Source organism: Pezoporus occidentalis, unplaced genomic scaffold (assembly GCF_034315485.1).
Source record: "Pezoporus occidentalis ecotype Australia unplaced genomic scaffold, CSIRO_AGI_Poc_V1 ctg14, whole genome shotgun sequence".
NCBI classification, from domain to species: Eukaryota; Metazoa; Chordata; class Aves; order Psittaciformes; family Psittacidae; genus Pezoporus; species Pezoporus occidentalis.
In genome coordinates, this window is record NW_026913209.1 from 3,316,764 (window position 1) to 3,459,526 (window position 142,763).

Below are 142,763 nucleotides of genomic sequence, written 5' to 3' on the forward strand. Positions count from 1 at the left end.
GTGTTTCAAAACAGGATCGATTTTCTGCTGTATACATTTCATTTCTTTTGTTGATGGAAATTACACAGTGACATTAGAATTAAATTGCACACACAAAAAAAAACCCAAAACATTAAAGAAATAAAACAGTAAACATGATAAAAAGTAGTATAGATAACATTCCTATGAGTTGGTATGCTGTTCTATATAAATAATTAGGTGCAACTATAATACAATTAGAGGACTATCTAAAAAGCTGAGAAATTTTCACACGCTATGTCTCCTGCATTTCCTGCTCTTCAGATATCAGTAGATTTAATACTCAGAGTTAAGTCCAAGACGAAGCACGTACAAACTTGTGGGATGTTCAGAACAAGTCTTTTCTTCAGGTCTCCTCTGAGCTGCTTTGAAAATTGCAACAGTTTCCCTACACATATAAACCCAGCAAAGTTCGGTTTTGCACTTTCTGCAAGAGAACAGCTCTAACCTCACCTTTCTTCAGACGGAACAATCAAGGTCAAACTCTATTTAAATAACTCTGAAAAAAAATCAGAGGTACCCACAAGTATTAAAAATAACCTACTAAAAATCCTATTAACATTTGAAGTGTTTTGGCTACTGTACTAATTATATTGTTTCTTCTGAATCCAGCTTTGCTGTCTAATACAAATGGCTTTTGTTGCTGAAACACAGCAAACAACTGAATGTGCTTGCTCTTGTGAAATCAGAAGTTTGGCTGGTTCTGGAAGTACAACTTCGTTTCTGTTTCTTTTTAGCAGTAATAGGGAGGAATGAAAACATTTCTGTGATGGGAAACTACATGAGCTGTCCCTCAGTGAGGTTCAGTGCCTCCACACTGACTCCCTGTCCCCAGAAGAGCTTTGATGGAGCCAAGGCAGTGATGGATCCCCTCCAGCCACTGCCCCCAGGAGTCCTCCGCTCAAGGAAGGCTTTCACATTGCAGAGGAAGAAAGCACCTGAATTAAAATAACTCGGTGCTAAATTGGCCAGTTCTCTCTGCTTAGTTTTGAAGAGTTCCTGTTCCTCCCCCTCACTACCTGCAGTTCTTGTCCTCCTTAGAGGGTTTTATAGGAGGAAGACAAATAAAGAGAGAAAAAGCTGTGGCAATAGTCTACCATGCTGTCATCCACCTCCTAATGGGTGTATTGGGATTAATCCTTTTGCCTAACAAAGGGCAGAAGAGACAACTCCTATCTGGCTCAGGACAGCAAATACTCAGAACTGCTGGTGCAAACTCACTCTACAGCCAAGCGTATTTGGCTCCTGTACAAATGCCATCACTACCCCAGGCAATGAGAGCTTCAGGACCAATCTTTTCATCCAGGGAGCTCTGCTCTGTCATGGCAGCCAGAGCCTGGCAAAAGGAAGGAGCTCCTGAGTCAGATTAGACAACATCAAAATTTTGCAGCAGTTATTTTGAGCCCTGATGTTCTCACAGTTAGAAGCTGTGGGGACAAAAAGTACAGCATACTGAAAGGTGGCCTCACATTTCTTGTGACTCTGACAAGCTTATTTCAAACCAGTGCTAGGAAACTCCACGTAGTTTCAAAGCAAACAATTAAGTTGAGGATTACAGTAATTGTTTTCAAGTGTTCAGTTCCACATACTGCACACTGTAAAGACACTATTCACTCTCAACAAAGGGCACTTGACTTTTGGTTCATTCTCCCTTTAGCACTCCTCTTACAGTGATATTGGATACAAAGCCATTTTCTTTCATAAGGCAATACATGGCAGTATCTAGGATGTAATTTAAGGGGCTCTATTCATATCATAAATTACAAGAAGTCTGCTGAAGCAGTTTATGAATGGCAGTAAAAACCTGAAACTGAATTACATCATTAGAATCATGAACCACATACATGTATTATTATTTATAATACAGACAGAAGTATCCCTGTATTTTATAGACAAGAAAGATACCCTAGGACCTTGTGCTAAATAAGAACAGAACTTCCACAGCCTTCTGCTAGCAGATGTGCTCCAATAATGGACTAGAAAACTGATGTTTATGAAGTTGCTTCATAAAGGAAAAAAAAAAAAAAAACAGGTCCCTAAGCTTTGGAAAGCACGATACAATTGCAGTGCTTTCTACAAGATCAGTCCCTCGTGCCACTCTCTGAGTAACACCTTAGTTCCACATACCAGCAGATTGAATTTGAGGAGGGCACTGAGGATCTCAATTATTTCAGTACGTAGAATCTGAGTCCATATTTCAGAGTATACACATAAATCTGATTTGGGCAATAGCTGTCAATTAGATCACTGTCTCTCTGCTTTTAAATTCTCTGGCTAGTACCAGCAACTAGCACAAGCACTTTAACAATACAGTTAAGCAAAGACAGAAAGAATAAGAAAGTTATAGTCTCACAGGAACTGTCTGTGAATGGTCCCAAATCGCTCTCCATTCACTTAAGGATTTAGTTCCCCAAAACAAAGTAAAGCATGCCCTGTATTCAGACTCTAGACATCCGCTTCAGGAAATGGGCTTTGAAAAGGCCAATTAGGCACATTTTTGCAAATATTTTTGTGTGAAATGTACTCACTTTGCCCTTTGCCTTTCTACACTGCCAAAATAGGACATAAGGCTGATAGGTGCGGTAATAACCATATCGTTATTGGCCTATGAAAAGGATAGTTTTGGAAGTTCAAGCATAAGCTCCCTTGTTTAGAAGAAAGTCCTTGGGAAAGCAAACTTGGTCCCACAAGTAAGGTTATCAAGAGCAAGCCACATGCAACCTCCTGGCAACACTGAAAGTGCTTGGAGACAACAGCTATCTAGTTATTGGGAGGCCTAAGTACCTAAGGGAACCAAACTATTTCTTACTGGATTTCAGTACCCTGAGCATCAAAACTAAGTTAGTTCTTCTGAAACTGCAAGGCTTAAAGGGCAAATAAGTTTATTTTATTCCCACATTAACTAAGTAATAGTTAGAGTGAAGATATGTAGAAAACTATTTCTGGCCTTTTAAATCATCACATACTTACTTGTCATCAGTAATGCACTGTCACTGTCAGTGGCATAAGCAGCCTGTTGAGCCACTGACTGGTCTACTAGGTTCAGCTGAGGCTGCAGCTGGTTTCTGATAAGCAGGAGGAGCTGATGCTCCTCACACATGCACCAGCCTCTGGAAGAGGAAGAGCAGGAAGGAAGGAAGGGAAGAATATCTGTGGTTTATGCTCCAGAATTTGGCATACTTTAAAAAGGAAGACAATTAGGGAGGTGGGTGAGGAGAGGTACTCATGACTTACCCAACTGGAAGCTGAAAATATCTTGAAATTAGCTCCTTTTCCTGCAGGAAAGGACAGGGTCTGCCAGAGCCCAGTCTAGTACCCACTACTTTTGCCCTTGAGCAGAGATTTTCCTTTGAATGTGCCAGACCCTATTTGTGACATTTTTAGATAAAAGTGTATGTTCTTTTGTTGTCCATGCTCCTTAAACTCAGTTCTCTCAGACTTTGCTTTCTCTTGCCCAAAGGATGCTCTACCCAGTGCAAAATAGCAAGTCAAATTTAGTACAATTTAGAGCGTAAATTCCCAAGTGAAGACAATGCCCCTTGAGCGTTTATAGCAGAAGTCACTTCTCCAGTCCACACTTATGGTTGACCATGCTTACTTTGCAGGAAGACTAAATTGCTTTGTGTCAGTTTGTTTTTATAGCAAGCTGGCTGTTTATGTTGGCTGTGCTGCAGTAGAAACAGTTTTCCAGTAGAAATGATGGAATGCTATTTCTGCAGTGACTTTTGGTATTCGCTTTAGTTTCTAAATGGCCCTGTAGCCATGCAGAACTTTTTCTTGCTGAGGTTCTTTCCCTAATGATGAGGAAAGGTATCCATGCCACAGATCAACTAATTGATAAAAAACATTATATTAAGAATTTTTAATGACACCTTATTAAAAAAAAATAAACACCAAACAAAACCATAACATATTTCCTTTAACTCAGCCTACTCCTGGGAGAGTATGTAAAGCACTTAGCTAACAGATTTTTTTTTCCAAAATCTGTACATTAAACAAATAAATTGGAATCATTTGGTAACTGAAGGCAAGCCCATTACAAGTAAATACAAGGTACAAATGCATGTTTGTGTAAAATGCTTTAAAAGAAAACAACAAACCTTTTGTTAATCACCATTTACTAAATTAATGTACTAACAGGGTTTGAAATAATGAGATTGCTTGGCCTGAAATGAGCTTTGGCTGCGCTCTTCTTTAAATCTCTCAGGATCGGTGGGAGGAAGCCTGGGAGGTCTGCAGAGGAGCTCAAGCACATTGCCAAATCCTTGCTTGCTATCGCAGGCAACTGGGTTGTGTAATGTCAGTTTTGTACTTGAAGATTTTGAACCTGTTAGGAATTACAAAGTGAGCACGCTCTGGATTTGAGGCAGGAAGACCTCATCCATCTTTGAGGAAGAAATCCATGTGGAAAGTGTGACTGGGGATAGGTGGAGAGGCTTTCTTATTTGACTCTGCTGGTGGTGGGACTGGGTGCAGAAAAGAGTGATTGCCATCACTGCCATCTGTGTTGCACTGGCACGCGGTGTTGGGACATCCCTGGGGTACCATCAGGGGTGACATAGGGCACAAAAATGTAACATGCCTAAAAGAGAAGGTAGATTTCTAATTCAGGGAGCAATTTTTTTTAAAATGCAAAAGCACTTTGGGGGAGCCACTGCTTTTTGAATGTTTCCTCTTTCGAAAACACACCTGTCTAGGAATGTTTGTATTTTGAATGTGTTAGCCGTGATCTTAGCACTTGAGTACATATACTTAGGTACAGGGATTTTATCTGGGGGAAAAATGCAGTTTGGAAAGTAACCAATATGACATATCTCAAAGACATTTGAAAAAAAAAGTAATTTCTTCTGATTTGGGGCATTTCCCCTCATACAAATTGTTGCCTATCAAACTCATAAGCATATGAATTTCTTTGACTATACTATTGTTCAATCTGCCTGTTCATAATTCAGCTTCTTATTCCATTACAATGCTTGAATGATTCACATAGAGTGTTTCCAATCCACTTTTTCTATCTTGTGAAACTTTTTAACGAAATGTTAGCATTTGCAGGCACCAGATGTTTTGACATAAGGAGAAGCAATATGTAAATTTTAATCCATGCTAGGAACAATAGCCTGGAGGCACCTTTTTCTTATTACATGAATCATATACTTAACCACAATGTGGTGGATTATATCAAAATCATCACCACCCTGTATATAGAACACTTGTCTTGTGGTTGCCAATTAATGAAACTGATATATATTTATCTTGATGGGTACCAGTGATTTAACCAATAAGCCTTACCATACTTCACTGCTGCAGCCTCCTTTATAATTAGACTTTTGGTCTGATTATTATCACAATTTCATACATTTTCCTCTAATCTCCCATTGGTTGACAGTACCAATGATGCTGACATTAAATCTGTCTGCCGATTGCAAATATCACTACTTTTAATCAAGCAGTGTATCACATAGTGCTTATTTAAATCCCTGAAATAATTTTTGATTTTGTTTTCTGATGCTGTTTATTTAATCATTAAGTGTCTGAGTCTGCAACAGGCTTAGCATTGCCTTTCTTCAAAGTGAACTGAGGGCCCTTAGTCCCTCACAAAGAAGCTGAGTACCTTTTATGATCAAATCCTAAGTGCATAATAAATATGTAAAAAAGCAAAGCTTCTTTCCATAGTTAATCATTGAACTTTAAATAATATTTATAATAAAATTCTGTTTTGATACTGATAGGGGTGTCTTAATGATTTCATGAAATAAAGAGCCTGGAGAACATCTTTGTTACAAATAGAATGTTTATCTGATGTACACAAACAATGAGCAATATTTTACATGAAACAATGAACTATTACAAATAGCTGAAAAATATATATTACTACTCAACAACTTTTGAATTATTTCATGCACAGAAAGCACCAAATGTGTTCTAAAGAAAGCAGCACTTTTTATATTAGGAATTCAAAATTTAATCCAAAGCCTTACTTATTTCATTAAGTAAGAGTATCTTTTAGTGCCAAATGCTACCTAATTATCAGCTTTAGAAAATGTTTTACATCTTAAAATACAATATTCTGTTTATCCTAGATTGTCTGGGGAACATCTAGTACATTACAAGGTTTTTGTACAGCATCTTAGTGATTTAACTGATATCATCATGCCTGCTAGCAATTTTGCGACATTCTGAAAACACTTTCTATAAATCAAAGCCTTAGCAGCAGGCATAAGCAGATGGTAGGAGACCATATTAAAGAATGTATCAATTATTTTTATTAATGGGAGACTACTGGATCATGATGTATCATAATGGACTAAATGTTTAGCAGTTGTGAAGTGTTTTGCCTGTTAGGTATCTCAGATGTTCTTAGCGGATGTTACTATATTGTCTTGTGATGGCATTCTTTGAGGGATTGGATAGTGAAGTATCACAAGGGACATATAAAGAGGTGTTTTAATTTCAGTCCTTTAATTGTATTCATATAATAGATATAAAATACTAGTATGTAGAAAATGTAATTTTAAAAAGATTGCATGTACAGTACATAATAAAGTACATTCTGTCTGCATACAATGACTTAGAAAACAAGATACTATATGGTTAACAATGAAAAATAGCAATTATTATAAAAATATTCTACAGTCTCATAATAGCAATGTAAATGCTTTTACTTATCTAAGAGACTTAACATAATTTTAAATTACAATAATTTTACATCCTCCAGTCATATATACAGCCTTATTAAAGTCAAAGTGTATTATAACAATGTTCTTATTAAGATTAAATGACTGAATTATAGTTATTTTACTATATAAAGCAACTGTGTTCCTGTTTGTTAAAACTGTTTGCACTTACTGTAGCTTTTCACACTATTCACGCCATGCACAATGAAATAATTTAGTTTTCTGTTCTTAGTATAGCATCTATATCCATTTCATGAATTAAACAGAATGTTAATACTTCAGCACCCTTTCCTTTTGTGTAAGTATCAGTCTGCTGTTTTGTGTATTCTGTAAGAGTATGCCCACCAGCTTTGAAACAGCTGCTACTGAAAACAAGCAGGAACTCCTCATTTAATACATCTTGACAAAAATAGCCTGTTCCCCTCGCCCCCTGCCCTTCTTGAGGTCAGACTCTGTTAAGTCTTTAAATTCTTGTCCAGGCCCAGAGCTACAGACATATTATGCATCTCTTTCATGAGATTTCATTAAACAGATCTCTGTAGGAAACAGCTAAAAAGTATGTTTTGCTTGCACCACATTTCAATAAAGCCCTCATGGACAGCAGAGAAATTCTGCATGAGGAAGGATGTCAGGATTTGGCCCTGTAGCCATGAATTCACTTTCCTCTGTGAAAACTGACAGGACTGTGCTTTGCTCTGCTCTGCTCTTAACAGTCCTCTCACATTAACAGCAGCCTTACCAAACCTGGGATGGGAGAGAGAGTGCTTACTCCAAGAAGTCTGGGATACGGTTACCAGCACACATACCTAAATAACTTTAATACCACCTATTCACACCTTGAATGTCCTAGATTACTGTTTCTTACACCCGGTACCACCATTTAATTTCAAGGGTGATGCTGTAATACAGGTTATGGTTAAAATACTAATTTATGATGGCTTCCTACTAGAAAAGTCATAATGGCAGTGAAACAACATTGCCATAATACACACCCACAGGTATGAATACATTTAGTGTTTTGGGCAAGGGGGGTGGGGAGCTTTGTATGAATGAAGACAGTTTGAATGTGTTTAGATGCAATACACGTTAATACAACATATTGCAAAAGGAGCATTCACTGTCTTCTGTTAAGTTTCTCATGCAGGAAAAATAAAAGTCTGGTGCTTCAGACTGAAGCAATTGTCAGAAGAATGAAAATCAACTTTAAAAAATTTAATGGATGTGCTATAATGTTTTTTTTAGAACAGTGCTTATAAAAGTGATGAAATTCAGGTTGTTATTTAAAGTCAATATAGTTCAGAAGTATGGTCTAACTCCCATGTAAAAGTTCAATGGGAAAATCATGTAATACATTCATATTTAATTTCTTTTTCTCTGTTATGAGCAACTCACACTGGTGTATTTAAAACTAATGTAGTAGAAACTGCAGTACAAGGACAAATGGCATTTGATATCAACCAAGTATCCCTTCTTTTCATCAGCTGAAATGGACAACACACATCCTACACTAGACATTATGTGAGCATAAATGTTACTTTAAACTCATCATATCTTATATTCAAATGTCAATATTAAATAGTCTTTGGTAAAAGTAAGTGGTTCCTCTTTTAATGACCTTAAATTACAGAAGCAGCCAATTAAAATGCTGATCAATCTTATGTTCAGTTACCTTTGGTTAATATCCATTTGTTTTTCCATCCATTTCCTTCACGCTACTAAAGAAGAGAAAATTACAAGAACCTTGTTTGCTGTTATTATTTTTAACCATGCAGTGGAAGCGTACAGTAGTCTGTTCTGAGGGTCAGGTGCTGGCCTGTCTGGGAAGCAACATTAATCATAACAAGAAGATCAGTACTGTTCTGTTCAGTTTACATCTGAGTAATTTGCACAGGCTTATAGAAATTCTTGATTTTCCTAAGAAACATATATTCTTGTGAAATTGCATACTCCATCATCTTTCATAGCCATCCAGATGTAATTTATTATCCCACTGCTAAATTCCCAGTTAAGAAACTATCATGACACTAGCATGGTTGGTCAAGAATGGGCTATGGCCCTGGTGCAACGCAAACCTCACAAGGACTGTGAGGAGGAGGTACCAATAACAAAAGAGGCAAAAGGAAGAAACAATTGTTCTGCTCTTAGATAATATGCTTAAATACATTTAAAATGTTCATGAAAACAACAATCCACTTTAATATCTTCTTACTTTTTCCAATCCCATGACGCTTCAGGGGTGTGAGGCAGGCTCAGTGACAGCAAAATTAATGCACACTTTTGAAACATATTTTGAATTGTTAAAGAACTCCCTAATGTGATCTTTTGGCTTTGGTTGAGGAAGAGCTACGAAGAACCTGTCCCAGCTTATTTTCCCACGTCTTAATATTACAATTAGAATGAATGCACTTAATGTCCTCCAGGAACATGTATCACTCTCCAGAATTTCAGTATGCATAGAAATGATATGCATTCTATCTGCCTTTTAGCTGCCAAGCCTTTACTGAGTCATCAAAACACATTTTCTGAACGCCCCCTCCCAGCAAGCTAGTTACAAGCAGCAGTGCATCACATCAACACTTCTGAATATCTCCTTCAGTTTGAAAAGTCTTCCTTTTCAACTTTTCTGTAGTAAATCCAAAGTCAAATCTGAAATTAAATTATCTTTGTTTCAAGTGTATGCAATGGGAATCTTGTAATTTCCCTCTATTTTCATATGGATAAAAGGCAAATGTATGGGTAGAGTCCCTTTGGATAAACCTTACTGTACTGCCAAAGGACACTGAAAGCATTGCCTAGAAGCCCACTGCTGTGCCTCTGAATTCTGACCTCTTCCACACAAAAAGGGACACAGCTTTAATATTCTTGGAATAAGCAGCTGACATAGCACTGTGACTAGCAGTGCTTGTTTTAAATTGTGTTAATTGTAACCCGGAGTATCTTTGTGGAGTCTTGTGCACCCATGCAGTCCTTCTGCTGAAATGTCATGTCCTTTGCTGTCTTAGTTCGTTTTAGTCTCTGTCATTATGTTAGTTTCCATTTTTCTTCTGTATTATTAAAATATATATTATAAGTCTGGTTTTTTTTCTACAAATGAAATTTTAAAAAAATGGAATTCCATGGAAAGCTTAATAGATTTTCTGCTTTTAAATAGAAGCCTACACAGTTTAAATTTCATGCTCACTTCACTTGTGTGAAAGCATTACCATCTGTTTCTTTCAGATTTTAAAACCTGTAAAAGCTCTACAGTTCCCAGCTTAAATAGTTCCCTGTTGCTTCATGTTTTGTAGAATTTTTAGTTATATAGAAAAAAGAATTAAGCAAATTACTGAAACTCATGTTTATAGCAGAGAAAAGTGAACACAGATTGAAAAGGGAGTTTGAATACACTTTTGTAACATGGGTATTCCTTTTGTGGCAACCATTTTTATAGTGCTGTAAAACGTCATAGAATGACAGTAAAAACCTTCCCAATGAAGAAAGATTTGTGCAAATGTCATCTGTGAACAGAGGGTGTAAATTTGGAGCAAAGTGATATGAGTTCATGTCCATCTCATTTTCCTGTGAAGTAAGGGCTGATTTAACACCCTTGTCATGTAGTAACTTATCTTCACAGTGGCTCTCATTCGCATATAAAATAAGCACAAACACCATGCTTAAGTACAACTAAGTCTTTTAGAGAAGTATGAGGACCTTTCTGATTTTATAAATCATCTCCATCATCTGTGCTAAAGCTGCTTCTCCTGCTGCTCTCTTTTGATGCAGCTGGGGATGTGGAGGACAAGAGTGGGTCTGTTCCAAATGGAGACACTGTATCATCCAGTAAAATTTCTTCTAGTCGTTGCTCTTCTTTTAAAGCTGCACTGAAGGATAAATCTGTGAAGTGTGAAAGTGGATCGGAAAAGGCTGTAGATCCATCACAAACATCAGAATTTTGCTCATGTACTAGAGGCATTTGTTGAGAGTAGTCTACAGAGTTCTCTTCTGGATAAGATTGTTGCTTGATGACCTGTGCAGCTAAATCAACAGCACTGAGTGAAGATATGACTGGAAGGCCATGTGCACGTGCCTGGATCTCTAGTTCCTAATATTTCAAACAAAAACAATTAGAAAATTAATTTAGAAGACAAAACTGTGTCTTCAGAACTACTGCAATAAGTATACATATCATACATGCAACTTAATGATATTTTTGTTCCAGTTGTGAGGTTAATTTTAAAATATGAAATCGCTAATCTATGTAAATTTGCTACTAAAAAGTGTTTTTATTTCTCCTCCCGTTGTTAAGCAACTGTCCTATAGGAACATTAAAGATAAGACAACCTCTCTAAAACTATTGCATACTGAGCCCAATAAAGGTGACAGGAAAATGTTGCAACTTTCTAATTAGTTATTCACAGTTGTCCAGAGAAACAGAAGATACTTTACTTGATGATGCTTATTATATACACATATATATGTAAAACATCACATATAAGATGATTGATTTTGTGTCTATCCATCTCTTCTTCAAATGTGTCTATAATCAGATCCTGCATTTCAAGCCATGCAGGGCTATATTCTGCTGTTTCATGTCACAGGCAGATATAACATGACACACTATACCCAAGAAAGTATGACATTTCAAATGATTACAGAGGGAAAATGAAAATGCTGAAGGGAATTTTGTGTCCAGTATCGATTTTTTTTTTTTTTTTTGCTGCATGGACGTACTTTTTTGCTTCCTTTTTTGTCTTTCTTTGGCTCTAATGCATAAGAAACCAGGACAATAAGGAACTTGTTTCTACAAACACTTTATTAACTTCATTAACTTTGCAGGTATTCCTTTATATAAGGTCTAATTATCAAATGAATTTCCTAGAAATCTAAAAAGTACCCCCTCCCCAATACACACAGCAATAAATAGGGAAAGTCAATTTATTTTTAATAAATGCCATTTGGTGGAAAAGGATATAGGTTAATAAAATTTGATGAGGGATAAGTACTGAGAAAGCTTTGTAGTTCATGGCAATGCTCTTATACAAACCTGAATTCGAAGTAGAAGTCTTCTGTTAGCATGCTCTAATTTCTTTTGCCTGTGTTCTAATTCTCTGGCTCTCTGTTGTTCTTTTTGTAGCCACTTGATGTACTCCACTGATGCTTTTAAAATAGTTCCTTTGTTCCAGCGCATATCACTGCAGAATGTAGAGATAACCTTTTCACAATTGTGCATGTCAGCAGAATTCATAAGAACTTACAAAATCTTTTACATTAATATGAAATAATGATTTACATGACTATTATTCACTCTTAGATATTATTGCTTCTGAATGGAAATTTTAATAGAATAGTTAAGAAGCCCTTATATAGTAAAATTAATCCCAGAATGAAAATAAGTGTCAAAAGAAAGTAATAAAGTGACTTTTTGTGGGAGAGCTAAATGCAATATCATGATTCTACCATTACAGTTTTTATATTTTTAGTGAAAATTGCTTTTATTATTAACTCTAAGATTAAAATCTATGTGCAGTATTTCTGCATTAATGAACTAGGAAATATACATCACTGAGGACTTAAGCCTAAATTTTTAAAGATCATTTTGAATATACTACTCCTTTTACCTGACTTGCTAATGAGGTTGCTTTTATGCTTGTGGAGAAAAAAATGGTCTGTGCTGAATGTGACTCCTCATTGATGACAAATCACACTTGCATAACTGTAATGTCTATGGAATGACAGAAATCCCGTTCAAAAATCTTGAAACAATCTAAACCAAGTTAAAACCCACAGCTACATGCAGACCCTGACTCCAGAGAAAAGCCTTGCAAAAAAAAAAAAAAGATTACACCTGTCCATCATTCAGGAAATCATGGTTTAATTCCACCGTACAAGCAGCCTTACTAACAGCAATACACTTGTTCAAATGGATCTCTTTCAAGGACTTTCACGTACACATTTATTAACTTTCCGTTGTATTCCTTTATGTAAGGTCTTGGAGGCCTTGGAACAAGGACAAAATTTGTTGAAAATGTTTAATTTCTAATAAAGAATAGTATTTTGTGATACAGGATGAGCCTGCTGTGTTAACTATACAGAGAAAAGAGTTTATCCAAACTATCCACTTCACTGCAAGACAGCTTAGATCGAGTGATACTAGTGATAAAACTTTATGGATCTGATAGCTTTAAAGATGCTCAGAAGAATATGCAAAATTATTTGTGATAAAGCATTAGTGTTAAACCACATCCTAGAATTTAAAATATTTGCTAGAGATTTGGGAGAACCAGCTTTTTGATCAGAGAAGGCTCAAATTTTCACCTCTGTCCTCTTTGGGCAGCACACTGGGACCTTCCCTTGTCTCAGTGATATAAGCCAGGAATGCACAGCTTTTGTGATTAGAAGGTGAGGAGGTCAGAGACGAAATAATTATTGTCTCAGACCCTGCTGTCTGCAAAGCCAAAACATCAGAGACTGCTTGCCGAAGTGGCCTCATGTAGACATTCCCTGGTCAAAAACCATTAAAGATGAGGTAGGTCTGGGAACCAAGAGCAGAACCTGTCTCCCTCATGACAGCTGCATCATCTCTTGGCAGTCTCTCTGCCTCCTCCCCCTCCCTGTACTTCTTGCCCAGGTGAGAGGACAGAACATTTTCCTGACAGCATCCCATGAACTCCCTTCTAGGAGAGGACTTTCTCCTCACATGTGGGATACCTATATTCAAACTGTAAAAGTTAAGGAAGTTTTTAGAGCACATGATATTTATTTTCTGGACAAATCTTTGACTGCCATCACATTATAACCTTGATTTCTTCAGACATCTTTGGAAAGTTAGGTATAATAATGAAAGGTCCATATTTATGCTTTCATTACACTGGAGTTTGAAGGCAGTGAGGTGCCTCTCTACAACAGAGTAGTCCCGAACAAATAGGAGCAGCTTAATTTTGGAGAACAACAACATTTCAAACTGGGAATCTCCACTGTCATCTCAGATAAGATCTATATGTGCTATATATAGCTTGGAATTACAGTAGGGTTTTGTTTGATTTCAAGTGGAAACGACTGATTTAGGACATTTACATGGCAACTTTGAAAAGTGCTACAGTAAGAAGAATACTTTCAGAATAAACTTCAGAGAAATACAGTCTGTCTAGGCAAGGGGGTCAGCTCCTCCTAGCATGTAATTAAGACAAAACTAAGCAAGCTTTGGACTGATTTTCTGAACATAAAGTATATCACTATGAAATTAAAAATTAAGCCATAGCTGGCAAAATGGAAATAATTAAGACATATAGCAGCAGGAGAAAAATATGCATATATCATCTATTTGGCAAATATTTAAGAGTTATTTCACCAAAAAAAAAAAAAAATCATGTCAGTTACAAAATGTTATGAATTCAAAATCAAATTCAAAGATTTTTTTTGTTAATTTTTCTCATTTACTTATGAATAAGCCATATATTCATGACTTTGTATTCATGAATATTCATTCTGTATTTGGAATCTTTTTGTGATGGAATACATTCATTGAAAAACTTTCTGATATTGCTTACTTTTAGATCCTGTTACCTCTATATTTTTATTCTTTACATATATGGTAATGTTTTGTTTTTCTCACAGGTTCAAATTAGTCTCCACTGGAGGGTTAATTCCTGGATTCAAATTGCCACAGAGACGGATCTCAGCAGCTTCTGCATGAGATATACATGGATAGACATCTCTTGTAGTAATATTTACAAATTTTAGAGGCAGTACTATCATCGGGCTCTAGGATGCTGTGGCTACTGTTATAATTTAAGAGACTGTTATTTTATGTGTGTGTACATGTGCATATGCATGTATCCTGCATATTTTCTACATCTCTACTTATATATACGTATACTGGTTGTTGTCTTGTTAAATGAGGAATATTGAAGTTAAGTCTTTCAGTATCTGAAGGCAACACAGCAAAAGATCAGATGGTGACCTTAGAAGTCAACATCTTTTTTGCTCTGTGTCTCTCATTTATACAAGGATCAAAAGAAAATACTGAAGATGTCTGTGCTGGTTCTGCACTGCAGACACCCTCTAGGCATTCTATCCCAGAGCACCTACAGCAGTCACTGGACAGTGCTGTGGAGAAACAGAGGCTGTGTGCAGATGTGCAGGGTTGGGAGAGTAGCAGTATAACTAGCGAGGATGAAGGCAAATGGGGGGAATAGAACAGGGGAGTTGCCTATATAGCAATAGTCTGCAGTGTATACAGCTCTTCTTAGCAAGGAGGCAGACAAGCAGATTCATCTAATGTGGGCTAACTCAGGATCTGAAGATGGATTAAATACAAGTACAACAAGTGCATAGGAAGAATTTGAAAATTCCCTGATCAGTTGTTATTTCTCTGAAAATACTGAATTCTAAATTGGATGTAAATAAAAATATCCAAAAAGTTATAAAAGTGGCACGATGAAATCGTGGGGTTTTATTTGTAAAGATTCATATTTTGTGCTTGCTCAGTATATAATAGAGGCAAAATTTGAAATGACAAGGCGTACAAACCCATTTGAGAACATTTAAAAACTGAGCAACCGCTGGCAGTTGCTAGTCTTTTGACTGGAAACTACATTATAAAACCAGACAAATAGTTGCATTCATAACTGTTTTGAACATACAAAGTTAGATATAGATCTCTCTCTTTGGAGACAGAAGGAATCCTTTTTTTCATTTCACTCTTTCACTGCCTATTAGTTCCTTTCTTTTTGGGGGAGTGGGGGGGAAGGGTTTGTTTCTTTGCTTGCTTGGTTTTTTTTATATGAGGCTCCGTCCAGTAAACACTGAAATGCATCGGAAACTCTACATGAGAAACAATAGTATGAAAGCAGTAAGAAGTTTTGCAGGTCTAGTCATCAGCAATGATCTCTGCAAATGAAGACTCTCTCGCTGCGTGTGCATGTGATGCAACATTTTGAAATGTTTAGCAAGCTATGCATGTGAAATCTGGGTTAATTAGGAGAGGTCTACCACACATAACATGATTTTGCATGGAAAAGGAGCAAATAAGTAAAAACCCCCAAACTGTGGTTTATTAGTCTCTGAACCCTAGCTCCTCCAAATTTCGCCAGCTAAATCTCTCTACAAATCTCAAATGCTCAGACAAAAACATGTAGCTGTCACCTAGGAGAGTTTCTCATTTAAGAGAAAAGAAGCATAGCCATGAGACTGATCTTCAACTCATTTCCATTGAAGACAAAGGAACTTCACTGGTTTACACAAGTTGAACTCCAGACAGATGAGCACCTGATCATCTAAGACTAAAATTAAACAAAAAAAGTTTGGGAAAGGGTGATAGTCACTGAGATTTCCAGCCACAGAGCAGTTACTGATAACAAATACATTTGTGACATTGAAGCTACATTTGTAGACCGTTTCTTTCCCTATTCTCGAGAAATTAGCTATAAGCTAAGCTTGAAGGACTTTGCACTTGTTTTGATGACCTGCACAATTACAAAGTGATTCTCTGGAAAGAAGCATCAAGTTTCCTCTTTATAATAGCAATATATATATATGTATATATACACAAGCTTTTCCTCTGCAAGAAATATGGGTTTTGCTGGCCACTAACAGATCTGTCCACAAACAACAGAGAGAAAGTCAGGCACTGGCAGATGCAGACAGCAGAGAAGAGAGAGTGAGAGCAACCCACTACTTCTGCCCAAATCCTCAGTGGTTCTCTTAACATCCCAGTTCTGTACAATGATTGGAAATCTTAAAGGAAATATTTTTTCTTCTTAGTATTTCTGACAATTCTAGTCATAAGACAGTTCTTGTGTAGGCATTTCCAGACTCTATCACAACGTGAAGTCCAGTTAACCACTTAAAAGGTGGATTCTGAAAGGCTGAACACAAAGGAACAGTGAATGGAAAGGTAGATATATTTAAAGGAGCAGGTTATATGCTTTTCAGCAAAATATGACTGCGTATTTTAAGTCCTTTTTTTAATTCTATTTTTGAATTATTCTGTATAACTGTTTTGCATTTCTGAATCATCTACCTCTTGGATATCTAAGCATTGAAATTAAACAAAAGAGTCAAAGTTCTTTGCAACTTATACTTATCTCCATTTTCTAATGCTGATGAAGTGAACTTGAAACACCCATTCATTTAAGCAATGTAATCCACACTTTTCATCATTAAATTAAAAAAAAAAAAAAAAGAAGAAAAAAGTGAGAAGAATAGGGGTTTAAGCCAGTCAAAAGAAAGTCCCTGTGGAAGCTCTGCAGGAGCCAAACAAGTTCACTATATAACTAACAAAACAGAAGTGAAATAAAAACCCCACACACCACTTCTAAGAAATATAAATCATAAAAGGTTTCCAAATAGCATCAAAAATGTCCTTTTCTGTTCCTGAGTCTGAATGTAATCTTCTTGAAGCAAGCCATCAGGGACAGGCATGCTAACCACAATGGCTTAGTTATAGTAGTATTTGCTCTTCAATACAAAAGCTGATTTGCTTCACTGTCATTAGTCCAAGCATCAGTAAGGTTTCTCCTTTTACAGCTAAGTTCCCACTAAAAGACGAATCTTCTAAAATCAATATATAAGGTGAAAATGCTATGTGTGGTAAAATGTTACAGATAAGGTATTGTAAGAGATGATACATCTCTTTCTTTCAAAGAAGAAGGGGGCAGATTGGGGGCACAGTAAGGTGTTATGAAGGAAAAAGCAAGAGCTGAAAGAGAGGGTAAGGACACTGAGTTATGATTTGGCAACACAGGACCACACCAGAAAGAAATAATAATATTGATCTGCTCAGCCAACAAAACAACATAACAAATTAATGTACTTCAACATACTAATATATATTTTTAAAAAGTGTTTACACTTCTTTGGATTAATGTAAGCTGACACCAAGATATAGAAAAGTTATGTTATGAGCTACTTCTTCAAAAGCATCCTGCACCTTTTGATGCCTCTTTTTTTTTTTTAACACCAGCTTGAAAGATTCTAAATGAACCTATTTTCAAAAGGAGTACTGATTACCAGCCTTTTGAAGACAGCAGTCCTCAGAACATGAGACACTTAAGTTCACCTCCTGCTTTTGTAAACATGAGCCACTTTGGGGCTGTCACGCTGATTATTTCAGTCATGGGTTTTCAGACTGAAACAAGAAAAGGCGGTGTTTTCAGGTTCTATACCTGAAGCTTTTTCATCAATGCCACCATCAAAATCTGGGGGTAAAATCCATCGTACACTTACTGGAGCAAAATTTAAGTCCAGATCATTCATTTTAAGAACTTAAGTGATTGCTGTAGGCATTAATATTTTGAGTAAGTTCACAACCTAAAGCTGAATCCAGACCAAAGCATGTAACTGACTCACCTCTGTAGGCAATCATAAATCACAACTGGATTTTATACCTCATGTCCATTTCTAATTGCAGTATAACTTGCTTTCAGTATTGCTTTATAGCTGCAAACCAACAGTGCCATCCACTGTTTTTCTGAGAAATCTTTCAATCACTTGCCCAAATGGTCTTGAATACTGAAAAATGCACCAGTAAAATTAAAAGTCTTCTACCACTCTGTGTTTGCAATGGATTACATGTGGCCAAAAATTTATTTAGGTACTTAAAGCCCTTTTTATTTTAACTCAGCAGCAATACCTAATTCTATATTGATAACAAGAACATGCCCATTTATCTAAGCTTGGGTGGATGCTGTTGAAGGAGCCAAATTTGAGAGTTCTCTAAAATGGATTTGTTATGTTAACTTTCTCTCTGATGATTTCACTCCAGTGGCTTGTTATTCCAACCTTGCACTTACGTAAGTCTCACACAGCTTTATATTGTTGTAGAAATCCTTAATACACTCAGAAGTTTCTTAGTCCCAAGAAAAAGAAAAAAAAACCACAAAGGCTGAAATATCAATAGATATTTTCATTTGAAGTATCATGCAAGTCTTTATTGACATGCAAATGGTAAAGACAAAATCTTGTATAACCAACTTTATTCAAGTTAGAGTCATGCTAGTGCATGGTTTTAAGATTTCCCTGAGTAATATGAGAAATACAAGGCTAAGGATCAGCATTAAATATCACTCTGAATCGGTATTGCTAATCCTGCAATAGGCTTTTTTCATATTGATGACAAATATAAGCTTTAAGGGAATGCAGGTATCGCTTAAGCAACATGCATTTTCTATTACTGTAAGTATAAGCATTACTATAAAATTATAATATTATAGCAATTATAGCAATTATTATTTTTATCCTTGCATTTTAGGAATGGTGTTTTCCCTGCGCTGAGTGGAGGACTTCTGAAAAGTGCTCAATCTACAGACTCAAGCTGATTTTTTTTATTTTTTTTTTTGTGCTTAGGCAAAGGGTATGCAGTGACAACACGCATTTTGTTTTATCCCACTAGAGGGCCCATGTCAAGGGCTGAAAGCATCACTCCTTCCTTCGGCAGAGACACCACACAATTGCTCCTGGGAGCAGAGTGATGGACTTTCTGTTGTTTGGCTTATCTTATTTTTTTCCTATTTTTGGTTTTGTTTAGATTTTGGTTTTTCGGGCTTGTTGGTGGTGTTTTTTTTCCTGGTGTGAGAAACACCTGCAACTACTTTCATTTTATTATCCTTTCACATAAGTTTTTCCAACAGGACCCAGAAATCTGTCAGAGGCTTGTTTCTTTAACAGCCTGATCTGAGCCAGCGACCCAGCATGGAAGACTTTGATTCCCATTACTCAGTCCTATAGTTAGTGTATGCAACTGTCTTTTCCCCATTCTTCCTGTTTCCCCTCCTTCCCTCCTTCCCCCTCCACCACCCCTATATTTAAACTATAAACTTTATTATAGGAAAAGCTGTTGAACTCACGGATCATTAGACTTGGGGATGAGTGTGCCAAGCTCCTTGATTCGGTAATTAATGTTATACCTTCTTCTCCTTTCAACTGTTAAAAAGAAAGAGTTACTATTTTTATGGTGAAATATTCTTGGAGAAATTGAACATAAAACATTTTAATTAGATAAAAACAAGTCAGTCGATGTACAGAAAAAATCTTCCTCAAATAAAAGTTCCAACACGATCTCTTACCTGCCTCTGACTTACTCACAGGACAAACTCCATGATTAGTACTATTATTTTATTTTACCCTACCTAAAGGTTTCTCCCCCATTTACAACTAGACTCCTAGAAAATGAAATAGTCACATATTGTCTAAACATGAACTAACACTTCTTTTTTTTTATTCTGATGTTTAGGTATCCATTTTCCACTCTGTTTCCACACAAGCGAGTTTCACCTTAGTGGAATTTGCAGATGACTTGAACAGTGCTCATTTTTAATATTTAGACACTGAACTATGAATTTCACTATGTTCTAAGCCTAAAGTGCAGGAAACTATTCCTCTAGAACTGCAATGGCTAATATGTGTGCATGGCTGCACTGCTCTTCATAAAGGAAAGAGAAGTGTATCCCAGCCTACAGCAGCTGAGGGGCTTGTGTATCAGAGCAAAGTCAGAGCACTGTGTGTCCTGCCCTGATCTCCTTTGGTGACTTACAATTTCCCCAAGTGTAAGTGCTCAACTAAGTGTCTAGAGTTTGCCTGATATCCTCTGCAAATATTTTTGCTTCCCATCACCCTTAGAGAGATACAGCCTCTCACTTGGGTGCTTCAGCAAATAAGGTGTGAAGAGTGGATTTTCACTGCTGTTTTTTTCACCATCTGCCTCCTTTCTTGTCTGTTTTGCACTGTAATTCTTAGAGACAACATAAAGTAGAGTGTGCAGGTTACATGTACAACTTTAGAATAAAAACTAGTAGCAGGAGATGATACGTAAAGAAATTAATTACAATAAGCAAGTATTTTGAAAGTCAAAATTTGCAAAAAATTAATTTCAAGGAAGAAATCTCTGTGGTTGGCTGTGTTTGCAGACGGAGTTCAATTTGATTACCCTGGTAAGTTGCTGATGTAGAAGAAGAGCAGAGACATGGCAGCTAATGTATTTTATTTTTGTATTCCTCATACATTCCATTTAATTAGGTGGAAGATGAACATATACTTACTGAGATTATGGTTATCCTTTTTTTGTCTCTCCTTTGCCATTGCTCGTGTATCTGCTTCTGACAGAAAGTAACATTTATTAAAACAGTTCTGAAGTTGCACTTTCAGTACTTTCACATTTTCAAAATGGCCTCTTGTCGCAAAGAGCAGCTTTCTAGTCTTTTTACTTCATTACTCTTTTTGTTATTATACAAGATCATAAACTAATCTATATTCTACTGGTACTAAATTTTGAGTAAGTCTGGCAGGTTAAGAATTTTCTATTGCACATTTTTTATTTAAGAATATAGAAATGACATGGTGGGGTACTTTTCTCCAATTTACTGTATTTTACATCAGGATAAAACTTACAAAACACTAATGTGAGTATGAATTTGTATATCCCATAATGCAAGAGTTAATCAGATTTGTAAGATATTGAACAAACTCACTGTTTCCACTGAGCGACACTAATAAACTGTACATGGTTGTTAGCATTCTTTGGATTAATTGAATGTAACTTTTAAAGTTGTTAATCCATTAATATAGATTTACCTTGAATAGCCTTATTGTAAGGCTTTAAAAGAACCATTTGTTCTACCCTGGAACAAATTTAATGGATGATAATTTATTTATACCATCGATCAGGAGCCAAATGTGGAAGAATCCACTATGTTTCTCAAAATAATTAGTTTTATTAGAAGCATGAAGTTCATAAAAATCAGGGAACAAACATGTTTTCTGAATTTCTAAAGAGAACAGAATAAATCATTTCTCTTTGGTCTTTGTTCTTTTCCTTAAATGAAACTACAAACTGCAAAATTCTCAGGAATTCAGTTATGGACATCTATTTCATAGGTAAGATTTATTCAACTTCTAAGAGACAAACCATCTCTTCTGCAATTATAAAATACTAAAATCTCAGACTTCTTTTACCTGTGAGTTCCCTTTTTACTGGTAGATTAGCTGGGCAAGCATTTGTGAGACCCATGTTAGCTGGTGCCATTCCCTGGTCACTGTTATATATATCCAAAATGCTGCTAGATAGCTTGAGGAGTAAGGGGAGGAAAGAAAAAAAATATTAAATAAGTTAAGAACTTGAAAGTTTTAAAGAACATAAATACACAGAGCAAATTTCTTTGAATATGATTCGTGTTATTTAGAAAGATCTGTGTATATGTGTCAAAAGGGGAAGTTTATGTAGTATTAACTAAAATTGAAAACGAAGGGTCATAGCCTGCCACTGTTACATAAGCAGCTTTCTAAGTGCCATTTCTGTGGGTTTCAGATGCAGAGTGATGGCAGGATATGGCCCCAGTGTCTGTTTTCCGATTACTTCCATACCTTATTTTCCAATAACAGGATTAGCACAGATGCACTTCAAACATCAATTAGGATGAAAGTGAAAATAACCTTGCTGGTTTTGACCTACTCACCAGTGAATTTTTAACCACAACACTAAACTCTGAATTGCTACTTCATACTGCGCCTGGTTTAGCAGTATGAAGATTCAGTGACCCAGTTAGATGTAATAGTTAAAATTAGAGTGGACAGAATATCAAAGAAACTGCTTTAAGGAAAGAAATCGTGCTGTTGTTAGGATAGACCAGATAACCTAATAGTTTTATGATCCATAACATGTAAGATCATGTATACCATTACCTTCCGAAATGTATTATAACATTATTTAAATAAACCTATAGAATGTGCTTAAAGAGAAGTAGGGCTGAAGTGTCTATTGATTCCAGATAATTATCCAAATATTACTTTTACTTGAATAATTTTACATATCTGAAATAACTGTAAAATTCATAAAAGTTCAGTAAAGAACAACAGTTCAGGCTTTGCACAATTTCTATGACCATATAACCAAACTTTCAGCATTGACCATTGTCTTATGCACATATAATTTCATGTGCAAACAGCTGTATAATGAAGTCCAAATGGAGATTCATGCAAAAAAAATTTTGCATTCTTATTGCCTTCTGTGCCAATAAAAGCAACACATCTTTTTCATTTTATCATGCGTATAATGTTTGTGCTGAAAGTTTTTCTTTTGCAGCCACCACACAAGGGCAGAGAAAGTGAGTTTGGTGCCACCTGGCCAAGCAAAAAGGAAAAATAAAAAGGAAGAAAAAGTGATAAAAATTGGGGGTAAGAATACTGATATGAAACAGCATTTTCTTTAAGAAAATTGTTTTTCATAGACAAAAAAACATGTTTTTACAGATATGCTCTGCACCCATGGATCCTGAAATACCCCGGAATTTTTCAGACAGCTCGCTGAGACGCCACCCATAGTTCTGCTGGGAACCAGCTTTTTTTAGACTCTGATTATAATTTTACTAAATTATCTGAGAACCCAGATTGTTTTAAATTCTCACTTGTATAAACTGCAATGAACTGAAGCAATCGGGATTCTTTTTTTCATACATATAAGTAACATTAATTTTTAAGGTAGAGGTTTATTACTTAAGAGAGCTGTCAATTCTTAAATACCTTTAGAAATCACAACACCAAGTCAATTTTGAAAACCTGCTTACATATTTGATCTCTCAATGAAAATACTTTTTAAAAGAATGTTTGGAATTCAGGGGAGTATTACTCAAGAACAAGCTATGTTTAATATGTAGGATTTGAATTCTAAGCGCATTCTCACATTAAGCACCTTAGTTTCATTCCAGAGTGGTAAACTGACAAGTAATACTGAATTCACTGCAGCTTTACCTTTGCATTTTCTTTCTTCCAAGCATAGTACAACTACATTGTACCTGTTATTTATGAACAGAGAAGGAATTGTGGGTGATGTGGTGTTTGGAGGCTGTCTTGGGCACAGTGATCATGAGATGATAGCTCTTCCAACTCTTGGAGAAGTAAGGAAGAGGGTCAGCAGAACTGTTATCTTGAACTTCTGGAGGGCAGATTTTGGCCTGTTTAGGAGACTGGTTGACAGAGTCCCTTGGGAAGCAATGTTGAAGAGCAAAGGAGTCCAGGATTCTAATCACTAAGAGTGTCAAAACCAGCATCATTCTGTCATGCCATTAAGGAGAAATTTGATCTAATGCTAACTGTCCTAAATTATTCTTCAGAACTTGGACATCGGAGAAGAACCCTATGCAACAGCTCTGTCACAGACTCTCACTCTCTCACTCATTTCCCTATCTTGAAAGCATTAATTTCTAAGTGTCAGAATCACAGGTATGACTTGTAGAACTGGTTTTAATAATCCATACTTAAGATACTTTTGAGGAATAGTGAATGGCTTGACTCTTAAACCTGTCATCACCTCAGTCACAGTGCTGAAGGATTGGAAAACAGAACAAACAATTTACTCAGCTGGCCATAAAAAGGACACACACACAAAAAGTTTCTGTTATTGACACCTTTATCCCTTCCAGGTCTGGGTTTGCTGTCTCCCTTCAGCATTTGTCTGGACGATTCTGCTCAAAGAAGTTGTGCTAATCACACTATCAAGTACTTTCTTCTGTGTATTTAGCAGAAATCTCAGGTATATTGTAGTGGCCACTATAATGGATAAGCGGCTTCCTTATGGATAGAGCAGAGCCACTGGTGATCTCCATTTGACACACTGTCCTCATTCTCAGTTAGCCAGCATAGCATTTTTACAATTGCAGTAGGGCAAAGTGGGTATAAAGCACCAGTAAATTAGACTACCTTGACCGTCACTTCTTTCCTACAGCTATGGTGACACATTGAAATATCTGCTATGAATTAGTGCACAAGGAATAACTGTCAATGTCAGGATTCAGGATCAGAAGAAGAAATAGGAGGTGATTAATCTGACCTGTCTTGGACACTTAAAGTGAAGTGTAGTGAATCACCTGCATCTTCTTAACTCTAAAGAAAGCCTGGTGTGACTGTTGCAGGGTTTCTCCTGCATGTACCTCCTCATGACACCTCACTGTGCACTGAATGTGAAAATTTGCAAATACACTCTCATTTTAAAAATCACATAAGAACAAAACAAACCAGACTGGACTATTCTTGAAAAATATTCACATTTCTGATTATGGGAGAGTTTTAAAAATAAAAAATATATCAAAGTCCTTTGTTAAAACTGAATTTGCCCTGCATTGATATCAACCATGGAAGATCCCAAGCAATTTCCTTGCTAACATTACTGAACACTGAGAACAATCTTAAAATAAAAATTGTCCAATTTTGATACAACATTAGGAGAGATACTTTTTTTGTCTGTTATAGCAGAAAGCTTTTTTACAAATACAGACATCTGGGAAATAACTAATTTTGAAAGTATAAAATTAAAATATATAGCATAATATATTATATAGATTGTGTTTCAAAGTTCATCTAGTTGTTTGGACATGGCATATAGACATAATGCAATGTATTTCTTACAATGTCATGTAAACAGGGATAGTCTTTGCAGCATTCAGGCTTCAAGTAGCTTCCAGTTCTACATTACAAGATAAATAAGTACATTGACATAATCTTACAAAATCTGATGCAATCTTACTGAAAGTACAATTTATTTGCAATTTGTGATTATATCATATGTGTACAATGATAATATTACAAGTATACAGAACTGTCACACCTGATGAACCCCAAAGCATATTAAACTCCAGATGATTATACTATGTCAAAAGCATGTTCTTGCTTTCAATTTAGAGATATGGAAACATTTAGGTATGAAAAGTTCTGGGAAATAATCTATTTACCCTGCAGGTGTCATGAACTGCATTAGTTCGCACCTGTGTTGTTCTGAGAAGTCCTGGTAAGTCACATAATTTCCAGCCTTTCTGTTCATGGTACTCATATTTATGTATGTGTGTCTGAGAATGTAGATACAAGTGGCTCAGAAGGGGTGAAGACACACATATTAAAAATAGCAGTATATAATTAGCTTTTTTTTTCTAGTTCTAAAATACAGCTAGCTTTGGACAAAAGATTAACAACCTTTAACACAGTGAATGGTTAAATGGGAATAACCAGTGACAATGTGGTACAGGAAGAGAATAATACCATATCTAATTAAAACTGCAAGGAGAATTAAAGAAAGCAGACTGTAATTAACAAAGTTAGCATTTGGCAAGGACACTGGGGTTAACGTCCCTCCTTTTGTATAAACTGTCAAGGGATCTTCAATGCCTGTGTGCAGAGACTGGAACATGAGAATTTCCATTCATGGGGCTCAGTCTGGAAAGATGCTCAACTTAGAATTTAGACCAATTATAAATGACAACTTCAGCTGAAGAACCTGAGTAAGTACCTGGCTTCAGATCAGCAGCATCTCACAAGAGCCTGTGACCATGTGCTTGCTGGCAGTTTCCAAGACAAGTACTATAAAGGTCTCGTACAGAGAAGCTTATTATATTCAATACTTGGGTCTGAACTGCTATGCAGGCAGCATTGTCTGGAAAACATTAAGGGTTCGTTACCTACATGGATGTTTAGCAATGGACAGCTGTAATCACACAGCATGGCAGCCATTGGTAAATATGTAATTTCAAGGAAGACTTAAACCAAACAGCATTTCTATATCTTCCAGGAATGAAAGGGAAAGATTCTCAATATGGTAATAAAATATTTGGATACAGGTTGTCTGTGCCTGTTCACCTATAGTTCCTAGATATCTCAATGTCACAGTAGTGTCACTTACATGATCACATACTATATTTTTTCATTTTGGCTAATTTTCTCATGGCATGTTTGTCTTATAGTAACATTCAAGTCTGTAAGGATCATGGCTTTATCACTGTCAATGTTGCACAGCTAGAAAATAACACCCTACCCCTCTTCCTAAGTCAGCTAGATTTTATTTAATTTAAAAATTTTGCTGAATGTGGAAATATGCCCAGTCTGGAAAACAGTTCCTGGATATTGTGTTCATTTAACATATCATCGCATAAACCACTTCATAAACCGTTAATGCTCTGTCTAAAATCAGTTGGATTTCATATCTCCAATATTTTTATTTGGAGTATGTTCCAAAAGTGGAAAGACTGCAACTTATTGTTAAAAAACTTTCTTTTTGTTGCCATTCACAGGCAAATTTTATTTTATATAGCTCATTGTTTAACATCCCTATGTGATTATTTTGAGTGACCATAGCTCTCTTAAGTCCTTGGTTTGCAAGTTGAACTGGCAATGCCTCTTTAGCCAGACTTCCCATGCTATGATGTGTCCTAATGGGCCTCTCTATCTTTCCTGCTCCGGGTTAGTTTTACTGAAGAGTGGACACCTTTATTTGTTTACAGCATTCTAAAAGTTTTGTATCCAGTAAATTCTGCAGGGTATATTTCCTTCTGTCTCTTGGAAATCTCTCTCTTGATGGATCCGAGGACGATATTTATCTCCTTTTTGTAGTCTCATCATTTTGACGGCTTATAGTCATCCTCTGACCAACTAATGTAACCAGATCTTTCTCTGTCATTTCCAGTTAATGAGCTCTCAGCTTACTGCAGACATTCCTATTATTAGTATTTAAATGAATGACCTTGCACTCAGTACTATTACATTCCTTCCATTTATACTATTCTGTCATCACAGTCATTCTTCCTCTATGATATCCTCCTTTGTATTGGCAATAGTTTCTACTTTTGCTACCTCTGTAAATTTCATGAGCATAAATGTATTTTTTTTGTATCAAGGTCACTAATGAAAATATTAAATAAACTGAGGCTGATTGATTCTTGGAGCATTTCATTAATAACTTATCTTTTAACAAATTCTTTATCATCTTTTTAGCTTCCCCCTTAACCTGAAAGGAGCCTTGTTCAGATTTTTCTATGTAGTCTGCATTGCATTTTACTAATACACATTCATAAAAGAAGGCTACAACCAACAAACCCTGGATATGCAGGACTAGCTCAAAAGACTAATTCCAGTAGCAAACAACTCTCCATATATCCAAAAGGATGTCATTCATTGGAATTGATGGAGGGTATGTACTTTTTTAAAGATCAGACACCTGACATGTTCTGGTTGCCTAAAATGGCTAAACCCTAGAACAGCAAGAGTTTTTTACCAGAGGCATCTGGACTGTCCTGACAGATCAAAACAATTCATCAGCTAGTCTGCTTTCCCTTGAGGGACCTTGGGACAGGCAGCAGGATGGACTGTCATAGAATCATAGAATAGTTAGGGTTGGAAAGGACCTTAAGACCGTCTAGTTCCCACCCCCCTGCCATAGGCAGGGACACCTCACACTAGACCATGTCACCCAAGACTATGTCCAACCTGGCCTTGAAAATTGTCAGGGATGGAGCAGCCACAGCTTCATGAGGTAATCTGTTCCAGTGCCTCACCACCCTCACAGTAAAGAACTTCTTTCTTATACCTAACCTGAACTTCCCCTGTTTAATTTTAAATTTAAACTTTTCCTGTCTGCTAGCTGTCTTGTTAGTGGAGGCTTATTTCCAGCTATCATTTGTCCCAGTCTTGTTTCCTCACAGTCACATTCTCAACCCTTAGTGTATGATCAGAGGGATCAAGATCCCCCCCCCCCAGATACACAGGTCAGGACCAGGTTGCTGCTACCAGAGGTTTTCATTCTGCCCAGGTCAGAAGAGCCCATGAAGAAGAAGGCAAGCGTGCAACAAGCTGCAGGAATAGTCCTTCCTTTGCTACCATCTTTTACAGGGTTAATAACTGCAGACATGCAACTCACTGAGGTGTCTACATGCTTATATTTCCTGTAGTAATAGAAGTATGGCATACATCCAGAGTAGTTCTGCCAAACAGACAGTTCTGAGAATCACACTTGCACTAATACACATGATCAGATTGCCTGGACTGTACCTACAGACTTGGCAAACTGAAATAGCAGGGAAGCATAATGCATGCTGCTCTATTTATCACAAGAAGAAACTATGTAGTTACTTAACCTGAAAGGTTGAGCACTATATCTGCAAGAGAAAATTTGTTTCTGTGCTTAGTAAAAATTAGTACTTGCTCAGGCTGCATCTAGAATTAAGTGTTCTCATGTGAGTTTTTAAACAATACTTTATCCTTTCCCACCCTTAAATATATCCCACTTAAATCATGTTCTCATGAACCTAACTGATAGCATCACTTCCAACAGCAGTTCTGTAAAATTAGGGTGCTTCTCCTTCTTAGCCACAAAAAATGTTAGCACCCATCCAGTTGAATATAGTTCTTGTTTATTCATTTTAGTTAAAAAATCAAAGCAGGGATTTTACAAAATTTTTACACTATTATTGCACAGATTTCCAAATGTAGAAATCTAAATTTGGAGCTGTGTCTACAGTTCCTTTTAAAAATTAAGTAAAACCTTGCTCAGCATTTGTATTACTGGAATACAAAACATAGAAGCCACATACTTAATTTCTTGTCATTCCTTTCCTGCTTGTTCATGACAGGTTAAAAAAAAAACCTTTTTTTAGTCTCTGAAGTTTGCAAATTAACTTCAAAATGGGAACCAAGTTTAGCCAAATAGTGAGTTCATCAATAAGTGTATGATATCCCAGTCACTGTAAATCCATCTTCTAAATAGTAATATCTGATATACTGTGTGTTTCCATTTTTTGACAATGGGAAAACAGGCATAATTCTTGTATCTTCAATGTATGCTTCAATAAACTGGTGACTTTTCATCTAATTCAAAGGTGTTGCAGACAGGATGCATAATCTTGTGGCTCAAAACTAGTCATACTCAGATGATTGGGGTTCAATCTCTGGCTTTCCTTTGCAACTGCTATGCTGCTTGAAGAAAGTTAAACATAAGCTATGATATCCTTTTTCTTTGTAAATATGTATTTACACTGTCAACTGCCAAAAAAGTTGTAGTATACTGGTTTTAGAGAAGAACAGGAAGATTCCATTCGCAACTAAATGTTTTAGGTCCTTTTCTAGTTGCAATACAAAATGCTTCTATTTGAAAACAAGTGTTCTTTAGTAATAGCCAATACCCAAATGTTCCAGTTCCTCTTTTTATTGTCTAAAGAGAAGAGCAGAAAAGCAAATGCTTCCCTTTCAGACTTGTTTTCCTTTGAACAAATTGTATCTTCCTATATTTATCTTTAACATGGTTCATAACTACACATTCCTCAACCAAAGACCTAATGTTCAAATATATTATATTACATATTATATATTATGCATGAAAATGGTTCATTTTTTATCTTCAAATAATGATCATCAAGCTGGTTCATTATTCATCAGAGAAAAATGAACTCTGTTCATATTCCCAGTTAAAGTACATTCCTGCCCTGATCATATACACAGAATTCCATTGTCCAGATAAATGTCTGATCAAATATGACCAAGCAAAGGAATTTTCTGGAGAATCAGCCTTTTGCAGGACAGTTCTGTTCCTTCAGTTATCTTTCTTAATTATATGTTTTAACTGTTCTTGGCTTTGTTGGCTACAAAACTAACAACAGGCATGAACCAGAAGTAATGCTGTGATACTGTCATCCAGCTTGCAGGTGGAAATCAAACATCACAAGAGTACTGCCCTACTAACCTTCAGGGTCTGAAACCCAAAGATGACAATTAAACCACAGCTCTGATAGCTGTTTTACTATTTCACTAGTAGCACCAGCTAATGCACTAATTTGTGGTTCCATCCAACTTACTTCTATTTCTCTGGCTACCATAGGTAAATGCATATATCAAATCATTCAAATTCTTCCTGTAAAGACAATGAACAAACATCAGTACAAAACCACAAGAAAAATCAAAAATAGAGGCTGAGGGGCAAATGAAAACCAGGGGGGTTTGCAAGATTAGAATATGGGTCATTTTCTCTGAAATATAGATGATAACATCTCTATTACCAGTATTTATATCATATCTTCATACATTTCACGTATCACCTAAGCATCTGAATACACTGTAGTAAGGTTTTTACTGGTTTCTGTGATGTAGTGTGTTCAGGTAGATTAATTTGCACCATGCAGAGTTTCATTTTGGTTGGAATTCCTTTCTCTAGAGGTTGATTTTAGATATATTCCCAAGTGTTTATTTCTAGTGTAAATATAAATGCATAGTTAACTACTCCATAAAATACTGTACACATATAACGAAGGTCATAAAAGGCCTTAATTAATGGAGAAGCAGGGTTTAAGAAAAAAAAATGTATTTTCAATTTTCAGGTGGTCTTTTTTTCTCAAAATGGTCATTAAGGAATATTTGTATTTTCTGCAAGTTAGCTTTGTGTTGCAGTAAGAAGCTTGACTGTGCCTGGAGAATGATGTAAGTGCCACTGTTGTTGCCCTAAGCAAAGAAGTCTTCTATTTACCCTATGTAAATGCCATTGACAGAAATTCGTCAAGTTTAGCTCCAGAAGCAATCATAACCTGTACTCTACAGACCCCAAGGAGTTTAATGTAGCCTTCTTTATTATCTGTCACCTACTAAGGACTTCAGGTCTTGTATTGCAATATTGTATGCAGACAACAGGAGACATGAAGCAAAGGATGTGCAGCAGGGCTTTATGTTGACTGCCTGATGGCCCCAAACAGCAGGAATGTGCTTGCAGATCCTGCTGCTCAGGGACTTAGAATTAATGAGAAGTACATATTAGAAGAATTAGAAACTTCATTTATATACCTTTTTCTCTTACCTCCATTCAATGTGTGTTCAGCTCTAAGGTAAAGACCTTGTTTGTAAGAGGTGCTTACATACAAACAACTGTAAACTAATACTTCCATTTATGTCTATTTACCTTTCCAAAAGAGAAAACTGAAGAGGAATAAGGAACTTTGCCTTCATTTCATAGTTATGAAAAAATTTACTCCAGTTGCTTGAAGCTTGAGTCTTAGGCTCCCTTCAGCCACAGAGATTTACCCCCAAAACAGAGAAAAGTTATTAGACATAGTGCTTTTGCAGTGTTAGAAACAGAGCTGAGCTAGTTGAGCATTTTGCACAGCTTCTGAGTGCTGCAGCAATGTAAAAGTGGACCACAGTTATTCTGACCCAAAGTATTGTATTCTCCATGCTGTAAAGACCTTTTCTATTGTATTCTCTATGCTGTAAAGACCTTTTCTACAGAAGGAGGTAAATTGCAAACACTCACACCCAATCTATTTGGAGTACTTAGAACACACAAGATAGCTGTACTTTGCCCCTTTCATCCTCAAACTATTGTATTGTGTGAAATACTGAAAACAAACCCTCATCTGGCAACTGCATGGCATTCAAAACAGCAGTGGCAGTGCTAGCAAAAGACACCTTCAGCTGCTGAAAACAGGCCTGAGAAGTTCTCAGTTTCTGCATTTCATTTTTAGTTCTCTGTAACTGGAAGACACAATCTCCTATCTAGCACCTTTATACTATTGAAGAAAGACAAGGAAAATTTTTGCTCACCAGTTTTATTTTTGAGGAGTCTATTATTTCCTCAATAGCTACCGACTGTTCCTTCTCCTTCATTTTTCTTTTTCATTAAACTTAGAAAGGATACCAGGGAGTGCTAGGCAGAAATTATATACTTAGGTGAACTTTGATTCTTCCTTGGACTTTAAGACTAATCTAGTGTAGAATGTGATTGACAAAGCATTTTCATTGATGTTGTGCAGTCTTTTCAAGTTACCCAACCTAAGCAAATGAGGTTGTTAATGTTTACTCTAGCCATTTCTCTAAAATGGTTTTGAACTTTAGCAGATTTTATAAACTTATAAAGCTTGCCAAATGACATCAGTATTCACTAAATAAAAAATACTCATGTTTATGCAGCAGTGGGCTGCCTAGATCAGCAGTGCTATATCCACCTCTAATAGAAACCTGGTTTTACTTCATGATTGAATAATCACAGCAATTATTGAACAAAATACATTGAAGGATACCTACTTTTTTATGATTTCTGGGAATGGGTCAGACAGCAGTTTTGTCATGCACCAGATACTAACCATCAGTATTTGACAAATAATTGATACAAATGCAAATTATTAATGCCATGATGAGAAACTGTGACCTCAAAGACCTTGTAATAGCAGTGAGACTTTGCAGGCAGAGTGCACTGTGCTTTTATCAATAAACAGCTTCTCCATAAAATCAAATGGGAAGTTAACAGGTTTAATCAGGATTTTATACCAGCTGTAGTTAAGAAAATCATGAAATTTAGAGAAGGAAAGCATCTACCCTGTCCTGTCCTGATCTAACCTCGCATTCATTCCTGTACAACGCAAGATTTCTTCAAATGCCAAAGGAGCTCAGGAAATACAAGTGAGCCACAGGGCAAGTGAGGATATTCTCCATAAGCTGTTTTCCTGAAAGAGTGACAGAAGTGGAGCAATCCCAACTGACTAGACTCCAAAGCATACTGGAAGCAGACCATAGCTCCCAATTTAATGAGATAGGAACTATGAATGTATAAAATGAAGTAATGAAAATGCAGCAGTGAAGCTTCACAGGATCCTTTAACAGGTGACTTACTGCAAGGCAATGCCTTCACACAGCACTGCTCTACCCACTCTGCCACCATTCCTCATGCCTGGCTGCAACCCTGGCTCAGCCCTGCTGCCTAAAAGCTAGAAAAAAACCCTGCCTTTCATCATGCCCAGGTGCTTTTGCTTCTCCTCCCTGTTAGTGATGTAATTCTTCTTTTCCCAGAATATAAATACTATGTACCTCAAGTCAGATTCAAAGGAGGACTGAAGAAATTTGTTTAGCTTCCCAAATGAGAGAAGTTCTCAACAACAGATTCATTGCTTGTGGCAGTTCTCAGTCTCTGAGGTGATGTGAACTTCAAAACACCAATGATACCGTAATGATTTCAGTATGCAGTTTGAGCTGGAACTGTTGGAGGAATTAATGCTGTTTCAAATTTTCAGGTATTTTTTACTCTTAAAGGAAAGAACCATTTTGGAAACTATTTTGGAGAATTTTTCTAAAATTAACTTGCTTTAACAGATATCTGCTCCAGCTTTGTCTAGGACTACCAAGGCTATTCTATTCCCTGAGTAAGAATAATTATTCACATATAAAAATAAAATCTGTGTTTTCTATTGGACAGAAGCCACTGCTTTCAGGAAACATTCCCATTGTCAAGCTCATTCAATGGGATAATCAAATCAAATATTTCTTAAATATAACAAATAAATCAACATATAAATATTCTTTCCTTAGCTCTGTTTAGTGCTTCACACATTAAAATCTCAAGAAAAAGGTTCTCCTTGGAGAAGCTTTCAATTTTCTCCCAAGCAATCTGAAAGGAACTGCTCCATTTTGTTTAGTCATTCGGTATCCAGTACTCCAGCAACAGTGAGCCCAACTGACTCAACAGTAGGACCACTGCTCGTGACCTGAAGTCCAGTTTTATGGTAGTGCGCTGCCACAAACACTACTCTGCACTCACTACTCATTAGGTCTCACCACTAGCCATCTAATTGCTACAGAGCAATCTCCCCAGGCTTCTTCAAGATTACTTCAGAAAGCTCTTGTTTTCTGGTGCACCAGAAAAAAAAGCCCCCAGAAACTTAGAATCCTTGGAAATGTTCTCAAAATTAAATTATTTTCTTTCTGGTCCTGCCCAGCATGGTTCCAGAGAAGCCTCTGCCCTTGCAGAACATTAATATCTTCTCAGGTTATTCTCATTCCAAGCCAGTCAGTCTCCTAATGCTTTTGATACTTTAGTGGACTGCATGTCAAGTAGAGGACGTTATACCAGCAGCTGTACAGTGATTATCTGGGTGACCACAGTTATTTCTGAATGAATGTACTGGTAAAACACCAAAAGTTTTCATAGAGATTACTGTTGTGTTTGCAAAATTCCTAGGTTTTCTGGTGACTCCTAGGGCTGTATACATATATTAGGAAAACACGCCAACGTTTAGTAACGGGTAAAGGTTCGGTATGTCACACACTGTCAAATCACACCCTGAAAAACACAGAGAACCTATTTTTCAATTCTGCTCTTTTCTGGCTCTCTCTGCTGTGGCTAATGCTCTCCATATCTGCCTTAATACAGCATTTCTTAAACTTTCCTTTTTCAGATACTAAAAAGAATGTAGACCATAGCTTTTTAGAACTTGCTTTTAACTTTTAATGATAGTGTCATATGTGCTTTACATTAACAGACCTGTACATCTATATTTCCTATGTTCTGAACATTGGGAAGTTAATAAACTTTAAATTCACTACAGAATGTTGAATAGACTGTGAGGATTTTGAATAAGAATGAAAATCTGATGAAAATTAAAAATATTTACTTTTTAAATGTCTGTCACATACATGACATTAACTCACTTCTAAAACTCACTCATGTCTTCTTTGTTTCATTTTTTTAATTATTCCTATGAGGTCAGAAAGAAACCTGACCTCATATATGATAATATAGAAAAAAATATTGCTGTCTGTTAGTAAACCGTTTCATAAAACTTATTATAACAGCAAAAAGTGACTTTAAATTGGTGTCATCTTCAAGAAGTTTTTTTTTATTAATCTTGCCTTTTCCATGGTGAACAAACAGTTGTCATCAAATGATAGCTCATAAAAATATTTACAATTTTATTTCATCTACATTTTTCTGGACAAAGATATAACTGGGTTTATAAACATTTTCAGAAGAATTAAGACATATATAGGGAGGACCAACTCATATTTTAACTGAACTTCTAAAAAATTATTATAAAAAGTAGGTTTCTACCACTAGAGTGCTGCTAAAAGCAATAGAAACACAGCCAGATGACTCCCTACTTTGAGCAATTTTTAAGTTGCCAACCCATAGCCAGAAAGATTTATGAAATTATGAATTTGGGTCCAAACACAATAAAAGGCAGATAATCTACTCTTCAGAAGCTATAATTATTTTAATGAGAGATGGAGGAATGTTCTGGCTTTCACTTCTCTGATTCTACTAATACATGACTGTAATTCATTAATTCAGGGTCAGACAATGAGCCTCTGAGCAATTATTCACATGAGTGGTCTCACAGAATTCAGTGTCTTCATTTAATGTGCCATTAAAATGGTATACGGGTGCATCTAGCTAAAGCAAACATTAATTCACTGCAAGACACAACAAGTAGCAGTGCAAAGTACCTTACTTCAGCCACTCTCTGTTGAGAAAACATCTTCATGAGTTTGGCTTGTTGAAGAAAAGATTTTGCAGAAAAAGCACCCAAACCTTGTACCACATTCTGAAAGAGAAGGGAGTCAGATTTTTTCTTTTTTTTTTTTTTTTTTTTTTTTGCACTTGGGCAAATCCAAGACAATGGCAAGGAGGGAAAAGTAACTGGAGAAGTGTAAAGAGAATGCAAACACTGAATCAGTCAGGTACACAACCAGCTCAGTCTCACTTGTAATTTCAGTCTCACTATGTTGATGGTAACCGCCACAGCCAGGCACCTTGTGCAGAAGTAGCTAAAAGGTATTATGAGTCTTTGTTTGAGTACAGCACAAACCCAGTTCCTCTTCTCTCTCATTCCTCATAATGTTTCCTCATCCAACACTGTTGTACATACACATTTTTAACTCAGATAAAGAAAATGTCATTACACTTAGTGTGATAATGAAAAACTGGATCTTAAAAGCATATTTTCTACTGCCTCTCTATCTTTCTCTATAGCACTAATTATGATCAAAATTTTACAGGCAGGTTTAGGATGTTGCCTGAAAGATGCCATAAAACTGTGAGTTATGACCTAAATGCCAAACATCACCTCCTTATGCCCATTTCTTTCATATATATTTGAGTACGTATTGCCAAAAGAGAAGAGAGAAGAGGCAAAGACACTTCTTGATTGCTTACACACTGGTGCAGTCCGCACGACTTTTTGAAGGCTGGCTTTAGTTTGCATAGTATTGCACAGAGAGATTTGGAAATACACACCCTGGCTTACCTAACAGCCTGGTGATATCCTCAGCACAAGCAAAAATATAAATATCTGGCCCACAGGCATTGCAAGAGGGTCAAATCTTTGCAAATAAGATACCAGCTAGGCCTAAAAGTCATTGCATATTTCCTTGCTTGTCAAGAGTATGGTATTCAATACTTTTCAGAAAGATATGCCCTTCACGGCTGAAGATAAAGGCTAATGAGGCTGGAATTAGCATAGATTAACATCATCCAGTTTTAAAGGGTGTTGAGGGAGTATGACTGCAATCCAAAACCCAGAATTCATGCCTCTCATCACTATCCCACAGTAGCCCACCTGGAAGGATCCTCCCCTGCCTCATGTTAATTTGAGCCAAAATATTAATTCCCTCCCCAGGGACCATTTCTTTGCTATGTTCTGTACTGAGATACATATAAATCAGTCTGACTGTATTAGTTCTGTAAGTGGCATACAAATGCCAGGCATTCATGGAATTATTAATTGCCATTAATGCTGAACTGTTTAGTGGGCAACACAGAGGTGTAGAGATCTTATCTCCTAAGGTATTTTGGTAGCCAGTGATGTTCTGTAGTCAGAAAAAGATGTTCCTCCAGAGGGTGATTAAGAGCAAGCATCTGACTCTGTATTCTGAAATTAATTTTGTAGACTGTCAAAGCCTTTGAAAATCCTGCCTTCACCAGAGTGAAGTTACCCTTTATCAGTAACCATTTTAAGACCCTGAGTACAAAATCTGTGGAAAAATGGTTCCGATGATAAATTAGGATTGAGAGGACAAAAAACATCCCTTTTATAAAGGTCATTTTTGTGATTTTCACAAACAATAAGCTCTGTGTGTTCAGACCAGAAAAGGTCCATTCTTCCTCTGCAAATGTGTAACATATATGGAAATGTAAGTAATCTTTGTAATAATTCTGTAATGTCTTTTTGTAATGACAGAGGATTAACAATTTGTTATATTTATTGCTAGAAAGCATTTAATCTGAAAAGTTACATTTCTCTTCTTAGTCCCTGAAATTGTTCACCTAAGTGCAATTTGCCTTTATGAAATCAACAAATAGAGCCACCCTTGCTTCAGCATAGGGCACTGGAAAAACTACTGTACTGTAAGAACTATTACATGGGGAAGCTTTGATTTTTTTTTTTTAGATAAGGTAGAAAGATGTTTAAGCAAGACTTTAAACAACCTTCTACGGTTCAGAGACTTCTCTTACCCATAGTCCTGCATGGAAATTAGTACTTCCAATGGGTTATGCACCACACCTGGTGCTGTGCTAGAAACCCAAATGCTAATCAGACCACTTAAAACAGTTGTGTCCCACCACAATTGAACCCTTTCCTGTAATATTTCTTGAAGACAAGCAACCGAAGAGAAAGGAGAAAAGTCCACTAACAGTACTGCTTTATCTTCTGAATTGTATCATGTGCTTAAATCACTCAATGCAATTCTCTATCATAAATAGCAAGATGAAACTCCACTGAATACTTACAGTTCTTTGCATTAGTAGAGGAGTTTCAGAACAACCTATCCCTTCATCATTAAAACTTGATTCCATATTGATTATGTCTTCAATTACCTCTTCCATCTGATAAAATAAAATTTTTAAGACCAATCATTACAAATAATAATGGAAAAATGTTACTTTGAAAATACAGAAGAATTATTCTTGATTATTTATTACATCAGTAAAACTGAATTTCAGTAGTTTATGTCTTAAAATTCAAATACTTCAGGTACTTTTACACAATATTCACATTTTCTACTTCTTGTGGAAACAGTTCTTGTGGCTTAGCAAATCACTTCTTTCCTCCCAAACACCAGCCCATTCCCCCTTTTTAAGCCTTTATTGCAACACCAAGATCAGATGACAAGGAGGGCATTCCTAAGTCGTAGCTGTGATCTGTCACCTTCATCAAATGTGTCAAACCCACAGGGTTTGTTGCACTGGTGCAGGAAGGCTGAAAGGACCCTGTGGTTCTGCAACAGCATGAGTCACTCAAGATGTGGCATTACACACCTCTCTCAAGATTCAGGAGGGAGAGGTTTGTGTTGAAGGGGGTTTTAGAGATGCTAGGGAGGGACTCTTCATTAGGGACTGTAATGATAGGACAAGGGGTAAGGGGTTAAAACTTAAACAGGGGAAGTTTAGATTGGATATAAGGAGGAAATTCTTTCCTGTTAGGGTGGTGAGGCACTGGAATGGGTTGCCCAGGGATGTTGTGAATGCTCCATCCCTGGTAGTGTTCAAGAAGACCAGGTTGGACGGAGCCTTGAGTGATATGGTTTAGTGTGAGGTATCCCTGCCCATGGCAGGGGGGTTGGAACTTGATGATCTTAAGGTCCTTTCCAACCCTAACTATTCTATGATTCTATGATTTGGCAATACACTGGATACTTCTCCAGAGAGCCTTCTGGTCCCACTTGTGTTCTAAGTTGAAAGAAAAACTACTGAAGCAGATGGAACAGGTGGGATGAAACAGTGAATGATTTGCAGACGTATATAGATTTGGACAAGGTACAGCATGAGTTCTCAGTGATAATTTTAGTCTGGTTCCATTCACAAAATAACTTTGGGAAAGAGCCCTCAATGAATGTGTCACTGTTAACTCTACCGTGTGCAGGAGCAGTTGGCTTGTGCTCTGAGGCTTTTCAAGAGGGTCCTATGCAATGAAAGACTTTTCAACACAGGCTCTTATGCCACGTGGCCCAGCACAGATTATACGTGCACTCCTCTCCCTTTCTAAATACAAGACGTGCTGTCCTAGCAATTGTGCCCAGACTTACCCAGCAGAGTGTTGTCAGGACCAAAAAGATGCCAAGAAATTCCCAGCAATTAGACAATGTGAATGACTACAGTTCACTGCACTAACGTGTGTGTTGGCTCTACGTTATTTACTAATATAACTATAGCCTATGCTGAGCCAGAGGGCACATCTGCCCTAGGAAATTACACTGTGTCAGTTATTTCCTGAGGCTCTGGGATGGGATTATTCAAATCATTGGTAAAATGCCTGTGAGGATTCTGGTCAGTGCCAACTACAACTCTCCCAGTTGTCACCAGGCATAGTTCAGGAGGATGGTTTACAAGCAGCCATCTTGCTCTCCAGGTGATAGAATGGTACAAGGGCAAGCACCAGTTATTCCTGGCATGATTCCCAAAATCAGCCTGAGAGTGGTTCCAGCACGCTGCACAGAGCTGATCACAGAGGCCTACACAAAGGCCATCTATTATAATAATCTGTGCAGACTAGTGGCATCAGTAATCCATAAACCTGACATAAAATGTCAGTTGTCAATGCAGAAGGAATGGAGGGGCCCCAGATGAGCTCTCCAGCAAGTATCAGGATTATTTTTTCCAGTTCCCTCATGCTTAGCTGCGTTACATCCAAATGTTCAAATGAGTCACAGTGTATTCGTAAAATTTTTCTGTTCTGTTAAAGCCCAAGGTGTGATACAGCATAACCATTTCTCATTTCTATAGGAATTCCCCTTTTACCTAATAAGCAGTGTCTTTTGAAATCTATTGAAGTATTAAAGGCCATAATGATCTACATCTCACACTGGCTGAGAATCTGACATCTTATAATAGCTCTATCTCTATTAAAATCAATGGTGGTACTAAAGTTAGCATATCTATGTCAAGTTAACCAAGATAACCCATATATAAATGTATCAGCTAACTGAAAAATGAATGAGTGATTCTTTCAGTTACATCTTTAAGGTAATTAGCATTTAACTTTGTTATGCAGCTAGGATAATGATTTCAGACAGAAATAACTCTCATTTAAAAAAAAAAAAAAAGAAAAGTTTTGCATTGCAAAGTGCATATTCGAAAAATGTACAGCAATATATGACACGTAGATAAAAAGATGCAATAGTACATTTTAACTGGCAGAAATTCAGAAGCCTGATCATGTAAAAAGCTATTAACAGGGATTCAAGGGAATCATTCATGTAATCCAAAAGGATTAAGGGAACATGTGCTGCAACCAAAGGCCTTATGAAAGTAAAGAAAGCCCCATCCCTGGCAGTGTTCAAGACCAGGCTGGATAGGGCTTTGAGCAACCTGGTGTAGTGAAAAGTGTCCCTGCCCATGATAGGAGGGGTGGAAGTCAGTGGTCTTTAAGGTTGCTCCCAACCCAAACCATTTCATGATTCCACGATCTTTTGCTCACTGACAATGCAAGGTGGTTATGTAATGTTTTTGCAGCAGAACCCAAAACCCATTTCCCCATTCCTTTCAGCAGCTCTGCCCTACCACATTTTCATGTTCTCCGCCAAGGGCCAGCAGCTTGGTAACAGGGCTTTCTGGTGTGCCAGTGTCGCTGATGGGAGGCATGTGTCCGTTTCTCAAAATGGAGCTCACTCCCACAGGCTGGATTGTGTGGGAGTGTGACAGGGAGAGCGTCTGGCTGGACAGCTTGGTATCGAGGGTCAGGTACTGCTTCACCTGGTGCCTCTGGCTTTGCTGTATGTGGTACCTAGACTGATTTTCCAAGTGTGTTTGTACCTGGGAAGGAATGGAAATAATTGCTGAAGTTTCAAGTTACTAGTGCCAGTATTTGCATGTATGATCGCTTAAACATCAAAACAATAGATTCAGCTTTAATAACACTTGAATTATTATTAACCTTTAATCTTTATTTTTCAGGTTTACACCTTACACATTTCTTATATGTGTGTTGTTTACCCCTAACACAGCTGAACAAACCTTCTGAATAATTATCACAGAAAAATAGAATTAGAAAAGATAAACAATCCTGAGGAAAGACCAGAAGTATGCTACAAATTTTTCTCTCCTTGCTAAAGTATGATCTCTGTTAAAATTACTGATTATTGTAATCAATCTACAGGCATATATGTACTCAAATATTAATATCACAGTGTAGTAACTCTTTTTTACTTCAAAGAGTAAACAAAGGCATAAAGAAAAGCATAATCCAACCAATTTAAGTAATAGCAGCACCAGCAGACATTCACTCATACCTAAATCCACACTTGGCTCACCTTGTAATAAGTACAGTCAGTCAAATGAGGCATTGCTGTACTTTTGGAATAAACCCCCAAACAATAAAATAAAGAGTCCAAGCTGTAGCCTTGGATGACTGTTCACTATTATCAAACCGCAAAGTCTTCTTGAAGTGCCTCTTGAGGACAGATCACTTCTTGAGTTGGTAGGACTTTATAAACTGAGTGGTCATGCCAAAATTGCTAATTGAGTACTACTTTTGGCTATCTTTTGAATACAGAGATTGACAGTTGCTACTTCAAACAGCTCCCGTTTCAGATCAATGTTACATTCCTGCAATTTAACTACCAGAGGAGCCCTGCATACACAAACCTTACTGTCATTTCAGCCCTGTGGCTTTCTCCTCTTCCTGTGGCATGACTGGTCACAAATTTCTCATAATAAATTTTTCTCAAGTGGCCTCTGTGTAAGCATGATTAATATTAGTTAAATACTAGCAAGACTCGTTTTGCAGACCTTTTTTCTCAAAAAAAAAAAAAATCAGTCATTTATACAAACTTCTTTTTAATTCCCCTAACATACATAAGCAGAGACAAATAGCCCATAAAAGGGGCTTGCATTTAAATTAGCTATATTTTTTTACAATATTGCAATACCTACTTTATTTTTAATCATGTTATGGTGGCATGTCTAGGATTATTTTAATTATGTTTCTTTAAACTAATTTTCTAGTCAGACAAAAAAGGTTAAGTCATGCAGTAATGAATATAATATTAATTACTTTGATGTAAGCCTTAAAGTTATTAAATAATAGTCCATCAAAATATTGATATAAAAATCTTAAATATACTGTTTAGATTTTCCAATATTATGTTAGAAAGATGTTCATCCTATGTAAGGTTTTAAAAACTACATGTCCATTTAGGATTTACTTAAATCATGATATTACTTGTTTTAATTGAGATCTTTGTGTTAGTTTTAGAAAGTGATTAATGTACTGCTAATTTAAGCCTTGATTTATCATGTGTAAAGATATATGTAAAATTGTCCCAAATCATTCATATATCTATTTACTCCTTCAGACTTAAGCTTATATTCAATGTTAGAAACTCAAGCAGTTTCTTTAATTAGAATTTAAACATAAAATCTACTGCATGCCAGTTTAACCAGACTCTTGATATTGGGCATAATGCAATGTGCTGAGGGAAAGAAAATATGTCCCATTTTATGGCCAGAGGAGGGCTTTGCCATGCACTCTTGTTTTCTGCTGCTGTTTCAGAAGCACTCTTTGCTTGTGCTGTCCTTCAGGGTTACTGAACGAACCCACACAAAGTGAACTGTTGTCTTAGAAACTTTATATGCCTACCTGAAGCATGCAGTCCAGAAAATCATGTCTTCAAATTAAATGGGAAACATGAGAAATCTGCTGTGTCCAAAGTCTATACAACCTTGGTTTAAAATTTTGTTTTAATGAATTTTAGTAAGGAAGTGGGTTCTGCCACAGAATGTTGCTGAAAAGTCAGTGGTTTGCTTCCTGCTTTCTCTGCACTTCAGATTGCTAGTGGCAGATGGAAATCTCTGTGCAGCCTGATTTTCTAGTAAACCACTGAAAGACCATCCCACCAGGCAAAGGGAGGATCTGTGAAAGATAATCAGCTAACTGCTGTCTAAGTTAAAAATCAACTTGATCAGGAGCGCTACCTTTCAATGATATTCTTTAAGTGCTTATATCCTGTCAGTACCGTCCTGAATCTCCACAAACAGGAAAAGAATCTTGTACTTTACTGATGGGATCTGTTGCTATGATTTCACAAACCTTTCCACCCCTTTACTGTGCCAGTTGCAGTCATTACAAAACAGAACCACTGATGTTATCTATGGCCTGATTTTCAAAAAGTACCTAAATTGCAATCCCTGATCCTTTTTATATATCTAAATAAGTCTTAGAAGTCAATCCTAATAATAAATAAAGCACTTTTGAAAGTCAAACCACTTTGTAAAGACAAAGCAGAACTGGAATCCTTTTTTTATAATCATCCTGAGAGTGTACAATAAATGGGGGCAGGGAAAGACTTGGTATGCTAAAGGAATACTAAGATTGCAAGTCAAACTCTCAAAAATTAGAAATTACTGTTAAAACTGTTCATGTAACATGTGAAATAGTAGCAGAAATTAATTAATTAATTAATTAATTAATTAAAGACTTAGTAATTCTATGAAACCAGATAGTGCAGTGTTAAATACCAAGCACAATGTGTTTAGCTTCCACTTGAATGCTGGATTACTTCTATTATTTTATCCCAGTAGTATCGAACTAAGTTTCAGTTTAGGTTTTCAGAAAATTTTAGGTGAAATAAATTCCTATAAATAACTATTGCCATAGTTACAAACATTAAATATTGACTTGATTTTCAGCTTCTTTTTAATGGTATAAAAAGAGTGGATAGACACTGGCACAGGTTGCCTAGAGATTGTGGAATCTCCATTTCAAAACTTGACTGAACAAGGCCCTGAGCATCTGGGGAAGGAAAAGAAATCTAGAAATAGCCAGGAGGAGAAATTAAAAGCATCCTTATTTTGCCCAGTAATCCCAGTTTGGTGTCCTCCAGCAGGGTTTGGAGACTAATTTTCTAAATCCTTGTCTTTTGAGGACTTCTCATAATCTGTAAGAAAATGTTGTTACAGACTATGTAAAATTTTAAGATGAAGGCCTCTGTAACTCTCCAATTGAGTCCTCCTATATATAAAATAATTAAATCTTCTTTGGACCAAGAACCTGCAATGTTGATGCTGACGCACCTTTTACTGCAACAACAGTCTGAATATAGAGTTACCTTCTGGTTTTTTCCCCTCTCTGAGGGCCAATGAATTAAAACACATTTAATCGTGTGTTTAAAGCACAACAGCTGTAAAGGAAGACCCTGACATAGTTTTCAGGGTAGAGCATCCAAGAATCAGGAGCCTCTGTGGAACCTGGGTTCTCATCTCTGACTCAGATTGAGCTGTGTGGTTTGACAAAGCATATCTCCCATTCTCAGCAGACTTCTTTCTACTAAATATCTCCATGGCTTTCTTTTTGTTTGTTGGTTTGGTTTTGGTGTTTTTTCTGGGGGAGGAGAGGGTCGTGAGATGGATGACCTTGCTTGTTGACGTGCCCAATTTCTGGGAAATGGGCACCCAGTGACCACCTGACAATCCAGATGCTGACTCAGCCCAGGACTTAGTGTTGTCCTACTAGCCCATTGCTCTAGCTCTCAGTATAGTCACTGACCTGACCTCTCCTGCCATATGCTCCTGAAGTTATACAGGCTCTTTTGATAGTTGCGTGTTTAGGGTGTACCAAGGTGACAAATTTGCACAGATTAAAGGCTGGTTCTCCTCCCAGGCATTCTTTTGCAGCAGCTGTGGTCCCGTACTTTAAATGTTAATTATTTCAGATTGAGGAGTGAATGAGAGTATAATGTTCAACTGTAAATACAATATCCATTCCCTCCTAGCACTGCTTTTGTCTATTATCTGGCTTTCTTAATAATGGTGAAATTAAAGCCTATTCAGAACCAGAAGCATCAAGTATGCAGGGAGCCAAATGTTTCCAGCCCAAACTCAAACATTATAATTCCACCAGAACAAAGCTAGAATAAAAACTAATCTGTCCTTTGAGATGGATTTTGTAATCCAAAAGTATCCCAATGCACATGTAACTGACTGTACCTTTTTCTATTTTATAACTCACTGACAAGCCAGTTGTACAAACAAGAACAGCCTTTCAGATTACAGATGCAACTCAAACTTCTTCAATTGCTTTTTCTAATTTGAGCACACATCATCATATTGCAAAACTGTGGTAGAGTTGTGTAACATCTTTTCCCACATTCACACTCATTTTACTTTCATTTCTAATATATTGCACAATGGCATAACAAGTCCTTCAGTAGTTTATTTATATAAACTCTTTTACTTCCACATTTGCTGATGAGATTTATATATTATTTTTTCCATCAGTAGGAGAACACCTAGCATTCCAGAAGTATGAAAGAAGGCATACTTAGGGGAGGCATGAACAATGTCAATGATATTCCAGTAAGTAGCAGTGCTACATCTTGTATTGGTATTACAATGAGGGCAAGTAGGTGATACCTGTACCCCCAAGCTGCTTAGAGGAGCATCAGCGTTGGCAGAAATAATTGGAAAACTAAAAAGATATTTAATTAATTAATTATTAAGAGGTAGGAATATAATTAATGCCAGTCAACATAGTTCTGTGCAAAATAAGCCTTGTCAAACAAATCTACTTCTGCTCTTTGATGAGATTTCAAGTTAGGTTGCCAAAGGTAACGATGTAGGTATAATAGATTCCACGTTTGCATGCCTTTTGACTTAGTATCATTCAATATTCTAATTAAAAATATAGCACTACACAATATCAACAAAGCGTGTTTTAACTGGCTTAAGAATTGGCTAACGAACATGCATAATAAAGTAGTCAGCAAAGGCTCAGCATCAAAAAGAGGGGCTCTTCAGTTTTGTACTACTAAATATTTCCATCAGCGATTTGGGACTAATGAAAAACCAACAAAAGAGGATAAATATTTCTTAGAGTAGCGAGCCCACTGAAATAAGATGTGTTCTTATTCAGCCAAATACACATCTGCATATGCTGTAGAAAGAAATACAGGGTGCAGCACTGGAGAAGACTGAATGGAGAAAGCACCAGAAGCAATGATTCTGTAAGGAATTTGTAACAAACCATCATCTCAGCAATAGTGTCCAGGTGATGCTATAGCAAGGAAGAGAAAATAGCATAAAGAAAGTAATGAATAGGAGCTTGGCTTTACTCTGCTTTTATTTATGGCTCAAGAGAGATCAATAATAGAATCCTAAAAATATTTCTACCTAAACATTTTTAAAACACTATTGAAAGATTTGAAAGGATGCAGAAAAGAACTATGGAAGTAATTGAAGACCAAGAAAAGGGTGTTTCAGCAGAAGTTTAAAGAAACTCAGCTATATACTTGTTGTCAAATTGAAAACTGTGACATTTCTGTGAGATGCTGAATGTGGCATGGTCTTTCAGCTAGCACAGAAAGCGTGGCGAGAGCCACTGGCCACAGGATAATGTTAGACAAGCTCACATTGGAAATGATGTGAATAAACAGTGAAATACTGAGAAGGAAATGGTCTAACTGCTGTTTTCTTCAAACTAAGGGTCGATGACTTCCTGAGAGAGATGTAAGAGAGCCAAATCCAAGATACACTTTTATCACACACATTCTTGGACTCAAAGCTGAGTACTAGAATAAAAAGTAAATGGAATACGAAGTCTGTGATTTCAGAGGAATTTGAATTAGCAATCTAATAACACTTTCTGTGTTTCAATTTTATGGATTTTTGGGTGTGAAAAATGACTATTATAATTGCAACTTTGATGAAAATTCACTCCATATTAATAAATATTTAAATCTCTGCTATAAAATAATGTGCTTAAATATGGTCATAGTATACTGGACAAACTCAATAGACTTCATTACAGTTTGCCATTTATATAGGATGCCAATTTGTTCTAGTGCTTTCAGTAACTTCTGAAGTAAAATTTCTCACTCTGATGGGATCACATCACCCATCATTAGTCCTGAACAAAACATATCTTTGAAACTGTTTATGTGGCTTCATGTTCTTTTCAGCCACTGTACCAGAAAATAAGCATCTAATTATGAACATTTTAATTATTAAAATGTTCTGCAAGTTCTAAAAAAGTCTATTTCCATTTTAAGATAAGAAACACAGTGGCAACACACATTATTTTAGCTCTATTTCTGAGGACTTTCAAATAGATTTTAAGGGTTAGGAAAAAAAAGCATTTTTACTGATGGATTAATCCTTTTTAACTTCTATTACAAATGAACATCAGTTGTTTGTTTGTCCTGCTTTTTCTATGAAACTCTGAGAAAAGCATATTTGTGAAATTATTTAATAATAAAATGAAATTTCAATTTAATTTAGCAATTATATACTTCTGTTCTATCTTAAAACTTATCACCAAAAAATTGTAGCTATTCACTTTAATGTTTAGGTTATGAAAGAGTGTGTGATTATGTCAATTAATTACTTAAACTAAACACAGTAATTAATTTTTAAATGCGAATATTTTTCTTATTGGGACTTTGATCTGACTAGATGAGACCTTCTCCATTAATATGCATAAAGAAAGAATACAAAGCAAAAGACATCTAGTCTGGCAACTCACAGCTGTGTTTAGTAGATGCCTTACAGTGGCTTTTAAGTTAAGAAAAAATTCTCATGTGACTCTAATGCACTATTTTTCATCTTATTTAACCTTTGACATCATATTCATCAGGAACTTGTGAATGCTCTTTCAAGGGTGAAGAGACTGAAGAATATTTTAAAGTCCTTTGACAAAGGCCATGTCTTCAACAATGACTGCTGCTTCTGTATTTTGATATCTCAGTGTCTAAAAATAGCTGATAATTGTTAAGTGTGGGGTAGGATGGGAGCAATTGGAAATTCTCCATCACACTGCCAAACATTCTGAAAAGCAAGAGGAGTGTGGGAGCAAAAAAATGCAGAACAGACTTTGCAGAAACCAGTGCTGGGTGAGAAAACTTTCTCTGCACAGAATAGGCAGCAGAACAGAGTTTCTCTCAGGGAGAAAAAGGCAGCAGATCTCTCAGGGCTGTGGCTGTCAGAGGCTAGATCTTACAGCTAGCCATTTCCTGTCAATTCTCCGTGCAGACACAGGAATTTTGATAGCGTTTCCCCATTGTGGCATTCTCTAGCAGTCACTGAACACTGATGGAGCTCAGTCCTTTCAGGTATTCCTCTGTGCTAACCTCCTTGTGCAATCAGAAATGAGTTGGGGGAAGCCAACTACCTGCACTGAGCAGCTACAGAAACGTTATCAAAAGCAAGCACTTCTATTTGTGCCGCTATACCTGAGACACTCTTGGCTTCTTAATTGAACTCCTGCAGTTAAGATACACACAGCTCTGATGGCTCCTTATCCATCACCAGCTTGACTTCTGAAGAAAGGATCCCTAAGGTCTTAAGGCCAGCTTGTCATGTTTTAAAATAACAATGAGTCTCAATGACTTTGTGGTCTTCACTGGCAGGAAAGACTCAAGTTTTAAACATTGCACTATAAAAACAGCCTATAAAGTTAAGCAAAGCAAACTACGGGAAGTATTTTCACAAAAACTATCCCTTTGATTTAAGTTCAAGTTTAAGCTGAAAATCTAAACTGAATAAAACCAACCACTACAGTTAATAGGCCACACAAGCATAAGAATGGACCACAATCAAATTATCAAACCCTAGCTAATATCCTCACTTTGACTCCATACAGTGACCCTGTCCACTCTCTCACTGATTCATGACACCTCTGAATACAATAAATCTTTAATGTTCCAGTTCCTCTTTATTGTTAGTGTTATTACAGGACAGTGAATGTGACTCCTGCATCTGAAGAATGGAAAGAAACTTTTCTGCATGGCTAGCTATGCTTAAAGTGCTAGGTCCTGATAGATTTACTTAGCTACTTGTCTCTATCTCCAGAAGTTATTCAAATTAGGTCAGTTAATAAGATGCTATTAAATGCAGAAGAGGGTATCACAAACGTATTCAAGGAAAATCAGTTTTGAGTATGGTAAGCACAATAATCTGGGTTTTAGTTAAAAATCTTCTGCTAATGAACTTCCATCAGTACAGTTTGTTCAGTCCTTGTAGAAGAAAAAAACCTGCAGCATTAAAAGTTCCTCTGTACTTGTCAACTGCAACAACTAACACAGATTCATACAAATTACCGTTATAGCAGCATGGGAAATCCATAACTAGAATTATGTATTTTATTCAGAGATTCAAGACTTTCTAACAAATATCATGCATCAGAAAGAAATCTACTCCAAAATATAGAATTCATATAATACAGGATGTTACAGGGATTGGGAATGCTTTGCAGACATGATACAGGTATTGGGAATAACGAAAATGCTTGCAGCCATGAAAGTTTTTATTTTAATCGCAGTATTTTTAACTATTTAAGTCAGATAAAAGTGCTTAGAAGAGACAAAAGATTACTGCAACATGAAGATCCATATAGTCTATTTTGTTATCCATAAGTAAAGTTTGGAATATAGATTGAACATGGGAGAGAAACAATAGGTAGTGTACTGCCTTTATGCGTGGATGAGAAAAGTTAAGTGGGTGAAAGTCAGAATGAAAGAACCAAAAGAAGGAAGAACACTCATGTGATGGCTACTTTAGTAAAGCCCTGAACAGTTTCAAAAAAATCTGGTTTCTTCTTTGATTTCTAATTGTTTCATGTGACAATATAATTTTCTCACTTGTATCTCACTTTGAGGGTTAAGAGAACTCAGAGAGGTCAGCCTTAAAAAGTATGAAGAGGAAGTGTGAAGTAAAAAGTTTCTCACTGCTTCCTACGCATTTTTTTCTGGTTTCCCAGGTGAGCAGGCACTGTATAATTTGAGATGCAATGATGACAGTAATATTCCTCCTGTTCAGTTACAGACAGCAAAACTAGATCTAAAAAGCTAGATCTAAAAAGTATATTTTCCTTGTATGTAAGGATATGGACATCAAATGTTATGTGGAAAAAAGTACTAGTGGTAAAATTATAAAAGGGGAAAATAGTATTTTGGCGTTTGAGTACACTGATATTTCTGAGGGAGGGGTATGTCTTTTTGTCCTCATTTCTTCATTCCATTGGACAAGTAGAATTTGCACACAAATAATATTTATAACATGCTTTCCAATAACTTTTTTCATGTTTTGGCATCACAAGCTAAAGAAGAAAAAGACCTGAATGTAGTAAGCCGATGAGCCTATCTCTGGTGTGCTATTCTTCTTCAAAAATAGAGTTCAAAAGGTTCAGCAATTTTGGAAAAAACCAATGGTTTTGCTTATTTCTATATGAAAGAATTGTGACTATGCCAAGGGGACTACATCAACTTCCTCAAAAAAGTGAAAGCCATTGGTTGAAAAGCACAATCAGTTTGTTTAAAGTGGTAACAATTTCACCACCAGATGACAGCACTGCTTACTCCTAACCTCTTTTTGTGTGTTTCAATCCTCCCTCATTTTGAAAACAAACTGTACCAAGGTATGCACCCCCCAGCCCATACACTGCAAGAACAGAGGAAACAAAGACGGTGGCATAAGGTGGTTTGGTGAGGTAGTCACATCAGGGAGGCTAATGTGTTGGACAAGTTATTTTAAGTCTGTGAAGGGTTATAGCTTCTGTAAAGACACATACAAAACCAGATTCAGCCTAAGAAATGTGCTTTCTATTGCTTTCCTCAGTCTCAGAATGATAAAGAGGGCAAGGGGGGAAGATTTCAAAGTAGGCATCTCAGGTTCAGCCTCACAACACGATTTTTGTGAAATCAAGGCGGCAATATCATTTTGAGCCAGCTTAGGATCTGGCCACAAAGTATGCTTTCATACAAGGGGAGCATATTGGGTTAGCTGACAGCAGTAGGTGACATTTCCATCAGAAACAAGAATGGCACATCAAGGATAGCTGTATGAGAAAAAAAAGTAACAAAAAATATTTCACATCAGGTGTTAAGAGCAGTTTTTTAAAGTCACCATATCCATTTTGTGCTCAAATGTGTTTCAATGGCTGTAAGCAGCAGTAAGCCTGACCATGTTCTTGCTTTGGGATGCTGTTGGCATGCTGTTCATGGGGTTAGCAAATGTACCTTCAGTAAAACACACTCAACAAATCAGTATACTCTTTTGGCAATACATTTCTACTTTTGCTTTGAGCGTAGGAAGAGTGGATTTCCAGTGCAGTAATTATGTGGCCTTTGAAATATTTCAATAATTTCATAAGATTCATATTTCGCATTATTTTTACAAAAACAAGTTAAAACAGAGAGCATTGCTGTTAGTGAAAAAAAAAACACAAACCAAAAATAAAAAACCAAACCACCTTATATTACCAAAAATTCCAATGAATATAATTTTTTACTTAAAATTGTGTAATTTATTTTGAGGAGTCTTTTCTGAATTATAGTTTTGCATGTTTGAGTCTGAATATTTTTCAGCCTAACATTGACAAATATCTGCTAAAGAGGAGATTGGAAGCTGAGAAGTCTTTCAGAGAACACTTATAGAGTGCAAGGCTCCAAACACATGTTTTGCCATACTCAGCAGTTAACTGGAAATCTCACAAAAATTAGCATATTTGCCACTTTCAGTACTGAAATGAGAAATCAGTCTTGCCTTTTGATGTGTATTCAAACTTATTTCACAACATGTCACATTCAGCAGTAACAAAATAAATTTAAAAAATTAAATTAATACCATTTCTAACGTACAACAGGTCAAAATTCAGTTTCTTTTATAATTACTTAAATTCTGATATCAGTCTTAAAAAACCTTTAGAACAGGAACCACAGTAAAACTACCATAAATAGAACCAAAAGACAGCCTAGCAGAAGCAAGTGCATGTCCTTCAGTGATAGAGTTGTGCTTTCCAGCATTTCCATTTCAATTCAGGTACAACAAACATTGTGCACTTAGTAGACACTACAGAAAAGGAGCTGGAAGAGTGATATTAGGGTAAGCCCAAACTACTCAACAGTTTTCAGCAATTATGCGCTAAATAAAAACATATTAATTAACAAACAATGACTGATTCTAGTGGGATTAATGAAGAGAAACTCCCATTTATCTTAAATGAGAGTTCTGGGTGAATATGGAATTAAAGATTACTATTAGTAAGTCATTATTAAGAGCATTAATTATAAGCTGTATTGTACAGAGCAAGTGTTTCAAAAGCAATGGTCCTAATGTGGAAAGGAATGTACAAGTTAAAAATAAGAAGGCTATAATTGCCTAGAAAAATGATTGTCACACCTATGTATCTATGTGAAATTTGCCTGCCTTCAAAATTAATTTTTTAGTTGAAAGTAAGAATATTCAATAAGGCAAACACTACTTTAAAGTCTTCAGTATGTTGCCACATAACTTTCAGCAGGAAAATATGTCACAGTGTTTGTACCTCAACAAAGTAGTGGGCTCTGAATATTAACACTAAGATTTTGTAAGTGAGTTTATTAGCATTAACAAATTTATTTCATTATCTAGTGAGTTAATTAATATTTATGAGCGTAATCAGTAGGCCATGTTGCAGAAAGAAGGCAAATGGTAGTCTTTTTGGTCTGTCTTAAGAAGATGAGAGATAAAATTGTAATTCTGTCACACATGTAAAATAAAACAAAAACTGATTAACCGGATTTTCATCACACAGTTAAATTCAGTAATATTAATTTGCCAGTATAGTTACCTACCAGCAGTGGCTGGATATCTATCAGTTTGATCATCTCTACACAACGGCATTGCCCCAGAGCCCACGTACCTGAACACAACAGGGCAAACAAGAAAAGACTAGTACAAATCTGGCCATGAATTATACATGTAGGTGTTTGTGTATATCCAATTGTTTTGAGGGAGAGAAAGAAGAAGTGGTTTATGAGGGTATTTCCTTAACTCTGGCTGGAATTTCAGTTAAAGAAGAAGAAATGATACAGCACTTTTAAGGAAGGAAACTTCCTATTTGTGTCTTAAATGCAATATTAACTGAAGAATAGATGCTGAAAGAAATCAATAACATAAGAGTATGGCCATGTTAGCAGTTTCCTACAATAAGTTTTTCTGTCATTACTCTTGCCATTCAAATGGCCACAAAGCACAGAGGCAAAATTATTCCTGTTACAGTCTTTTATTATTATAATCTACAGTGAGCTAGCTTCAACATCAAACACTAGGGTTATTCTCAACCCAGTTCACAGTCCCAGTTTATTCAGCGCTGTTTCAAAGTTGTTTAACAACAGAATTTGCTGAGAATTTCTTGTGCTCATCACCTTTTCCTTAGCTGTTTGCAGAACATATATATAAGACAGTTATACTTTGGTAACATCCTTTTTTTGCTCAGTCAAGTCCAGACTTTATCCTTACGTTGGTGGCTTTCAGTACCATCCCACTGAATTAATGGATGCATAAATGCTTGCCGAAGTGGGGAAGGCTTTCTTACAGAAAACTGATAGAAAGAGCAGCGTAGGTAAAAGTGGCATCAAAATGTAGCTGTGCTGGTCTCTGAGCTGTTCATTTGCCTTGTCCCTCCTTCTTTGACCACAGCTGCATGAGTGCACAGCTCACTGTTACAGTCAGGATGGTCTCTAAAATGGGCAGTAATATACTTTGTTGAAGATTACAAAATCTCACTACTGGAAGTGCAGAATTCCTGCTGTCCCTCTCCACAGCTGGATCTTCAACAGAAGAATTTAGGTTATACATTTATAAATTGAACCTGCAGTTTCAGTTCCTGAAGCAAGATTTACATGTCAGCCTCTGAAATTTTATTTTCACTTCCAAAGGTACACTTTACATTATTATAGATTTACTCTCTTCAAAAACATTTATAATGCAGTTGAGTTGAAATTTACATTTGACAAGGTAAGTAAAAATGTCCTTTTCAATTATATTACCAACTCCCTTTACACCTTCACAAAGGTTTCTTTAAAGCTTGAAGAAGAAACTGAGCATAGCAGTATCAAGGGAGAATATCTGTCACCTGAGGTGTGCAGATGGCATTGTCCTCCCATTTGCTATAGAGTTTTGAGGTAATGTTCAGAGTAGCTGGGAGAGCAGAAAATACCTACTCAAGATGAATAGGTGGAAAACAGGAACTAGTTTTAATATGATTCTGAAAGAAGAAAACACTATGATTAAGAAAAATTAGAAAAGTTAGATCAAATGGCTAGATCAGGCTGATAATGCAAGTAGAAAAAATAGAGCTCAGTAAAAAGCTGTCAGAAAACTAAGCATTGCAAAGAACATTAAGTTCAGTTGCTACTTAGAAGGTATTTTGAGTATCCCTCTATTTCTAGCCACAATATGTGAAAGCAAAACCAAAGAACTTCACCAAGAAAATAGGTAGAATAAAGCTCTGAAGGAAAAGGAAGGTGAGTTTGTCATTATAAGGAAAACTAAATAACCTTAAAAAAGGAAAACAAAGATAAGGCAATTGGATTAGCTGAGTAGACAAAACCATAACAACCAGACAACACTGGAACATAATAATAAGCAAAAAATTTAGACTATATTCCAGTTTTCTAGAGGATAGTTTACTTAGGCAACAAGTAAACTTTAGGCAACTGGCCCTGTCAGTAAGCAGCACAAAGTAGTGCTGCCATAATAAACATAAACACGGAAATGTCCTGGGTGGTTATATAGAAGAAATGTTTAACTATTGAACAAAAGAAAGGAATAGAATGTGTTCAACATGAAAACAAGCTTGGATGCAGAAAATCCTGGTTAGCTCACTTTTCTGTATTTGCACAGAATAAAGGGTCCTGGTTGTTATACCTTAAACTGAAGACAAGTACATCAGCCAGGATATCCTTTGCTCATGTGGGCCGGGAATCATGCAAAAGACTACCAGCAAAACAAGAAACAGCAATACTCCCAGCAGGAGTTTTGATCATTTAATGGATCCAAAGTAGATCTGGTTGTTTTGTTGCTAGTGTTTTCTTCAAGTGTTTTCTTCTGAACCACACAGTGAATAGGCAGGCAAATAACTTAAAACTTTAACTGTTTCACTGAAACAAAACCCAGTCTATCCTCCCTCATAGACAAGAAGGCAATACCAGCAGCAGAGTTTCAATGTTTCAAGGATGTATACAGAAAACTGTTTGAAATAGATTTTATGTCAAAATGTGCAAGGGGTGTATCCACTGTGCAAAATCTGGCATGGATAGGAGGAGAAAGGTGCGTCATGGAAGAGCAGCCATGGGCAACAGCTGATTTTGATTACTAACCCTACTTCAAATACTGAGAAGTGAAGGACATGGGATTTTTTTGGTTTCAGTATTCAGAGGATTCAGTAAAAGCTACAGAAAAACCCACAGTAAGCATTTATTTTCTCAATACCAGTATACAGATCTAAATTTCAGTTTATAGAATGTGTAATTCTAGGATTTAGAAGATATTTTAGAATAAGAGGTGAACGTGGATATTAGTTTCCTAAACCTACCTTTAAAACTCACCATCTGGGAGGTCTGATATAAGACACTTCTCAAGAATCACTTGATTCCTTGCAATTTTCTGTTCCTCTAGAACTTTTTATGGCTGCATAGGTTTTGATTCCACAGTTAAACAATTTTTATTTAACCTACTAATTTCCAAATCCCAAATTTTCCTTTCGTTAAGTAGGAGCTTATTATGTGTCTACTTACTTCCATGTCATGAAGGGGGGGCAGGGTGAAAGTGGGAGGACTGTTTGTTTTTGTTTAACCTCTGCTTATTGGTATAAGAATGTCTTTATCTTTGTTGATGCCTTTCTAAGCCCTGATCCTGCAACTACCTACAGTTTTCTCATTTTATCTTATGAAGGCTTTCACTGATTTCAGGGAAATATTTACGTGGGCAATTGCTTTTAGGACTGAAGCTTTAAGCAGTATTTATCAAGGGCATCCTGCAATGAAAAAAGTCCTTAAGAAGTGAACCATAGTTTGGTTGTGTGAAAAAGAAGTAATATTTTATGCCTATTTACATTACTGAGAATTGATAAAATTTTCACTCGCCTAAGGATACGTATGTCTTGGAAGAAACAAGATGACAAGCTGGCATTTCTTGGCTTAACATTCTTTAATCGCCAGACCATGTTGTGGCTCCACTACACCGGGTTCTTCTTGAATGCAGCAAAACAGTCATGACATTCATAGCAAAATAACTCTTTCCACACAGCTTGCCAGTAATATAAATTACATTGGATTGGCACTCAGAAGTTGTGTGCATTCAATCCCTGCACTTGCTACATTTTTCCTATATGGCCTTGAGCATTTAATCTATTTTTCTTGATAAATGTGAATAATATTTATTTATCAATATTATTCTATCTTTTTCATTCTGGAAAATCTGGGGCAAGAATTATTTCAGTCCCATTAGGACAATGGCACTACCTTTTCATTAAGACCTTTTGTTGAAACAACTCTTCTCCTATCCTACTCTTCTTCTACTACTACTACTAGTAATCATCATCTTCATCATCCCTTACTTATTCCCAGTAAAAAACAGACTACACGATTTTACCTTTCAAGATAAGCAATACAGCTTTGAAGCTAAATATAAAAACTCAGCCTTTTCTCTCGTATGATAACCAATTAATCCCTGTTAGTAGACTGATAGAATAAACATACAAGTATTTTCTTACCAGTCTAAGATTTATTGTCCCAGAGTTGCTGTAACAGCTTATTGGAAAATGAATCGTTGCATCACAAGAATACTCATGACAGCCTAGGTTGTGGGTTTTTTTTAAACTAGTGAAGTATGTTTGCTCTAGTATATTTACAATGAGAACACACAGGCTATTTTTTTATCTATAAGGGCTTAAGAAGAATATAAAGAAGTCTGGCTATACCTTCTCATTTTGTCCTTTTACTGATAGAACTTGATGTTTCTATCTTTAACTAGAAATGTCTTGGCTGCTCATGTTTATGCAAAACAGATTTTTTTTTGGAAGAGAAGAAAAAGAAGAGGTACTGTAACATCAGAAGGAAACATCAAAGACTAGTGGCAACATCTTAAGGCTTTTATCAAAGTAGTGAGGGAATGCATTAAAGCAACAATATATGTAGCTTACAAATGATGGGACTATCAGATTCAACAGTATGTCTGATGAACATAGAGGACACGCTTTTACATGCATTCTTTGTTTTAAAAGAAAGACTGAAACAGCAGGCTTGCTTTCCAAACTATGAGAGAAATATAAAAAAAAAAATCAAAATTCAGACTCAGGTCTTTAGGTTGTGTCAGTCAATGCAGCTGCACTGGAGTCAAAGCAGCCAAGCCCACTTACAGCTGATGGACAAGTTACATTTTTATATTTTTTAAAGTCAGTGTCTTCAACACCAACAAAACGTGTATGTATTTTGGGCTTTTTATTCCTCTACACTTTTGTACCTATATGAAAGTTGAAGAGCAGAGTACTGGGATCCGGCCTAATGAATAAGAAGTGTAGATAGTTCAAGTAGCTCAGAAAAAAGTCTGTTATGAAGTGGTAAACAACGTCCACAAAATATCTTTCTGAAAAATTATTTCAAGAACCTCTATGTTGACTTCACTTATTTGGAAAATGTTATTTGTGGTTTCCTATTTTACCCTAAAACTTACTTTTAAAAAGCTTTGCTTATACAAGTAGCAGAACAACTACCATGCGAAAAAGTCCAGAGCTGAATGAATTATACACAGCCTTACCTCGATCCTGACCCCAACCCTTTGTGGAGCAGAGCTGCCTGTTCTGTTCAAATTTATGGCTTTTGCAGCCTGCCATAGGAAAAACTACAGACTATGAATCTACCAGAACACATGGCTCCTCTCCCAGTCCCAGCTAACCCCAGACCCAGAAAACGAGACTTGTGATCCCAGCAAGTCCACCAACTGCTCCCAATATTTCACTAGTGCTCACTACCATTAATATGTAAAAGGCTTCGTTTGCTGGAGGATAAGAACTAGTCACCAGTTTTACAACTAAAATAATTGGGAGTTCATATAAAGCTAGCTCAGCTACAGCTGGGATTAAAATTTGGGCCTGTGCATATTTTAAAATGTATGCGTATATATATTTAAAAAACCTAGTCTCAGCCACAATGTCACACAGAACTCAGAAGTAACCCTGCCCCTTATAGCATCAAGACAACGTACAGAGAGGGATAGGAACAATTAATGTCCATAATAAGAGATCTGGTCATTTAGTTCCTGCAAATAGTACATGTAAAATATGTTCTGGGCCTAGATCCTGCAAATTATTCCTGCTGGCAGCAGTTACATTTTCTGGAACCACTAAACCCTGGTCAAGGACAAGGAAGAAAGAACAAATGTTCACCATCACTATGTTCACTCTGCAAGTCTGCTTCACCCCTCAGCGATGCACTGTGTGTTGCTCTGTATAGGGTGATGTAGGGGTGCTAAGCTTTCTATTTGCATCTCTTACAACGTATTATGTTGATCTGCAGGCTGTACGTTCGAAAGCAGCTACTAATTCACGTGAAAGTGAAAAGCTATGGATAAAAATTAGCATTGGAACTTGGAAATAATGGACAGAATCACAAGCCTCAAGAGTTTTATTGCAAAATACAGAATTTAGGGAAAAATGTGATGATTGATCTTTACTGTGTCATTTTTATTTGCTTTTGAATACAGGCACTCTCCTTTTCATGATAGGATGTGACAGGATGTAGGGTGTATTTGAGGCTGACAACAATGCCTGTATGGCCAGAGAGCAGAAGACTTTCAGGTCAGGAGGCCAAAATTCAGAAAGTAGTTATTATTCTTGAAAGCATAACTCTGAAGCTCATGCGAAAACCAAGACATCTGCCTATATGCCTCAGGTCCCCAGACTGATTAATGCTCACTACAGTGACATTTATGGATTTTTCTTCCTAATAGCTCTTCCATGAGCCAAATACATGATGATTTTTGCACATCCTAACTCTCTCATCATAAGCTCTCCACCCATTTACACTAAAAAAATGTCACCAGGCCAAAGGTGTCCATTAAACCTTATTGTTATTTATTTATTGCATTATAGCAGCAAAAATAAGTAGTAGTAGAGCACAAGCAACTAATGAAACAGGGTTCCAGCCCATAATAACCATTTATATCTACCTCCCTTCATCTTGGCAGGCCAGCACCTGCAACCTGCTTGATGCATGCAGCTGCCCTGAGCGGACACTCAATAGCCATGCTGTTCATAAGAGCCTGTGGTATCCCAGAAATGCCTCACGCTATATAGCCACCAGCATTACAATGTGGCAGATTTCTTGCTTTTTGAACATGACTGGAAATTTTTGAGCTGCTGGAGTGCAGCTCTGATTTTGGAATAAACTCTGAAAGTGTAGTTTCTGTAACACTGGTAAAAATCCAATATATATAAACACCTGTTAAAACTGAGTCAAAAGGACTGAGAAATTTGACAAACACCCATTTCTGTCTGTCTATTCGAGTGCTTGATTAGGACCTCATAGATTTATGAAAGAAGTAATAATAAATACAGCTCTGAACTAAGAAGAAAGGGGGCAGGAATGAGAGACTGGGAATACACATTCAGTGCCTGTTAATTGCCTTGCTATATGGTCCCCTGTGCTTGTGGGAAGCCATGTTTTAGAAACATTCATGGAGATATCCAGCAGAGAGCATGATACTCCGTTCTGTAGGCTTACTCCTACACCTGCAACAGCTAATGAAATAACGTCAACTTTTTATGAATATTTAGAATCTTTTGATCATAAAAAAAAAAGAAGGCATTATAATAGCCAGCATTATGTAGGCTGGCACCAACTGTTCAACATTTCAAAAGATAAAAGTAATTGTGTGTGTGAATTGTTTTGCTCATGAAAGTGAAACAGCTGTGGGAAGAACGCAGGCAGATAGAGCAAATGCTTGCTTACCACCTGGAACACCAGTTATTCAATTACCAAGGCTTACCCCTACAACCTTATGCAGCATTTGCACAATAGGACTACATGGCTAAAGGACTAGTTAATATATGCAGCCAATTTTTCAAAAATACAGCACATCTGTAGACCTGAATCTCTCATTGTAGGAATTCTGAAACAGCAGCAGTCAGTAAGATCAAGAGCAACAAAAATTAATGATGTTGTTCATTTATGGGCTAGTTTAGATCCAGAATGTTATGTAATGTTTTACATTCCCACAAGTATGTCAACAGGGATAGAGTTTCTAAAAGTATCTAGGAGTTATGGTACAGTGACTCCTAATTCAGTGTGGCTCCTATCTCAAAACTATCCATGCACTTGAGTCGCTATGTTATTATACTACTCAAACTTATTATCTTCAACATGTATTTTTCATACCCTGAAATGAAAAAGTGATAAAAATCAGTGTGATGATTACTGATATTCCTACATCAGCTTTCTCCTCAAACTGAGACAAAAGTCTGCCTTTTTTGTGTGTTTTAAATTATGAGTTTGGTTGCCTGCTCACTCTCACCATTGTGAATATCCCATTTTCCACCACTGTGAATGTCTATTTAATCCTGTCTTATTAATTATATATATATAGAAACATGTCTAATCAGAATTTGGTTTGGTCATTTAACCTTGAGTTCCTATGTTTTTGGACAAACCAAGCTTAGTTTAGGCAGCTTAAGCTAACTTAACAATGAGAAAAAGTAGTCCAACTTATATACTTGCCTCAAACTGTCAGTTTTCAGGTATTCAGGAAAGGGAAGAGAAATTACATGATCGTGAGAACAACCATACAGACAATCCAAATAACGATGAGATTCACTGAGCTGAAAGTCGGTGACTAGCAATTTCAAGCTGAAAGTTAGTGTTGTGTTTTAAACTCAGTCAGCCACACAGCCCTTCTGGGTAACTCTGTTACATCCTGGGCATGATGTGCTCTGGTATGGAACACCTCTTTGGCTAGTTTGGGTCAGGTGTCCTGTCTCTGCTTCCTCCCAGCTTCCCTTCCTCCCTGGCTAAGCATGAGCCTCACAAAGTCCTTGGTCAGACTAAACATGACTTAGCAACAACTGAAAACCGGTGTTATCAGCGCTGTTCCCAGGCCAAAAGTCAAAAACACAGCGCTGCACCAGCTACTAAGAAGGATTAAAAATGACTGCTACTGCTGAACCCAGGACAGTTGGTGATGGTGAAATAGAAAGTTCTGAATAGGAGCTCTCTGAAGACATTTACTTCAGTGTTCCATAACATTCAATTATGAATAATCCTCACTTGCACAAAGTCATTCATCTGTAGTGATGAATCCCACAGGCATATATAGTTATGTTCAAAAATCTTAAATAACAACAATGTTTATACAATATTTTAATTTCCTTGACAAATTTCCTTGCACCTGTTTGATTAAAAGGAGCAAAAAAGCAATGGTATTCCCAGCCTTTCAGTAGCTGCTGAATATGTAGTTTTGAAGCTATCTTATTTAATTTCGTTTAATAAAGTTGTTGATATTTTCCAAATATGAAATCTTGATTGTCCTCATTGTCACAAACTTTTCGCACAGCTCCCTAATATACCTACGTAATATAATTTCTCCTCAGCTAAAATTTAAAATAAAATCTAACTGAAATTGTATGAATTCAGAAAAAGCAATGTAGAAAAAATTACAAAGTTAATACAACTAACATGAAAGAAGATCTTTAAAATTAAAGTCCCATAAAAAAAATCTGAGAGAAAAATGTTTGTGCATAAAAATAGTCAACTTTTAACAACATTCAAACAGAAAATCAGTTGTTTCAATAATTTTCTGGTATAAATAATTATGGTAATTCCAAAAATTGAATTTACAAGAATTAAATTTTATTATTATGTATGAGTTTACATTATTAAATGTAACAGGAAACCTACAGTTTGGATCTGACCCTGTTAATTCTTTTTAACCTTTTGTCATTTAAATATGATTTGAAGGAGGGGGAGATCCTCCTTCCTGTTATGGTGTTAAAGTCTGTCTTTAACCCTTTCAGCATTTTGCAGAATTAACAGGAGCCAGGAGCATCAAAGTAAAAGATAAATATTATTAATTAAGTATGATTAAAAAGAAGGAGTATTTTAACTTGCTATCATTTCAGTAACTATGAAGATAAACTAAAATTCCTGTTGCTGTTTATAATAGGTTGGACATTTTTTTTCCAAGGACTTCAATAGAAAACACAGAAGCTGCAGACCTAATCAAACATCTGTAGGCAGTAAGGTAACACATGCATTCCCTTTATCTGTGGAAGCCACAGGCATTTCCAAAATGACTTACTCCTCAAGCAAGAGGAGTAAAGATACTGGATAAAAATACTGGAAGAGCCAGTATTTAGGTTCTGCTTTTTCTCAGGGATTCTTTTAAGAAAGAGTAACTTACTTTCCAGGTGCTGAACAGATCATGGGCTCTGAGCAGCAGCCCCACCACCATTCACTCTGAGAGAGAGCAGAAAACACCACACGGGCATTTGGCACACGTGGCAAAGCTAGTCCCAGTTGCCTGTGGCTCCCTAAATAAACAGACTAAAACAGCATCTCTTGTTGTGGCCAGCCTCACACCTATCACCACCTACTTCAGGGCACCCCTCTTTGAATGGAGTCTCAAGCACCCAAATGCCAGCAGCAGGAATTATGCTACCCTAAAGATCCTGCAATATTTATGAAACCAGAACTTGAAAATTTCCTATGCCACAATGCTAAGGCTTTGTTTTACCATCATTATATATATTAATGCTAATAAGCTACAGATGCAGTCAATTATGTGGTTTTGGAGTTCTCTCACATGAGTAAGGTAAACAATGATCCTTATCTTTGTATGCTGGTCACAGTGGCTGTGATCATGACTTGCTATAACTCATTTCATTAAATCCTGAGATAAAGTAGCTAAGTATCTGGATCTCTTTAATTAAAGTTTATAATGTATCATAATTTATACAAAAAAAAATTTGAGCTGTCTTTACCAAAGTTCTGCAAGACAAATAGCCTAACATTAGCAATTAAAACTGAACAGAGGCCACCCTTAGTCTGAGTTGACAGTGGATTCTAAGAAAAAGTAGTCTGAGTCATGCCATTATTGCTCAAAGTCGTTATATTTCACAGCCCTATTTTTAGACTTTTTTTTAAATAGATGTCAGGCCCAGAGACTGAAGAGTAGAGAAAGCTAAGATGAAAAAGAACATTCATGGTTTTCATTAGAACACTCACATTAGAACAGAGAGGGGAAATCTACTTGATTCACAGGTTAAATTTCGTTTAAGTATCTGGAATAGTGATGTTTCTAAATTTTATCAGCATCTTTCTTTCATTTCATTCTACAAATAATTCCTAATTCTCATCTTTTGAGTCTGCCACATCTCAGCCATGTTTCAGTTGGTTAGTGAATTGCCTGATTTTGAAACTATTTTGTTTTTTTTCTGCTTTCCTTCCTTTTTTCCCAGCATGAGACACATCTAATGTTGAAGACTGTCATCATAGTCCACTGACACCTTGTGTTTACATTCACATAACATCTATGATGCTGCTAAAGCAATCACACTTCTGAAAAAATACCCCAAAACTAGACACGTATTTCATGCTTATCAAGCATATTTATTACATTTAGCCAATAGAAATTTAGAAAAGAAAAACTGAAAAGTGATCCGAAAGGTATTTATTTCCATATTTCCAACCCATAACACATATGCTACAAATTGTGAATTTCCACTTATAGCATTGTCATCATCAATTAATATATTAATCAGTAAAAATAAAGTTTCTAAATTTTATTTAGCCATTTTAAAATCAGAACAAGTGAGACCAGCTGCAATAAAGTCAATTGCTGAACTGTTTTGCAATGGAACTGTGTTTGGCTCACTGCATCCATTAAACGGGCTCTGAAACTGGCTGTAAAACAGACTGGACTTTTTTTGAGGGTCTGATTATCTTGCAAAACTTTCAGCACTTCCTTTTTCAGATTAGGCTGTAAAGTGCTAGAAGTCTCTCACCCTTCCTTCCCTGCTTCCCCACCCCACCCTCAGGCTTTCAGCTGTTGCTTAAGACTCTGACTTAACCAGGAAGTCCAGAGGAGCATGACAAAATTACTAATATACACTAGATTAAAATAGATCCAAGACATATGGTGAAGAATTTTGTCCCGGGACAGCAAGGGTGTATTCCCATCGAATGACTGAGGGACTGGGTTGCTTTGGCTGATTCCTGCCACCTCTCTGCTGCTCTTTTGCCTGCCTTTCCCAGATAAATGATAAATTCTTCAAGGCAAGCCCTATTTGTTGCCATGCATTTTTGCCTGTCAGAATTCATCTTGCCCGAGTTTATACACTTCAAAGTTTGACACGTCTACCTCAGAAAACTCCAGGATGTGATTTGTTTGACTAGCCATAGACTAAGTAGCTGAGAACTTCACATAGGTCTCTAGAGTTCTTTCCTCTGCTCCATTTGTTACAAAGGCAAGCTGGCATTAGTAACTCAGGCTAAGACATCCAGCTTCTGGCCACAGACATGACAGCTGATGAAATCTCTCTAATGCAGCCTTTGTGGCCATTTAGATACTTAATGCAAGCCTAAGTAAATTTTTATCTGAATTTGGTTGGATTTGTTTTAGTTGAGCAGATTTACTTTTCATTTCAAAGTCACAATTCATTAAACACACAAACAGGGAAAAATTATTTCCAGCTGCAATATCTCATTTCATCCCCTAAAGCCTTTGCAGCATATCCAGCCATGCAGGGAGATGAAGAGGAGGATTCCATTTATTCATTTATGTTCAGGTGGGCAGCTCAACACCCCCTTAAGTAGGGAGGCTGTGAAACTTCATGTGAAACTTAGGAAAAAAAGTATCACCTATAAAAATTGTAGCCTGAGACTTGAAAAGCGACTTCTCCTTAGCCCACACTTAATTTTTTTCCTGAAAGAAACATCAAACACATCTATATAGTCTCTGCTGAGACGAAAAGTTAGTAGATCTCAATGGGTACGGCTGTTTGATAGCAAGGTTATTTTGTGCTTGGCTGTGCCTGGTTTTGCAAGTGCTCCTTTACTGAACCATGGTATAATTACTGCTTGTAGGAAAGAGTTTTTTCAGTTCCCAGCCTTGTGCTGCTTCCCCTGCTTGCATGACTCAGCAGAATTTGTGCCCTTAGAATAAGGCCAGTTACATGCAGATGTGACCACATTACCCAGCCAAGATTGCCTATCTTCTAGGTGGTACAGTCTCAAGAAGCCTCCAAAAATAACAGAATGACTGAAACAAATCCTGGTCCTCTGACCACTTGCTCACCACTTACTGCTTCAGGGTGGCTTGCAGCACTCGAGTAAGACAACACTTCAATGCCTGTGTGCAAAAGGATCATCACAGAGATGTTCCTTTTCTCATTTGGTGCAGGCAAAACAACTGCTAGAGAAAATTTAGTCTTGTACAGTGGCAGTACAACTCTATAAAGGTTGGCTTTTTTTTCATTAACCCTGATTTAAAATTAGGCATCTAAATTAGTACTTGGTCCTGTCAGTTGCCACAGTACTACAAGAATACCTTTGTGTATTGCTCTCCAAAACTCAGTTGCTCCCCTCAGCATTGCAGGAAGCATATTGACTTTGATGTGAAATTATACATTTAGGATATTCTTGTGAGAACCATGAAAGTGACTCAAGAATGCCAGTCCCCACTGATGTTATTGTAGACCATGCTTTTAAATCACTTTCAGGCTTTGAAATTTCATCTATATTTTTGACATTCAGATTTGAGAGATTTTTCCATGACAGTGGAGGCAAAAAACCACGTATGATTAAATTCTTTAGATACAAAATAGCAATTATAGGTTTGGGGGACAGAGGGACATTATTGTTTTTTACCTTAGATCAGTTGGTTTTATTTTCCTTTCCCCTCGGTACAAATTGTCTACATCAATCAAGTTTTTTCTGGTGGAGAGTTTAATTGTGAGTGAATATAGATGCCTATACATAGACACAACATCTGTACATACATGATTGCTAAAGTCCCCATAGTTCTTTCCATAATTTCATCATTAAATATAAAATGGATGAAGGGAAGGTGTAAGCTGCAAAATTGACAAATAGGGTGTGATATGAATATTATTTGAATACAGTCTTGCTCTGAATTTGTCAACAAAACTTCCACTGAACTCAACAGAAGCTTTGTGTAAATAAGCTGTAAAGAATATATAGTGTTTTATGTAGTACAACAAATTTAATTTTATATAGCAGGGAAATGAAATCTTCTTATCTCCTCAGAAAGCAGTTTATTAAGTTAAGAGTCTAACTTAAACCCGGTCAGCTACGCTGCAATGCTATGGCTATATAAGTGCAATAATTTAATTGTAATGCAGTCCAAATCCAGATCCATTGAAAATATCTTTTTACCCAACCAGGTCCTGACACAAAAATACACTGCAAATTCAATGGCAGTTAAAACACGAGCATTAAAATCAATTATTAGTGACTACACAATTAAGCCCTGTTGTGCAGTTGCTGCTCTCACACGCCCCTGCTGGGAACTGGAGTCCTGCCTTTCAAGCAGGGATGGGCACTCTGGCTCTCCCCAGGGCTGCCACCACCAATGCAAGGCCCTGAACCCTCTCCTATTGTCCCTGAACACAGGTTAGGCGCTGACACCTAGTTGTCCCCACTACTAAGGAGCAGAATAATCCCTGAAGGCAGGTCCTTGCCTGTCCCTGTACTTACCTTTGCTCCTTACTCATACTGAGGGCAGCAGACATGACTGGCTGGCTGGAGATCAGTAATGCTGAGGGAAACGAGCACCCAGGGTTTTCACAGAACGTGCTTTCCTTCCCATGAAGGGTGGGGACAAGGTTCTCTTCTCTCCTCTTAAGGAACTACTAGAAATGTGGTTCTATATTTGACTTTCGATGGCTGTTAAAGACAATTGCTCAGGGCAAAGTTTGTGTAACAACACTTTCACAAATGAAACCTGTATTTTGGTAGTGAGGTGGAAATTTGAGCTATTACTTTAACAGCTTTAAAATTCTCTGAAATATATGAGAAAACCTTCCCCAAAAGCTATAGCATAATAAGATTCTGTGTACTGAGACAAAATTAATACGAGATGAGATGACACTTTCATCACAGCAGGGAGACACGAGAAAAGAAGCCCTGAATATGGATCAAGGTTTAGGGTATTTAAAAGGGCAACTCAGGTGTATGCGATGTTGAAGATATGTTTATCTTAGACTGAGATTAAAAAGTTCTGTAATCAGCATAGGCTTTTGTAATGCAATAGTTTCCTCCAAATTATGAATAACTTGAAATCACACTAAGTCCCCTAACCCTTTAATTTCTTAAAGTGGTGCCTATATGTTAAAGCCTTCAGGGAGGCAATTTTGTCTCTTTTAAACCCAGGTTTTGCAACTGTTGCAAGTGCTATGGGCATATTTGAATCTTCACATCAAATATTTTCAAAGGTGGGAGTTACATCCCTGAGTCCTGTTTGGGAAACACCCTTTTTATCTCACACTGTATCATTCTCTGTAAGGTCAGAGTAAAAGGTTCATCTAACCCTTCGAAGAGGCAAATTAGGATCCATGAGCAATGACAGATGACCTACAGCTAGCATGGTATTTTCCTGTTTTAATTATTCTTCACTTGAAAGAAGCTAAAACATTTGTGCGTTGCACAAATCAAAACCAAAGGGGGCTGAAGTTCAAAAAGCAGCTCACAATTCTTAGTAATAATACTGAAAAAAAGAGTTAATAGTGCCTCTGATCTCACTAAGCAAGAAAGAAGTCCAGTATATCAAAATGTTATACAGGGACAAAAAACATTATACAGAGATAAAACACTTGGACTTGTCCACCCCAGATGCTGAAACAGAACTGCTTTCTCTTAAAACTGCTGAAGAAGTCATTGTTATTCTCACAGCATTGCAAAACTTAAAAAAAAATAAAAATCACAGACCTGCGTTTGATTTCACTTGAGCTCTGCTCTAGACAGGGACAGCCCAGCTCCCCATGGGACACGGACACTTGGAAAGCTGAGATGGATTCAGGGCTCCATAAACAAGATAATGTGCACAGAAATTGGGGGGGGGGGGGGGTGTGCATTTCAGCAGAAAGTGTATTTGGACCTCCAGCCAGAGAAAATTCTAGCAAGTGATGTAAAAACATCATGGAGGTCAGGATGACCAAGGGGATGGAAATTGAAAGCTTGGCCTTAGGGGAGAGGTGGACTAGTCACGCTCTTCTTGGCTGGCCAGTGACATGTTGGCAGATACAATATCTAATACATTCTCCTGGAGTGTTCCCTGTTGTTTCTGGCTTCCACCCCACTGAATTCCATCAGAAATAGCTGATCAGAACTATTTGTTCAGCATCCCTGTGCCCTCCAGCATCCTGCCACCCATTTCCCTGAGTTCCTTATTCTTTTTAAGAAATGCACTTTCTCCAAAGTACAAACATCTATAACAGAGGTTAGCTCCCTCCCCTCCCCAAGCTATGGACATTTGCTTTTTTCATTGTTAGAGAAATCATTACATTAAAATGTCATTATTGTAATATTTCCATGCTACATAAACCTTTCACCTAAGAATCTCAGAAGGCTTTGCCCTTGTAAATATCATCTCTTTGAGAGGCTTGGTAATAAAGTTAGTATATGACACACTTTAGAAATAAAACTCAGAAACACAGATTGCACTCCTCCAGTCTGATTCTTGCGGTTCTATGCTTGTCCCTTTCTAGTAAATAGTTTTAGAAATACATGATTTTCTTTCCCAAGCCCAATTAGGCCACTTTTTACTGATAGTCCTGTTAAGGCAGTGTGCAGTGGATAACAGGCCAAGTGAAACCACACCAAATGAAGATAGAAATTTATGTCTAAAAGGAGTCTGGATTTTGCCAAGTTTACAGCCTTTGAGATATTCAAGCACATAAAATCAGCCAAATGACCACCGTGCTTTACAAAGCATATGGTGTTTAGTCAAAGACACCTAAGGGTATGCTGAAATGCCTTTTTTTTCAGGTAACACTGATTTGAATGGAAGCTCAGCACTTCTCTGACTGAAGGCCAGCATGGATCCAACCCCTTGCTCCCTTCCTATGGGAACACTAGGCAGCGAGACCTCTTTTCAAAGGAGGTCAGCCTTTGAAACAGGAACTGACCTTCAGCAGCCAAGGCTCCCCTCTCCTTTGCAGCCTTCATGTACTTTTTATCAGACAGCAATGCAATTGGGTATATTCTAATTCTCATCTGTTAAACGTCTTTAAAAGCCTGGAGTTGTTCCTGTTCTCACTAAAAGACAGGAACTTAGTGCATTTGTGAGACAAGTCTGGCCCTCAGCTTCTCTTCCTCTGCCTTTCCCTTATATGGTAGCTCTGTTAGCAAACCCAAAACATGTTTTAGTGTATAAGGGTAATTTTGATCACCATGGGTAGAAAGTATGTGCTTCCCGTGTGTTTCTGGGAAACCTTCTTTGGAGTAATAAGGTCCAAGCAACTGCCCAGGCATGTTCAGCTTGCGGCTGTTTCTCTGGGGAGGAGTGGGTGCCAGGGCGCAGCTGCTTGCAGAAGAGAGAGAGCAGGGAATACCATTTCTACCTTTCTACCATTGTCACTTCCAGGAGAGAGGAGAAAAGCAAGGGGTACCTTCTGGAAAAGATGACTTCAAGGGGGCCCAGATCCCAAATTGCAGCCTGGGATCCAGATTTGTATCCAGCTGCTACAGTCAGAACTCCAACCCTAAATGAATACAGGCTTTCTTTCCCAGTCACATAAAGGGGAACTGTTTAGATAAGCCCTACATCATAAATGCATTGTGATACCCAAAGTGAGAATACAGCTTTTCCCTGCAAAAGCTGCTGCTCTTTTGTGGAGGTTGAAAGGTGAGAAAATGGAAAAGTTTTACATTTCATTTAAAATTGAACCACAGAGCTTTCTAAATCAATATTAGTGCCCTCAAATCTCAGACCAAAAAATACCTGTCAAAGGAAGAGAATGACTGTTCTCACCATTCTAGCCATCAAAGTTATTTTGATCAAGTCTGAGTGTATTTTTAATAATGATTTTCCTTCTCCCCCAAAGTCTTCTTATTCACTTGAAGGTAAAATTATACAAAGAGAGGAGCAACTTTCTGAAAAAGTGTGAGAACCTCAGGGACCACTATTCTGTTAACTCAGGATCTTGAATAATACGTGTGTCAGAAGGCACTGTGAGTATGGCTCTTCAAAAACAAATAATTTTAAATATTTATCTTAACAACATAAAACGGTGGCAAGACTAACATAAATCACAGTTTACCGTTTGCTTACCATCTTTAACATAAATTACTGTGGGGATGATGTATTTATGACATCCACGCCCTAATGTGAACAGTTGGAAAGACTTCCTCAGTGCTATAAAAAGCCTCCATAAGTACTTGAATTCAAACTTAAAAGAACAACAATCCTGAAATTGTCTCAAAGCATTTCATATATTTTCTGTCATGCTGAGATATACACTAAAAACCTCTACTAAAACCAGCTGGAATCAGGGAAAGAGGAAAGAAAACATTCTGATTAACAGCTTTGTTACACTAGGCTTGTAACACTGTTCCCAGTGCCAAGCAGTGTTCTACTACAAATATTTAAAAGTTTTAGCAAATTCTAAGAAGTGTTACTTAGAATTTATAAAAAACAGCTATTCAACCTAGAATATATGCTAATAAATCTTTTCCAGAACCTGAATACTTTTGTCCATGGCACAGACAAAATTATAGATAAAATATATGTTTTAATAGAGGAGTCTACATGACAGAAGATAATAACAAAGAGCACAGATCTGTGACAACAGTATTTCAAACAGTATGAGTGCTTTTAAAGGCAGGGGGAAGACTGCTGGGTATATATCATATTTATAGCTGTATTTACACACTGGTAAATCATACCTTTATTTGACTATTTCATACATAATTGTTATTCTTAGAAACGTGACTCAGATAAAAATGAAATGCCACAAGTTGTGCCAGAAACTTTTTATCTAACTTTATTAAGATTTTATTTTATGATTTCATTATTTAAAACTATAGTCCTCTTGAAATGAAATTCTACATAATTTTTTTTTCAAGCTATATCAAAAAGGCACTCATATAATGGAGATCAGAATCTGACCTGTAAGACTTAGACAGCCAATTGCACCAGCAGCTGCCTCCTAACAGACTTGTCAGAGATAATGGGAAGTTTTCAGGTAGGTTTCCATAAGAATTTGGAGCACGCTTTGGTGTTTAAAATAGTTACACCATTTTGTGTATTTGCTGTGAGCCCAAATTCCTAATAACATCTCTTAACTTCAAAAAACAAAAAAATTTATACATGTTTGTGCTCATAAACATGCCTTTTTGAAATAATTCTCAAATTTCTCAAATACTAAACCAAAAGAGCAGTTTCTAACTGTAAATGCAATTGTATTTCATGTGATGGTAATAAAATAACAACATATGCTATAACCTGTAAATAGGGAGAAACAATCACTGCAAAATTAGACAGCAGAGCAAACATACACATCATTCACTCATTGAAGATGACTGCTCTATTATTCAGCTCTTCTTCTATTCTTTCTGAAAAGCTATTCTAATTAACTAAATGCCTCCTCATCAGCTAAATCAACATCTTACGACAGGAAAACAGAAGAGTGGAGATTTCACTTCTGATTTTTGCAAAAAAAAAAAAAAAATCACCCCTCACAAATAAAATTGTAAAATCCTACAAATCAGGAAGATATTTTTACAGATTAAAAATAATGTTTTCTTTTTATTTCAATGCCACCAAAATGGGGGGTGGAGGAGGAAGCAGGGAAGGAGGAAAGGCTCTAAACCGTCTCCATTAGTATGCAGATAATGTCACATACATGTGACATATGATGTCAAGAATTCTATTTCAGTTCTTACAGCTGAAGGAACAGAATATAGATACTACTGTTACAATAGGGTTTGAAGCAGTCATACATACCTGCCCATACCAACTGTATTCCAGCATTGTAACCTCAGTGAACACCAAGTCTTAGAAAGCTCAGAGCAAATTCTTGAATACGAAGTGTTTCATGTAAGACAAAGCCTATGACTATGCTGCTACTTTCCTTTTCAAGGGAGTGTGCTACAGTCTACAACTTTTTACTTAGCCACCAGCACTGCTACAATCATAGCTTTGTTGAAGTGTTGTGCTCTTGCAGCTAAAACCTGTTGATAATGAACCTGAACCCATTATTTTGAGTCAATGAATTGAAAGAAATAGGGCAAAGAATGAAAGCCACAGGGCCAATTACCAGCATTCTTTGATGTATTACTTGCTAGCACCCACCAAATCACTTTGTGTCTTTGTCTTGATCCCCTCTGTTATTCATTAATTATTCTGGAAGGGTTAGAGTTCAGATAGCTAATTGCACAGACAGTCTTACTTGGTGGGGATTCTCCCTACACTGACACTTTCCCCAACTGTGCCCAGCCACCTTGCATTATGCCAATTAATCCAATTCTTGGCATTTTTGTACAGTCCTCCAGGTTCTTTTAAAGCTTTGCCTAAAATGTTTTCGCTCAGGCTTGTACAACAGAGGCTGAAGAATATTTGTGAACTGGAAAGATCATGTTTCACAATTGTCTTCTTCATTCTTTATGGAGGTCACTGGTCTTGGTGACCCCACATGCTTGTGTCTTTATTTACAAGCATAGTGTTTAGTACTTTTATTGCATATGTGCAAATAAGAAATATTTTGTAACATGTCATTTTTCCTCTCCCTGTCCCTCCCCACCCTTCATTTTTGTCAGAAAGGATCTTTCTTGAAATGAGAGGTAGGTATCTATATCTTAACGGACAATTTCTAGGACTAGTTTTGTAGTTAACAAAAAGAAAATATCACATTTCTTTGTCAATATTAGTGCAAGGAATACTTCCATGTCAAAAATGTCATAACAGAAAAGGAATAAATTGTAATCATGTGAATACAAAGAAGAAAAAAAAAAAAAGGACATAAATACTTTCTGTTCTGTAAGGTCAAAGCCCAAGCTCCTGTTTGCAAAGTCAGTAACTGTTCAAGGGCTTCCAGTTCCAGAAAATGCACGCTTAGGACTCTCTTCATTTTCACCAAGAATTAGAAAGATGTCTGCTTCCTGGGTTTGGGCACTAATTCTATGTTTGTTAATCTGCTACCACAGATACCCACATTCCTGATCCTACATTCCTCAAAAATTAGGAATTTGGAACAATAGTTGGGGGCCACAAATCAGAAAGGGCACAGTCAGGACCATGCCTATTCACACTTAGGTATACCCTACTTTTTAAGTAGTTCCACTGTAGACAATGTCAGTAATTTTAGGTCTTCATAGTCACTGCCATGTGGCTGAGTACTGTGAAATCAATGGCTGCCTGAAAAGCTGGAAGCTAAAGAAAAGATGTAAAACTGGGTCCTTGGAGAATACTCTGAGTTTCAGTATGCACAGACAGGATGCCCTCTAAGAAAGTAGTCACTGAAATAACCAGAAAACAGCAGCCACAGAGAACATGCTCTAATTAATTTAAATTATTATATTAGGTAATAAGTAATTATTTTTTTAGATACCAGTTAGTTTATAACATTGTACTACAGACAGTGCTAAGTAAACTTTTACAGTGGGAATGTCATCCTCAAATTCCACCAAACAGATATTGCAATGAGTTATAAGTGAATACTGAAGTCCAAGGTGGGGGGAGGGGGGGGGGGGGGAGGGAGGAGGAGATTTTGTAATAAATCTGTTTTAAAAAAAATAGCAGTGTTTTAGTGCTTCAGGTGATCTGACTGCTAATCTCCATTTTCAGATAACAGAAATCCAATATCCTTCAAGCAACCAGGTCAAAAGAACAGCTCAATAATTACAGGAGTCTTATATAAGAATTTGTAAAACACCCAGGAGCATAGGACAGTTAAGGAAGATCAAAGAAAGAAAGTTTGTTTATAGATTTCATTTTTCTGCAACAAGAATCTAAATAAGCTTAAGGTGGTGTTTCTTTCCATATACAAAGTCCAAACAAAAAGTTATTAATCACTATTCTGTGAAATGAGTTATACTTTGCATATGTATTCAGAATCACCCAAGGGCCATCTTCAAGCGAATGGTGTGCAAAATATTTCTGTTAGTCTAAACAAATTACGAACTCTGGCTTCACTTAGACTGACCCATTGGCTGGACTAATGCAAAGCTCATCACCCATGAATTCATACTTATTAAGCATTCCACTTCAAATTTGGTTTCATAAGATGCATTAGTATCAAAACTAAACCCCAAAGAGTTTTATAAGTAATGTATTTTTGCATAGTTGTGCCCATGCATAAAATATGGATCTTTTGTACTCCATGACTTGACATTTTTTCTCATTAAATAGACCAAACATAAGGTTACTGTCTCATTAATATGTAATTAAGATAAACCAGATATCAAGTCATTTCTCTTCAAAAAACAGTTTATAGAAATAGGAGAATGTTATCTAACTCTTAAGCAGGAAAGTACCTTGAGTGAATGGCACAGAGTTGGTCTTGTTCTGCTATAAAGTTAAAAATTCAAAAGGATAAAATACTACTAAAGAGTTATTCCTTAGAGAGACAGAGATTTACGTCAAATCCATAAACTAGCCTCTAATTTCTGAATCCCTTGATAATGCCCACATAAGAGGGGAAGCCACCACATACTGTGTGATCAGTCACTGTGCTGAGGACCTTCACCAGGCAGAGGAGGCTAGGAGGACCTCTGGTCCTCAAAGATCTAACCTCAGAGAGCTGCTCAGAGAAGACTATGCAGCTCAGCAGGTGGCTGCTTTATCCCACTGCTTTCTCCTCTCTCACTTGAGAAGCAGGTGGCATGACTACTTATACCGCTGTTGATTTAAGGTACTATCATACAATGTCCAGTTGTGGGGGCATGTGACCACACAGGTTGATGCCTCACCCTCCTGAATCACATCATATCATTTCAAGCAGGGATGAAATAGCCCACTCGGGACAAGACGGGAGAACTTGAAGACTGTGCACCAGATAATTTCTATACATCAGTTACCTGAATTTCTAAATGCCATTTTTCTATACTGAAGGAAAAATATTTTGCACAGAGTCCTATTCTTTAAGGAGAATTTAATTGTTACAGAAATATTTCAGGACTTTCCAGAACCCCCGTCCCCATTTCTTTAACTGAGCCCCAGAGCTGAGAACAGCTCTTTATTTCAGGGAACAGTTCTTTATTTTGGATATAGCACCAACTACTTTTTTAGTGTAGAAAAGTAAGGCATTGCCAATAGCACTTAAAAAAAACATACCATTTAAGTATCTGTATTGAATGATTACTGCTGTCATCTCCAAATTTGTCTGTATTCCTGGATTTGACATTGAGACTTCAGAAGTCTAAGATGTGCTTTCTGTCAATAAAGCCCTTTTTAACTGTAAGGCCCTTAAGGAAGTCATTCAGTATGTCTGTATAATGCTTTGCGCACTGGGGCACTGATCTGGTTGAAGAAACCAGAATTGTCCAATAACTTCTGACTACAAGCTCCTTCAGTCACAGCTGAGGCTTCTGAAAGTGCTCTATTGCTGAGGTCAATAGCTATTCTTTACAACTTCCACAGGAGCAGCCCAGTGCACAGGTCTTTCAGAAGTCCCATCTCCTGTTTGGTAGCTAAGTATGGATATTTTCTAGACTCCTTTCTCTATAAATAAAGTGGTATTAAATGTAAATTATTCCCCCCCTGAGTAATAAGGAAGAACAGAAATTCATATGTAAATAGGCTTATTACAGCTTACAGATTAACATTTAACTTCTAAATCAGAACACTTTACTAAAGGACCTCCAAGAGCCATGATGTAAATTAAAATTGCACTAGATATGGAGTACAGCAGAGAACAGAAATAGGGGTTAATTCCCTACAATAGCAATTGATTTGAACTTGAAGAAAAGTACAAACAGCAACAAAATTGCTTGAGAAAATTCTTAACTGTATGTAAACTATATTGCCCTGGTGGACTTCAGCCTGAGTAACTGAACCTTGTATGAATTGAGCATCATTAGCCTAAAACCACCCGGTTTTCCAAACTGGAAACAAATAAAATATCTTCTCAGTAATGAAATAAGTAAGATACATTAAGAATTATATCAGCCTTCTTCTTAAATTCGTTTAAAATGCTGCTGTCCAAAGTTAGCTGTCTGCTAAATGCAACGAGGATATTGCATGATTCTGAATCTAGTCACATTAATGCATCTCTTTCCTTCCAGTAAAGAAATTCAGAAGTTGAGCTTTTCCCCAGGCAAGTGCATCTTATTTTTAGATCCTCTCCCTTAGCTAATTAGCAGCTTATTTTATTCAACACTGGTAAAAACCTACTATTCTGCTTTTAATTTATTGTCACTGATTAGGAACTTTGCCTGAATAATATTTACAGGAACTATTATTATTATTACCATTATTATTCTTATTGCTATGTATTTTCCATGAACTTTCTGCTTTGCACAGGACTCTGATGAAGTAAATGAGGCGCTTCAAGTATTCAGAGGAAAAGGATATCTATTTTCATATGTGGAACACTGTAAGCATCACAACTAAATACAAAACCTGGTTTGAAACAACACACCAGACAAAAGCAATGATTTGTTACACTACGTTAACAACCTGCAGTACAAAAATAGATACAGACTATCAGCCTCAACGTGAGTGTGAGCTGAAGAAATTTGGTAAATAAAATGCAGCAGTATTCCCTTTTCTCATGACAATGCTACATATACCCAATATAATTTGAATGTTTAATATTAACAAGCTAGTCCATGAATAGTGAAATTGGTACAGTGCTGTTTTCTATGGATTCTATTATATTTCCCTTCAAACTTTCTTTCACAGGATTCTGTTAGCCTGTTTTGGATTCTCATGGTTACCACACCGCACCTTCCAAGGGCTGATCCCATCTGCTGCCTGGGAAGGGAGCTTGCAGCACACTAGCTCCTGAGCCACAGCCCCATGTAAGCCCAAGAGCCCACATACACCAGCTGCCTTTGCTCATGACTGCAGAGCCGTTAAGAGCTTTCCTTCTCTGTGGTATGATTTATGCTTTTTTTCCCTACCTGTGGATTTCCATGCCACCTCAAGGCATGTCTGTTGAAATTGGCCTGCAAGTTCAAAAACTATTGAGGTGGAAGGAAGGAAAGTTTGATGATGAGCAAACAGATGGCAACTGTCATCAAAAATTAGCACATTTCTTCAGGAAGCTATGCTGAAAATGATCAGATATTGATGACTTGGGATTGATGACACTTTGAAACTCAGCCTCCCCATAAACTGCTTTATAAGGCATATTCAAAAGTTTCTTATTTATTTAATAAAGCACAACCTGAAGAACCACCACAGACTTTATCCCCATGGGAGATAACAGAAGGAATATACTATAATATAATATACTTCCTTACAAAAATGAAAATCAAACATAGTTACTGAATCTAATTTGATAGAAATTTAAGTTTTACCCGAAATACAAAACTCACAACTGACTTCAGAGAAGTTACAAAGTCACCATGGTATCCATTGAATCCCAGAAAAGCTACAATACCACATTGTTACGATGATATGAAGATGAGATAATACGGAAGTAACAATACTTTTTAAGCAAATACTATTATTTTGAAAAAACACTGCATTTTTGCCTAACGTGAAAAATTACTGTGGAACAACTCCCAAATGTTAATGTTAAGAAAGGTAAGAATTGATATGATTAAGAATATGATTTCAGGGGTTTTAATATGTAGTAAATAGCAGTCAGAAAATTTAAAAAAGATTTTAGGCAAGGTCATGTACAGGAATAAAAAACTGTTGCAGTAAAAGACTGACATTAAAATACTGGAGAAAAAAAGGAAAAAAACCTTGAAAATCAGGTATGAATCACTTTGCACTAAAATGGATTTCAAGTTGGTGAAGAGAGGATCAAATCCTTTTATTAAGTTTCTGAAGTATTAGGATGTGTTTAAACATACTGTCAGTGTCTTTTATGATCTAGCTGCTGACTGATATCTAATAATAGGAATTATACTAACTTGCTTACTGAAACACATTGAATTAAAAATATATATTATATCTGTTGAAGTCTTGAAGGGCACTATATATTACTTCACTGGGGAAAATTCTTTTTTCAGTGAGTATTTCTGAAAAACTAACATGCATGATGAACTTAAAAGCTGCAAAGAAAGCTAGTGAACTGAACAGCTCCATACAGCCAACAGTGGTAACAAGGAAACTGCATAAGAGACTAATACTATATTTAAAGTCATAGAATTTTAGAGAAAATCCACTTTCATGTTCCCTCTATGAGAGAAATAAATGTAGAAAAAATAATTAGTAGTGGAGTTCAGGTTTACTACATGAATGTTGTTGACACAGGAGAGAGATCTAGGTATTGTTGAATGAATAAAATTATATATTTGCCTGTTTGCTGTATACTTTGGCATTCATTAATAATTTGATGTCATGGGGACTACATTTCTAAGTCATTTAGGCCTTTTGAGAATCTCAGCTTAATGTGCCTCATGTAAGCATCTGATCTAGACATATCTGGTACAGCTTAATTTTGGATGTCTACCTTCTGCAACAATAACCAGTGTGTCAATTCTAGCAACTAGCTTTCTTGTTTTATATAAAAGTGTGAATGTGGTGAATTCTGTATCACAATACATTAACAGCCATCATACACTCTTTGTTTGATACCAGGTGCTATGTGTGAAGGAATCATTTTTTTCTGCAATGAAACTTGCTGATCCATTAAGAATAGCCAGATTAGACTCTTAGGTAGCACACATTGACTCCTCCTGTGCACATTTACTGTGCCTTTCACAATGGAGTGATGATGGGTTACCCCTCACAGCTTTTGACTTTTCTATACACTTCCATACATTCACACATACATATACAAGATAATTTAGGCAGATATATGTATACATGAAGGGGGATGATATATATATATATTTAATAGTTATGCAAAATAATGAGAAAAAATGATAAGCAAGAACCTACCTCTTCAAGTAGATTCTCTTTTTATTCTTTTGCCATTTTTGAGAATAAATTCCAGTTAAGTGTCATTTCTTTCAAATCCATGTTCCCCAGAGAAGTGTTTTACTATTGTTTTTTGAATCAATGGGCATAATGCAGAGAAAGAGGTTTCTATCTGTAGAGGGTCATCACATTTTTAGAAGTAATACTGCTGTTATCACAAGAGTGGCCGATTAACTATACTGCAGCAGTGAGGGAATCACTTCTGATATGCCATCAGCATTTCTTTCAGTAGAAAGTGTGCTTAAAATAGGCCTGTACACATGGAGTCCTCTCTTTGTATAAAGATTTCAAATAAGAGTACAAAGCATTTTTTGTAGATTTGTTTGTTTTTTTTTTTCCTATGTGTTCAATTTTCTTAACATAGACATGGGGCTTTAAAGAGCTAGATTCCCCTTAAATTTTATTACCTATGATCCAAAATAATACCTTCTGTGGCATGCTTTTTTAATAATGATTTAAATACAAATCAGCAGAATGTTTGATCAGCATCAGTCTCTTGGAAGTATCAGTGCCTGGAATGGTTTCAAAATGTTTTCAGAGTTCTGGGTTTCTTTTTTAACAGAATGATTCTTTTTGTAACCCTAAAAATGCTGCTTTTGTAGACTGAAAGTAAAACTCAGTAAAGTAAAATTGTTTTCAGTGGGCTTTGGAATTAGTCCCAGATCTTTCAGTTTGCTGATGGCAATCTTTAGCCAGTCTGCAGGGAAGCTGCAATTGTTTTATTGCAAAGCTACTGTAGAAAATTTTTTCATATTCTGAATACTCTAGATAATTATAACACAGCATCTAACATGAAATCCTTTCTATTAGATATTGGAAGACATCAAATTTACCAGTTCATCTTGTCCTACCAATGGACAGCACCCAGAGAAGCAAGAAGAAAGGCCCAGTGGTTACCTACTACACAGAGACTTCCAAGAGCCTGGTGCAATGGGTTACTGGATAATGTTGAGCATTCATCACAAGTGACATTCATCTCTAAGAGAAGGTGTTATAGTTCAGATTAAGAAAAAATTGTCTTTGGACGATAGTAAGAGAACCTCAACATAAAAAGGACATGGAACTGTTGGAACAAGTCCAGAGAAGGGCCACGAGGATGATCAGGGGACTGGAGCACCTCCTGTATGAAGACAGGCTGAGAAAATTGGGGCTGTTCAGCCTGGAGAAGAGAAGGCTGAGTGGAGACCTCATAGCAGCCTTCCAGTATCTGAAGGGGGACCTACAGGGATGCAGGGGATGGGGACTCTTCATTAGGGGCTGTAGCGATAGGACAAGGGGTAATGGGTTAAAACTTAAACAGGGGAAGTTTAGATTGGATATAAGGAAGAAATTCTTTCCTGTTAGGGTGGTGAGGCACTGGAATGGGTTGCCCAGGGAAGTTGTGAATGCTCCATCCCTGGCAGTGTTCAAGGCCAGGTTGAACAGAGACTTGGGTGACATGGTTTAGTGTGAGGTGTCCCTGCCCATGGCAGGGGGGTGGAACTGGATGATCTTAAGGTCCTTTCCAACCCTAACTATTCTATGATTCTATGAAAGGGCCTCCAGAAAGTGAATCATTATATAAAGGCTGGATTTTAATTTTTTTTTTTTTCTATCCCTGTGGAGGTGCCTATCTAATCATTCATCAAAGAGGGAGACTTGGGCAACTAACTTTAATTAAGCACAGATTACTTACATGACTATAAAGCTGGATCTGTTTAGGCATTTGTTGAAGCTAAGCCTTATGCTGTGAGAAGCTGAATTTGTGTCTCTATACATCTTAAATTTTCACCTGTAAAATGTGCCAGCTTCCTCACTGTGAGACTGTGGGGGCTGTAACTTCAAAATCCCTATGATGTTGTCCAAATACCAGTGGGGGTCAAAAAATTGCATATCATATATAGATAGAAGAAGATGCTGGAGGCAATGAACGCCAACACCCAAAAGGTATGAACTGAATGCTTGTATTCTAATGTTGTTAGTATTTTTACTAACAAAAGGAAAAATCTGGCGACAGGACTAAGTTTGGAATTTGAATAAAGTGGATGAAAATTCAAGCACTCTGCATGAAATATCTTTAATTATTAATATTACCACTTAAGCCACAAAATCCATATTTTCAGTAATGGAGGACATTGCTTATTTGTATTCAGTCCCACTGAATTTTAAAAGGCAAAATTCTCACTAATTCCATTGGAGTTTGTTGTAACCTTCACATTTTTTTCATTCTCTATGTGCTAGATGCCACAGCTTATCTCAAGATCCAATGTAATCAATTTTTAACTCTTCACACCCTTTGGCCTGTAACTGTGATCTGCCTCTTTTGATATTAAAAAGGCAGAACACAGTGCAGTTATTTCTGGTTTAAATATGAAGAAAATGTGGATTCCATTCTTTAAAAATAGATCCATGATTTGTAACAGAACTAATGAAAGATACAAGCTTATATTTATCATGTGGTTCTAATCCAGTTTTAGTTTCATAATCTTTTCTCAAAAGAAAATTCATAAAAAAAAACAAACAAAAAGAAACCACCAAAAACTAAAAAACAAACCTTCTTATTTACTTTAGAAAGCAATTGAGATCTGTTCTTCATTTTTCATAAGAAGTTAGTTATGACGGTAGTTGTATTATTGCACCTCACAAAGTTACTAAGACCCCAGGTTTAGTCCAACCTCACAAAGTATTTCAATACAACAAACTGCAGTTAATTAAAACTAAAGTAAAATAAAACCTGAAAAAAAAAATGTATAGATAGACAAAGCTTTGGTTATCTGTACCTTGCTCTGAAAACATAGTGCACAGAACAAGTGTTTAGAATTAAATAACTCACTTTGAAACCTGAGCTCTCTCTGATTTCTGAATCTTTGCTACCACTACATTTTGGCCAAATAAGATGTTTGGACTATCTGCAGAATTCATGTGATGGACAACAATTTCAACAGAAAAAAAAGAACAACTATTATCACATTTTATCATACCTAGTGTAAGGTGAATGTTGGAGATATTTTCACCTGTGTCCTTTTTTGCTCTGTTACTTTCAGTGTTTTTCTCTCTGCCTAGTTTTTCATCTCTTCTTTGCTTCCTTTTTACGTTTTGATCTCTTTGCTTGTTTACTCTGACTTCCAGCATTACTTCTTATCATTTTTCTTCCTCTCAGGCACCTTTTTTGTTATTATTATTTTATTTTGTACTTGTGATATTTCAGCAAGATGCAGTTCTTAGAAATGTAGTTGCTACTACTATGCTGCTGGAATGATTCCTGTGTTTTAGTCTTTATCAAGTTTGACCCCTAATCATGGACTATTGGGAGGAACAATGGTGAATATGCACTATGGGTATGATTACAGCAAAAGCCTCTAATTCCCAATGATAAAAATCAGGATAATAGAGAAAATAAAACTTAAATAAATTCTTTGTTAACCGATTTTCCAAATATTCTTTATCCAGGGGGTAAAAACTATTTCCAAAGCCACAAAGTCAGTGGCTCTTTTTCTTATAATTTTTCTGACCTTTGAACAAATTAAGCATTTTTGTCTCTGAACAACTGTACAAACAAATGTACTTGTTTAGGGATCTGAAATCAAAGGGGTGGTCTTTGTCCTGGGTGGTCTTTGTCTTTATTTGCAGTCATAAGCAATTAATCCACCACTGTGTGCATATCTTATGAGACATTCTGCTTTAAAATCATAGTAATTTAAAAAGTACTCAAATCCAAACCATCATATAAAACTGGCATGCTTTCCAGTTATCTGCAGAAGGCTAAATGGAAGATTTGAAACAGCACAGCTCCTGGGTTAGAATCTTGTATGCTGTATTAGCCTTGAGCAAAATTTTACAGTGCAGCTACTTAACCTACAGGCAAAATTTCATAGTGGGAATACTGAGAGACCTGTTGCTAAAACCAGTGCTACTGGGCACCGGTATAATATTTCATTTACCCTTCTTACAAAGCAATTTTTGTTAATCTTGCTGCATGAATGAAAAATCTCATCCTATATTCTCCAATTCACCACCCTCGTGAAGGTCTTTAACCACTGCAGTGATTTTCAAGTGGAAATAATAAAATGGCAAGAGCTAAATATTAATATTCAGTTCCTGCATTGTGCCTTTCTTTGATACCAATTACAACTTGAACTTCACCTAACTCAAAAAGACTGCAGACTTCACTCAATTAGCAGTAATAGGATTAAAACACAGCTTTGGAACTGAAGATTTAAATAGGAGAAAAACCTTGGCAAATGTACACTACATGTACCAAATTAATCTCAAAATAAATATGCAGCCCTGGGTGAAATAAGTGGAATGTGGAATGCTAGAGGTGTGGGGATTATTGTGGGGTTTTTTTTGCTTTCTTGACAACATCTGCATGTGTCATTGCTTTGAAAACTATAATGGCTGTAGAATAACAGTGTTCTTTCTTCATTTAGGTTTATGAACACTACAAAAAGTTGCTGCCATTCACAACAGGTATTCTTCTTTAAAGAGCACCAACCATTTCTTTCTGTTACACTTTTCTCCATTACCAAATTTGTATGGTTCTTTGCTTTGTGAAATTTAAGCAGTCCCACAGATGCAAATTCTTGCATTCAAATAGCTGTCTACTGAGAAAGGATAAATATGCCCATTTACAGGTGAAGTGTCACGGAGACCAAAGCTATGGTTCTACACTATAGCTTTGTACAGCAGGCAACTGAATTTGTGGAAGAGAGTTCTTGTGTTACTTTACTCATGATGAGTTGTAAGTGGTTTACTTTCTGTTTGCATTTGATAGGCAATTAATCACTTTATTTCCACTGCATTTTTAGTATCTGCCTCTACACTGTATGATGCAACACCTCAAACTGAAGATGCTTTCCATTTTAGGAAGTACATTTGACTTCCAGGATAAAATTGGAATGTCTTAAAGTTCCTTTCCAAATCAAAAATTATTTGACCTCAGTGATAAAAAGCTGTCTGTATTCTTTCCTCAGAGGCAAATATTAAATATTTACATCATGTTTTACTCATCAAAAACTCATATAGCAGGACCTCTGAAATATAGCTCAAGATCCAGAACCATTTGTAAGTCAGGACATATGGAAGTGACACACTTAGCATTTTTTTATTTCCTTCAAACTAGTGGAGATATCAAGCCCAAGATTTGCCACATGTTTCTGTTGACAATAACAGTGTGCTCACTTCTGGAAAAAATACCAGAGAATTACTAAATGCCCTCTTTCAAAATAGTACCAGAAGATGCTACATAGATTTGGAAATGAGCATCAATGACTACCTATTTCCAAAATCTGACCCTAATATTATGAAAGATAAAAACTACACAAAAGAAAGAGTAGTACTTTTGTGGGTAAAGCTGATTACTCAGAAGAGTTGTTAAAGATTCCTTTTGCATTTAAGTTCACTAATAAAAGAATTTCATGAGAGTTGGTATAGCAGCAATCTGTATGAACAGAGACAGTGTAATCAAGATCACAACATGCCAGAAACCAAAAAGGATTTAGGAGAAACAGAGCTGGCAATAAAAGGAGATGAAACACCATGATGAAGATACAGAGAGATGCCTCAGCTCATATGGGTTATCAATTGCAGCAACCCGGAGTATTGCAGCACCCCAGAGTACCAAGAAAATGGTCTGTTCAGCTCCAAACCTCCAAAATAGGGGAAAACTGTGCGATCTCTTGAAGCAGATTGGCTTCAGCCTCTGTTGTTTTGCTGGACTGCAGGTAATCACATATAAATCATGACATCTTGACACTATTTCAATTGTATTTCAGTTTGATTTCAGCTACCTGTAGAGGCAATCTGGATTTTCCATTCATTTCAATCTCTGCCTCTCACTCCAACAAAAGAAGTTAACCTGAAATCAATTGATCTGTAAATTGCAAGGATTTGGTCTGGGTTTTGTAGCAGATATTTTTAATGTCCTGTCTCTGAAAAAGTATTACTTTCCTGAGTTTTGAAGTGCTGGCCTCCACAGGTCCTAGATCTTTGCTCAGAAAATAATGTACAGAAGCTAATTAAATTGCAGTATAGCTTTAAATGAACCTAACCCTGTCTAACCCTGCTCAGAAAGTAGATAGGTCACTTAATTAAACTGGATCATCTGCCTTATGACATTCATAAACATACTGAACTTGAAACATATGAAACACTTCAAGTTTTTTCTTATGTTTTCTATGAAACATGAAACATACTTAAACATATTGAACTTTTGAGGTATGGTTGAAAATTGATTTAGGAATTGATTGAGGAATGCCATCCAGAAGGACCTTGCCACGCTTGTGAGGTGGGCTGATGCCAACCTGATGAAGTTAAACCATGACAAGTGCAAGGTCCTACACCTGGATCAGGGCAATCCCAGGCACAGCTACAGGTTGGGCAGAGAAGAGATTCAGAGTAGCCCTGAAGAGAAGGACTTGGGGGTGTTGGTTGATGAGAAAATGAACATGAGCCAGCTTCAGTGTGCACTCGCAGCCCAGAAAGCCAACTGTATCCTGGGCTGCATCAAAAGGAGAGTGACCAGCAGGTCGAAGGAGATGATCCTGCCCCTCTACTCTGCTCTTGTGAGACCTCACCTGGAGTATTGTGTGCAGTTCTGGTGTCCTCAACATAAAAAGGACATGGAACTGTTGGAACAAGTCCAGAGAAGAGCCACGAGGATGATCAGGGGACTGGAGCACCTCCTGTATGAAGACAGGCTGAGGAAGTTGGGGCTGTTCAGCCTGGAGAAGAGAAGGCTGTGTGGAGATCTCATAGCAGCCTTCCAGTGTCTGAAGGGGACCTATAGGGATGCTGGAGAGGGACTCTTCATTAGGGACTGTAGTGACAGGACAAGGGGTAACAGGTTCAAACTTAAACAGGGGAAGTTTAGATTGAATATAAGGAGGAAATTCTTTCCTGTTAGGGTGCTGAGGCACTGGAATGGGTTGCCCAGGGAGGGTATGAATGCTCCATCCCTGGCAGTGTTCAAGACCAGGTTGGACGAAGCCTTGGGTGACATGGTTTAGTGTGAGGTGTCTCTGCCCATGGCAGGGTGGTTGGAACTAGATGATCTTAAGGTCCTTTCCAACCCTAACTATTCTATGATTCTATGATTTGAATGAATGTATAAGATTCACTACCTCATTTCAGGGCTAGTAAATGGCAGCTGGGTTAGCAAAATTCTCCTTCTTCACAATATAGCCCAGAGGTTTCTAGTATATCTAAAACAAAACCTCACTATCTTTTTTCCAGAATTTAATTTAAAACCCCCCATTATAAGCAGAGAATCATCTAATCACCTTCTCCAATCTGTTCAGCTACAGAAGTGACTAACACATAAAAAAGGCTGCAGAGGTTGATCTGGACAGATTTGGAACCAATAAATCCTACCTTGGTGAGGTGCAGAAAAGGATGGGATGAGCACACAACACAGAGACTACAGCCATTAGAGATGGTTGTCATTCTTCATGAAGATTAAGGGACTTGTAGATCTGCATTCCTGTATTAATCCAAACACCAGCTATTGTATAAGCTGCCAAAATACAAGCTTCGAAACTGCAGTTGGGATCAGAGCCTTGAGACTCCCGTTTCTATGCTGGATTTTTTCTGGCTCTGCTATGTCAACTTTACATTGCAGATAAATAACATTGATTGAAAAAATCTTTAGAAAACCTTTGAGAAGAAAAAGAGCAATTAATGAGGGCTTTTGAAGAGGAGCAAACTGCAATGGCCAGTTTACTTGGGTATTAGAAGAATGTAACCATATTAATATTTTTCAAAATGAGAAAGCTCTTATAATAAGAGATAAGAATAAAGCTGTCAGACAACTTGTACATCTGATTTGCTAGAGGATATCTAGGCAAACTGCAGAGTAAATGAACTAAGGCTCACAGAATAATGCATGAGGACACAAGTTGGGTTTTTTTACTTTTAATATATTAATGCAATTGAAAAGGAAACAAATAATCCTGAATTTTCTAAGGAAGTAAGGGAACCATAAACACTCCTGGGACTTTGCCCCTAGCATCCAGTGATTTACATACTTTTTATAAAAGTCAGAGTTGGTTTAAACTCAGAAGAAGTAGACCAACCACTGTTAAAATGATTACTTTTTCCCTGTTATGTCTGGGTCAGGTCTATACCATCAGAGTCTCACTTTTATGAGCAATATAAAATTCAGGCACAATTTCCAGTTAAAAAGAAAACCATTTTTGTGGGGCTTCATAACAACTAACAGTTTCTTCCCACCCTCCCCCCCTTTTTTTTAAATTCAGTGACAATTCTGATATCCAAAGTGGCAAGTAAATGAACTGATAATTAAATGGTATTGCCACAGCACAGCCTTTATGCATTTGTCCTAATAAGTGTAAGATTAAACTCAACCGCTCACTTCAGCAGATGCAAATTTAAGCTGAATATCCCCCTATTCAGGGAGAGAATTTTTGATTTAAATATGATTAATTTTGCAAATGAATTGTGGGCTTCCTTCCTATAAGAAAGGCCATTGGTTATTCATTAAATCTGAATTATAGTTTTAACAAACACTTGCATAAGAATCATTAATATCATCTCTTGCATAATTACTAATCAGTGTATAATACTTAATATCTCTGACAGTCAGGTCTCTTCAAAATTCAATTACTATAGCCCTCGTTATAGAGACTAGCACTGCTGTTTCAAAGCTCTCTTTTCCCTAGTGACCCTTCAGCTCGACTATTTCTTGCTTGGCTGCCATTTGCCAGTTCAAGAATAGTATGACTGTCAAGTCAGGTCTACACTTCTATCGGACTCCTAAATCCCATCATGTTTCCTGCCTTTCCACTGAAGTCAAGAGGAAGCTGGGAGTCCTGTTATGCTTTTAATTCTGGGCCAGCATTTAAAAAAATGCTGATCTGCTTTGCAAGTCTGTGGAGCTGATTCATTTTCTCTGTTGAAGTTGACAATAAGCTGAGACTCCTTCCATTAACACTAGAAAAGCCTGCACACCCTCAAGGTAGGGCCAGCAGTGTTTGCACTATTCTCTACAATTTCAAAACCTTTGTTAATTCCAGTTGGGAGCTATTAATATTCCCCAAGGAAAAAAGAAAAATAATACATTTGCTTATCTCTTCTTGTAAATTGATTCTGCTCTTATTTGCACCACCCATTTTGAAATTAACACTGACAAGCATATGACTGTCAAAAGAGGAATTTTATAAGCGGTTCTCAAGCTATAATTTTATTCATAAAATTTATATGTTTGGGAATGTAGGGGGCACTGAACTCCAAAGTCATGGAAGTGACAATGTTTGTGTCAGTAAATCATTTACCAACTACAAGAACACAACTATTTGGAAAATACAAATTATGAACTGTCCAGGATCTTGTAACTTCCAAATCTCAGCGAGGATGAGCACTAGTTGGCATAGGCCAAAACAGTGCCAAGAACTTTTCTAAGAGTGGCTCAGGGGATGGCTGCCGGGACATATCCTGGACATATCCTGCACATACTTAAATGTACAAGTGTGGACAGATAGCTCACTGCTGCTCAAGGTTCTGAGCTGAGAATACATGGGAAGAAATCAGGACATCCTGTGATTAAAGCATGACTATTTTTCTTCTTAGACGTGTCTTCCACATTTCCTGGTCTCCTTCATACAAAGAATCACAATGCACTTTAGGTTGAACCATCCTAACAGTAGACAGCTTCGAGTCCTTAAAGAATTGTTAACTGTGATTCTAATTTTGAGTCAAAAATCAAATTTTGACCCAGCATTAATGCTTTCTTCATCTGATGAAGGTGATAGACCTGCTGAACTTACTCAGTAGCAGCGACATCAGTGATTTCCACGCTACGGGAGTTATCGCACAGAAGTAGGTCAACAGCTGTGCTCAGATGTGAAGAGGTGTGTGCAAGAATAGTCACAGCAAAAATAAAAAGGTCTAAAAAATGACAAAAATGACGAGGTATATGGGAGGAAGAATGGAGACTGTGGACTTTGCACACTGTAAGGTTAAAAAGATGAAGTCTGTGATGTTTGAAAAGGAGAAGAAAAGAAGAGATATTATAAAAGTCTACAAAATAATGAGTGAGCCTGAGGATCCTACACAGATCTCTCTATTTATTTCCCACTTACCCGTATATTTTGGTCTCTATTCTGCTCCTCCTCTTTCCAGATCTTCCAAAACATGTCTTGCTTTCCTTCCCATTTCCCTTTTCCCTCTTATTTCTGAACCCCTTCACCTCATTTCCACCTTTTTTCTACTCTATATGTTCTTTTTCATGATACAAATATTAATGCCCAATATAAGAATTTTATTGATATCGCTAAATACATTACATTAAAAAACTCACATAATAGCTCATAGAAATTAAAAGCAACATATTTTAAATGACTGCCATGAAAAAAAATCTATGTGAATGCAGTAAACACACAGAGAGCTATGTTTCTAGAAGCTGCTTCAGCAAACAGCTCAGGAAGATGTAAAAAGCGCAATAAATGCAATTACTTGTGATAGTTTGACAGAAAATTAAATTTTAACCCTCATGAGCTAATTCTAAAGCAAAATACATAGAGGTGGAATTCATTTGACTGTATGAGGAATTCTTTTGTGTGTGAGAAAATGAAGATGCCTACATCCAAGCTAATCATCTAGACTTTTTTTTCAATCAGCAGGGAGAAATAAGATACTTCAAGAATGCAATCCATCTTTCTTGAAAATAAACACCTATGGTAAACCAGACAAATTGGATCTTAAAAGGGCCTGCTTGCCCCACTGCCTACAAGAGGTCACTATAACATCTAGTTCAGATTTAGACACTTGTTTCAGAGAGGGGGATATATCAAGGAAGGCATTCTGAAACAGATTGTTGATCTATATGTACAGCAGATCTATTCTGTCTTAAGTATTCTTATATTCCTGTGTGCTGCTAATGTCATTTACACAGAAGTCGTGGTCTGGAACAAAGACCTAAGATAGCGTTACAGAGCCTACAGAGGCAGAGGAGAAATATTTCTGGATCCAAAAAGGGTCTTCTTGGATATATCATGCATCTTCATGCTTTCAAATAATATATTATTCTGGGAGTAGTAAGACACTGCTGTTCTGTTCTCCTTTTCTTACTGTCTTCTAATCTGTCAAGTGTCTATCAAATTATGTGCCAATCCACCAAAAAACCAAACGCTTTAGGAACTGACTGCATTGCTGTATAAAGTGTGGGAGTCACTGCAACCAACAGAGGACACTGGAAAAGGAACTGGAGTCAGTCCAGCAGACACTGGGAAAATGAGACTCCCTACATGGGAGGCAAGGCAAGACTTAGTAGAACAAATATTTTTGTCTTTCAGAATACTTTAAAGTATTCTGAAATACATGACTTCACTCTAGCAATGTCTGCACTGGACCTGTTCTGTTTTTAAATGTAGAATTTGCCCTAAAAAAAGTTCTAAAATATTAAATATTAAAATTAAGCCCCATCAGCTTAAAACACCTATTTCCCAAAGAAATTTATAGACATGTTTGTTAGAAGCTTAACTCCAAGCTTTCTCAGTGTCCCAGGTCACTGCAATGGTATTATTCTTCCTAGCTACTCATACAGAATATTGTATTAGGATGGAGCTTTTAAACTGGTTGAAAGGCAGACCATTATGCACAGCTTTTCCCATTATATGCAGACAAGCATCACACTGCCCTCACTGCAAGCTACGGGAAAATATTTATCAAATACTTACCTTGAAGGTACTTGAAATCAGGTGGAAAGATTCTTATCCAGGGACTCCAGCTTCAGCTTCCAGCCACCGTCCCCTGCATACCTCCCTTGCATATACTGCAGAGCCTGTTCTCAGAACTTTGGTACCTCTACAGCTGTTGGTAGATTTTCTGCAGGTTGTCTTTAAACTATTTTCTATTAGTTAAACAGATAGTGTTCCCCAAATTTTTCATTCTGATTTAGATCTTTTTATACTTTCAGAATTTGCTGGATTCTGTATCTAGTCCTTACATTCTTACTAGTTTTCTACTGGATCCATAGAGATCTGAATGGACATAGCATCCAGTAATGGTCAGAACAGCCCCAAATACGCAGGTAAAGTCAGTATCCCTTGTCCTAGTCAAGGACTATTTATTTATTTATATAAATGTTTAGATATACAAATTTGATTAATTATTTTGCTACAGTTCTGCTCTGGCAGCTCATTTTCCAGTTGATCAACATCTCTGACTACAAAGTCCTTGACAAAATTGCTGGTTCCCAGGAAAAAGGGAATTCCAAAAGGACAAGAGGAAATGGCCTCAAGTTGTGCCAGGGGAGGTTCAGATTGGATATTAGGAAAATTTTCTTTACTGAAAGTGTTGTCAGTTTGGAAAGCACACGTTATTCTGTTCTAATGGTATTCTTCTGCACTCTTTTCCACTTCTTCAGCAAAGAACGGACATGAAAACTGTTTTCAGTACTGGATAATATATATCAGAATATATTCAATATAGTTGATAATGTATTTATGTAACACTGGGCCAAGAACTCGTTCTTGTGCTGCTCCAAAAGACTACGCTGCAATTGGCATTTCCAAATCCATTTTCACATTTGACAGTTATTTAGTTTATTAATCCAGTTTTTGCATGGAAAGTTAATTTGCCATGGGTACTAATCAAACACCTTCAAGAATTCTAACTATGTTATGTTAACAACCTAACCTCTATCAAACAAACTTGAAATCAGATCAGAACAGATGCAAAGTTTTTTTTACAAAATCAATTTTCCATAAGCTACATTAACTTCCTTTCATTCTTTGTTCAGTAAGTCCCTTATCAGCCATTATTTTTCTACTTGTGATGAATAATCTGTGAACTCTTTTAAAATGCTGCCATAACAACAGAGTTCTTCCAGTCACAACAACTTTTCACCAGGGAATATATCTTGCTTTGAATATTTGTATTATTATTTCTGGGTTTAGAAATGATAATTACTATAATCCTATATTGCCCTTTTTTGCCTAAAATTTGCCAATGGTCTGTAACAAAGGACATGCACAGGTCTGAACTTTCAAATGCACACTCTATCACCGACAACAGAGAGGCATGCCATGTTGAAGGGAGAGACTGGAGAAGAAATACATATTAATTATGTAACTTAACCTCCACTCAAATGTATCCATTAAAGGATGAGAGAGGGAACAAGGTAAGTGCAAATTGAAATGCCAAATAATCAGTTTCTTTTAATTGCTTGAAGAATAAAAGACACTTCAATTTCCACCAAAACTAAAATTTGATAAAACTCAGTCCTACAGAAAATAAATTTTTCTTCAAAGGGTGTCCTTAGGCGTTATCTAAGCTGAACTCTAACTAAGATACCGGAACACTCCTGAGAAAAGGGCAGCAAGCAAGTGCAAACATGGAGAGCAGGAACCTGGCCTTTGCCCACTGAAGGATGGCATTTCTCACTACACATTGCCCTACACCTCATCAAACATCTATTCAAGAGCAGAAGTCACACTTTTTAAGTTACAAATTGCACCTTATTTTACTCTGTATTTTCTCTCAAAATCTTCAATCCAGATGTTTGCTAAAGCCAAAGTTCCTTAACTTATGGAGTTTACAAATATGGTACGAGAAAATCTGGTAGCTCTTCTACTGCATCTGGCATTTCTGTAGTTTAATCTGCCTTCCTGGAGAGTATAGGTGACTGTCCTTGATCAACATAGAAATTAATTTAAATCCAGGTTTTGTGTCACAAAAAGAGGACACAGCATGAGGCCTTAGACTTTGAACTCTCTTTCTTAGGCTTTTGTTTCTGTTTTTCTAAAATACCAAACTAACCCTTTCTTGCTACATTTCCAAATCCTTGATCTCAAGGATGGTTTTCTTAACGGTATTTTACGGTAAGTCTTCACTCAAGATGGATTCCTCGTTAGTGCTCACTCTGGTCAATAAAAAACTGCTGTAAGATTTTTACTGTTTCCCTGCCATGCAAACATGCTACACCTATCAACACCAGAACTTTTGTGCATGCAAAGAAAATGTGGGACTTTCAGAAAGGTCTGTCCTTACATGCTGTTAACACCAAGTTCCCACCTTATACTTTATAACCCCTCAGAGTTTTATAATTCTTCTATTCTTCCCAACAAATCCCTTTTCTCCTTCCAGACAGCCAACAAAGGACATTGGATTCATTGTGAAGCCTCTGGTAGAAAATTTACTCAATCATAAGCCTTGCTACAGAGCAAGGACAGTCTGTGCTTAATGGTGTGCTAGCAGCCCACCGTTATGGGTGAAAAGAAATCATGCCTAGAAGCCAACCTGTCTATAGGAATATAACTTAAAACACTGCTGTGTAATTATGGATTTGGCATGATTTCTTGTCTAAAACCTGCCTTTGAAAAATACCTCTGGTGACCTGATCTTCTTTGAGACCTTTTGGAGATGTGGCTTCCTGTCTTCCCTGACTTCTGCACAGGATTATTTTTCATTTTCTCTATATTTTTTTCCTACTTCTAGTATTTCTCTCTGTAATATATGACTTTCCACATCTTTTCTGTCATTACTTTCTGTTCTTTTTTCACTCCTCTTATTTAGTTTCTCACCATTTTTCCTCAGCCTTTCCAGTTCCGCCATCCCTTATTTCTTTCACCATTTCTGCCTCCTGTCCTCTCCTTGCTCTACTTTTCCTCAGCCCCCTCCTTACTTTTCCTCCACCATTTCCTACTTCTCTTTTCCTTGTGATTTCCAACCTGCTAAGAAGTGCTATCCCCACAGGCTCTTCAGCACCATTTGATCACCTGCTAACCTCTGTAAGCCAGCTCCTCCAGCAGCTCCAACTGCCCCAGTTAACCCAGAGACTCCACAGGGACTGAGAAGGACTTGCCTTCCGGCAGGAGTGAAAATAGGATTAGCGCTGCCCTGAAAGCTGAAGCAGAGAGGGTCAGTTTGCCAAAGTAGGGAGATAGGCAAGAAGACATGGTGCCACACACACTGCCTTATTTATGTTCCCCCAATTAAAGCAGCCTGTAGGGAAAGTAGCGTGCCACTGTAGTGCACTGGTGTACTGACCACTCTGAATGATTGTTAGCGCTCGCTGTACTCAGCATTGCTTCTCACTGATTGATAGGATAATAAGTGTGTCTACAGCAGAGAGTAGATTCATTATAGCACATTAGCCAGACTGAAAGACAAATGCCCACAGGGGCAGAAAAACTGTAAGGAATAAATAAAAACTTTACTATTTTTCTTAAACTTATTTTCCCCAGGCTACAGTGAGGAATACTGGAGAGGCAGGAGAGGGAAAGGAGATAAGAAGAGAAAGGGAGTGGCAAGAAGTGGAGGGAAAGTATGTTAGCAGTCAAGGAAAGCTTTAAAATATTCATTGTTGGATTCAGAGTTTGGACAGTAGCTGAATCTCTACTTTTCTTTTTATTTTCCTTTCCCAGTGCTAAATGAGAAAGAAGGGGTCAGTGCATCAGGTACCAAGCTAGCAAAACTTTCCTCATGCAACATCTCTGAAATGGCTACCTGGCTGCTCCACTCACTGAAATTAATCATTCCTGAGTTTTGAAAGTGAAAACCAAACTAATATCACCCTTTATCAACAGCTGCCACCATGTGGTGTCTGAAATTCCAGAGTTACTTCCCATTTGAATAGAGAGAAATATGGTGGAGTCATCTGATCCATCAAGCGATGGATTTTAAGCATCCATTCTTACGATGTGCTGCAGCTCTGCACCCCTCCACACACCCTGCTGAGACCAAGGAATGAGCAGCCTCTGAGATATTGACCCTGACACTGTGGTCACTCTACCAAACCACTTCCCTATCACTTATCCTTGGAGCTGGGACACTAGGCCAAAGCACAGGACTGCCCCAGGCTGCCAAGAGCCATGCAGGGAAAAAGTGTGTTCCCAAATGGCTGATGCTAGAACCACACCTGCTGGATGCAGATTTACCAGGAGGCAGCGTCCTCTCTCCCCGTGTCCTGAGAAGCAGCCTATGCTACTGTAGGATGAGGGAGCAAACATGTTGCTCCTGGGTCCTGTTCCTGCTCCCCCAGCTTCACTGGACCTCAGCCTGTCTGCTGCCTGGAAATACAGCATGATGTGGAAAGAAAACTCCAGAGACATTCCATTATCCTAAGGGAAGACAGAATGTAAGTTGCCTGCCCTAGATCATTACAGTTGATCTTAAGATTAAAGCCTCAAGGAGCAATTTTTGGGGCAGCATGGTGACAAGACCTGGTTAGTTAATGCCCCAGCATTTGCTTGCTTGAGCCCTACATATTTTTCAGATATTTTAGATGTTAATTCCATCAGCTTCACCCCTCACCTCCCTCCTGGATTTCATTTACATGCACTTTGAAATGAGCTAATTTTGTTACAATTAAGAATACCTTTCTGCAGATAGCACAGCATTCAGGAATCTGCTTTGTAAATATCTGTTGGTAATATAGGTACCTCTGAGATTGCTGGAGCTTTGTCTGATGAAAAGTGTGTTTCCACTGGAAAAGATCCATTGAACCCAGGATACTGTGAAACTGGCATATGACACTGTGAATAATGTGCATGGGCTTCTTCTCGAGGGTGCTTGTCTGCCCACTTTTGATCCTGTAGCTTTCCTCTGAGCTGAAACTGTAGTCCAGTCAGTGCCTGCAGCATTGCTTTATTTCTTCCCTTTCCGCTATTAGCAGAGCTGAAAAAATCACTATAAAACACACACACAAAATAGAAGCAGCAATTTAATTTCTTGCACAATGTACCTTTACTACTGAAAAAAATAAAAATCCTTATATATAAACCCAAATTAATGTTATGGTTACAGGGCACCCATAAGGACACAATCCCTAACATGCTGCTGGAAAAAAAAAAAAAAAAAGGATGAAAAGAAACAGTTGGCATTCAGTTAACAATCATGTTTGGAGGTTTGCGACTGACTTTGTTATTCCAAGGGAAGCCAGGTACCAGTCTCTTGGGATTAGGTACAAAGGCGAGAAAAAAGTAGACATGTATGAATCTCAAAGGTGACTGCTGGGTTAATAAAACAGTCTGTTTTCTGTTCACCCACTCGTCCTCTCAGTGTGCAAGTACATTAAAATATGTCAAAAGGAAAGCCATTTTCTGGGGAAAAAATAATTCAGCTGAAAGTCAAAATTTCCAGCTGATGTATTGCCTTGGTGTGTGCAAGTGCACTAACAAAGTGACCCACACATCTCACTGGATGAAAGTTGGTATCCTCATTAAAGTAGAAACAAACACTTGAAAATAGGAACAACTGCCAGTTAAAAAAAAAAAAAAGGGAGCACAGCTGATATCAGAAGCCTTCATTTTTCCACATTGTGTTTCCTATTTGCTCTATAGCAAATACAATATACATTTAAGTAACCTCTTGAAAGGTAATGAAGGTAAAACTGATTCTGTATGCAGTAACCGTTCCCATTTGCTGGAGGATTTGTGTTGCTAACAACCATCCACATTATCATACTATCTTTAGAAGAAGAAATATTTTCACAGTCCAGTTTCTAAACTGCCACATGCAACGCAAGGATTGGTTCCTGCAAAAAGTAACCCTTTCAAAAGTGAATAGCTCTGGGGAAGAAAACTTTATATCAGAATTACTCCTGCTAGAAAGGGTTTGTAAAATTAACCTCCAACCCTTTAAAATAAAAGCACATTTATACTGGTGTATACTGCCTTTGCCCCCAGGAAACACAATAAGGCTTGAACACCATCACTAATTCACTGCAGTGTGAGCATTTTTTGTCATATGAACAGCATGACATATTAGATCTTATTTTGCTTATCACAGGCCCTGGAGAAAGTGATATCAGATAAACAGAAAGGGAATGGAAGGAAGTGGTACACTGCGTGTGAGCCAACCTTTGTTTATGAATGGCACGATTTCCTATGGGGAAATAAAAAGAAGAAAAAAAAAAAAAAGAGGAGTAAAGAAGTTTTCAAGAGTCTCTAATGAGCACAGCAGAGTATATTGCAATGAACTGTCTGAACCACAGAATGCCACCGTGGGTAAGGTTGGAAAAGACTTTGGGGATCATGCTCAAAGCAGGGTCAGCCACAGAGTGTTGCTCAGAGCCATGCTGAGTTTTAAATACCTTCAAGGATGGAGATTCCACAACCTTTTCAAGCAACCTATGCCAGTGCTTGACCAGCCTCACAGTAAAAAATGCTTTTCTTACAGGGGAACTGAAATTTTTCCCATTTCAGTTTGTGTCTATTGCTTCTTGGTCTGTCATTTGGTACCACTTTGGCTCTACCTTTTTAACTTACCCTTGTACACATGAAGAATTTCCTCCTGAGCCTTCTCTTCTCCAGGCTTAACAATGCTAGCTGCCTCATCCTCTCTACATAACTCACAAGATCCAAGCCCTTCAGCATCTTCATAGTTCTTTGCTGGACCCATTCCAGTACCTCCATGCCTCCCCTCATACCAGGGAGGGCCCAGGACTGGGCCCATCACTCCAGCTGTTCCCTCCCCAGCTGCTGAGGAGAGGGGAAGGATCACACCCTTAACTTGCAGGTGTTACAGTACTGCTCCTGATGCACCCAAGGAGAGAATTGTTGAAAGGGTGTGTTGCTGGCTCATGGTCTACCATAATGTCGTTGTAGAGGCCTGTCAGATTGGTGAGGCATGATTTTGTTTTTTTTTCTAAGTCTATGTTTTGATGTTGATCTATCTCTAGAAATCCTTCATGATGCCATTCATGTCCCTTTCCAAATTCAGTGCCATAAAAACCCAAACAACAGCCTTCAGTCCTGAAGCAGCTAGACAGTTGGACTAGATGATCATCCTAGGTGTCTTGCAACTGAAGAAAGAATTCTGTTCCATTCCATACTATTCCATTCCATTCCATTTTGCTCTATTCTAATAAAATGAAATTTATTAATTTAGTCAGTGTTTCAATGTATATCAACAGGAACTTTTAAATGTGTGTTATGGTTTTGATGCTTAGAGTTTCTTCCCTATTATGCAAATGCCTGCTTAGGGTCTTTTTAAAATGCATTTTACAAACCTGCTTAAGTATAATAGCCATTAAGTAGCTGTTATGAGCTAAGATGTCAATACATAATCCAAGAACATAACAAAAATTTTACAGTGTTTTGGTAGTGCCAGCAGCAGCAGCGGAGAAGAAGAAAGCCTTGTAGGTTTTTCCTTTTGATCAAGGCTTTTTCAATGTTTTTCTTACTGGCTAATATGCACTAAAGAGGGAATAACTGTAAGTAAATAAAAATGCAAGTTTTAACAGTCCAGTATCATCTCTTCTTTTTCTTACAAAATAAACACCACTCTGAAAATTTATTCCAGTAATGCTGATCCCTGAAATTCTACACAGAGCACTGCTTGAGTGTCCAGAACAAATGTTAGGACGAGGATCTGAAGAGCATCTTCAGCTGAGGCTCTGCTCTGATGTAAATATATCACAAAAGCTACAGCAGTTTCCCACAGCAGCCTTTTCTAATAGACACAAGCAAGAGGGAAAGCTGAGGAACAGTTTAGCTAACTCATCTGTGCTGATTCAAACATAAAGACCAGAAATGTGCTACATCTCCTAATTGCAAATGCTGCTCCTTAGCCATAGAGTAAATGGTTAGTCCTTTTGTACAGCCTTTGAACCATTATGCCTGGATTAATTACCTGATTTACAGTACTTGCATAGTCAGCTCCATAGTAAAGCTCAGCAAAAAACAAAGTCTTTCCATGCTACTGAAAGGTCACCTTGTACTTGTGTCTGAGCACAGGGCTACCTCAACCATGGGACCATAATGTTGCTTCCTAGGTGTTCTGCAGAATGAACTCTTCCTTCCCTCCCTGGCCTTTTCTCCTGTTTTGGCCAAACCACTCCAATGTGAATACCTGCAAATTTCTGGAATATGAAAACTGAGAAGAGGGCTGTAACTGCCCCTTCCTGTTCACTTCAGTCTTATCATCCTCATTTGCTGGCTTGCATACTAAGAACCTAATCTTACAGTCCTTTTGCAAACAAAACTCCCCATTGACTGGTATGTCTTTGTACTAAAAAAATTACTGGATATGCAGAGCAGCAGTTCTGAAAAAAAGGAATTTAGTAATTTTTCTTTTAGTTTTTCCCTTCAGAAATGCCCTAAGGCAGTCATCTATTTCAGTCAATGGAAGGCTGAAAATGTTCAATCAAAAAGAAAAATCTATTTTTGAGCAATAGAAACATAAAAGACATCTAAAATCACAAATATTATTTTTGTACACATTGAAGACCAGATTTCCTCACATTTCATTGACCTTTTTGTTAACTCTTTCCTTGCCATTTTTTTGCTGAGAGCAACTTCTGACAGTGACGGAATCTGTGTTTATAAAGTAATGCGTACTTATAATCCCTTAGTTATAAATCTGGGGGGGAGGAGGACAGTCAAATACACAAATGTTATGTATAAAAGTCATACAGAAAGGTCAAGTATATTTCCATTTAGAAAAATTCCATATATGTCAGAAATTTTGCAATTAAAAAAGTAGAATAAATCAATATTTTTAAAATGAAATCAAATTTAACTTTTAGAATCATAGAATCATAGAATCATAGAACAGTTTGGGTTAGAGGTGACCTTGAAGATCATCTAGTTCCAACCCCCATGCCAGAGGAAGAAACACATTCCACTAGACCATGTTCCTTCAAGCCCCATTCAACCTGGCCTTGAACACTTACAGGGGTGGGTTCTGCAACTTCTCTGGGCAACTCCTCCAGTGTTTCACTACCCTCATAGTAAAGAATTTCTTCCATATATCTAATCTAAATACACTCTCAGTTTAAAGCCATTCCCTCATGGCCTATCCCTGCAGGCTCTAGTAAAAAGGGCTTTGTGCAGATTTCTTGTAGACCCCCTTCAAGGACTGGCAGACTGCTAGAAACTTTTCCTGGAGCCTTCTTTCCCCAGGCTGAAGAAGCTCAACTTCTTCAGCCTGTCTTCATAAAGGAGGTGCTGCAGCTCTCTGAGCATCTTCATAGCCCTCCTCTGGACTCATTCCAACAGGTCCACATCCTTCTTATGTTGGGGCCTCTGAGCTAAATGCAGTACTCAGGTGGGGTCTCACCAGAGCAGAGCGGAGGAGGAGAGTCACCTCCCTTGACCTTCTGGTCAAGCTCCTTTTGATGCAGCCCATGATATGTTTGGTTTCTGGGCTGCGAGCACACACTGCTGGGTCATGTTGAGTTTCATCAACCAACACCCCCAAGTCTTTCTCCTCAAGAGGATTACCCCGACCCAGGTGTAGGACCTTGCACTTGGCCTTGCTGAACTTCATGAGCTTTGCATTGTCTCACCTATTAAACGTGTCAGGGTCCCTCTGGATGACATCCCTTCCCTACAGTGTGTCACACAGCTTGGTGTCATTGGCAAACTTGCTGAGGGCGCATCAATTCCACTGTTCATGTCACTGACAAACAGTGCTGGTCCTAATACTGAGCCTTGTGGTATGCCACTTGCCACTTGTCTCCAATTGGACATTGAGATGTTGACTACAACTCTTTGAGTGTGGCCATCCAGCCAATTCTTTTTCCACCAAGTTGTCCATCCATCAAAAGGTTATGTTTAAATAAAAGGTAAATATATACTGGTTTGGAAATATCCAATGAGCTTATTCAAAGAACCTTAACTCTGATCTGTGCCAATGCCAAGCAATAAATGTATATTTATGCTGATAGCAGTTTAGACTGCAGCTTCAGAAAAGATTAAATTGATTTTTTTAATTTAATACAGTTTATGTAACTCAAAGTCCAGCTTTTTTTTTTAAATATTATTACTTTAAAAAAAAGAAAAAAAAATTTATAGCTTTACACTTTACAAAAGTAAGTAGGATGCGTTAGAATACTAAATGATGAAGATAATGAACACGTGGGTTTACTGGAGAATTGGAAGGGTGATTCACTAAAATACAATTTCAGTAGTGTGTAAAAGGTATATTGGTACAATAAAAAACAAAAATGAGAACTGGTCAGAGAGCTTCATTAAGCTATAAAGGGCAATGCCCAGGAGATTTGGAATTTCATATCCAGGCACATCACATTATGATGCAGGCAAAAGCCTTGCTGTAGAACATTAACACCTGAAGTTCAGACTTAGAATAGTCTAATGAGAAATACATATCTTTTTGAGCACCCTATACCAGAAAGATGAAAAAAGTGGAAAGAAATTAAATGAAGGTAAACAGGAAACATTGATAAGGGACTTAGGAGATGAGGTGTGGAGAATGCTGGAAAGAGTTGCATGAAAAATACAGCACTTTTAACATGATGTATATAAAAAATATGAACACCAAGAAAAAACAATTATTATAAGAAGCAAATAAGTTATCCTTGTAATTTGGTGGTATTAGGAATATTAAGTAGAATAGCATAACAATTCTTCATAGAGAATATGAAGCAGCAGGGATATATTGACCCAAAGAAAGTGGTATAATCCCCATCATATGATTCATTTAAATTGAGACTTGGCAAAACATTAGTGGAGTTATTGTACAGTAGGTTATGATCCTGTATTGGCAGGGGATGGACAAAGTGACCTAGCAGGCCTATTCCCTCTCAATCTTCTTTGATTCTGAAAGTCTCTAACTCAGATGTTTCTATCATTTGTCTTCAAGATTAGCAGTGCCCAGAGCTACCAGAGGGAGACCTGTAAGGGTGAGGGTGAATGTAGACTTGGCTAATAAAATATCAGAAGCCCATAACAACCAAGAAATTCTTTCCCCTTTATTGTTATAAATATACATATATCTTATTTTCAGGGTTCAGTGTGAATGACTGCAGAGAAAACTAAATTTTAAGACATTGAAAGGCAAAGTAAGTGTAGAGGTCATTACTGCAGAGGGATCAGGCTAGAGCAGAAGCAAAGGAAAAACTACAGTCCCCTGCCATCAACCTTTTGAAAATGCAGGTCTCAAAGGCAAGGTGGCAGCAGGATTTCATGTATAAACTTTTTTTTTCTTGATTACCATTCACACAGAAAGAAATTTTTGAAGGAAAACTCCTACAAAAAACTTTATTGCTATCTATGCTGTTTCCAGGCTTTCTTTGACAGCACTAGAAAGTAATGTTCTAGAAATACCAAAACCTCAAACCAAAGAAAACTATTTGATTTGAAGGTTCTCCAAAGATTCAATACCCTGATGACAATTAGGGTTTCTTGTTAAGAAGGCAGGAAGGAGGTGGTGTAGGACATTCCTTCCAACCCTTTCATCTGCTTTGTTGCCCTCCTCTGGAAGCATTCAAGGTCCTTCACATCTTAAATTATGTGCCAGCTCCAGAAGGGCACACATACGGAAGTGCTCAAGGTGAGGTTGCACCAATGCACCAATGCAGAATACAGCAGGATAATCACTTCTTTTGACAGACCAGAGTTTGATGCACCCCAGGATGTGGTTTGCCCTCTTAGCTGCTGCAGCATGCTGCTGCTGACTGCTATTAAGCCTGCTGCTGACCAGTACCCCCAGATTCCTTTCTGCAGGTCTGCTCTCCAGCCACTCCTCTCCCAGTCTATACTTGTGCCCAGCATTACTCCATGCTAGTTGCAAAATCTGTCATTTCAACTTGTTAAATTTCATCGCACTGATGATTGCTCATTGTTCCAATCTTCCTAGATCCCTTTTTGCCATTAGAAAAATCACATAGGTATCACTGGATTTTCCAAAAGTTCAGAAATAGTCTCTAAAAAATGTAAAGAGGAAATTAGCAAAATTTGCTGGTTATTGAAGGTAGTATAACTGAAGGGTCACATGACATTGACTGAACAGTTAAAAAACAGCAGATGAAATTCACGGTCAGAAAAAATTCCGTCATATACTTGGGAGAACACATTTTTAACTTCATACATGGCAGAGGCTCTAATGGAACTAGTTGCATCACTTAGGGAAGGGCTTTCAAGCTAAAAAGTTCTCTAAGATGGCAAATGCAATGATCAGTGTCAGTCAAACTAGCAGAAGCAATACCAGAAACAAATTACACAGAAAACAAGGTAACATGGATTAATTTCAGTGGATTCATACCTCAGATACTGTGTCCTTCTTGTCTATCTGTGTAACAACAATACTGTATAAATGGACAGGTGCTAAAAAGAACAGCAACTGTGGCTGAACATATACCATGACTTCATGAAGATCGAGTAAAGACAAAATTCTCCATCCTGGAGAAAAGATACCTAAGACAAGATTTAATACAGGTATGTGTAAAACATGCATGGAGTGAAGAAGGTGAAAGTACTTCAAACTTTTCCTTAGTTAAGTAGGACTGCCATGTCCATGATGAAATGACCACAGGACAAGCTCAGAACAAACAGAAGGAAAATGTTCTCACTTTTGTCTGAACTGTGGCACTTTTTGTGAGAGAGATACATAGAGAGGAAAAAGCTACATTGCTTTGAAAAGTCACGGGGTCTACTAATGGAAAAACATCAAGGTCTGTAAAGTACGAAGACACCATATTTCTGACTCAGGAACTACGGAGCTACAGATTGCTTGAAGCTAGGATTTTTCCTGGGAGAGTATGCTTGCTTTCTAGAGATGTCCTTTGACTCTTATCTGTGCTTCTACTACTACTAATTGCTGGAGATAGGGTACTGAGCCAGAAAGATGCCTGGTGTGATCACTATGGTCAATCATTACTTTCTTAGGAGAGAAGAGCATATCTGGGGAGATGGGATTGCTTCCTGTGCAGTGTACATCACCAATACCTTTAACTATCAGCCAATTGTATAAGGCCACACTGATTCACAACAGTACCAGCCTTACAAAAGCTATTCATATAACCTAACAGCTCCTGAAAACCCTTCAGGTACCCAGTTGCCATAAATTTCATTCAGCTTTAAAAGTCACATTAAAGGTAGGACAAGAAAATCATTTGGCTTCTATTCCAGAATGTTTTTTGTCAGACCTGAAGATCCTTAGCAAGCTATGCAGCTCTCACGTTCTCTGTGCCATGAAAAGGAGAGAACAGGTTTTCACAGAGCTTTCAAAGACCAGAAAAATTGTTGCACAGGAGTCATTGAAGCAGAGACAGGCTAAAAATATGTTTTTTGACTTGCGGCATTAATGGTTAGGAGCAAACAACAAACACATCAGAAGACTAATAGGCATTTCAGCTCAAGAAGACATCCTTAAATGCTTCCAAAAACATTTATTTTGGGGAATTCAGTAAGGGTGGCTTCTATTGAGGATAATGGAATCTACCCCCACCAGAATTTAATAACCTCACAGAAATCTTTCTTTGACCTTCTGTCATAGCTACTGCATGTCATTATAATCCAAAGAAAATAGCATGCAAGGGATAGGTGACAAGAAACAATGAAGGCAGCTGGTAACCAGTTATAACATGGTGCAATACATAGCAGGTTTTGGTGGGTGGTTTTTTATTTGCTCGGTTGGTTGGTTTGTAATATATTTTTAATAAAGTTTAAAGACATTTCAAAGTTCTTATATTTTGCAAACATGCAGTGTAGACTTCAGGGCATTTTACTAACCCCAGTCTTGCAGAGACAAAGGTATTGCAGGTTAGACTGAACATGGAAATTACTACATAGGATAAAACCACAAAATCTTTTGCAAGGTAACAGCTACTTTTTGTATTTTCTGATGTATAGCAACTAGATATTGTTGTCTTATTAGCATTAGCTAAATAAGAAATAACCCATACACACTTGTATTCTATGGTATTGTTGTCTTTGATTTTGGTTGTATTTTTTGGATGTGCATTCTAACACAATAACAAACATCAGAGACTATAAAATGATTAAGAGGGAACCTCAAATTACCAGCTCTGGATACCCCCAGCTGACACAGCATTTGCCAGTTTGGAAGGTGTTCAGAACCTCACAGGAGTTTTAGTTTCCTTTTCCCTCCCTGACTCTTTGATATTAACCCATTCACTGGAATATCCAAAAAAAAAAAAAAAAAATAGTATTTATTTTCTGTTTTGTTTTTTTTTTAAATCAAAGACTATCTAATATTTTAGCCTGAAAATTGTGCTAAAAGTCAACATTTTATTTTTTTAATGTATTTTCTCTATTTTCTTCAATCGTGCATCTGCTTACATGGCAGTTTTACAATAATTTCATTAATCACTCCTTGATATTTTAAAGACTAACAACAATCCACATTCATAACTGAGAAACACTGCCTCACAGCACTCAAAGTAGAAATTAAGACAGCACATGGCCAATTAGTTTATTAAAATGTCACTTAGCATTGTCAATTTTGTTAATGAAAACCTTAGGGACCCTAAATATTATGTATAGGTAACTCTTTAAAAATATTATAGCTGTTGTAGTCAGTCTGAATATTGACATTGTAGTTTGACTTGAAAAGTTTTTATTCAACTTGTGAGGGATCTATTTGTATTCTTAGATTTAGGTTTCCAGCCCACAGATACAAAACCAAAAGAACTGGTAACTACCAGTAGGATGGCAACTCTTCTGTGTGAGGGCTGTCAGATCCCACTGTGCTGGGCAGTTCATTCATCGGGAAGGCCCTCCTCAGAGCTATTTGCAGGAAACAAATTTCACCAGCAAGCTAAAGTCCAGAGATGAATAATGTAACTCTTCAATTTAGTTTATTATTTTCATTTCTATAACTCACTAATCAATATATTTATGTTTGAAAATATAAAAACATGAACATTAATAATACAGCCTATAAGAATACATGTTTAAAGAACTGTATAACTCCGTAAAAGAAACTAATGCTCTCCACCAGCAGCAATAAAGGTATAAACTAAACACACAATGCTTTGATCGAAACACAATACTGTCAAGAGAAGAGTGTTCTGTCCAACCTAAACAAATGGAAGAAGTAACCTCTCTTTTCTGATTTGTGGCACCACTTTAAGAAGCCCCTGATTCAGCATAGCAGCAGGATTAATTTATGTTAAATGCCTGTGGCTTTATATGGACTAGAGATGGTGAGGAAAGTTCCACATGGCTCTCTCCATTCTCAGAGTTTACCTCACAGTATTGTTCACCTTTGCTGCCAGTCAGACTGAGCCCTGATCAAAGTTATGTGTATTGCCAGAAAACCTGTTTCTGGATCCTTCTGGCAGCTGCTTCACTGCCCTAGCCAGCTATGTATGACCTTCCCAGCCCTCCCACAATGGACACCACTGCACTGCAAGCAGAGTGATGCACTAGCACAGAAGCATCTCATTAAAATCAAAATGCGCGATGTGATACCTTCTGGAGTTCCCATTTCCACCTAGAAGCAGTCACCCTTATGCTGGTGTGGATGTCTTAACACCACAGGGACAGGGACAGCTGCTTCCTTGCCCAAACTGCAGTCCCTTGAGTGTCCCTTCAGTATGAGCCTCAGGACTTACTAGACAATAAAATGCAATGTTCTCCATGGTCTGTGTTAGAATAAAGGTCTTTTTGAATGAAGAACAAATTCAAGTTTCACAGAGGATCTAATGAAAATATACTGTATCCAGTACAGAGTATGCTTTCCAATGAGGTAAGTTTGACAGTCTTTCCTTATGCAGAGTATATCTAAAACAGGGTTACGAATCCATTGAGTTCAACAACTGTACAAAAAAAAAAAAATGCTATTTCATTAAATATTTTTTTTAAATCATAGTTGGGGTTTAAGCTTCTTAACTCTTCAATTCTTTTTCAGTCTCAGTAGTATTTGTATTCACACAACTTGAGTGAGCAAGGCACCAAGAAAAACAGCAAAGAGCATAACAGGAAAAAAATACTTTAGGTGTATGTACAGTTACACTACTTGTTAGGGGCTGCATTTCTGAAGAATAGATCTGGTTGTGTTTTACATCCAGTATTAAACTCTTAAGGCCATCAGGCTCTAGACCATGGGCTGGCCTGGCAGCAATGAACCACAGAAATTGAGAGCAATGCAGAATCCAGTTATTCTTGCAGTTCCACTGAGAAATCTGTAGCAAGGTGTATAGCAGACCTGCTACCAGAAGCACAGTTGCTACATATTAAATGAGATGAAGAGCAAAAAAAATTCCTCCAGCAAACAACTAAACTACATTGTGAATGACTGCTGGCCAGTTTTCAGTTCCTGACATTTCTCAACTTTTCAATAGCTGACTTTCCTGCTTCTGTGTTCTCCATCTCCCTCTCTCTGTACCAAGAGGAGTCCTGAAAATGAAGCTGGAGCATCTCTTTGATCTTCTTACCGTGACCTGCAGCAAGCAAAAGATCAGCTGTGCAAAAACTGTTCCTTAGTCTATGCAACTACATGCTGAAGCAATGTTCAAAGGGATGCAAGAATTTTATTGCTATAGTTTAACAAAATCCAAGAGATCACATGCAATCTACAACTATTGATCTAATAATCTGGGATTTTTATTTTTTTATTATTATGGGTATTTTACTTGTATAAAAGCTTTCTGATCCTCAATAGCTTGCCAGGCAAATGTAAAGTACCATCTCCACCTCATGGTAGTAAAATTGCTTATCAGATTGAGAGCTTTAAGAGGTTTCAACCTGATGGATTTTTTTTTCCATGACCCTCCTCTCATAAAAGATAGTGTTTTTACTAGAAACATGCACACAGACGTTTGCTGGGGGCAATGTCCAGGAATGAGAATCCCTCAACTCAAAGACTTAATAGTTCAGAAACAATCAAATGGTTAACAATTTTAGGCAATCTAAAACTAGATGCTGCTGTCAGGTTCACCAGAACACATGGATATTTAAAAAAAAAAACCAAACTTTTAATGCAGCCCAAGTATTTCCTCCTGTAAATCTCAGGATAATTTGTATTCTAACATAACAACTTCAGGCACTGAGAATAGTATCAGCCTCTAAGGGTGCCCTATCCTGACAAATACACTTATTTGTGATATCTTGCTTACTTGATCAAGATCTCTTTTGCCCCACGGTTGGTGCTGGTAAGACAGAGGAGGTAGATGGGTAGACAATGCTGAAATATGTTATGGAGTAAAGGCTGATATATACTTTGGCATTAAGAGCTCACTTCCCAGGACACTTGATCTCTCATAATTCTACTCTGATCAATAATGCTATAAAAATGATATATGTGATTTTGCAGCTTCCTTGCTAGAAACTTAGAACATCTGCAAAAACTGTCAAAATTTAACTGGGACAAGATTAGAAATATCATTTTGTGAATGCAACAAACTGCTTTAAAGAAAAAAAAATAAAGAAAGAAAGAAAGAAAAACCCTGATGATTTCACCCTCCTCTTGTTACACATGCTTCATTTTTGCTTTCTCAAGTCCAAACGGTCATGGCATATGAATCAAAAAACACCTCCCCAGGTATCTGAAAAGGCTTAAGAATTGTGGATTTTATACACAGTTTCTTATTACCCATTTTCAAAGCTTGGAGAGTGAACAAGAGCTTACATGCAAGGCACAAATCCCAATTTTAAAACTAGGATGTGTCTGTAAGTCTGAGAAAAAGAGAAACAGAAAAATGTCTGAAACTTTAATATAGGTAGGACAAGTGTTCTGAAGTTGATTGGAAAGAAGTATAAGCAAATGCCATCTAACTTCTCATACTGGGTTGTATTGATATGATGTGTGCAAGGCATCAGAACTTCTCTCTCAACCAACCAGCAATCACATATGGAGTGAGACTTAAAATTACTAGAGAAGAGGATCAAAGCCTCTGCGTACCCATAGTTACAACCATTTAAATGAGTTCTAAGACTAGGATTTTAAATCTTAGTGATGAGGCTTTAATAAATTCCACTACTGATGCACAGTTACTACATTTAAGCTACCAGTTTGAGTATGAAATTGGAAGCATCAGACTAATAACATCAGTTATAAGAATCTTGTACATTCTTTATATGTCTCACTATTTGCCTTCCCTTTGGGTCTATCTCTTCTTTCTTATTATTCTCTGTTAGTAATACTCTTCTGGCTGGACTGACAGAGATAACAGGCTGATACTTTTTACTCACATAGTTTCCTTCTTGTTCTTCTTGTGGGATACAGTTTATTTTTCCCATGACTGCCACAAAATGGAAGTTTGGCCTCCTAAATTACTGTATTTTACAACAGACAAGAAGGCCATTTACCTTCCCGTACCAGGGTCCCTTCAAGCACTCTACTGCCCTTGCTTCACTGCACTTTGACTGTCTATTAGGTTGCTTCTGTTACATTTCTGAAAGATTTTCTCCTCTTCTCTTTCACCTTTCAGTCTTTGAGAATGAACCTGCGGGGCTGCAGGGAAGGAATGCAGAGGGTCCCAAGGACAGGAATTATACTTGAGAAGACTAAATGGCACTCAACTGCTCACTGCTCAAAGCAGTGCTCTTGTCTTGGCATTCTAGAGACCTTGGACCTAATTAAGTGATTGATTACATGTACACTATTGTACTATAAATAAACATCAAGGTTTAAATACATATATATGCATATACAAAAATAAACATCACTAGAAGAAACATCACTTGCTGACGTCCTTAGATTAATTTGTATTAATTACAGCTGCTACCTTTACGGAATGCTATGATTTAGGATCCTTCTGGTTCACCTGTCTCAACATAGCCATCACTAATGGGTTCTTTATAGACACATTTTAGAAACAGTCTTTCCCATATATGTACAAAGTTCTGCCTTCTAAGAGGGTTGCAACCTTTGACACATAACAGCTTCTCACAGAGAATAGCAGCACTGTGCAATAGGTTATGAAATGCGAAACTCCATGGATGTAATTTCTTGCAATAGTAAAGTCTAACCAATTGATCTGGAATTTGGTTAAGATACAGGGCTCAGCATTCTTATTCCTGCTAAATTGCCATATAATCTGTAGTGATTGCAACAAAACCCAACCTTAAGTTTATGTTTCATACAAATAGTAACTCAGCAATGCATAATGTCTCACAGCTCAGTATGGTAACACTGGTACTTTCTTAACATAATGAACTAAATATTTGCCAAATATCTGCCATAGCAGCATATAGCACCTAGACTGTATGTCTCATGTTCATAAAAATACCTTTCTTAAATCCTGACAAGATCATAAATCATGTGCAGCATGATAACACAGTATGCAGTTCAATGCAGTGCATGATAATATATATAGATATATTTATACATCTGCTTGCTAAGCACCACTCAGGTGTAGTTCACTGGAATGGACTGTTTTCACTGAGTTAAAATTTTAAGGTGCAATCCAAAAAGATGTGGGGTATATGGAATATAATCCAGCAATATTAAAACATGGGTTACTTTATATCAACATACTTTATAAGTTACTTTATATCAAAGGGCATTTCCTTTAGTACCAGTAGAAATTTAAAGTGGCATCTTCATAGAAAATGCTGTGTTTGAAACATCATGTTCTAGAATACTTGTTCTGTTTTATAGGGATTGACTTTCCTTTTTCAAGATCTGCTGTAATGCTTTGCCCAAAACAGCACATAAATCTGTTTCAGATTTGGCTTACTGAAAATAAAAAAGACATTCAATGAAAACCAAAACCACATGAAATGAAGCTGCAGAAATAATTTTGATATAACAAGGTTTTTTTTCTGTACAATTGATATTTGAAAATTGAAGATCTGAATTTTACAAAATATTTATAAAACTTTTAAATAAACTGCTTATGTAAGCACATCTTAAATCACTTGTCAAATGAAAGAATACCCAATAGTTTTGAAGACACTCTGAACTCAAACTATAGTTCATGTTTTGATTAAAAAGATAACACATATGCATGAAAACCATAAACTTATCAATAGATGGCAAATCACTAATTGAAATACAAATAAATGTTCAACCAATAAAGATATACGTTAATTATACGCATATGCCACAATGTTTATACAATCTTACAGATAGTTTGTGTACTACTATGTATCATTCTACTTTGAGGATACGTTTGCCATTTAATGAAGAACATAATTTCACGTTGATGAAAATTTTAAAATAATGGGTTTGGATGTTGTTATGCATTTTGTTTGTTTCCTTTACCCAACAGCAATTTTGACAGAAGACTGGTATTTTAAAATCTGATTACAGCAAATACATATATTTTTCTATATTATACACATTTCTTTATAACTGTCTATAATTCTGGGTTTTTCTCAAATCTTACATCTTCATATATCAAGGAGCAGCTTTTGACTTTGTTTACATCAGTAGAAATCTGTTGCAGTCAGGGAAGTTACTCATTGGATTTAATGGCATTTATTTCAGCAGCGTTCTGTAGTGTCTTGTTTTATGATAGCTATATAAAATTTTCCAAGAGTTACCCACATTTCCCATCAAAGGACCTTACAACGCTTTTACTTTAGACAGAGAAACATTGATGCCCTAATTATAAAAGAATACTTACTAGTAAAACTGCTCCAGGATTTCTACACCACAGCTTATCCACCGAATCAAAGATTCTTTTCTCCTATCATGTTAATTCTCAAAAATTACATTTGTCGTTACTGCCTGTAGATGTAGTTTGGGATAATTGAAAGCAAAATTCAGAATTTCAGAATCTCCTTTCCCTTCCTCTCTCTTTTTTAACGTTTACTTTTCAATGCTTTGCTTACAGTCGTGTAACAAATACTGCTACCATGCTGGCTAAAAACTCTATGCATAACAGCTAATTGGCTATCTAAGACATCTTCTTTCAGCAAGCAATGGTTATTGAATAGAATACAGTGGTATTCTTGGAAAGGAAAAAGAAAATAGAGAAGAATAATGGGCACTAGAATGACAATACAAGAAGAGGAGAAATCTCAGATTAGCCCAAACTCCCAGGCCCTAATCACTGACAGAAGAATCTGGTAAATCAAGGAAAAAGACATCAAACCATTCAAACAGGATTAAAGGTTTAAACTGAAAACCAACAAACTTGTTAGCCTTTGTGGGAAAAATTTGCATTGGGAATTTTTCAGAGGTGAAGCAGACAACTGAAATATTTCCAAATGCCTAGTTAGTACTTCATATGAAAGAGAAGAAAACTATGCCACAGAAAATAACATCGGTGTAAATGCTTAAGTAAACTGACTCATGGGAGAATGTTGCAGGGTGCAATGACCTGGTTATCATTAATATTTAAAGTTCTAAGACTAATGACATAAAATAAATATTTCTTACTAAAATATGTTTGTTAATGAGAAAAATACATATTTATTTTGTAGACTTTGAATATTGAGGTTAGAATTACATACATCAGATGGCAGCCTGTTGCTAGTGCTCTTTACACCTGAATAAAGCTGAGTGAAACCAGCATGACAAAGATTTCCTTTCTGATTATAGAAGACAGTCACCAAATTAATTTCCTCCTTTTATTTAGTAGAAAAGGAAGAGAAAAGTGTCATATGGTAGAGTTTATGTTACCCTTTCTTCTCTTAACATAGTGATTATAATTTCAAAGAACATGCAATTAAAGAATTACGATAGAATTTCTATGGCATAAACAGTAGTCCATATATACAACCATTTTTGTTGTTGAGGCTTTTCCAAATGAAATTTTATTACATCTATTCTAAAAGAAAAAGGTTGGTTTGTAATACAGCTCTTTCATTTCTAATAACTAGGTAAGCAAGACAATTTACCCCAAATTAGTAACTATAGGACCTAATTCATGAACAGAACTTGTGATCTATTTGCATTCTTTCTGACTGTTATAAACCTTTGAAAATGAGGTTTAGAAGAATGTTTTTGATACCTGTTTCTTTCACAGAAGCAATTGTTTATCAGAAGCAAAAATGACTGTCAGCTACTAGTTATTTGCATTTTTATAATTATTGGTAATCCCGAAGCCATTCCTGTTGTGACATTTCTGCTAATGACACACATAACTTAGAATAAGTATTTAATTTACTACTATCTTCTGTCTGCTAATAGTCTTTCTAAATATTAAGGAAGCCTTTTTCCAATTACTGCACATTTTATTTATTGAATTTACAGTGGACTTCTTCAACCCTTGTCAGCATATACAGTACGCCACAAATTTAAATAATGACATTCTGTGTGGGACTTGTTATTGGGCTGGGGATATTTGACCTGGAATGCCATTAACTTAATTTAAACATTTTTAAATCACATTTGAAATGCTGCAAAGCTAAGATTGTAGTGAATTTAATTTCAAAGTCATTTTGGATATCCTTTCAAACTGTATGTGGTAATCCTTGATTTCTGCACTGATGCTAAATGTTAATGAACAGAGCCACAGTGTACCATTTCACCTAGAGCAATGAAAACATTAAAATCTCTTTAGAAGACTGAATAAAACTTTATTTTATAAATATAATCCTTGTTGAAGCTTTACCATTTCACTGTACTTTTGAAATAAGGGCACATGGAAAATATGGAAGAGCTCCTTTGAGATAGCTAACTAAAGCTACAAAATGAGCACGGTACAGTATTTCCAAGGAACACGGTTCAAAAGTTGTACGATTACTACTAAGGTTGTTTTATTCTTTACCACATTTGGAACAGGAAGTCTGTGTTGTTCTTGAAGAATTCTGAAAAGCAATGTCACAGTCTGATGACCTCTTCTCCTCATTAAAACGTTCCCAAAGACAGCTCTCTGCATGATGTTTTGTAGCTTCAGCCGCCATGAACTAATTTGTACCTCTTATTTTGATCATGCACTGGTGAAAGAACCAAACAATATTTTTCTTTAAACACAGAGAGGTCTTTCAACAGCTCAGCATGCACTTCTACCCTCTTTTTAATCTTGGAGCACCTATTTATTTGCTCTTTTCACCACTAAATCTTCTTTGCTCCTTTCTGCCCCCCTGCAAAGCTGCTAGTTAAAATCTTTAGTGTTTTTTCTTCATAGACTTAAACCATTAGAAGGGTATTACCATAAAAAGGGAGACAGGGACTGAGAGACATGGTGCACCAGAATTTGCATTTCTAATTTTTAATCCAATTAAACTAAAATAATATTTATTTAGCTACAAGCTTTCTGTAAAGGGTATAAATTCACTAAAGCTAATGGAAAATTTTCTTCCTGGAGGAAATTAGTTAGAGGTGCTCACTGCAATAACTGATTGGTTCTGCATACTGAGTGTCTCCAGATTTTGCTTATAGGTGATTAGTATTCAGCAACTTGATGTGTTTATTTTGCTTACGTTCTTTTTTGTGTATGTGCAGTTCATTATGCAACTCATTTTTTGCTCTACTTGGTGGATTCAGTATATGCAAATTGTTAGAAAGTACTGTAAGGGCATTAGCTTTTAATACTTAAGGTATATACCTTTAAAGAAAGTCAGTATGGGTTGACATATTTGCATTATAACCAAGTGTGGATTTTTCAGACAGCTACTGAATAAAAAATGCAATATTATTACTTGTATTTCATTTTCAAGCAATGCATTTTAATCAGCAATGTATGCTTTGTATACAAAGTATATATGTTGTAAATCCACACCTGTCTAAACCCATGGACAGCCTGGCTCTGCTCTCACTGACTTTGGTCCAAGTAATGAAGTCAGCACTTCTTTTGCCCTCTCAGGCTTTTCTAATAAGGAGAGAGGGCAGACAGGTATCTCTTGGAAAGAAAATACCAAGTCTTGCCTCTTAAGGAGTGAAAAACTCAGTGTTCTGACTCATGAGCCCAGGGATAGCTGTAAGATGGGAAATTCCTCATCCAGCGGAAGGCTGCCCTGTGCTCCTGTGCTTTCTGTGGGCACACATCTGGCAGGGACTACCCCATGCTTGAGCAGACACCTTGCCCATGGCGGCTGGCAGCATGCTACTATTGGAACACTACATATAGGCATCTGAAAAGATATCCACCAGTCTTGGGGAAGGCTGTTATAAATTTCCATTTTTGCTCTACCATCCTGGTTATCTCTGTTTCCAGAATTCTACGTCCAAACTATTCAAGGTAGTCATGGTGGGAGTCTGGGAATTACAGAAAGATCTGTAATGACACAGAAGCAACAATCCCTGTATCCACAGATCCCAGCAACATCTATTTACCTGCAGAAGAAGGTGGAAGAATTGAGAATGAGGAAGTATCTCACTCATTTGTTTAACATTGTACTGGATATTCTCCAGAAGTATGAACCAATCCATATCCAGAGAAAATGAAGCTACAGCCATTTAAGCATTCCTGGTTGCTGCTGTATATTCTACAAAGCAAGGAAATTGTTTCATGTAGTATATGATGTCCAAATCTAGAAGATTCTTTTGAAGTTTCATTTAAATTTATTGGGCTGCACAGAGTTTATATAAAAAGCAAAATAAAAAAAAAAAAAAGTTGTCAGCCAGCTATTGCATTACTCTTGGCATAAATTTTCAAATCCAGATAATCATAAATTCATAGGAAAGCTTTCTACCTAGAATTATAAGAACAGACATGCAAATACAAACTATATTTGTTATTCCAAATAAGTAGGCAGATTTATATTCACAACATCACTACTGTTTTTAAAATATCCTGTGCACATGTACAGACCAGTGAATGGTCATCAAGTACTGTCTTGTTAATATGTCTTCTTCTGTATTTCTGCACAAAGAATGAAGTTTATTCAGTCCTTTTCAGAATGAAGTGAATGCTTTTCTAACGTATTGCTCAGGAGGCAATTTCATAATATGACTCCTCTTTTCTTTATATGAGTAAACAAGCTTTGTTAGAAAATATAATTTATGCATTAACTTTGACTAGGCTTATGATTTTCATAAGAAAGATCGTAGGACTGGATTTTGTGGTGGGGTACTTATGTCTGATTTTTTAAATTAAGGCTGAAATGAATAATATAGCCTACATTAAAGTGAACTCTGATCAAAAAAAAAGAAAAAGAGGCTGTTTTGTGAACACACCTCCAACTGAAAATGGGCTGTTTACAATTAGACTGGTCACCTCATAGCACTCTAGCAACTCTTGTTACAGCATTTTCCTGGAGCTACAAGACTTACCCTTGTTGGACAATGATCAGATTGGGGAATATTTAAAAAAGCTGTACATAAATAAGTGCATGATGCTTCATAGCATGTAATTGTGAGACCACTATTGATTATCTTTCCTGAAAGAAAGCAAATGTCACTACTACCTTCAAGACGGGGTTAGAAGGAGGATCTGGGGAAAAACAAACCAGTCAACCTCCCCTTGATCCCTATGAAGCTGAGGGAGCCATTTACAAAGAAGGTAAGCACAAGAATGTGACTGGGAGTAGTCATCATGGATTTACAAGGAGGAAATTAAGCCTGACCAACCTGATCGGCCTCTATAGTGACACAATTACCTTGGTGAACAAGGGGAGACCAGTGGATGCCAATCTCAACTTCAGTAAGGCTTTCAAAAGTGTCTGCCATAGCATACTCATAGACAAAAGCACGAAGTTCAGACTAGAAAAGTACACAGTGAGGTGTCTGAGCTGTCTGAAATGTTAGACTCAAAGTGGCACAGAGGCCAGCTGGAGGCCAGTTGTTAGCAGTGTGCCACAGGGGTCCAAATATGGTTCAGTACTGACCTAGATGTGGGACATCTAGCTAAGGCTGCACCCTTAACAAGACTGAGGTAAATAGGGCTGGGGAGAAAACAATATCAACTAGTATAGGCTGAGGGATGACAGGGAAGGCCCTGGCAGTCCTAATAGGCAATAAGGTAGCAATGAGCCTTTCCAGCAAGGAAGGCTAACAGACTTTCCTAGGCTGCATCACAGGAGCAGTATTACAGTTGCTTGCAAGTTGAGGATGCGATTTGATCAATGGGAAGGCCACAGCTGGAGTGCTGGGTCCAGTGTACTTCTCAGTGCACAGGAGGCCATGAAGATGATGAGGGGACTGGAGCATATGAGCTATGTGAAGAGCAGGAAAGGGCTGGGACTGGTCATCCTGGAGAAGACTAAATGCCTGATGATGAGAAGTAAAGAAGATAGAGCCAGCCTCTTCTCAGCAGTGGCCCAGAGACAGGTCCAAGATACAGGGGGCACAAAATCATATACAGGAAATTCCAATTAAACATAAGAAAAAATGTTTTACTGTTCAAACACTGGAGTGGGTTGCCTGAGGTGGTTGTGAAGACATCATCCTTGGGGATGTTCAAAAGCAGGCTAGACATGGTCAGAGGCAATGTGCTGTAGCTGACCTTTTTTTTGAACAGAGAAGCCGGACTAGGCTATCCCCAGAGCTTCAAGTTTATTCAGTGATTTTGTGTTGCTTTTTTTTTTGCCACAGGTGAATCAAAGGCACCCAAAGAACTTCTGGGACAATGAGAAATGTTCTGAATCACTTTCCATAATCACGGAATAATACCAGGGGAGTCATGTAGCTGGCGCTGCTTCCTGTTTGAACTAAAACTATTTACGAGACAGGAAGAGGCTGTGTTTTCCATCATGAAACACAAAAAACTCTTTCAGTGTTGGGAAGGGGGATGTCAGTGGATAGGTATGGCTTGTTCGCAGTGCAGGTAGTCCAAATAACGTTACATTAGAGGACAGAGATATATCAATTTTATGAAGATTTCTGTAGCTCTGCAAATAAATTTACTCACAGCTGAAGAGAGCTTACTGCAGTAGGAATAGGCTGGAATTTTGAAAGAGAAAAAAAACAACTCTGCTCTGGTGGAAAATTACCCAGTCTCACTCCTCTAAGATCTGCTGCTTATATTAATATCCTCATTTTTATACGATCTTCTAGATAGTTATTATAGAGTTAAGTCTAGATTTAAGGCAGGAATTCTCACCACAACTGTGCATGGTGTAAACTGTTGAAGGTATTTTCTCAATAAACTGATTTTCCAATTTAATAAGCCTCAAACTTGTTGAAACCTTTTATTCAGATGAAAAATAGCAAACAAGGGTATGACAAAACTGAGTAAGTTTCTGAAGTCTTCTGACTTCCTGTAACTAAGGTTGCGATTGAATGTGAGGCAAAAGTAGCTCCTGTTGGACTAAACTGCTGTCTATGACTGCTGTGCAACAGTCATGCCTCCATGCTATTTCCTGTAACTGCTGGGATAAAGGAATGCACTTTGTTTATGAAAGACTGGCTCTGGGGAAAAAGAAGATGCCACACTGTACATAAAAAATGTCGATCTTTGCTCAACTGCCAGAAGGGGTAAGAGGTGCATAGAGCATCTCAATGAAAAGGTAAAAGGAAAAAAAAAAATAAAATAAAGGCAATGTCATAATAGGGACCTGCTAGAAATAACCTCATCAGAAGTACATTCAAGAGTGAGAGTTGGTGCTTTTTTGGATGTTTTTTATTTTGCAAATAATAGAAGAATCCAAAGGGTGCCCTCTCACTTGTAATGGGAGACTTGAATTATACACAGATATGTGCTGGAACATAATGTCAGGATGAAGAAAGTCCATTAGTCTTTAAGGACATGTTGAGGAGAACTTTCTTTCAGGGAGATGGAAGAAGGTACTGAGAAGCTTGCAGCTGTTTTAGAACTGATTCTGACTAATAGGGAGGATCTGGTTGAGAAGCTGGAGGTAGAAGGTAATTTCGGTTAAAGTGATTACAAAACTATAGAGTTCACAAATCTAAAGAAAGGGAGGAATGAGAGCAGCAGAATAAGGACAATGGAGTTCAAAAAAGCAGACTTCATCAAACTGAGGGAACTCGAAGGTAGAGTCTCTTGGGAAGATATTCTAAGGAAAAAAAGACTGCAAGAGAGTTTGCAGTTACTGAAAGGGACTATATGAAAGATACAATGGTAGACTGTCGTGATGCAAAGGAAACACGAGGAGCATAGTAAGAGACCAACATGGCTCCATCAAAAGGTCTTTCAGGGCCAGGAAAAGAAAAATGAAAGCAGAAAAACATAAATATAAATACAAAAGCAGGAACAAGGACCTACAGGTATAGATGTAAAAGATACGATAAAGGAATAAGATAAGGCATAGATCAAAGTGAATATGCATTTCATCTCACAAGAAGCATAAAATGCAACAAGAAAAATATTTTATAAATGGGATGACAGCAAGGAAAAGAATGTCTATTGCTTAACAAGGAAGGAAAGAGAACAGCAGATAGAAAAGGCTGAAAAGTTAATATCACCTTTGAATATCATCTTTGTTTCAGCACTCACACAGGGTGTGATTTGATCAGATATTTAATGTACACTGCACTTAGTAAGGCCACTGACACTATTTTAAAGATAATTCTTGTTTTAAATATATAGAGTACATATAGATAAACATAATGAAACAGGTGTGTAACTACCCAGGAAAAAGAAAGCACTTGCAAGGTATTTATCAAATATTTTCTGCCTGACTGTCAGACATCAAGCGACAGGCTGCTGACATCCATTGCAGGCTGCATTCAGTATGCTCCTCAATACCTTGGATGACTTACTGGAGAACATATTTATAACATTTGCCAAGAAGTTCAAACTGGAAAAGGTTGCACATGCTCAGCAGAATAGGATTTCAATTTTAACTAAAGTAACAAATGAAAAGTATGGCTTGAAATCAACATGATGAATTTAATAAAAGTTAAGTGAAGTGTTTAGTAAGGAACATTCAAATGCATAAATACAACAAGGGAATAGCTGACTAGTCAGCGATATTGAAAAAAGAGGCTTTGGGTTTTCAGTGAATCAGACATTTAATTTAAGTCAAGAATGAAATACTATTTTAAAAGGACATTCCAGGTCATATTTTGAGGAACATCATCTACACGACATGAGAGCTTTTCAGCATGGGAGACACATGACCTAGAGTGGAGTGTTCATTTTGGGGCACTTCAATGTAATACATTTGGGAGACAGTCCAGCAGTAAGTAAGAATGCAAGACATTTAGAAAATATGATCTGCAAGGTATGCTAAAAAAATGTTAAAAAAGAAATGAAACAAAAAAAAGAAAAGAAAAAAGAAAAGAGAAAAGAAAAGAGAAAAAAAGAAAAAAGAAAAAAAAAGAAAAAAAGAAAAGGAAAGAAAAGAGACGAGAAAAGAAAAAAGAAAGAAAAGAGACGAGAAAAGAAAAAAGAAAGAAAAGAAAAAAAGAAAAGAAAAGAAAAGAAAAGAAAAGAAAAGAAAAGAAAAGAAAAGAAAAGAAAAGAAAAGAAAAGAAAATAAAAGAAAAGAAAATAAAAAAAAGAAAAGAAAAGAAAAGAAAAAAAGAAAAGAAAAGAAAAGAAAAGAAAAGAAAAGAAAAGAAAAGAAAAGAAAAGAAAAGAAAAGAAAAGAAAAGAAAAGAAAAGAAAAGAAAAGAAGAAAAGCAAAGAAAAGCAAAGAAAGAAAAGAAAAGCAAAGAAAAGCAAAGAAAGAAAAGAAAAGAAAAGAAAAGAAAAGAAAAGAAAAGAAAAGAAAAGAAAAGAAAAGAAAAGAAAAGAAAAGAAAAGAAAAGAAAAGAAAAGAAAAGAAAAGAAAAGAAAAGAAGAAAGAAAAGAAAAGAAAAAAGAAAAGAGAAAGAGAAAACATTTAGAGGAAACTTGGGAATATCTTTTCAATGCATGAAAAGGTCTTATAGCTAGTATGACCCCCCCTGCTCCTTGTGATCTCTGCAAATTTCCTGAAACTTAAGAGGATGAAGGTTTGCCACAGCTATCATGCCATTAAGGATGAAGATAGTTACGTATATGAACAGGTTACTTCGAAAATTTCATTGGAGGTTTTCAGGAGCAGGTTTGATAAACAAAATGACAGGGCTGATAAATTCTCAGCACTCTTCCTGGTCGATCTCCCTAGCATTGTCCTGTACTAATTACCCTACCTTGACTCTATTACAACAAGATATCACTAGACTACTGTTTATTCTTAAAAAAAAAAGAACAACTTTTCAGCATCTTCAAAACCACTTTATGACATGAGAAACATGAAGAAATTTGTAGTAACAATGGCCAGATTTTTTCAAATTCAGCAGATAAAATACTAGAAGCGTTTCAAACAGAACAGAGGGCAAAAGACTAATATATATGAAGAACACCCCCAAAATATTGTTTGCATCATTTAGCTACTTAGAGACCCTAATGGACTGGTTCTCACTGGATTAAGAGCTGGACTGTGTAATTTAGTTACATGCTGCATAATCTTATCAAATCTTACATGTCTCTTAAGTTTAAAATTTTACTTAAATAACTGTCAGACTTTCAATACTGATTCTTCCTCCAAAGAGGCTTTTACTCTCCCCTCAGTCCTTATAAAATGCAGAATGCAGAAGGGGAGATTTCTGAGGGCAAATCCCATACACAAGCAGCAGATAAAGCTATATTTTATCACAGTGGCATAGATCTGAATATCTGAAAAATTTAAGCTTATATTGAGTGTCTTCCTTTGCTGAACTTACAGTAGAACTCCATAATCATAGCACTTGATCACACATTTTTCTCATAAGTCTCTGGAAAACAGCAGTCAGGACAAGTGAGAACCTGGCTAGTGTAACTCGTTTTGTGGGAAAGAGGTATACCATGGCATTTATCTGGAGAGACAAAGGTCACTGTTTTAGGGAATTAAGGCAACAAATTTTATCAGTGCTTATGGGTAATTCTTCCCATTACTGCCTTCCTGATTACTGCTCTTTATAGTAACTCCTAATGGGAAAGTCTCCTGGCACATGTACATTTATTTGACTTTTGCCTTTTAATAGTACTTGCAGATTTTGCCATTCTGAAGAACTACTTCAAAGCCTCTATGCTAAAATAAAAAGCCATGGCACTATTTTCTTTATCCAAAGATCTCTTGATATCCTGAGAATAATATAGAATAGTCTGAGTACAATAGTTTGAACAATATCTCTGAGGAACTGCTGTTTCCTGGTTCTCTCAAGTTTCAGATCCAAAGTAACCAGTTCCTCCTTAAGATGTTACACAAGCTAGGCTTCTCTGCTACTTTACAGAGACACTACTTGATGTCCCTGTCTGAAACCACTGCTGCTGTTGGCCCAAAAATGAAACTGTCTTTCATCAACCAAAATGTAAATTAGCACATACTCGTGGTGTCCTACTTCTCTATGGGGCTTTGGCATAGCCCCATTTAGCTACACTCCAGCATTACATCCCTGCCCACAGCAGGGGATTTGGAACAAGACAATCTTTAAAAGTCCCTTGAACCCAAACCATTCTGTGAGTCTATGATTATATTGTAACACCTGCCTTCCCATGCTTTGCTTCAGACTAGGTGTTTTTTTTGGCTCTGGCTCCCAAAATCAGTATCAGGCTGCTTCCATAGGCTGTGATTTGGCATATTACAAGCCTGCATGCACATACCTGTGTGGGTTTGTTCGTAAGTGAATTGGGAATGTAAGTAAGTGAAATGAAATAGATAGGAAGGTGGTTACACGTGTATTAAGTATTATTTTGTCCATCTGTAGTCATAGGGGCAGGTCAGTAATTGTTTCATGCTACTTCCAAGTAGTTTTTAAAACCTGCAAGCTCCCTCAATTGACCAGTCTCACTGAAGCCCATGCACATCAAAATTCCACTTCCTGGAGATTTGGAATTATTCTTTACATGGGATCAGGATTCTGAATCTGGGCTGAGGGTATTCAACGTAAGCATTTTGCTCCCTAACATGACAGTTGAACTCCAAAACCAAGTTGAGTTGTAAGGTTATATATAAAATGTCAAATATAAAAGGTAATAAAACTGGCAATAGTAGCAGTACAACTCAACTTTATTGACAGCTTTAGTTCTGACAAGAAAGGAATATGTGAACCATCTGTACGTACCTCTTTTAACATCTTCCACCCATACATCTCAAAATTAATAAAATATTTTGCAACTAGTATTTGATAAGTATTATCTTCGTTTTATTGCAGGCAAGGAATCTGAAATAAATCTATACAATTTACTTGCCAAATAAATAAAACTGTAGAAAAAAAAAATGAGATAAACTCCCACACCCTAAATTAAATTAAATTAATTATAATGCATTATTTAAAGGCAACTATAAAGACGTAGTTGGCTCTTCTAGAAATAGAAACCAGGTTCATTTTGTTCATAAATATTTAATTTAGGGTTTAAATAGAAAGAACCTTTGTTCAGTCGTGTGAGTCTCGATTTTGATTTTACGCTAAGAGCTGGGAATGTTCCCGTTTCTTGTTTTTAGTATTTACTTTTTCCCCCACTAGATGTCCCCAGCATGTCACATTACGTTTTGAGTTCACTGATGGTATTTTAGTAATCTGAAAGACCATATACTTCTTTTGAAGGGTATGTTAGTGAGATATCATGATTAATGACTTTCACACCAGAGTTCATTTTATCTGGAAGATTAGCACGACACAGATCCTGAAGAAGAGCATAATAATTTAATTCTCTGCTTAAGATATTGCAGCTTCCCAATTAAGGAAGCAATTAAGAATCATGTATGCTTTCTTCTCTGAAAATATTTAAGCAATCAAAGCCTTAAAACAAATGAAAAACCTTGCAGTAAAAATCCTTCCATATCAAAAGGGAAACCTTAGCAGATTGGGTTTTTTTCCTGTTACTCCACTGCTGTCAAAGGACGCATAGCAGTTACACAGACCCATTCATAGTTGACTAAGCTAACAGCAGGAGTCTTGCTTAATTTGAGCTTTAATGGATCTTTAAAGTGAGATGAGAGCAAAATCTGGAATGATCACAAATATAATTTTAAGTCTTTCCCACCTCTTCAAAATGGCCCCTGCAACAAAGCACAGAAGGCTAGAAATAGAACTGTCATATTAGACAATTAAAGCAGGTAAGATGAGCTAGAACTAATCTTGCTTTTGAATTTTGGCTTTTCTGAAAATGCACTAAGCTTCATGAAGCTTTCGGGTTTCTCACTCACTCAGCTGTACGTGTCACCGCAGCAAAGCAGTGGAGGGCTGTGTGTCTCTTGCTTTCAGGGCTGCAAGAAGGATTTCTAAAAGGTGCCAGTGGGTTTCCATCTGGAAACACTCTAGCAGCAAGTTTCTGGCTCTCAGGGCACCAGGTAAAATGTTAGTACTGTGTAGATGAGCAGCTCCTGTCCCAGAGAGCAAAACTAAACAAAGCATGCGCTTTGAGTGACCTTTCACTCTGCAGCTCACACACACCCCTGCAGCAATGGTAAACACTGGCTGGGGGTCCACAACCCTCCAGTGGTTTTCGCAGCACATTAGCAGAGCCACCAGGACTTGGTGTGACTATAAAAGGCACAATTCCCAATGCTAACAAAGACTAGATGTAAGAAGCATTGAAACAAAGCCATGTGTTCTTGTTGCTATGCATTTGCTACAGATACTTAGCTATTTCGGCTTCCAGAACTCAAGTGAGATATTATTTGCTACCAGAAACAGACTTTTTGTGTCTCTATTTTTTTTTTTTTTCCTTTCCTTTTGTGGTAAAGGCTCTACAGAATTTTACAGTGGAAAACTAGCAGTGTTAAATGTGAGCTGGCTGGGCAGGCTGATGATAGGCTTTTTCTGTTTGTTAGGTTTGGGGTTTTTTTTATGACAGGAATCTTGAAGGGTTTGTGCAGGGTTTGTTTTTGGAAAGACAATTATGTGTCTAATTTTCAGCTTGTTCCTCTCAAAATAACATCCTCTATAGCCCAGATGATCAATGCCATCTGAAAAAACAGTGAAAAAGCAACATTACAGTATTCAGTGAAGCGAAAACTGAGCAATCAAAAGTAGGGCAAATGATAACAGAGTGAAGTATTTTTAAAACTTTGCGTTGTTTGCTTTATTTTCATTAACATGTAAGTGATATAGGGTTAACCCCATGCCAGGTCTTCATCGACCTCATTACATCAGCTTTCTGATCCCCTTAAGTATCAGTGGGAGTTGAGCATCTGGCCCACAGGAAGGTCCCAGTTGCTGCAGCCTGTGCTTCCTGGGGTTTGGTACTAAGCCCTCATGAATAAGCCTGAGCTTTCACAGTTCTAAAACTTTTCTGCACCTTCCCACTTACACAGCCCCATCTCTTGGCACATGGGTTGCACATGGGCTGGTGGGCTGAGGCCTGGGGCTGGGATGGTTTTGGTGTCTTGAGGACAACACAGAGTTGCCCTGGGGATAAGACAGGGCCACCATGAAGGCCTGTGTGTGACCCTGGGAGAGAACACCGGTGCTGCTGTACCCCTTCCAAATGCGGGGGCTGTGCTGGACACCTGGGACTATGATGTCCTCTGTTCCCCTGACGTGGAGTGGTCCAGGCTCTGGTCCTCTTGATGGGCTGGAGACAGCCACCAGGGGAGGCTGTGCCACCATGGGGCAGCCAGCGTGGGGAAGACAAGAGTGGCAAGATGATGCAAGGACAGTGACAGCAGAGATGTTTCTGCTCTGCTTGCCCAGTCTCACCATACACGGTGGTTTCATTCACCCACAGCACCACACAGCCCCAGTTGCCTTTTGCTTAGGCAGAGAAATCAAACAGAAGAACATCAATATCACAAATATCTTAAAAATAAATAGCCATTCTGGCTAAACATAGGCCAGATAAAATCCCTAGTTCTATTTGTTTCATCTGTTTTTTAACTTAGCCAGCTGGAGCAGTGTGTATCCTCTTCTACATACAACTAGCTTGAGGCAGCACCTTGTGGAAGGTCTATGTGAAGTAAAACCAGTTTCGTACTTCTTCACTCTGGCCTCAAGCAAATTAAGCCAAACAAATTGCAGTAAGTGGGTACAACATTAGACCAAAAGTCACAAGGGCTTACAGCCCAGTTTTACTGCTGGCTCCCCGCGTCACCTTCAAGTCCCTGGAGAGCTGCCTGTCTTAGCATGTCCATGTGCAAAGCAGAGATAATACTTAACAGTCCCAACTCTGCAGGAGTCTGTGAGAGCATATCAGCTTTTAGGAACTAATCTTTTTTATACATTCTGCATGCTCATTGCAGCTTATAATGATTAACATTAGTTAGTCACTAACAAGGTGAGTTACTGCAGAGTTAAGGTTTCCCCAAATAATGTGCAGAGGTTTTCTTTTACCTTTTCTGTACCCTGAAATTCACAAAAGCATTCCAATACCTCCAAAACTGAGAGCTGAGGAGGTCTGTGATTGGCTGGATTTTCTGCAAATCTAGGACAGAGTATCTGAATCGATACAGTGCAAAATTTCTCTGGCTTTTTTTGTGGTAGAAATAGTGTTCAGAGTGCTCAGAATGTAACTTGCTCACAAGGGGTGTTTGACAGTGTAAAAGAACATTTTCTCCCTGAAGTTCACGTGGTGGGCTGATTAAAGACCTCTGGGGGTTCCCCTTCTGCAGACTTCAAGCAGGGGAAATATTGCCAAATCTATCAGATCATCTGTTTTCTTCTACTCTTTCCTGCCTGTAGAGAGAACTCCCCTTTGATACCCCATAGAGTTCATCTGGTGGACAAGGTAAAAACCTCAGCTTTTCTTTTTGTCTTATGCTGCACTCAGAATTTTTTACCCTCCTCCTTCCCGACTTCTCTGCTTTGTCCTGCCCCTGTTAGAAAACCATATGCATTCTCTGTGCCTCAAGTGTCCTGATGCCATAAAGCAGGGAAAGTTCATTGACTACATAAGCCCACTCATTATCCTCTTCTACAGAGTTGAGCTCTGCCTTATTTATCCTTCTCATCTTTTTCCAGACTACATTCATCTTGCTGAAAGTTCATGTGTGGTCTAAGCTCGCCATCTAGGCTTCTTAATGGAGACATAGAAAATGATTCATTTCATGTCTGTTTTAAAACTTCAGAGGATAAAATTACTCACCTTAGGAGGAGTATTTGTACCCCTTCCCTTCTCTCTCTCTAGAGGAAGTCTAGACAACAAGTTTAGTCTGAATACTTACAATTTCTTTGATGAAAAGTAGACAGGATAACTTTCAGCTCCACTTACCAAAAGCTTCCCCCTGAGTAGCCGTTCAGCCCCTCCACTCTCTAGTGGAAATTGCAGAGGCTTCTCAAGGAACCTCAAAAGGAAGGAGGCATGCTGCGATTTAGAAGGCTTGCTAAGCAGTTAATCCACTGAGCCAAAAAAAAGACCAGAAACAATGTATGTAGTCTTCTGTCCTGGAAAAGATTAGTGTTGCCTGCCATGTCAATGCCTCTGCAAAATATGGGATGTTAGGAAAAAGGGGATATATTACTTCCAAGAACCTCTGTCATCTCACCACTTTACTGCTCAAAAATTACAAATTAAAAACCAAGGAAACACTAAGTTAAATTGCACTCTCAGAAAGGACATCCAAATCACCGTAACTCAGGGCTCCATGCACAGGTCAAATATCTAACACTGTAATGAGTTAAAGTTTTGCACACATTGACATTCATATATAGCTCCAGGATCCTGAATGAGGAACTACCAATATGAATACTATTTTGTATGCATATGTGGCACCTAGTTGCACAAGGGCCTAACATGTGCTAAATATTTCCTGTAGAAGGCTCATACAATGTGTTATTGGATCCAGACCTTAGGGAAAAGGAGCTGGTGGTCTCTTCTTACGATTGGCTGTACCAGAAGAATGTTTTCTTCTATAGAGGGTGCTTCAAAAAATCCCAGCTGTACTCATAAATTGTATACTATAATGAAGCTTTCTAACTACACAAGACTAGTTTGCAGTGCTCTAGTGGTTAGAAGCAGTGTAACTTTATGATACTAAGAGGCATTAAAATGTATAATGATACAAATTGGGTTACTTGGGTTTATTGGGATCGGGTTATTTTCTCTCTGAACTCCATAGTTCTTGAAAGATAAAACTCAGAAAAACTTGCTGTGGCTTTAGGATTTTAATGAAGTGCTCAGAACAACTGTTATTACCGCAACCTAACCAACACCTTTTCTCATGTCAAATGTAATACTTTTCCCAGAACAGACTGTGTTCCTATTATAGGAATAAAAAGCCCAGATTCAGGAAGATTCTTCATCAGTTGTCAAAAATAAACTTTGTAAAGTTATTGTGATACTTGCACTCTCCCTTTCAAGTATGTGTTTAAGTACTGGGGAAGCTGAAGCATTCTGAATTTTAATTTCTGGATAAAGTACTAATTTAAATTGTTTTAGCTTAAAAACCCTTAGGTTCCCTTAAAAGTTCAAATGTAACAGCTCAGTTAGTTACCTTACTAGGAGTTCCTTCTGGATGTAATTATCTTTTCTAACACAGAAACTGCCAGACCAGTCAGATGTTCTGCTAGACCCCAGGCAGGCCTCAGAAAATGTATTAAATGATTACAGTCTAGAAGAACACCTTTAAAGGTTTGCTTGGTTTACACTTTATTATTATTATTATTATTTGATAGAACTAAAATGTTCCCAAGAATTAATAGCACTGAAAAGCAATTGCCAATAACTCTCTAGAAGTCCCTAAAAATTGTTCTCAAAGACAATATAACTGATTTTTTGAAAGGCATAGCACTGGGCAGAGAAAATTCTTATGATCCTTTTTGATCACAATTATACATTTTAAGGAATACAACACAAATCCCACGAGAATACAGATAAAATCTGTAAAGTATAATAATAACAATCATCATCATCATCATAAATCAAGAGATGTATAAAATTAAACTGGGGAAAGATGGTGTTGACACTTTACCTGAGGAAGCAAGCCCACATATTTTCTATTTGTTGTTGTCTAAACCAACAAAGCAGATAGAGCTCCAGGTTTTCCTAACTATCAAAGAACAGGAACACAGAATAATAGCAATCCCATATCTCAGCACTGAAATACAGATCTACCTGATTATTATCACATAACATCAGCACCTCTCAGCTGCTGGGAGAGTGGAATAGTTAAATACTCATCATTAAGCCTCTTAGCACACACAGAGTTATACTCAGTACTGGAAAATCTCTGCTGGACTCTGAAGAGTATAAAGTAGCCAGCATTATTATCAGAAAATAAAATGTTAAAATCAGCATTCATTTACTTTTACAACAGACTATATAGATTAAAATGCACTGCTACAGAAGTATGTCAGCTAGTGACTATTCAAAAACTGTCTGTATCAAGGGGACTCCAGCTGAGGTTCAGCACAAGATTAACTGACACCAGCTTGAGTGCCTATATGTAGAAATACTCACTTTGTTAAGTATCTAAGTTTCCATTACAATCAGTGGATGTCAAGAAGGCAATCAAAGAGCAATTCAGTACACCTTGGAGTAGCTGGTCAGTTGAATCACTCTCCAGGCAGCTCTGACCATATTAAGCAGGTCTCCCTTGAGTTTAAGGGAGTTTAGATAGCTAGCTCACAGGTAGACACACGGGTGTCTGAATACCAAAACAAACCCTCGCTTTAAAGGACTTTAAAGCATGATATTATGGCACTTTCTGACTACAACAGAGTTTCATGCTATTCCAACCTGTTTCCACTAAGATTCAGATTGGTTTCTGGCTTGGAAGAATAACTTAAATGGTGTACACCAATTAGGGTATGCAATTGTTGTTCTTCTACCCTTTGTGTATGTGGCAGAATATATTATATAATTGCCAGATCATATACTGTTATTTTTAATCTCAAGACCCTGTTTCATTCAGTACAGAAGCCTGAAGGCACATGAGATAGAAGGACAATTTCAGGCACAGAACAAGGGGACACTGCACACCTGTTTGAGATCTCCCTTCACAGTTCTCATATGATTTACAGAATCTTGTCCTGGAGTATTTATCATAAATTAAATCATGTTATTTGCCATTGTATTCCTCAAGGATTACATCTCTTTCTCTGTATATCTCTCTCCGCTTCTTATCATTTTTTGCAGGCAAGTGATTTCCCCCTCAATCCAGCCAAAACACTGTCAAAAATAGATAGGAAGGAACTGATCTGTGATGCATTCTCAGACTACACCTAATGTGCTTAAGAAATCACAGACTTCAATGGAAAATTACAGTAGTTACATGGTGAGAAGAACAAAGGATGATCTAGCAGTGATTTCTTATATTAAGAAATCAATACAGTGCTCCAAGAACTGTGAAACCAAACTTTTGGGGATCTCCTGAGTCTGCTGAGGCTGAAACCTACAATCCACAACTTCCCAGGAGACTGCCCTAACCACACCACAGGTTTTCATCCCATGTCTTAAAACTAGGCCACATCTCAGCAGAGAGTTCCTTGTAAATAGGGTGAGAAATGGGTAGCTTGATCTCATACCCAGTGATGAGCACCGTGAAAGGAAGGGGTCAAGGTCTTGGGACCCCACTCAAGGTCCTGCTTTTATGCATTGTGAATTAAAATATCAGTGGAGAAAATGTACAACTGACTTGGGTAGCAGGTACTAGGTGCCGCTGTTGCAGCCAGGAAAACAAACCAGTCCTCTGAAGCCTGGCCCTAGCCACTGCCCTTCCATCATTTACAAATGAATTTGGCTCCTACTCTAAAGAACTCGAGTAGCTCCTGCTGTATTAAAATTTCATAGAGTATTTTTAATCCCTTTTCCAAATAAATGAACACAAAGACCTATAAATAGGTTTTAAATTACTGTCTCTATCACACACAGTTGTGGAGGACATGAAATCTCCTGGGAGTTTGATCTGTGTTAATTAAATCCAAAAAAACTCTGTAAGGTCTGAAGCATGCTTAATGAATTAACATAGAGGCCTCATTGAGCAAAAGCCTTTTAAACTCCAGTGAAACAAATCAACTCACATTTTATTATTATCCACTTAACAAATTTAATCTGTCGCTTTATATCATGTGAAACCACAGTTTTTCATAAATGCTAATTAAAGCCATTAAAAATGGAAATCTTCTAAGGGGCTTATGCAAAGTGTGAATACTGATGCAAAGAGATAGGCCTGTTTGTCCTTATGAATGAAAGATGGCACTTCTGCTATAACAACCTGCACTTGAGAAATCTGCTGGAAGTAAGCATAGATGCCTAAACAAATTTCAGACACTCTTCAGGGAGCACCACTTAGAGGAAACCATTTCACTGACAGGGTGCCACCAGTTTTGAGGAATGCCATCACACTTGAACCACAAAAAAGTGGAGAAAGGAAAACAAACTAAAATGAAAAATAAAGTACCTCCTCATTTGAATTCCTAGAATCCATACAAATTGAAGCCAATTGACCCTTGAATTGTTAATGTATGGGAATAGTGATGCTTATAGCAAAACAGCAGAACTTAGTCTGGTAGGATGCTCAGAGCACCCGACTGAGTAACCTTTGAACAACGCAGGAAGTGAGGAAATTAACATGCACTACATCCTTTTTTTAGCAATTGGTTTTATCCTGCCAATTTTTTTCCAAGCATGCAAGAGGAGCACGTGCACATGACTGCTGCCAGATTTTCTGCTGTTAGATCCTAAACAGGATGACAGGTCAGTAGGAAGAAACATGAACATTTGTTTAAAAATTGTCTTAAAGTCCATGTAAGCAGCCTTTATATCTGGCTTTCTTTATATATTCATCTGACCTTTTCTGTTTGTCTTGCATATACAGAGTCAATTTTTTATCTTTTCTCCCTAAGCTCTTCAGACTAATACATTTCCCAGCACCAGCATAAATCAGAAAAAAAAAAAAAAGCCTTCCTCACAAAATCATAGAAAATAACAACTTAAAGGCTCATCAGGAAATATTTCATCCATTAACATTCCTGATGGATGTTCATATAATATGATTTTTAAAAGATCCAGTGGTAGAGATTCCTTTACATAAAACCAGAAACTTCTCAGTCGCAGCAAATATAGGCCAGAGGATATACTCATTTTTTATTATTACTTGTTCACTACTATTTGCTAAATTAGAAATCACTTACTTTTACTTTATTGTTATATTTATATAATATTTATATCATAAATTAAAATATATGCATATACATAAATATAATTGCATAGTTACATTTATAAAATTTTATTTATATTTATAATATGAAAATTCCCCTGGCTATTTAATTTTATTAGACAATATGTCTCACTATTGGAAAAAGTGTTATTAGGTGCTGCACATCATGTTTTTATCACAGTGACTATTTTCTTTTAATCTCAACTATCCTAATTATCAGGACCTGCAGACCTCCAAACAATATTGTTCATCTGTAAATTACACTTGTGGTGTAACAACAATTTATATTAACACATGCCACAACTCATTAAAGATAAGCTAAGTTTACCAAAAAGGGATGGCACCTATTGCTGGTAAATGTGATGGCATTTTGTTCAGTTGAGGAAATTCAAGACAGCTCTGAGTCACTATCACTCACATGATGTTCAAGTGCCCACACACAAATAATAATACACACAACTTTTTACCCCAGACTTCATACCTCAAATGTCTTAGACCAGTGCTTTCACTCTAGTTTCACTTTCTGTCAACATAACACTCTGAAAAGTAAATTTTGCCAAGATAGGATAGTATCCTCAGACCTGTTTCAGGCGACATTAAGTTGGCTCAGCCATTCCAACTGGGGATTTTTCCTCCATTAGGGGATTCCTTACATACTTTTGTGCCAGGGTATTGTCTTTACCCTTTTCCCTAAAATAGAATCTGCGGTTACAATAATACCTTCCAACAAACTGGACAGAACCAGGACACTGAAGAAGTGAGAAAAAGCCACCTTTGTCACGTCTCTCTGATTCTGTGTCATAAACAGGTGAGATATTTGAGAAGACAGAAAAAAATAGTAGCAGTAGAACAGATGTATTTAGGAAGGGAGAAAACTGAGTCATTTCTGAAAAATCCAGTAGTCGATCTCCCTCTTATTTTCAGTAGGAACTGCTCAGAAGAAGAAAAAATGTAAAAAACAAAAGAGAAAAACAACCATAAATCAACATATTGGGTGGCAGCAGAAATAATGCGATAAGAAGGAAAAAAAAAAGCAAAATAGTCAAGCTAGCGAAAACAAAAGGGCATTTCCAAACCTAGAAATTTAACTATGGGCATATTATTTTCAGAAAAGCCCATGGGAGTATCTAGGCAAGACCAAGACAGTTATTTCTAAAATGGCAGAATGATGTAAAAGTGGCAAACTGAAAAAAAATCCAGAAGTTGGCACAAACACAGACATTGCACTTAAGCTCTAGTGATAAAACAGAAGAGGGTGGATAATTTCACAGTTAGTTACTAACAAAAGAGTGATAGCTGATCAGTAAGTAGCTGTTCTGTTGGTGTTAAAGCATTCACAGCATTGAAAAACCACCACCATTGGGTAAGAGGCACATGCAACCTGCTCAGAACGTGGCAAAGAGTCTCCAACAATCTTGAGAATGATTCAACAAAACACATAAAACAAAGAAAAACTTATATTCCATCAGGAAGGAGAATGACATGCAAGACCCAGGCTAAATGCTTTACATAAAGATATTCACATTTTTATTTATGAAAACTGAGTGTAAAAAGAAAACAAAGCAAAATGGTAACATAAAATCTACAACATATAAACCTGTCTTGTGTGTATGTTCATAGTTTATCGTGATACTATTTTATTGCATCAGGCAGCAACTTTGCATTTCATAAACACTTTTTTTCTTCTAGCTACTGCTGCTTTTTATGTCTGTTTTCTACCTTGTGCTTTTATTACCTTACAACCCAACTGTCTATTAAGACTTAGTCTTATTAAGAACAGAGCATCTTGGTTTTTTACATATTCCCCCATAGTTGAGGCAAGAGAAGCTTCCTGTGTTAGACAGTGTAAAGGTAGAGGGAAAAGGGTCACAAAGATCCCAAAATTATAGCGAGTCATTTGGACATGATATAGAGACCATCTTATGGAAAAAAGATATTGATAAAAAAATGCCCAAATACAAGAAATTAGAACAAAAACAGCAAGGAAAAAAAACCCACAATTTTGGAATTCAAATACATGAAATTAAGAGGTTTTAACGCTATGGCAAATTTAATTTTTCAATTAGCTGTTTCACATCCAGTCCTACCTCTTCCACTAAGAGGACAGGTATTTTTCAGGTATATGCATAGCCCTCCTTCCTTCTTAGACCATGAGGAGAAAGCTCCTCATCATTGAGGGTAAGCAGAGAAAAAGGATTTATAATACTTTCCACTCAATGCTACTTTCAAAGTCTTAAGGAGCTAGGAATCCTGCGTTGTATACACATATGTAGATATGTAGAGGTATTCTGTGTGTTTACACCTATGTGTTGCCTATATGTGCATGTGCAGTTCCAATCAACATCACAAGTCGTGTGACGCTGGACTCAGCGCTTACAGAAAGTGCTCACACGAAGAACGAGTGCGCACAAAACAGCTTCAGTGCAGGCTGCTCCTCTGGAGCCATGGCATGCACAGTTAAGGGCATCTCCTCCATGGGAAGGCCAAGCCCTCAGATGCAAGACATTTCCTTTATGAAGGCCAAGTTATCCCTCTAGACTCCAGGAGGAGTCATTGCCACAGAAGGAACTGGTGGTGAAGTATAACTACATTTAAGATCAATTGAAAAAAGAACATGTGTGGTCTCCTGTTTAAGCATCACGTGTTTTGCAGTATGCTGAAAGAATATAGATCCCCCTTTCTTTAGACCTAAAAATACATAATGACATTTGAAATAAGGAAGTACGGTGCAAATATAGATGTGGGAGATTTCAGCATTGTCATCCTCTGCTGCTAAAAATCACAATAAAATAACTAACCAACCATTGTTCTATATACAGAGAGGCACTATCAGAAACTGAGCAATTATAGGATAATGCGTGTTTTCCATACATTTTGATGCCTTTGCTCATACTTAGCAGTGCTTTACTTCTTGAGTAGCTTATGTCAGTGGTAAAACTCACGCAATCAGCATAAACATATTCTAAAATCTTATTATTTTTTAATGTTTCTTCATTGTTCTTCTAAAATGTAAGTAAATATAAATGCATCCTTCTATTTTTGTGGGTTTGATTTAGGAGAATTTGTTTTTTAAAGATAAAAGGACCAGAACAATCACTGCTATATTTTTAACAGAGTTATTTTAAATCTTAGGTATGTCAGGAAAAGATAATGCTTTGTAGAATTGAGAAAACAAGATTTTTTTCTAGTAATTATGGTTATTAATTAGAAAAAAAATTTCTAAGTGCTTTTGAAAATATGAAGAAAGTGATTGCTGTTAGGTAAAAATAAAAAATAAATCTTTTGTGATAAATTACTGCACACACCTATTTTTATATGACATCCAGACATTCTACAGACACTCTGGGGGCAGTAGTACATGAATAGACTTCTTGACTTCATCAAGTCTGTAGAATCTGAATGTCAATGAAACATGAGTTGGGATCTTGGGGTTTGGTGGGTTTTTTGGCTGGTGTTTTTTTTTTTCTTTTTTTTCTTTTTTTTTCTTTTTTTTTTTGTTTTATTTTTCTTTTTTTCATCTAATCTGCTTTAAATACAGATTGACCAAAGAAGGGACAGAAAAATCAGAACCTGGTTCCCTCGTCAGTGTCAAAATTTTGGGTTTTTTTTCTCTCTCTCTTTCATCTAGCTTCCTTTTTCTTGGCTTGAGAAGCCTCTGAGAGTCCATCTGAGAGGTTTCTTTCCCACCATCTTACACCCAGTCCAGCTACTTCAATTAGAAAATAAAGTTCTGGATCTGTCACTGCGTCTTTCTAAAACTTCTGACCGAAATCAGCAATTATAAAGCAACTTTACACCCAATGCCATTTAGACCTACTTCTTGTAATCAAGTGGTGAACAGAAGCATATGTGCAGGAGTCTAATTGAGGGTGAAATCATTATATTACACCAGGTCCTACATCTTTCAAAATCCCACACTGGATTTTTTGCTCTGTTTTTCATCAAAAGCACAGCAAAAATCGAAAAGAGGGATCAGGGCCAGTAAATTATTCTTTCCTCCACACATTGGGTTTTACATGGCTGGAAATCTTTCCACCAGAAAAAATTGACTGGACAAGTGTGGCCCCAAGGAGGACACCAGAGCTTGCCATCAGGATCAAGCCATCAACCTTGACCCAGCTGCTGGATGCACTGGACAACAGGACAGGGATAGCTGCCACTTCTTCCCCTGGTGCTCTTCCCTTTGCACTCCCCAGCGCAAATAGGGATGTGCAACTGGAGCACTCACAAGAAGCTGACTCAGGCCAGGGCATCAGCCATCACCAACAGCTACTGAGCACTGCACCTGCACACAATGCTGTAACAGTGATTTTTAGCAGCATACATCGAAGAATATGTTTCACTCAAGAACACCAGACCATGTCTAAACATCTTAGCACTGATCTTGTGAAACAGTACGATAGCAGTGTAATAACAATAACCTGGTATATCACATGAAAATTTTACACATAATAATGAACTTCTCAGCATCTTCGTGAAACAGCTAGATAAACACACTGGCATTAGTGTTACTCTTTCCCTTAACACATTAGTTTTCTCATCTCATTAGCCCTTCAAACTACAATACAAAGCATTTTATGGCAATGAGATGTCTTTTCCTGTTTCTTCAATACAATGACCCCCATCCTGTCCATAACATCTCTGGTCATCACTATAATACAAACAAATAATTAAAAAATATTTTAATTCTCACAGCTTGCTGCAGTGAAGTTATGTCTTTGGATTATTTTTTTTTAATAAGTAATACATTTCAGTCAGTAGTATCTGCTTTCTTCTTTCTATTTCCTGAAGAAATATTCTGAAAAAAATTACCTTCAGTAAAGCTGCAGGCACATTATTTGCTGTATGTATTTTCTGCACTGGCTTTTCAGTCACAGAACATGCTCTCCTTCTGTTCTAAATGAGCAACTGTGTCTCCCCTTAGACAAGGTCATGCTATATAAACCAAAGTCGCTTCCTCTTTTTTGCAGAATACTCATTTCCCATTTATTAAGCAGAAATGTTAAGCTGTGACTAACATAAAAGCATAACTATTTTGATTACTGTCTGCCTCTCAGGGAAATTTCAGGATTTTACTTTAAAATTAGAAGCAATAGGTGTTTCTAAAATGTTGCTCCTCTAACACAATTCTACTAAAGAGGTCATGAAAAACAACACAGTATCATTTAGCAAGTGTTGAACACTGCATATAATAAAAAATCAAATGTACGTTTTTAGTCTAATGAATGACATAACTTCAATACCAACAGCTAAAAGAAAAAGAGTACAATTGATGATAATTTCCTTATAAGATACAATGATTTAGAAAAAATAATATATGTGAATATTCTAACATTATCTTAAATTACAGGGACGATTTTTCTCTTTATCCACTTTAAGTGTTCCAGCAAATCAATACACAACTTGTGTTACATTTTGCAGACTATAATATTTATAGATTTTTCAGTGAAGTTGTGTGTATACTTAGAAAGCATTGTGACAATTAGTTTCAGAAAATAGCATGTGTCATTTCATCATCAATAGTCGGGATGCAAAACATTTTCCCTGGTCTGAAAACAGCTCTCAATGCATTTTTTCTTCTATTGCATTTGGTGTTGAAATATATTTTTTCTTTATATGAATTTTAGATATTTTCATGACTGATTCAAGAGCTTTCGGGAAATAAACTCTTTATGTCAAATCTCATTTCTTCATTAATGTTGTTTTAACTGTCCACAAAAATGGCATCTCTGAATAGAAAAAGTACTGTTCGCTGCATAGAGGTTTACAAATTATTTTTTCTGAGTTTGAGGAAGTCTTTTCCAAAGTTGCCATACATATGGTTTTGCCTTGGATGTGTTCTTTTTTAACTTCCATAAGAATTTGTTCTCCAGGCAAAATTGTTAAGAATTTTTTTTTGCCTTTGCTTAGAATTTTAGCATGCACTTCAAGGTATTCAAGATGTGGTCAGCTCTGCGCATTCCTGAAGTAAATGGGCTTCTCAGAAATACCAGATGTGGTACGGTCAGGGCTAATTCATAGATTAGAATATTTCTGGATATGTAGATGTAGGAGCCTACCACCTGCAGGTAATTCAGTGCTCTCTAGGGCCTCTGGCTTTGCAACTTCAGAGCTTCTTAGCTCATGCTCGTAAGAAGTAACAAACTTGTCCAGGAAATCCTCTGCTTAGGTGCTCCTGCTCTTCCCCTAAACAAGGATCAATATTTAGGTTTTGGCATTCCTAATACCTGACCAGCAACTTCCAAATTCAAAAGCCAGCAGTACATAACCACAAAGATTACCAACCATCTCCACACATTTGGTTTATTACAACAAGTTAGCTTGCTGTTTGTGAGTTTTGCCATTGAAATGCAAGCGAACAATGCACACACTGACAGTTTATGAGGTTTTCACACTGCTGTCAGCCAGGCCCAAACCACAGCCCTCCTGCTGGCCACTGAGGAGCCAGGCTGTTACCCCACCAGGGTACGGGAACCACTTGGGTTCCTCCAACCGTGCTGAGAGTGCACTGAAGGCCACATTCCCATCTCAATGTTAGACAAAACAAAGTCTGATCAACCCTCAGGATGTCATTTTAGCTGATTCCCACCCACACTACCCTTCTCTATACTCCCACGGTTTCATTTTATTACTTCACCTGAAATTCCCTGAGTAGATACCCTCTCCCCACCCACACATAAAACGTTGTGCCTCAAAATGCCATTTGATTCCACTCTCTTGTGAAGGAACCTTAAAGGAAAGCTTCCCCCAGAAAAATCTACCTTTTCCATTGTTTAACGTTATTGCAACGTAACCCTCATACCATAACAGCTATCATGGAAAGCTGAAAAGTAGTAACAGCAAATGGCAGAAACTATTAATAGTGTTTAATAAATTCCTTCTTTGTAATTAATATATCCATTCTTTGTACACAAGCCTTCATTCAGCATCAGTAGCAAAATATCCTAACTCTTTAAAGATGAACCAGTCCTTCCAGCCTGTAATATTGCATAGAGTCTGTTGTGATAGGCCACTCTGGAGCATCTTCTAAAGCCAAAGCTTCTGACCACTTTGTCTCTTTCTCCAAAATTTTTATTGTCTCAACAGTCATGCTGAAGTAGGTAAAAGGAAATATTACTGGCATTTTAGTAATTGTCTATTTCTTTAAAGGAAGTTTTTCTATGCTTCCCTACTCTACTTACTGGTGACTTCCTCTTTATTCAATATGACTAATTTATAAACCAACAGCAACCTAGTTCTTTTTAGAAACTCCCAGGAGGTGCAGTTGCTGCACATACAGGAGTTTAACTGCTGAGTCATTGTGTATCTGATCATATCAAAACCAACTTCTAAACATACAGGTTTATATAAAAATTAAATCAAAATCACTAGATAATAGTAAAAATTTTTGTTCTGGATCTATATTTGTATATAAGTAGTATAAAGCACTGAGGATTAAGAAAATTTACTGCATGGCATGTTCAGTAAGACAGAGTGTCTGAGCTTCCTATCCACCTCTCAGTGGGACTGCAGGTCTCTGTCACAATGGAAGAGTTCTTACGCTAAGAGATTGTGTTCTTAAACTTAAGAAATAAAACTCCAAATATATAACCTCAGCTGACAGTTCTCACTGTAGAGAGCTACCATAAGTGATGTAATGTTTTTAACACATTAGCAATTTATGGAGAGAGAGATTTGTTTACTTCTAAAAGCTAAATCAAATGTATAATAATGACAACAAATTGGAATATTAAAATAAATAAAAAAAAATAATAGGGAATAAAGAGAAGCAGGAATTTAACCTGTGGCATCTGGGAACTGCCAGTACTACCTACCAGTCCATGCTGATCCTGTGCTTGCCTTAGGCAAACTAGCTGTCCCACTTTTTCACTCAAAAATGAAAACCTAATTTCAACAATGAAATTCTGAGTTTGATGTTCCATATAGGTTCCCTTGACTAATACATGCTTCATATGTACCTCTTCCTATAAAAGACAGCTACGTACTCTCTCCTGATTGCCTGCTATAGAAGAAAAAGAAATAAACTATGAGGGAAGAATTAGTCATTTTTTTTTTTACTCAGATGATCTTTAGTCATGTATTAACAATGAAATGTTCAATGACAAATGCTAAATTGTATCACCAATACAAAGTTTTTTCTTTGTGGTAAATAACTGCATGTCATGGTAGAACAGAAACAATAATTATTTCTTTAAGTGAAAAGGAGAAATTGCTGGAGTGAGAGCTATACAGGGACACGCGTTGTCCTGGCTTGCGATTTTATTCGTGAGGCTTATTATATGAGATACATACTTTAACATTCCCTGAAAAACAAACCAAAAAAACCAGAAACATACAGACAAAACAAACAAAAGAAAAACCACAGACACACACGCACAAAAAGAAAACCTAAACCACAAACCCTAAGAAACTGATTCCTGCAATTCATACAACTGAAGTATAGCTGCATACAAAACACTCACTCCGATGCACCTTCCTTTAAACGAGTATCCAGTTAAAGACATGGAAAAGCATTAGATAGGAGAATATATTACTATAACTAGCATGAGGTCCAGGATTCTTTCATCTCTCTGGGTGGATTTATGTGGGCCTTACTCAGTGAGAATTTGGCAGCTTTGCCCCAGGACATCGACCTTCACTGCTGCCTAGCATACTGTCCTCAACAGATGCAACATGCTGCAATGGAGGGTAAAAATGCTGAGTGAAAAGGTGTAAGGTGGGGACTCCACACAGGGAGTGAGGTTTTAGGTACTGAAAGATATTCAGGAAGAAATCTCTGCCGTGTGCACTGGTCCAAGCACCATGAGCAACCATCCCTAACCCACTGGAAGAAACACATACATGCTGCAATTACTAACACAGGAAAACCAGATGTTTGCATTTTCTTAATTGATTATATTTGCTTTGGAGTTCTTTTACCAAAACTGTCACCTACATAATGCTTCTGAAATGTGCTTCATTGTGCCATTTTAAGTCAGAGAAAGTACTACATTCAAGCTTAAGTGAAAATAAATTTTTTTACTTGAGAAATTGTTACCCCTAGTTCAAATTTCTGCAACCCAACCTGCCCCATTTTCTTTCAGATTTGCAGAAAATTCCACCAGTATCACTCAGCTGTTTGTGAGTAAATCTGAGGGAGGACTTTTCAAAGAAAATAACCAACAGAAAACGCTGCCTCACTAAAGAATCCCTTTTTGCAGAAATGAAAACCTTACTGAAGTTCCGTAAGTTCTAAGTTGCAACTTCCATGAAATTTCCAGGCAGAAAAAGAAGTGTGAATTGCAGTACAACAGAAGCAGCTCTGCCCTCCTTTCTGGCTTTCTTGCATCCCAGGTAAGAAACACAACCAAGGAGCTCTTGGGTGACATTGAGTTGGTCATTTTTTTCAAAAGCTGTTTGCATAAAGAGATGAGAAAACATACTGAAGCAGGATTTCTCTCCTTTCCTTATGAGGTGAATGCACTAACTAGAAACATATTTATTATTCTGAAACCTCTTTCTCTTAAGAAACTTGTGGATTTTGGTTTATTGTAAGACAACACAGGACTTCTTAAGGTCAGAAACGTCTATATAACACAAAATCTTTGCCTCATTTAGATCAACACTTTCTTATAGCTGTCCCCAAAAATACCATGTTTTGGGTTTGGGGTTTTGTTTTCTTGATGGTAAGCATGCCTTCAGAAATACCAGAATTCAAATTCTGTGTGGTCTTTCTCTCCTTGTACTTAAAAACTCCACAATTTTAACTCTAAACTTGTCTGACTTCCGAATTCATCTGGACCAGTTCCTTGTATGTTAAAAGGTACAGAAAACCATTACTATTTCATACAAATATTTGCTTTTAATATGAAAAAAGTTTCACACAGTCATGACCCCTAGCCAGAGAGAAGGGTATTCCCTTCAGAGTACATGGAAACACCAGCATATCTTCAGTAGATAGAAATTCCTTCAGACATCAACAGACAAGCCTACCAATGTAAAGCAGTATAGCATGTAGAGAGTTAAATGTCTGTCATCCAGGCTGTTAGTTAAAATTAAAAAGTAGTCAAGATATAGGCTTGGGTCTCACAAGATCATTTTGCATTAAGGAAGAGAATTTTAAGAGCTATCTATGAATCGTGTAGTGTTGCATTACTTCTAGGAGAAGAAATACTTCACAAACCCATAAGGTGGCAGCAAACCCCTTTTCAGTCGAGAGCAGTAACTTTCTGTCCTCTGCTTTTGCAGGAAGTTAATGATTTTGATTTGCTTTAACACCGACCCCCTTATCATCCAATTAACACCAAAATAAGTTAGTTAGCACACCAGTAGCATATGTATTCCTCTAATTTAAAAAGTATACTATTTCTCACCAGGAACATCAGATGTTTTCATAAAGTAAAAACAAATGTCACATCCTGAGGGAAAAAGAAAAAACACTACCACAGTGAAAGGACAGAACATGCCCCACTGTGAGCTGACTGGTAACTTCTTTTCATGAAAATCAGCTGCTCTCAGTGCTCTGACTATTGAATGAGCATCGCTAGCAGCATGGCTTATGCAACAGCTTGCTGTGACAAACTCCCCTTCTCCAGGTTTTCATGTTACTCAGATCCTTCCTAGTTTAATGCTATCTCCTGAAACAATATATTTGCAAGCAGCATGGAAAATATGCTACTTTTCACAGTCATGTTTACAGCTAAGAAATCTCTCCATCTGTGCACTAGAGAAGTTCACTGTCAGGAATGAACAAGCTGTATTCTGTATTAAATATTCTTATTGCTTCTACAACTCTATGGCTGCAACATAGTATCTGTGCTGCTAACAAGTCTGTAAGTCTCTTCTACAAGCCCTGTCCTTTTTTTTTTCTCAAATCTGCTTGATGCAGGAAACAACTTACATATGTTTGGGCTTCCCCAAATATATTTAAACTTTTTTGCATGGAAAATGTGTCCAGGCAGGGTGAGTTGTACTGTATATCTATAAAGAATTGCAAGGCACAGAGTTATGGCTAGGCTCCTGACCATACAGAAATCCCAGACACAGATACTCTGCATATGCATTCCTAATCTCAGTACACTTGCAGTTAACTTGGTTGGATTCACTGGATCTACATTGCACAAATAGCCCCATACTTCCATCATACTTTCTGATTCTGTACAAATGCTAGCCTATAGCACCCGCTGTACAGAGACCACACTAACAAATACACACACAAAAAGATCACGGTTGAGTGTACATTTTAATTTTGTTTATAATAAACACCAGTCTAACCACATTACTGGAGTCTATATTTAACAACAAGAGCTTGTTTCATCAGTTCCCAAA

General features: G+C 37.1%; 1 protein-coding gene across 5 annotated transcripts; it reads right to left on the bottom strand.

The window, feature by feature from the left end:
- Positions 1 to 7,608: 7,608 nt before the first annotated feature.
- Positions 7,609 to 96,088, bottom strand: TFEC (transcription factor EC). 5 transcript variants are annotated; one of them, XM_062609607.1, is made up of 8 exons: positions 95,403 to 96,088; positions 40,726 to 40,977; positions 37,957 to 38,052; positions 21,621 to 21,732; positions 20,708 to 20,764; positions 19,517 to 19,592; positions 11,716 to 11,863; positions 7,609 to 10,773 (listed from the first exon to the last, which is right to left on the bottom strand). In XM_062609607.1, exons 1-8 carry the CDS (start codon positions 95,841 to 95,843, stop codon positions 10,393 to 10,395), a joined length of 1,563 nt encoding a protein of 520 aa, XP_062465591.1. In that variant the 5' UTR covers positions 95,844 to 96,088; the 3' UTR covers positions 7,609 to 10,392. The 5 variants fall into 5 exon arrangements, with proteins under 5 accessions (XP_062465591.1, XP_062465588.1, XP_062465587.1 ...); XM_062609604.1 differs by lacking the exon at positions 95,403 to 96,088 and adding an exon at positions 66,684 to 66,811 and having other exon boundaries at positions 20,708 to 20,761; XM_062609603.1 differs by lacking the exon at positions 95,403 to 96,088 and adding an exon at positions 66,684 to 66,811.
- Positions 96,089 to 142,763: the final 46,675 nt, after the last annotated feature.

What these genes read in the sequence shown, in the direction of transcription:
- TFEC (XM_062609607.1), bottom strand. Translation starts at nt 95,843, where the DNA reads ATGCCAACTGTTTCTTTTCATCCTTTTTTTTTTTTTTTTTCCAGCAGC. An exon ending in GCGGAGAACATGAAAATGTG is followed by an intron (nt 38,053 to 40,725) that starts GTAGGGCAGAGC and finishes TTATTTTATCAG; the next exon opens with ATGGAAGAGGTAATTGAAGA. An exon ending in CTCTACTAATGCAAAGAACT is followed by an intron (nt 21,733 to 37,956) that starts GTAAGTATTCAG and finishes TTACTCCTCAAG; the next exon opens with CTATCTAGCAGCATTTTGGA.